At 33.5% G+C, this 124,431-nt stretch overlaps 2 protein-coding genes across 5 annotated transcripts; one reads left to right on the top strand and one right to left on the bottom strand.

Annotated features, from left to right (window-relative positions):
* Nucleotides 1-42,794: 42,794 nt before the first annotated feature.
* Nucleotides 42,795-105,077, top strand: LOC118204342 (nucleoporin p58/p45-like). 4 transcript variants are annotated; one of them, XM_085825953.1, is made up of 14 exons: nt 42,795-42,973; nt 62,069-62,112; nt 70,417-70,614; nt 74,919-75,059; nt 79,225-79,246; nt 79,352-79,417; nt 85,369-85,543; nt 87,825-87,904; nt 89,553-89,671; nt 92,025-92,107; nt 96,640-96,850; nt 99,993-100,040; nt 101,859-101,946; nt 104,778-105,009. In XM_085825953.1, the coding sequence occupies exons 1-13, from the start codon at nt 42,891-42,893 to the stop codon at nt 101,942-101,944; spliced, it is 1,356 nt and encodes a 451-aa protein (XP_085682079.1). In that variant the 5' UTR covers nt 42,795-42,890; the 3' UTR covers nt 101,945-101,946; nt 104,778-105,009. The 4 variants fall into 4 exon arrangements, with proteins under 4 accessions (XP_085682079.1, XP_085682080.1, XP_085682077.1 ...); XM_085825951.1 differs by having other exon boundaries at nt 42,796-42,973; nt 101,859-101,936; nt 104,778-105,077; XM_085825954.1 differs by lacking the exon at nt 99,993-100,040.
* A 2,317-nt stretch (nt 105,078-107,394) lies between these two features.
* Nucleotides 107,395-119,620, bottom strand: LOC146995228 (protein NOXP20-like). The gene is made up of 7 exons (XM_085825171.1): nt 119,614-119,620; nt 119,340-119,437; nt 119,038-119,109; nt 112,786-112,925; nt 112,601-112,673; nt 112,443-112,514; nt 107,395-107,551 (listed from the first exon to the last, which is right to left on the bottom strand). Exons 1-7 carry the CDS (start codon nt 119,618-119,620, stop codon nt 107,465-107,467), a joined length of 549 nt encoding a protein of 182 aa, XP_085681297.1. The 3' UTR covers nt 107,395-107,464.
* Between the last annotated feature and the right edge of the window lie 4,811 nt (nt 119,621-124,431).

Genomic DNA, 124,431 nt, shown 5'->3' with positions numbered 1-124,431 from the left:
CTTCACCGCCAATTCGAAGAGCTCCTGCAATGTGCTTGGGTTTCTAATTTCGAAGTAGTCTTGAACAGCAGGTAACAATCTTGGTAAGATTATTTCAATAATCTCCGTGTCGGGTTTCTTCCCATACAGCATATCCGTCAGCTTGATTTTTCGCAGAATAAAGTCCGTCAACTCTTCTATATCCCGTTGATAGAAACTATATAGTTCGGCTTCCAGCCTTGCTCGATCTATCACTATGGGGAAGGCCTTTAATAACGATTTTTTGAAATTTTCAAATGTATATGTCTGGCTTCCAAATTCCCCTAATAAAAATTTGCCTATATTCTTCCACCATAGCGCGGCCTTAGTGCAGATGTGGCGATGGCAAATTTTTGTCTTTCAGTCACAGGGTAGAGCTGAAAGTGATTTTCTAGGCCTTCTAGAAATATCGCCACCGAATTTTTTCCGTCGAAATTGACGTTTGGCTTGATTGACGCTCTCAAAGTCTGGACCAGGTATCCAAATCCTTCCAATTGGCTTGATATTTCTTGGTGTTGTCCCGCGGCTTCCATCCGATTTTCGGCCATTTCAGTTCGACAAGTGTTCGGGCGCCAATGTAGAGTTGCGCGCCTCCAACCTGCACGCAACCAAGAGGTGACTGTTGAAACTGGAATTTAGACAGAGTCTTGCTAAGGGTTTAAGTCTCTTTTTATTCAACTTAAGAAATTACAATTGCGTGCTCTTGACGCTCACAAACTACGCCGACCCGGCGGTAAAATAAAAATAAGAACCTGAAAAGAAATAATAACAAGACTCTAACTACGAGGCTCTCTAAACGTAACTAACCTCACCGCGTTTTACAATACCGCTGCTAATTCAGCAAACTTTGAATATCACGTTGAACGATTAACAATTCTCCGAGGCAAGCACACAGGCCGAAACGCGGGGTTCTTCAATTTCTGGCTAACTACCTCCGCGCTCGTGAAGTAAGAACAGCACATCTCGAACTCGTTTTCATTCTATTTAACTCAGTATACTTCCGCTGATAATTTGAATCCTTGCGCGTTCTACTAAAATTTACATACTCTGGCATTGGCAGTTCCAGGGGAAAGTAAGGCTTGACAGGAAAGATAGTTTAAACTTAAAATAAATGTTAGTTAAAATAAATATAAACCCTACATCTTTACTCGTGAGTTTGTGACTTATCGTCTGCAGTTTAAAATACATAAATATAGCACGTTTATCTTGAAAGAATATGAAACTAATATGTGATTTGCTTAACAACTAACAATGATTATATAAGTTTTAGCAATAATTACAAGTGTTCTATGCTAGCGAAGACGGGCTAAATATGAACACAACGGGACAAAATCGTCGAAAATATCTGATGCGGACACCACATGACTTTCTTTAACTAAGGCAAAAACACATAAAAACTCATAACACCTTCATTCGTAAAATACAGAAAAACTTAAAACACCAAACGCAATTAAAAACAGTTTTAAAAACAATTTTTACCATTAAAATTAGAGTTTCCACGATAAAACAACCAATTCGACCAACAGGCAGAAAGACCAAATTTCCGGCCCACAAAATTGAAAGTTTACTTTTGGTCCTACTGGACAGAAATACACTGAATTGATGCATCAACTGAATTCACTATTCTACAAAAAGTTCCAAATGTAAATAAATAGCAGCCTCGTTAGGCTTAGCGGCACTTAAACTTTTAAATTGTTGATAAATCTACAACTACTGCACACACTAGGCATAAACGTTTAACCGGAACATAAGAACAACATAATTCAATAACTTTTAAAGCAAAAAAATGCACGATTTACTAACATGCAAGAATAAAAAACTGAACTTACCGAACCGGGTAACAGAGTGGCAATATATATAGATATATATTTATATACGTTTCAAACAGACAGACGTTATAAAAACTATCTCTTCTAAATTCACTTTAAATCCCTTTTGAAATCCGTTTTGGATAAAAGAGTCTTTTTTTTTTCCTACCTGTACGTACAGATATCACACAAAAACATCACTGAATGGATTCGAGAATGATCAAAATTGCTATTTTCGTTGAAATATGATAACCGAAATTTTTTGCGATTACTATACTTCCTTTATTTCGTATAAGAAAGTAAAAATTCATCAAAAATTGCATTTCGAATTTTCAGATTAACCTTACATGAAATATATATATAAACACAACCTTTCCCGTTGCAAAACGAAAGTGAGAAAATATGTAATGAAAATATTTTTCCAGATTCTCCAGACCTATTGAAATGCTTCAAATTATTTAATTTAAAAAGAGCATAAAAAAAGGATGAAAACTGCATCTTTAAATTGCCCTTTAAACTTTGACTTCCGGTGTGGAAGACAGTAACTTTCAGTTTGTCGTCTCTCAGAAAAACTGGTGGTGTATCTCCACTTATAATCAACATATCAAGAAAAGAAAAGTTGTCTTTGATAGCTAAGAATATGGCATTAAAAAATGTTAAATAAAAAAAATTGAGATTTGCAGCCAAAATTGGCCTTTTCAATGGAGAAATTACCTTGAGATAGATAGCAATTTTACAAAGATTGACATTGTCAGGAAAATTAACGATTAATTTATCTTTAAATTTCTTCTTTCTTTTTTCTTTTAATTTCTTCTTTTCTTTTAATTTCTTCTTTATTTTTTCTTTTGATTTCTTCTTTTCTTTTAATTTCTTCTTTCTGGTCTTTATATGATATACATATTATATCCTTCCAATTATTATTTTATTTCAGTAGTTTAAATTCAGTCTTAAAATGTTAAATTTTGGCATCCGTCACATCTTTTATATCTTTCAACATAACACTTATTTCGAATAAAAATATGTTCAATTTTTCCTCTGCGTAGTGTTCTTTCTTTCCTCGCAACACCATTTATTCTCGATATATCACATCACATAATTACATTATCATTTTATACCCTCAAGAATATCCTTTAACGAAAATGTTACATTTATTCGCAACGTCTGCTGCAAATTTTCCTGTCTTTTTTAGAACCTTTGGTTTAGATCATCAGCCGTGTTTCATCAGTCATCAGGGCCGGATATATACCCATCAGCCATCAGGGCCGAATTTAGACTTGCTAAGGCCCTAATCTGTCTGCGATATGGTCCCTTAAGTCCAGATATTATATGGCAGTGCCAAATATTATTTTCGGATACCTAGAGGGTTAAACTGAAATACAATTAAGAAGTATATAGATAGCGAAATAATAAATCTATAACTTAAAATGAGTTTTATTCATAAAAAACTTTAAAATGCAAACTCTGGTAAGAAGAAACAAAAATTCTTTTAAAAGGCACAATTTACAAAGGCATGTTACAATTTGCATTGTTAATTTGCATGTTTATTTCTTGCCTTTGCTAGAACAAAGTCACTGATGATATCATCAAATGATAAACTGCGTAGTTTGTCACTTTCTATGCACATGTGACCGAGGAAATATAATTTATCTTGAGTCATTTTTGTTCAAAATTAATTTTTTTATCCTCTTCAGCTGAGAAAAAGTTCCTTCTCCAAAGCAATTTGCAACTAGCGGAGCCAGTGTAGCGAAACAACGCACGCAGGGGAATCTTCATGATTATGGTAAAAGTGTAAGGATCTTAAGTTTTACTAACGTTTATTTTATTTTAAATCTTTACTATCACTTCTTATTTTCTACTTCCGGCCAGAATTATAAGCGTTAAAGTATTTATGCAAAGTTTGTCTGGCGAACGCCAAGTATTTAAGTTGTGGCTTTTTGCCAAGCGAGAGAGAGGAAGCAGTTAGTCGAAGCAGGCCGCTTACCTTAGAAGTTTTACTCAGTTGCTGGTTGCCTTCCAGGCCAGAGGTTTTAATCCTCTTGATAATTTTTAAACGTATTGTAGTGTTCACAGTTCTTTGTACTACATACGGCTTCCTGTCCAATCTTCCACGTTTATCATTTTAAAGTTAAATTAGAGTTTAGTTTTATCTTTTATATTTTTACGTTTAGACCCTAAGTAGTGGGTCTGTGTATTACGAAGTATGGAAGTTATTGTAAATAGAGAAAAATAAAGGGTTTTGTATACCCTTCTTGTGTATCCTGTCTACTTCCCACAGTTTTGAACATAGCTTTAGTAAGCTCTCTGTTCCGAGTCAGGTCCTTGCATGTTCCCGAAGAAGGTAAGACGGAACATTGAACCTGATAGTGGCGCCCAACGAAGAAGAATAACCATGGCCGAGTTTCAAGAAGAACCTGTGCTGCCTGCAGAAGCGGCTCAGAATCCAGAAATGCCAGCTGCCGCCCTGGAAGGATTTGGTTACATCGTCCAGACCATGCGCGCTTCGATGAAACCAGAAGCAACATTTAATGGAAACTCACCGGTAACCCGTTTTTTGGAAAAATTGGATGACCACTTCATGCTCTACCCCGTGCACGAATTTCAAAAAGTTACCATAGCTACCAACGCTTTGAGGGGCCAAGCGCTTAATTGGTTCAAATGTATAGGCAGAAGTCTCTTGGGTCAAGCAGGAAGTCCCACCTATACGTACGAGAATTTCAAGACTGCCCTACTAAAAACCTTCCCTGTTGTAAGGGATCGTGCGAAATTAGAAACGGAACTTTTTAGTATATATCAACAAAGAATCGAAAACCTCAAAAGCTTTATTTTAAGAAAAATTCACGTCTTCAAGCTCTTGTATGGAAACCGTCCGGATCCTGAGATAATTCAAGTGATTTTGCCGAGGTTACTGACCCAAGTGCAAGACTTTATTGAATTAAGAAATCCGACTACACTGGAAAAGTTATTTGAGCTAGCAATCCAGTTTGAAAGTAGAAGAACGGCGGACGTTGAAAGAAGACGCCAATATCAACAGCGGAACCAATTTGGTGCGCCAAGACTACAGCAAACTCAAGCACACGGCTACGGAAGCGAAGCGAATCAGTGGGCAAGGAAACCCGAGCATTCAAAAACAGCCGGCGAACGTCGACAGTTCAATAGCAATCCAGAAAAAAAGTCTCAAGGCCAGGGGAAAAAGAAGGAAAGCACGGAAATGAAAAATAAGTTAAACTAAAACGAATTTCTGCTGACGAGAGGGTGCGGAAATCCGAAGGCCACGAAAACCCCTCTTCCTTCAAGTTAAATACAGTAATGGTGAAAAATTTGACTCTTCCGAAGATTGAAGTGTTGGTGAATAATATCCCAGCCACCGCACTCCTGGATACAGGCGCGCAGTGTTCCTGTGTGGCAGAAGATTTTTTTAGGAAGTATTTTCGGAAATACCGCATATATAATTCGGATAATACGACAGTGTTAGCGGCGCAAGGAGAACTATGTAAGTGTATAGGTAAAGTACCGCTGTATGTCCGTATCAAGGACGAACAAGTAAAGGTGATGTTTTTTATGGTAAAGAATCTGCAAGCACATATAATTTTAGGAATAGATTTTCTTTCAGAGGCACAAGCAACGCTGGATTTTAATGAAGCGTCCCTTAAGCTGACAATGAAACCAGTTCGTGCAGAAAAGGCTGAACCGCCGATGTTAAATCTTGACCACCTGCCTAATGACGAGCAAGGAAGAATCCGACAAGTGGTAAGTGAATTTGCTTCGTTATTTAGTGATATTCCAGGATTTACTCAGGTTACTAACCATAGTATTGACACCAGAGATTCAATGCCAGTTCGCCACAAAGCATACCGGTATGATAAGAATAAGGAAAAAATTATAGAATGGCATATCACCGATATGCTACGTTAAAAGATCATAACGCCCATCTCAAGTAGTTATGCTAGCCCGGTGGTTTTATGTAAGAAAAATAATGACTATCCTTTGACACATCCAAAAAGGTGGAGATTCGCAATTGATTACCGTAAATTAAACTCCATAACTAAATATCCGGTATATCCGTTACCTATTATTGAGGAGATTCTAAGGAACATAACATCCACCAAATATATGACGACTTTAAACTTGACGACTGGTTATTTTCAAATAGGGGTTAGGCCTGAGGACGTGCCTAAGACTGCTTTTATAACCAAGTCTGGCACTTATGCATTTTTGCGTATGCCGTTTGGCCTTTCAGGGGCGCCAGCAACATTTCAGCGATGTATGGACATTGTGTTAAGACCTGTTCTTGGAAAGTCCACATTTATCTATTTAGACGATATCATTATTACTAGTGATAATCTCGACCAACATGTACAGGATTTAAGACAGGTGTTTTCTTTATTAAATGAAGCCGGTCTAAAAGTTAATGTCGAAAAGTGCAAATTTGCAGCCCCTGAATTAAAATATTTAGGTTACAAAATATCTCAGAAAGGAATAGAGACAGACGAATCAAAAATAATTGCTCTACAAAAGTATCCGACTCCAAACACGGCGAAGAAGCTCTCTTCTTTTCTAGGACTTTGTTCATATTATAGGTCCTTTATAAAAGATTTTGCAGCTATCGCTGAGCCATTGTTAAAATTAAAAAGGAAAAAGGCAAGATTCTCGTGGACGGCCGAAGCCAATAGTGCTTTCGAAAAATTAAAACAAGCATTAACGCAAGCCCCTGTGTTGAAATTTCCTGAAAAGGATGAGAATTTAGAAATTTCAGCGGATGCTTCGGATTATGCGGTAGGAGCGGTACTTTTGCAAAATCAGCAGCCCGTGGCATTTTTTAGCCGAACATTAAATCAAACACAAAGAAACTATTCCGCGACCGAGAGAGAGGCACTTGCAGTTCTGTTAGCAGTGCAAAAGTTCCGAGTCTATTTTGGAAAGGCGCCAATAACAGTGTACTCTGATCATGCGGCGGTAACTAGATTGTACTCAGGGAAAAACTTATCCCCAAGGTTAATAAGATGGGCACTCAAGCTACAAGAATATACTCTGGTAATCAAGCATACCCCCGGAAAGGAAAATATCGTAGCAGATGCCCTATCAAGAATTAAAATAAATGAACAAGGTAATACTGTAAAGGTGGCAATGCTCACAGCATGTACAACAAATTCCCGAGAAACTGTAATAACCGAACTGGGTAAAGATCCTGAGTTTGGAAGCATTTATGAGTATTTAAAGGATCCTGAAAATTTTAGCCACCAAGATATTGTGGCGATAAGAAATAGGGCGGCCCATTACGAACTAATAGATGGTCTATTATTTTATACAAAAACTACGAATTCCAACAACGAATTTCGACCTGTTATCCCAGCTAGTCTTAGATTAAATATCCTGCAGGAGCTCCATGACAGCCCTTTAGCTTCTCATGCTGGTATTCGAAAAACTATCCAACGCGTACGCGAGGCAGTCTATTTTCCTGAACTGCAAAAGTTAACAAGGGCGTATGTCCAGTCCTGCCCAACATGTCAAGCAGTTAATTATATTAATTTCCGCCCGGCCGGGTTTCTAGATAGTATTAAATCCGAATTTCCAAATGAAATAATTGGCATCGATTTATTGGGCCCTTTCCCCAAAAGTCAGTTAAATAAAAGTCGCTATCTCCTTGTTATGGTTGATCATTTTAGTAAATGGACGGAAATTGTTCCCTTAAAACGAGCCTCCGCGAAATTAGTTACTGATTCTATTTTAAATAAATATATTTTAAAATACGGGGCGCCCCTAAAAGTTATATCGGATAATGGTCCTCAATTTGTAAGTAATATATTTGAAGACATGTGCCAAAAACTGGGCATACGTCATTTAAAAATGGTCCCGTATCGGCCGCAATCAAATATAGCGGAACGGGTCAATAGAAATATAGTGAAAATTATCCGTAGTTATGTTAAAAAATTTTCATAAAAGCTGGGATAACTATGTCAATGAATTTGCTTTCGCCCTTAGGACCGCAAAACATGATACAACGGGCAAAACTCCTGCTGAGTTATTTTTAGGCAGAAAGATTATAACGCCGTTAGATATATTATTATATGTGCAACAAAGAGCCCCAGAATTTAAAATGGGTGATATAGAAAAACTAATTAAGGAAGCAAAGAAGAATACTGAAGTAGCACAGAGAAAACAGAAACTCTATTATGACTTGAAACGACGGGGAGTAACTTATAAAGTAGGGGATGAAGTTTTAAAAATTAAGCATTCACTTTCTTCAGCACCAGAAGATAAAACTGCCAAATTTTTTCCACGATTTGAAGGACCATATGTCATAGAAAAAATAACTCACGCTGTAGTAGTGTTAAAAGCTAGAAATGGTGAAACCTGCTCCGCAAACATTGATCAAATCAAACCCTACTATGATCGTAATAAAATGCAAATCTTTTCAGATCTTTTGCAGGATCCGGCACGGCAGACACAGCAGGCACGAGCTCCAGAGGTGGAACAACGACAAGTGCAAGGGCAAGCCATTAAGAGGCAGGAGCAAGTGAAAAGAAAATTTCCCCGCGGAAAAATTGAAGGTGGCAAGAAAAAGAAGCCGTTCCACCGTCCAGAAAAGAGAGCTAACGAACACCCCGAGAATGAAGAAGGGAGAAGGACGACGTATGCAAAGAGAGCCAGGAGAAATGACGGCAACTATAACCCGGCTCTAAAACGGAAGATCTACTCATCCGACAAGACTCTCCGCAGCAAATGTCGCCGAACTGCGGAAGGGCCATCAGCGGCGGAGGAAAAGTTACAAGGAAAATTTGAACGGCCAGCAACGAGGTCCAAGCAGGAACACGAAAGAAGTTTCCCGGTTCCGCCAAGACCAGCTGCCATCAAACGACCAAGACCACAGGCAGAAGCGAAAAAGAAGGTATTCAAGGGTGACCGAACTGGAGAAAAAAGAAAGCATCTAGAGGAAGGCACTGAAGGGCGAGCCCGTACAAGAAGGAGGATAAATCAAACAGCAATCTGCACTACCTTTCAAGACTGGGCCCAGAAAAGAATGTTCGAATATCACAAAGATAAGTAAAATTTTATGTTACTTTGCAAACTTAAGTTAATCTTTCATTCTTACTGCAAGTGGCAGATTTCAAGAAGTTTTACCTCATGCGAGGTCTACCTTTATCGCCAAAAGGGCGAGAAATGAGTAGTTACCGATTTTGGTATTATGTTTTTCAATTACTCGCGCGTAAAACTAAAGTTGATGTGTAATAGCGTTGTGTAAAGACTTAAATATTGTAAAAAGTTATTGTATAAATATTATTTAAAACATTCTGGCAAGAAAGAAGTTTTAGTCTGAAAGACTTTTTGAAATGTATTATTTCAATGTAGAAAGAATTGGCACTTGCTTTGAAAAGAATAGAAGTTAACAATGTACTACTAATGTATGTTGTCAAATGTGTAAAATTAACGGCATGTTAATATGTTCTTATATACAATGTGAACTGTTATTTTAAATGTTAAGAAATACCGTGATATGGTAAAAGTGAAAGTAATGTTAAAATTTTTTTTTATTCGTGTGACTGTAAAAAGACTAAATCATGGTGAATATGTGTTAAAGGTTGAATGATGTAGTTAGGCTCTCTGACGCTACACTTCAGAGTTAGCCACTTTCAGAATAGTACCTCAGGGTTTAGAGTTGAAATTAGGGTGTGTTACGAGGTCTTGGTATGTTGAATTTTAACACGTTAGTGTTTTGATTGTAGGAGGAAGTGTTGAACACATAGACATAAACACATTCGTGTTTGGTGTTCTTTTACAACACATGTCAGAGAGCACGGGGAGAGATAATTAAAATAGTCATGAATGAAATAAGAATGTTAAGAGAAATATAATTATACATGTTACTTGCCATTTCATTGTCTAACATTTCATTAAACTAGTTTTCCTTCCAGATCTCTGGAAGGAACCAGATTTGAATAAAAGCTCCTGTTTAGATGCAGTACAGATGAAAAAATTGTGTCCTGGGAGCTGCTATTGTGGAAACAAATTTCTTTCTTTTAAATTTCTAGTTTCTAGCGAAAAATGTTTGTAAAAGATTGGCCTCGCGTTAGATTCTAGAGCTAAAAGTTTTCAACAAGGTCGTTTTAGACCTCAGTTTCAAACTAATTAACTCTGGCGGGAAGTATGTAAGGATCTTAAGATTTACTAACGTTTATTTTATTTTAAATCTTTACTATCACTTCTTATTTTCTACTTCCGGCCAGAATTATAAGCGTTAAAGTATTTATGCAAAGTTTGTCTGGCGAACGCCAAGTATTTAAGTTTTGGCTTTTTGCCAAGCGAGAGAGAGGAAGCAGTTAGTCGAAGCAGGCCGCTTACCTTAGAAGTTTTACTCAGTTGCTGGTTGCCTTCCAGGCCAGAGGTTTTAATCCTCTTGATAATTTTTAAACGTATTGTAGTGTTCACAGTTCTCTGTACTACATACGGCTTCCTGTTAATATAAGGCCCATCTTCCACGTTTATCATTTTAAAGTTAAATTAGAGTTTAGTTTTATCTTTTATATTTTTACGTTTAGACCCCAAGTAGTGGGTCTGTGTATTCCGAAGTACGGAAGTTATTGTAAATAGAGAAAAATAAAGGGTTTTGTATACCCTTCTTGTGTATCTGTCTACTTCCCACAGTTTTGAACATAGCTTTAGTAAGCTCTCTGTTCCGTGTCAGGTCCTTGCATGTTCCCGAAGAAGGTAAGACGAAACATTGAACCTGATAAAAGGAATTACATATTTTACACGTTCCAGTTCTATTATAAAATAATGTTACGAATTTGGTATTTAAAAAGCTAATGTTAGTTTAATTATAAATTAAATGGTTTTATTTCTCGCGCAGTGCAGCGCGTGACGAATATTAAAAGAAAGCTAAGCCGGAAAATTGAAAATACAAGAGCGCGTGCATTAAATAAATAAATATCTCTTTTTGATTTCGAGAAAGTACTGGAAAATTCTAGCGCGTGATTTTAAAATCTTATAAAAGGAGGAAAACATCTCAGTTTGTAGTAGTTGCTTAGTTTGTTGTTGTTTAGAAAACTGCTGTTGTTGATTATGGCGAATTCGCGGATTAGCGTTCTTTAGCTGTTTTGAATTACGTTCTATTGTACATTTGAGTAGTTAAAAGATAACTACTGTGAGATATTGTAATACTGCATGATAATTTGAGAAAATTTAAGCATTTTTGTTGTGATAATAAAAAGTTTTGTTCATTTTTCATCGGACTTGTGCATTCACTTCATAACGAACCCGTACGCACGCAACAATTTATGGTGTCAGGAGTGGGATTTGAATGCCAATAACAAGAGCGATGGAAGAGCAATTAAGGCATTTAATATCAGCCTTTGCCTCATTTAAAGAAGAAATGAAATTGGGCCAGGAATCCGTTAAGGACGAAATGAAAGCCGTTCAAGCTGGTCAAGAAGAAATGAAAAGAGAAATTACCTGCATAATAGAAAATAAATTTGAAGCTATGGAAGGCAGAATTGACACAGTTGAAAATAATGTTGGACAAATTGAAGAAAAAGTTTCTTCTGTAAAAGATCAAATTGAAGAAAGAGTTTCTTCGGTGAAAGAAGAAATAGAAGAAAGAGTTTCTTCTGTAAAAGAACATATAGAAGGAAGAGTTTGTGCCGTCCAACACCAAATCGAACAACAAATTGATGATAGGGTTTCTGCAGTAGCCAAAGAAGTGGATATTTTAAAGAAATTCGTAGCGACGGCAGGGAACAATAGTGATGGTTTTAAATTTTTACCCATGCCTGCTCTTCCCTCTCTGAAGTTATCCACTTATGATGGGAAGACCTCCTGGCAAGTGTATAAAACACAATTTTCTATAGTGGCGGATGCGAATGGATGGGATTCCCAAACTAAGGCCTGTCATCTCGCCGCTTCGCTGAGAGCAGACGCAGCGGATATCCTGCAGACGCTTCCTGAAAACCAAAGACTTGACTTCGAAGCTCTATCCGGCGCATTGGAGCTGCGCTTTGGCGAGAAATGTTTAAAAGACTACAGCAGGCTTCAATTAAAATCCCGTCAACAGAAGCCCACCGAATCACTCCAGGAACTCGCCACGGATGTTGAAAGGCTGTCCCGCCTCGCCTTTACGGAGTGCCCGAGAGAAACGAGGGAAATCCTGTCCCTGCAGTACTTTATCGATGGCATCCGGGATCCCGAAATACAGAAGGCTCTACGAATGGCGGATGTTAAAGATTTGAAAAGTGCTTTAGTGTACGCCATGAAATTCGAGGCAGCCCAGCAAGCCACTCGTCGAGACCGCCACCCCGTGAGAGCTGCTCAAGTCCAGCAGCCAGAGAATCAAGTCACTGCTCGTCTAGACGATTTAACTAGACAACTGAACGCCTTGAGACGGAATATTGGTGAGAAGAAACCGACCGTTAAGTGCTGGAACTGCGGTGCTGAAGGACACATACGACGAAACTGCAGAATACCCCAGGGTACGGATGTTAAGACCGCTCCTAACAAACAGCAGGGAAACTAATTAGTGGCCATCTCGTGGGGCGGAGGTTGCCAGATAATGAAAAGCCCCAGTTTAAAGCGTTTCAGATTTCTGCAGTGAAGGGCGGCAGTAATGGGCTTTTATAATAGGACATATTAATGGAGTTCCTTGCAATATGACGATAGATACAGGAGCTAACGTTACCATCATCCGAAAAGATTTGGCTCAACAACTGGGAAACAAACTTATCTGGACGCCGCCCTGCGTTACCCTCCAGACTGTGTCCGGTGAGAAGATCGACATCGATGGAAAAATAAACGTTAACATCACGTTTGGAAGTGCCGCTTACCATCACACGGCATATGTAGCAGAGATCACTGATTCTTGCATACTCGGATTGGACTTTCTAAGGAAATACAATTTTTCCTTGGACTTTAAAAATAACGAATTGCGTTCTACATCTGAGGACATCATAGAATATCCCGATAACTGTAATAGCCCAAAAGGAGTACTAATAGCCTCAACACTCGTCGACCTATCCAGAACGGTTAACATGGTGAGAGTCGCCAATGTAACTGAGAAGGCGAGAGTTATTAAGAAAGGTGAAGTGGTTGCAACATGTACTCCAGTAACCACCGTTGATAGAAAGAGTAACATCCAAGAATCCGTGTCTTCAGAAAGCATTACATCAGAGTTACTTCAGAATGCGCAATTAAACGATGAAGAGAAGAATGCTGCCGATCGCGTTATTAAAGATCTTCAAGTTGTTTTTTTCCCGCTCGTCTTCTGACGTGGGTCGAACTAGTTTGACACAACATAGAATAGATACCCGCGATCATCCCCCGATCAAGCAACATCCAAGGCGTCTGCCGTTTGCTAAACAGGAAGAGGTGCGAACACTGTTAAAAGATATGGAAGAAGGCGATGTCATCGAGCCTTCAACAAGTCCATGGGCATCTCCCATCGTTCTCGTCAGAAAGAAAGACGGCTCAACAAGATTTTGCATTGACTATCGCCGGTTGAATGAGGTTACGAAGAAAGACAGTTACCCTCTTCCTAGAATTGACGACATTCTAGACACTCTTTCTGGAAGCAAGTGGTTCTCAACGCTTGATTTAAAGAGTGGGTATTGGCAGGTAGAAATACACCCTCATGACCGAGAAAAGACGGCATTTACTACGGGACAAGGGCTTTGGCAATTCAAGGTAATGCCGTTTGGACTGTGTAATGCGCCGGCAACATTCGAACGCCTCATGGAGACTGTTTTGAAAGGACTTTCCTATGAAGCCTGTCTGATATATCTGGACGATATCATCATCGTCGGAAAGAGTTTTGAAGAGAATCTAGAAAATCTTAGAAAGGTGCTCCAGAAACTGAAAGAAGCCAATCTAAAGCTGAGTCCCGCTAAATGCAAATTGTTCCGAAAGAAAGTGACTTACCTGGGACATGTCATCTCTGCAGAAGGTGTACGCACGGATCCTGAAAAAGTATCAGCGGTTAAATCCTGGAAACGTCCCGAAAATGTCCATCAGCTGAGAAGCTTCCTAGGGCTTTGCACCTACTATAGGAGATTCGTGAAGGACTTTTCTTCCATCGCAAGACCCCTTCACAAGTTGACAGAGAGCAACCAAAAGTTCTTGTGGACAAAAGAATGCGACGATGCATTTAACAACTTAAAGGAGGCTTTAACATCTGCTCCAATCCTGACGTATCCTCAGCACGACCGACCATTTATTCTCGACACCGACGGGAGCAATGAAAGTGTCGGTGCTGTTTTGTCCCAAGAAATAGACGGCCAAGAACGTGTAGTGGCGTACTGGAGCAAGTGCCTGTCTAAACCAGAGAGGAATTATTGTGTCACCAGGAAAGAGTTGCTCGCCATAGTCAAAGCTGTAGAACAGTTCCATCACTATCTATACGGCAGAAAATTCCTGCTCCGCACCGATCATGCATCATTGACCTGGCTTTTAAATTTCAAGAATCCTGAGGGTCAAATAGCCAGGTGGATACAGAGACTCCAAGAATATGACATCACTATCCGTCATCGTAAGGGATCATCACACGGAAACGCCGACGCCCTGTCTAGAAGACCTTGCCAAGAAAACTGTCGATATTGTTCCAGGGTGGAAGCGAAATACGAGCTGCTGACTCCGGTCGCAAGACAAATTACAACATCAACATCGGCTGATCGAGAACCGTGGAGTGATGATGAAGTCAGGAAAGACCAGCTGGGAGACCGCGACATTAAACTCATAATTGATCTAATGGAGTCGTCAAACAGAAAACCTACCTGGCAGGACATTTCTATCTGTAGTCCTACAACCAAACAATATTGGGCACTATGGGATTCACTTTACATTCGAAACGGCGTCTTATACCGGAAATTCGAATCGGATGATGGGAAGACGTTCCGATGGCAGCTGATACTTCCAAGATCCCGCATTCCTGATGTCCTTAGAGAACTACATAACAGCCCTACGAAAGGTCACTTTGGAATAATGAAGACCTTACAGAGAGTTCGTGAGCGCTTTTACTGGAATAATGCAAAGCATGACGTGCAAAAGTGGTGCCGATCTTGCGATGCCTGTGCAGGTCGGAAAGGACCTAAGAGACGCAGCCGAGGCAAGCTGCAACGTTACAACGTAGGGGCGCCTTTTGAACGTATCGCCTTTGACATCCTGGGACCTCTGCCACGAACTGCTGATGGCAACAAATACATACTCGTTGTCGTTGATTACTTCACCAAGTGGCCTGAAGCTTATCCTATTCCTGATCAAGAGACTGTCACAGTAGCTGAGTTAATGATACAGCACTGGATTTCCAGGTTCGGAGTGCCTCTTCAGTTACATTCCGATCAGGGAAGGAATTTTACCTCGGTAGTAATCAAAGAACTATGCAAACTACTCGGCATTGACAAGACCCAAACGACGCCATTACATCCCCAGTCGGACGGCATGGTAGAGAGGTTCAATCGAACCATCCTTAATAACCTCTCATTAGTGGTTTCCAGAAACCAGCAGGACTGGGACAAGAAATTATCGCTGTTTTTACTGGCTTACCGCAGTGCTGTCCACGAGACTACCGGCTATTCTCCATCACAGATGCTATTCGGTCGTGACCTTCGTCTGCCTTGTGATCTATTGTTTGGCCGCCCTCCAGATGCTCCTTCATCGTCTGAGGAATATATTCAAGATCTCCAGGCCCGGTTTGAAGTGATGCACAACTTTGCACGAGAGCGAGTCAACTTAGCGACGGAGAAGATGAAGACCCGATACGACACAAGAGCTACTGAACATCAATTCCACGAAGGAGACAAGGTGAGGTTGTGGAATCCGACTCGACGGAAAGGACTTTGTCTGAAATTACAGTCACCTTGGGATGGCCCGTACACAGTTCTAAACAGGCTGAATACGTCGTGGTTCGGATTCGTAAGTCTTCGAACTCTAAACCTAAAGTCTTTCATTACGACAGGTTAGCTCATTACTATGGCCATAGTACGTAATGTAAATAATTGTAAATAGTATCAGACCATGGTCCTTTTTGTTTTTAAATGTGTATTTGATTTGATTTGTATTTAGTATTTGATTTGCATTTAGTATTTGATTTGTATTTAGTATTTGTTTTGAATTTAGTATTTGATAGCATTTGATTTGTTTAAGTTAGTTATTGCATTTATTGTTCATGTTGTTTGATATTGTAATGTAATGTTTATGCCACAGTTGTAAGTTTAGCTTCCTGTCCAGGCATTGTACTGCCCGGGACGTGCAGTCCTTGGGAAGGGGGCAGTGTTACGAATTTGGTATTTAAAAAGCTAATGTTAGTTCAATTATAAATTAAATGGTTTTATTTCTCGCGCAGTGCAGCGCGTGACGAATATTAAAAGAAAGCTAAGCCGGAAAATTGAAAATACAAGAGCGCGTGCATTAAATAAATAAATATCTCTTTTTGATTTCGAGAAAGTACTGGAAAATTCTAGCGCGTGATTTTAAAATCTTATAAAAGGAGGAAAACATCTCAGTTTGTAGTAGTTGCTTAGTTTGTTGTTGTTTAGAAAACTGCTGTTGTTGTGAATTCGCGGATTAGCGTTCTTTAGCTGTTTTGAATTACGTTCTATTGTACATTTGAGTAGTTAAAAGATAACTACTGTGAGATATTGTAATACTGCATGATAATTTGAGAAAATTTAAGCATTTTTGTTGTGATAATAAAAAGTTTTGTTCATTTTTCATCGGACTTGTGCATTCACTTCATAACGAACCCGTACGCACGCAACAATAATAATGAAATAATTTTAAAAATTACCGGCATTTTCTATCGAAATTTATCAGTAATATCGGTAGTCATAATTAACAACACCGACTCTACTTGGAGTAGAGTCGTCTTAGAGAGAGTCTACTTAGAGTAGAGTCTAGTAGAGTCGGTGTTGTAATTAACCGGTAATACCGGTTAACCTGTTTTCGGTAATGCAAGCCCTAGACGCAATAGTGCTTCGTTCTTCGAAAAGACGCGATAAAATAAATAATTGTGTGAAGAGTATAGGACGTTCCGGACGTGCGGCATTGGGACAAATAACGCTGCAGTATATATATTTAAGTATATATGATAATTGCTTACTCTGAAAATTTTGGGGGGAGGCTTCCAAGAAAGTGGGGAGGGGGCTATGCTATAGCTTGCGTAACTTATATATAAATCCTGCATTGGTTGTTCATTAAAACCAGGTGGACTGATGAGGATAAATTTTTTTCGTGGTTGGTCAGTATTGGAGCGAGGCTGAGATTTTCCACTCCTACCTGTGTTGCTTGAGAATTCTGTCTCCGCTAGATAGACATTAGCAAATCTAGATTACTACTTTATCCTAATTACACTTTCTAAAAAAATTGTCTTCTGGCACTGTGCTGTGTTAACAGCATTATGGCACCTCCCTTGGCCAAACTAGAGTGTACTGGGGCGCCTAATTTGCCAACAAATCACGGAAAGGAAATGTGAAATGATGGCCTATATCGTCCTCACCGCTACGTCAATAAGCCCATTATGCCAATTATACGTTATTTTCTTGTAGTGGGCTCCAAGAGTTTTATTAAAAGATATACACTAAAATTAATACGTAGGAAAGTAAATAACGTAAAATAGGAAAGTAAACTACTTTTGATATTATGTGTTTTTGTTGAAACTATTTTTTTATTTTAAAGACATCTCCTAGAGTCTGGTGGAAATGCCTATAAATACAAATCTTTATTCAGTTAACTTGCTTAATATATTTACTAGACTTTAAGAATACTTCAGTATTTTATTCATCACTTAACTACGTTTCAATAGTATTTCAGATTTTACACTTTCAGTAGCGTATCCAATTACGTTCCTCCTGACAAATAATTGCCTCTCAAAAAGTCAATGACGATTTATTAAAACTCCAAGTCGTTTGATAAAACACATTTATTACACGTAAACACATCGAAACTCAATATGTGCATCTTTAAATATCACAAAAAAAAAAAAAAAAAAAAAAAAAAAAAAAAATGCTTTTTTTTCTTATATCTCAGAAATACAGCATAAATTACTCTTAAAATAAAACAGAATAGAACAGACTTAGCAATATTTTTCTGTTGCCAGCACCTAATTACTAAAAATCGCGCAGTTACAAATACGTCAAAATAAAATTCAGCACGCAATATTCAAAGGTAAAAATAAAATGTAAAAATAAAATATAAACAAAATAATAATTTATGTTTGCAACTACACTCATGTCTATAAATTAAGGATAATGTAAAATCAGGCAAAGGAAGAGTTAGAAGCGAAACAAATTTGACTTATTTGTAAAGCTTATTTATTAAACAAAAGGTAAAGAGCTAAACAAGATGCTATATGTTTAATATTATTAAAACAATTCGCGATTTTTTCTCCCTGGAGCAAATTACAAAAAAAAAAAAAAAAAAAAAAGAAAAAAAAACCTATTTACAAAAAACCAATATTACATAGATGGTATGATTGTTAATACATTGTATGTCTCCCAGACGATGCAATACACTCCGTACAACACCTAGGCATGCTGAGTATCAAATTATCGATCTGATCTTGGGGGATATTACACAACTCAAAAAACAATGCTCTCCGAAGTTCCGGTAGGCATGTAGGAGGAGGTTGACGGGCTGCAACTCGTCGGCCAAGCATGTCCCACACTTGCTGTACTGGATTCAAGACCGGTGAGAATGCTGGCCAGCCCATACGGGTGATATCCTTCGATTGAAGGCATTCGCTTACGATGTTTGCACGGTGAGGACGGGCATTGTCATCCATAAACACAAATTTTGCGCCCATGGCGCCCCGAAACAAACGTACATGTTGTTCCAGAATGAAATCCCAATAGATTTGGCTTGTCATGGTTCCAATTTGAACATGCAGGTAAGTTCTGGAACCCAGAATAATTCCACCCCAAACGAGCACTCCTGCACCACCATAACGTTGTCGTTCAATGATGTTTTCTTGGTGGTAACTGGAGCTCTCCATATGAAAGTCCGGCGAGAATCAGACTGCAAGCTAAACCTGGACTCTTCGGAAAACATCACACAAGCCCACTGTTGCGGTGTCCACAATGCATGCTCTCTACTCCAGGCTAACCGCAGGCGACAGTGAGTTGCAGTAAGTGGATCGCATCTGACAGGTCTACGAGCATATAGACCAATCTGTCCTAAGCGTCTGTACACGGTCTGCCTTGAAATTGTCGTACCAGTGGCTGAAGAGAGCTGATGAGATAGGTCTGAGGCTGTGCTCCGCCTGTTTCTTTTGGCAGTAACTGCCAAATACCGGTCCTCATTCGGTGTTGTAACTCTGGGGCGACCTGTGCTGTAACGTCTACTTACATTACCATCATCTTGGAATCGTTGCCAAAGCCTGGAGATGACACTCTGGGCAATTCCAAGTTCTTCTGATATTTCCAGTTGGGTACGTCCACATTCCAGACGGCCGATAATTCTACCACGTAAAAAATCATCCAAGTGCGTCCTTTGTGTCATAACTATTCGGTTATTGCACTGAAATGCTTATAAAGCGCCTGCAAACAATTTTACTTCTTTGCCTGTATTCCTTATATGTCACTCTCTTAGACTCTCGTCATTGTGACGTACCATCGGTGTCATCTGGTTACTTCCTGAAATTTGCATATGATTCTTGAAGATGTGTGTAGGTGATATATTTATTTTAGAGTTCGATTTCGGCATGACTCCGAATTATCCTTAATTTATGGACATGAGTGCATTTGAAAGATAGGTGCGGTGCTTAACCACCAGGGTGCTTGGACGCCATAGCCCTACCCCTCATCGAATAACATGATAAAAGTTTCGAATAATGAGAAATATAACTGAATGTACTAAATAATTAAATGAGTAAGAGTTTAAATTCATAATTGCTAATAGTTAAATACATATTTTTTACCTTAAGTACCTAATTACTAATTCATACATAATTAACTATTTTTAAGCAACTATTTCACAGAAGAATACATGCACACACAAGAGAAACAAAATACGAAGACTCAGGTGTTAGAAACACTTGTGTGCAGGCACCCGGGTATGAAAACTCATCCTGTGTTGAATTCGTGCGAAAATGGCATATCTTTTTCTAACCTAACGTTAAACAGTTCGTAGTTGAGATGATAAATCTCGTGTAGCTGCAAGTTATGAGTCTTCAGACACGTCCGTAGAGCTAGTTCGAATGTTCGGTAGTGTAAATGCAAAATGCTGCGTGCTAGCGTCTTAAAGGAGACAGCTAATCTGAGTAGAAGGTGTTTTCGCTGGAGGTCACCCTCCCAAGTACTGAACGCTCCTGATGCTGCTTGACTTCGTCGGAAGTACTTTGGTGCGATGGGTGGAGCTACTGGCCGTCTTGACCAATGGTGGATCTGAAAAAGAAGTGCATCTACTTGCAAGACAGGCATTGGCCGGGGGGAGGAGTTTAAAGTAAAACCAAAATATACATTATTTTTAGGTGATGTGAATTATTTTTAAGTAAAGCAAAAGGATCATGGAATGTAATAATAGTAATTTCTTATGGGATTAGGATGATATAGATATTATGTTGGCTATGTTACAGCCTAAAATAGTTAAAAACCTTATGTGGCTGAGTATCCAAACAGATGGCAATTTGTATTTTCCTGAGTTTGGTCGTAGTTCTAAGATTTCTTCCTAGATGGCGACACTTATGTCGTGTAATAAAACATAGTATAATTAATTAAAGATAAGTCATATTTCAGTGCTTAAATTAGATTTGAAGATACATTATCAAGGGGAAAAAGAAATATAATCACAGTTTAAGTGTTAAGGTGTATTAGGACCGCTTTCGGTCTTTTTCTCTTGCCTCTATCCTGATAGTTGTAGTCGAGCTGCGGGATGGAGCTGTTATTTACTTTATGGATGTTTCTGAAGAATTTTCTTGCGATTTTAGCAAAGCAGACGTTGATTTGGCAATATTTAGTTCCCGATGAATTGCATCGTTCCTGATGTACCAGTGACAATTTGCCATCTGCCTCAAAGTTATATTTTGTACTTGTTGGATTCTTTTCATTGTTGTGTCACATAAGAAACCCCAGACAGGACAGGCATAGGGGATGATGGGACGCAAAATGGATTGAAATACAAGAACTTTATTTTCTATAGACAAACCCGAGTTTCGGGCAATTAGGGGGTTGAGTAATGCTTTTACACCCCGAAACTTGTTTAAAGTATATGTAACGTGTGGGGCCCATGTAAGTCTTTGGTCTAAAATGACACCATGGTATTTAACTTGCTTGGCCCAGGGAATGCTGATACCATACATTCGGAGGGTGATATCCAAATCCAGGTTGGTTTTGTAGGTGAAGTAGACTGCTTCTGATTTCTGCACATTGAATCTTGATTTTCGATTTTGTCATCCAGGACTCTAGTGCGTGGATGTGTTCCTGTAATGTTTGTACAACTGCGCCCATAGACGCGTTTTGATGGAGGATCGCTGTATCGTCTGCGTGAAGTGCAAGTGTCGTGAGGGGGTTGTGTAAGATGTCGTTCATATAAATTGAAAATAATGCGGGGGAGAGCAAGCTTCCCTGTGGCAAACCCGCCAGGGTTGCTTTACGTGTAGAGTGGGTATTGTTATAACGAACGACAAAGTATCTATCGTAACGATAGGAATTAATGATGTTAATGATGTAATCTGGGAAACCCAGGGTGATTAGTTTATAAGTGAGGCCCTGTAACCATACACAATCAAAAGCTTTCGATATATCGAGAAAGAGAGCGCCAGTGGTTAATTTTTTCTTGAATCCATCCGCAATCAGCTCCGTCACTCTGTAAAGTTGATGCGTGGTAGAATGTTTTTGTCTGAATCCATACTGCTCTTGAATGAAGATGTTATTTTCCTGCAGAAAATCGTGGATTCTTGCCAGGATAACAGCTTCCGTGATCTTGCTTAGGGTTGATAAGAGACTTATAGGTCTATAGGAGGCTGCGTAGGTTGGATCTTTACCCGGCTTCAAAATCGGTGCTATAATTGCTGTCTTCCAATTGGTCGGGAAGTGCTGAATTTTAAACATGATGTTAATGATTTTCGTAAATTTACAGAGCATCTTGGGTCCCATTTCTTTTATCATTTTGTTGCTAATTTTATCCAGTCCTGGGCTTTTATGATTTTTCCTCTTCTCGATATAACTACTAACTTCGGAAGGCATGATTAAGGGGTTTAATTCTTAGCCTGTCGAGTGATTTTCTACGAATCCCTTTAAAACTGTCGCTAGTTTTGGACCGAACTTCCCGTAAAATGTCGCGAAAATAACCCTAAACCTCTGAAAATTGTCAAGCAGTTCTTTTGTTATTTCCCATCCCTCCCAGAATTTTACTTCAATGATTCCACTAAGTGAGATTGATTGCTATATATTGTTCGGTAGCTGTGAGCTCTCAAGAGAATTGCAAAAGGCTAGACTCTCCGTGATGATCGTCTTAATGCCGCAGGCTACAGCTGCAAAAATTGAAAGTTTCCTTCCCTTAAACAATCTTATCTCTACGTATCTTCTCTACATCTAATAAAAGAAAGAGTCTGTCTGTGTGTGTGCATTTCGTTCGCGCTGCGCGTAAGCTAATAGACCCACGGCTCGAAATTTGGTACATAGGTACATCTACACGAAAGCCAGTGCACTTCGAAGCGATTTTTTCGAATTCGAATTTTTTTTATTTCATGTTTTGTGACGAAATCGTGTCATTTTGAAACATAATGGGCTATAGGAAAGCAAGATTTTACTCTACACACTCCATTTTCACATCGTCATGAAACGTAGGCACTTAGCTATTTTACGAACTTAAAATAAATTTCGTGTTTCTATAAATCGATTAAATACGAATTTATTTAACAAAGGGAGCTTAACACTTTTTCAATGGGATTTTTTCTAAAAAAGTTTATTTTTAAAAATGTACAGTTTATTTTTCTTTGATTTTTAGACACGTTAAACTTTCATCCTTGCGAATGCTTTTACAAAAAGAATTTTGGAAAAATGATAATATTTTGTATTTTTAAAAGATTTTTTAAATGAAGCTTCCGAGTACATTTCTCACATCTCACATCTTTAAAATTGTGATTTTGGCAACAATTTTTCTGTCTTATTGTTGTTGATAGATTTTTGATGAAATCGCATCATTTTGAATAGTTTCATTCTTTTAGAAATATGGGTTTGGCAACAATTTTTCATCGTATTTCTCATGTCACTGTTTTTAAGAGATTGGCATATTTCATTGTCATTTTTATTGATTTTTTTTTTTTTTTTTTTTTTTTTTTGATAAAGTTGTTCTGTGGAGCAAAATTCTGAGCGGAATTTTATGTTTTTTGAGTTGCTTTCATGTTATTTTTTTGCTTATTTCACTGTTTATAAGATATTGAAAAGTTTTGCATGATTTTTGTTCTTCTACGGAAAGTTGGTTAATTTTTTAATTAGGATAATTAATATTTGTATTAAGAGATATAGCTTATTTCATTGTAATTTTTTCCCATGAAAAAATAAGATAAAATATCATTAATTATACTTTGCTTTTCAGAATTCTTTGTTTTTTGCATTCCTTTATTTTATTTATTGCTCATTTCACTGTTTTTAAGATATTGAAAAGTTTTGACTGATTTTAGGAAACAAAGTTCTTAACCTCCTTTTATACCATTTGAGTTCTTAAGATTTTGCAAAGGGAATTTGGTTAATTTATTTATTAGGATAATTAATATTTGTATTAAGGGACATTGCTTATTTCATTGTAATTTTGTTATACGTAATAATTTTTTTATGAAGTTGATCTGCAGAGTAAAATCCTACGCAGTTTTTAAATTTAACGTTTGAAGTTCCCTTCAGCCATTTTTCCGGTACATTTAAAAGCCAGATAAAGGCTCGCAGCGAAGCTGCTAGTTTTCAAATAAATTGGTTTTAAAATTTACCCGGTTAAATTTTAAATTATTACGCATTTTTAACCTAAGTAACCTAAATCTGTATGTCACTGATTATCACCGGAATTTCAATGCAGACTGATTAAACTGCTATCACTAAAATTATATTCTGACAAATATCTGGTGCAATTTTCATTCCTTCTGAGATATTGCTAAAACATTTCGTATTATTTCCGATTTTCTGCATTTTTGTCATTAATTAAAAATCTTTAAAACCTTCAGCATTTTCCTATATTCTTCAACTGCAGGCAACTAATAATTATTTTAAATAATTTCTTTTTTCCTTAATTATTACGTAGTTTTAAGAGAGTAATAAACGAAATATTTGGGTGTTTTTAAGGGTGATAATATTAATATTAAATTTGCATTTTACTTTTTCATACACATTCAAGATATTCAGAAAGGGAATTATAACATGAAACCGTTTTCAGTGTTTCATAAATTTATTGATTCAAATTAAAAATTCTTGCTTTCCTATCCAAGAAACACTAGTAAATTTTATCCGAAATAGGAAAGATGAGACATATTAATAACAAACAAAGCAATTAATTTGGAAGTCGAAGAACAAAAATCAGCGTTATATTTTCAAATTTTCACAGGACTAGTTTCGATGGTTTTACCGAACCATCATCTTCAGCTGCAAAAGCGCAAATGAACGAGATAAGATATAATGAAAATTAGATTGTGAAAATTTGAAAATATAACGCTGATTTTTGTTGTTTGACCTCCAATTTAATGTTTGTTCGGCTTGTTATTGTATCTTAATTAAACAAAGCAATGTTGTTACTTATTAGCTTACAATATAATTTATTCAATATGGTATTTTTGTAAAGAAAGAGTGTTGCTGTACATTTGGTAAAGTATAAATAAGCATTTCATTTAATAATTATAAAAGTTATTAATTATTTAATAATTAATCATAAGAATATGAATAATTAAATATTTTTTCGGAGATATATTTTCCGGCGATATTTTTTTCTAGGGATCCCAGCATACAATTTTGAAGCATTATGCTCTAAATAAATGTCTTGTTTAAACATAGCATTTATTGTTGACAAATTTCCAACCAAAAGCAATACCTTACTAGGGAGGATATTCAAACAAAAAATTTTATTAGAATAAATATTTTCGTTATTTTAATACTACTAATAATATACAAACATTAGTTTAAGTTCACTATAGTTGAGTGAATAAGATTGCTAGATGTTGGAATTTTGCTGTAGGCAACCAAACAGTTTAGCTGCTTGTGGTTTTTATGATTTTCCCGATGCGTAACGCGAATTCAAGCCAATTTTATTTAGAAAATTGCCCACGAAGGTGTTCTCTTAAAGCAGATAACCCATGACTTCTTAAAAACTGTAAAATATAATCTGTGGATATTTTCCGTTATATGATAACACGAAGAAAATGATTTCCTATACGAAACATATGAACAGCGCTGTTATTGCCCGCCGTTTAATTAAATGCATCCATCTTATTCCTTACAATTAATTTTCCTTTTTCAAAGAAAGTTTGATTTCAGTAAAATGTACTATTTACAATGTGTCATTTTATTTTGCTCGTTTTTTATGCAAATATTCAAATTCAGATAGGTATTGCGTAAGTTCAGAAAGCCAACTAGTCTCCAAGCGGTAAGATAGCTGAGCACCGGTAAATTCTAGCGGCTGCATGGGGGGTTTAGTGGTTTTTCATAAGTACAATTGATTGTGAATTAACAGTTTGTTTTCCACAAAAAAAATCTACCCCGAAGACTTCCTTTCCCTTAGACAAATAGGTCCTGTGTGTTTTATCATAATCCAAAATCTTAAGCTTAAAAATCTTTTATCATAGCCGATGATGACGATAAAATAGTTTCTATCTGATGTGTCAAGTTAGCATAATTGTGTATTTCTAACGAAAATTGTTTGGCTCACGTTACCCTATAATGAAAAAAAGATTCAAATCGGTTTTTAGCTTAAACAGTATTTTCATCATTAATTATATCACGAATTTTATCAATAGTATTCTTAGTATTAATTGCAGGCATGTATTCAAGAATATAATATACACAAAGCTGTGTCTAATGATTACGGCTAATTTTTATATAAGATTTTATAGTATAAAAATTTAGGTTCATAGGTCAGCCATATTTGAAAGAGTACTTGCGTATTATAAGAAAAGAGAGAGAGAAATTTAAGAATAAAAAAATTTACCACGAAGTAATATAAAAATGCAATAGAATACAAAAGAGTACAATACTATTTCATGTTTTGTGGATATACTTGCAGACAGAAACATGTTTCAGCTGTATTCGTTCATCGGAGAAAAACTTTTCATATGAAGCTATTTTTTTCAAATCTTTCACTATACAAGTAATACAAAAGCAGTATAGGAATTTCTTTTCTTAATACCCAACCGAAGAGCTGAGGGGACGTACAATGATTAACACACAATATGTGCCTTGAATTATTTTGCTTTACATGCAGTTTCCTTATATATGTAAAACAAAATAAACTTTCACCCATTCCAAGATTTCAAGAACTCACAGAGAGAGAGAAATATCTATAACAAATTTTATTGCTGTCTGACTGATTGCTTCGGAAACAATAAGTCTTCCAACTCAAGCTTTCAAGCGTCAAGCTATTCAAATACGAATGCTTCTCAGCAAAGCCATTTGGACCGCATCTGCTTTGTTAAGGAAAATCTTTTGGGGGTAAAATCCTCTACTTCATCGGGTTTTTCAAACAAAGCAGTCAGTGGTCCTGTTATTACCTGCTGACCTAGAGAAATTTCTCAGAAACTTTTGTTCGAAGAAAACGAGTTTTATATTTTTAAGAATTTCCATTCTGACATCAAGATTTTGTTATTTTTCGTATATAGATGAAAAGAAACCAATTTGTTTTTAAATAAAGAAGAAAAAAATTAATAAGCTTATTTAAATTTTTTACACAGCACCGAGTAACGAGACGAAATTTAATTTTCTTTATAAATATTTTTCTCAGACAATACTTTAGTGTTTTTCAAATTACGAGAATAGCGCGTTAGTGCATGCATTTTCAAATCAGATTTATTTAATTAATATATATGGATATGCCGAACAAGCCCACTTTCGCACACATATACTGTATAGTAGTACATACATAAAAATGAAATAAAATTTGAGAACAAGCAATTTATAAACTACTGTATTGAAAAATTATTGAAAATTTGTTTTTACCTCTTTTTTTTTTTTTTTCGTTATATACATTTACTTCAGTTTTCTTATATGCATTTACTTAATTTTATTTTGTTATATGCATCTGTTAGTGTTTTTGAATAATTTTTAGATTTTTTGAGTATGGCAAAGGAAACGAGATCTATCAGCCGAAGGCAATGAATGTCTCCATGGACGACTTTCTAAGTAAAACGTACTCATGTTCATGTTACACATAGGGTAAATCACAAAATTCAACCAGTTCGTTTGTTTGGGTTCGAATACGAGTCGAAATAGCGATAATCAGATATCTTAGCCAGGAGACCATTGATTGGGTTTGACAGATTTGGAAACCTAATAAATAGTATTTAATAAATATAATATTATTAAACGAATCGGGTTTATATAAACCAAATAAAATTCTTATATCGAACACAACTAAAACTCGATATAACTTACACTGATAAACTGATGTGTAATAACACTGATAAATTAAAATACTAAACGGAATATGCATTAATTCTACATAGATAATTTTTTGTAATGTATTTCGCTGGGAATGTCTGGCAGGAAAATCCTGATTATATATACCCTTATTTTAAGGTTATCACATATCTGATGGTTTGACTTTTACCTCAAAACACAAAGAATCCACAAAATTCAGTAAAATTAATAACTTTATTTCCCTGTTGAAAATTCTCTGAATCTTTTCAAATATAAAAGCACACGCGCCAAGCAGTTTGCTTTAAATAAATATATGCAGCAACGAGAAGATGCGCTTTTGACAGCAACTCGTTTCGAAAATCGAAAATTTTTCTAAATGTAAGAGATTTGTCGCTTAAATTAATTTTTCATTAAACAAAAAAAAAAAAAAAAAAAAAAAAAATAGAATCGCATATTATTAAAAGAATCTTATTGATAATTCAGATTCTGAAAACAAGAACATTGTTGTTATAAAAAACAAAGAAAAAATAAACAACATATTTCATTCAGCGGGGGCCAACTTTGGCGCATGAACTTTTCAACATAAAAATATTTGAAGCATGAAATGGATAAAGGTTTATTTGATTATGGCAAAGTACTCGATGGTTATTTGCCTAAGGTGAAGGATGCCTTCGTTCGAGGACTGCCTAACGGAAATTGGCTTGCATACATGTTACACATATGGAAAACTAAGAATATCATCCTAGCAACCAGCTCGTTTGCCGGGATTCCAACTCCGGACAGAACCACCAGTTGTTCCGTTAGACTCCGCTCAGTCGCTGGTGGGCTGTCCGATAACGGAAAAGTTCAAAATTTCATATTAGAGGAAAAGTGGTAGCATAGTATAATTCAAAGTTATTGCCATTTCAGTAATGTGAAGAGATTTCAAGAATGTTTAATTATTTTATTTAGCTTATGACAAACTAAATAAAATAATTAAACATTCTTGAAATCGTTTCTCTTAATATACTGGTAGTTTGACCTGCATTCAAACCCCCATGAACAAGCTGATTGCATGGGCGTTTTTATGGTTTTAACTTTTTGCAGTGCGAGATTGTTTCCCTTAGAAAACCTGTCACGAAAGCATACCTCCCCTTAGACAGATCGCCTTCACGTGCTTAATAATCTAACAAGCCAAACCAAACACAACCCGAGCGAGGACTCGTAGTCAAGGCACGTCATCATGAAAAGCTAAATAAATTGTCTCATATTCACATTAAACATGCGCAACAAACATTCGCTAAAACTGGTATGCAGGCAATCCATTCATCAGGATTTGAACCCGCTTCAAACTATTAGTATTCAACGATTTTACCGCTACTTCGTTGGCGGCCTTTTGTAGTATCTATAAGAAAAGTAATCGCAAAGACAAAATCATTGCGTACCGACGGATGAACTAAGTTCGGAATTTAAAGAATAACTTTCATTCGTGCTATTGCTGTTAGCATTGACATTTGGACAGATGTTAATTTATTTTAAATTCTTTTAATGTAATTAATTATATCTTTAAATAATTGATCTTCTGACTGTAATTTTTTGTGCGCAGCATATCTAACCCTTCCATACACTAACTGTTTTAATTAATTTACACTCCATTAATTTTAAGAGATTTTATATCGATAGATTTCTTTCCAAAAATGTTTCAAGGATTACATATTTTTTTCTTTAGATTTCAAAACATTTTGTATTTAAAATCTTAATAATAAAATTTTTAAAACAAATATTTCTAGAAATTCCTTCGGCGTATTCATTTATTCCATTTAGTTGAAGTTTCGAGTAGAATATCTTCCTTTCAACATTCATATAATTTTTATATGTCAGTTCGCCATTTCTACGGAGCATAGAGCCACACATACGAGTACAAAACTCAGGCATGCTGAAAGCACAGTTTTAACATTTAAGAATGTAAAAAGAAGAATATATCATTATAATAACGCACATTTGAAATACGAAGGCAAACAAGAAAGCTGGTTGCAACATTTTATATTTTTTCCTGACGAATCAGAAATTGTAATCATTTTTCAATACAAAAATAAAATATTTGATTCTATAACATATAGGCATAAAGGCGTACTCCGTTACAATTCTTATTTTTTCTTGTTTCTACTAAAATTCGGCAATGTACTATAACAACGTCGGATTCTGTTTGACTTTCATTTGTATAAAGTACCACAAGGCAAACAGCTGTAAAACGATTTATCTTCTTTCGCAAACTTTTAGTCGGCACACAGATAATACATACCTGCTGTCTGACAAAGATACTTCACTCTAAGGACTTTTTCCTAAAGTGCTCTTTTCAAAGAGACTTCACACCCTATTAAGACCTTTGTGTCAACTGACAGCCGCCTACAGAAAGGTAGGGGAAGGAAGACTAGATCGCGTCGTCTAAACACGTCTTAAGCAATCTTCGCGAAATTCGAGCTTCGTGTATACACGTCTTAAGCACTTTTCGTGCGATTTGAAATTCGTGTAAAGACGTCTTAAGCATTTTTAAAGAAATTCCAAAAACGTTTAAACACGTCTTAAGCAGTTAAAGGGCTAGTCTGGACACCGGTCGAGATCCATATCGGAAAACCAGTCGGGATTCTCTTTCCATTCGACAGCAGAAGGGAGAGCGAGTCTGGCCCCTTCAAATTCCGTAGGCGGAAAGTGAATTATTACTCAAGATGCCGGTAGAAAAAAAATTGAGTTCGAGTAAATGGTGAAATTTTTTGAAAAAATACGCTGCTGGATTTAGTAAAGAGTATGGGAAAAAGAAATGGGGAACGTTAATAGATATTTTAAACACAGAAAGAAATGGCCTTTTCAAAACTTCAGGTATGTGAAGAAACGTAAACATAATCTTACGTATGATCTTTTGCAAAATGGAAATTTTCTAAAAGGTTACATTTTTTTAAACTATTTGTTAACAGGAATTTTATGATTAAAATACATTATTTTGTCTGAAAAGGTTATGCTACAACGTCATAAGTCAAATCATTGAAATATAGCACCGCTTACGCGTGTTTAATATTCCTAATGAATTTGAATTAAAAAAATTAATTTTTAGCAACCCATAAATAATTTTATCAATAATTTTATTTATTCAGGAATTATACCTATCACATAGCTACAAATATACTATGTATCCTAGATACCAATAAACAGTGAGTAAAAATATAACAAACTTTTAACAAAAGTAATAGGAAGAAAAATAAAAAAAAAAATTAAATAACTATAGGTTAAATCATAAAACATATTATCTTGCACACACATATTATATCTATCTATCTATCTATATATTTTAACATATGCAGTGAAAGGAAATTGCAATACATATTCCTATTTATACCCTTTTTAAATCGATTCCACCAGTGACCGTGTGGTAAAATCGCTGAACACTGGTAGCTCGGTCCGAGGTCCAAATACTGCGAACGGGTTTGTTGCATTACCAACATATCTCTGATAACCAATATATCTGTCATTACCAACATATTTCTCGTAATTTCCAAAAGCATAAAAAATTAAGGTATACAAAACCTGTGTTAAATAAATAACTATATGTATATATAAATGTATTATAAATATATTAATATATGCAGTAAAAGGAAACTGCAGTACATATTCCTATTTGTGCCCTTTTTAAGTCGATCCCACCAGTGGCCGAGCGGTAAAATCTCCGAACACTGGTAGTGCGGTCCGAGGTTTGAATCCTGCGAAAGGGCTGGACGCATGGGCGTCATTACCAATGTATCTGTCATTACCAATGGTCTGTTGGTGTATTTAATTATGGCAAAGCACACTAGGGCTATCTGCCTGAGGGGAGGGATGCCTTCGTGGAGGACTTTCTAAGGGAAATTGGCTCGTATACACGTTACACATTTTGAAAACCACGAAAACGCCCATGCAGCCAGCCCGTTCGCGATATTCGAACTTCGAACCGAACTACCAGTGTTCAGCGACTTTACCGCTCGGCCGCTGGTGGGCCCCTGTCATTACCAATATATCATTGGTAACTTCCAAAAGCATAGAAGTTTAAGGCACAGAAAATCTGTTTTAAATATATATATATATATATATTTATATATGTAGAATCGGTACTTACTGTCTAGGAATATGATGTTTGTAAACTTACTTCTTAGGTGGCTGTCTAGGGCTAATAAACTAGTCCGATTTATGTAAATCTTGAATATTTAATGAAACATGAATAGTTGCTACAAACTACAAAGTAATTACATACGTAGAAGGAAATAGGTGAGATTATTTACAGATGAAGAGAAGGAATCATCTTTACATTCAAACCTCTTTTAATCGCGTCATCGTCTTAATGGCGGAATCGTCTGACTTCCATCATCGGAAAAGTAAAAGATTTATTTTCACAGCTTGTCGCGTCATCTGATTATAATGAACGATGCCATCCCACAAATGCTTGTCCATCCTGATGGAATGCGGCCTCGCATTCTCGTAGCACCACCATCTACATCTAGGGATCTGAAAAATAAAATTAAAAAAAAACAAAAATAAAGTTTTTAGTTACTATTGAAAGAAAAGTCGTCTTAAAAGGTTTATTTCAGCCATCTTTTCTCATTATTTACAGAAATAACGGCTTTATCTCTTCTTCAATGCTCTTTCAGTGTTCGTTCATCTTTAACAGTCTATCTGAATACATACATTTCACAAACACGTCTTCCTTTGATGTTGTCTGGAACAATTCGTCTTCGTATTTGCGTCTTCTTAAATTCGTCTTCTTCAAGCCGTCTTCCTTCATACATTTCATCCTTAGACATCGTCTTCAGTCTTCTTAAATTAGTTGACGTCTTTAAAATAATAGTCCAAGTCCATTAGTCAAATCGGGAGAAATTTGTCAACTTGGGAAAAAGTTTATAATGAGGAATCATCAAAATTGGTATTTCATTATCAAAGATCGTCTGTCCATGGTTTCAGGTATTCAGCACAGGTACTAGTCTTGAAAGGTCCTTCGGTAAAACCAACCTTCTCCACGTCGTATGTGTCATTAGGTTTCACCTTGGTAATTTTGTATGGACTAAAAACTTGGATTTTAGCTTTATACCTGGCCCTAGTTGAGTGCGTTTAATAGCTACCATATCATTGATCTTGTATTTACGAGGGAGTTTTCGACTTCGATTGTAAGTCTTTCGATTCTCTTCCTGGATCTTCCGAATCTGCTCTTTCGCCTCTTTACGTAGATTTTCTCTAGACTCGATAAAGTCCTTCTGGATTTCAGCTTCTATTAGTTCTTTAATCTTACTGTCTTTATTCGTCTTTATCTTAGTACCAAACAAAAGCTCGAAAGGTGTCGAATTGATACTCCTCTGAAAAGTCGAATTAATTATTTGCTGGACATCATTTACGTGTTTGTACCATTTCGTAGGGTCATCTATAGCCAACTTAGAAATGACTGATATGATAGTGGAATTCAACCGCTCTACTTGTCCATTGGCTCTTGGTAATCCTGTTGTGATTAAGGATAGATGAATATTTTCCTTAGTACAATAATCAGCGAATTCTTGAGAAGTAAATGCAGTACCTCTGCCAGCTACTATATTGCAGGGATTTCCAAATAATGATTTTGAATTTCAAGTTTAGCTATTACTTCTTTACTAGAGGTGGTTTTAGTTGGATGTAACCAAACAAATTTTGTAAACGAATCAATAACCGCGAAAATGTATTTATAATTTTTGTTAGAACTTTCTAAATGTCCTAAATGGTCTATGTGGTAAGTGTTTAGAGGAATATCTTCTTTAGGTAAAGGATGTAATAATCCTTCTTTCTTTCCAGATTTCCGGTTGGCCAGTATACAGGTAATACAATTTGCGATACATTTTTCAATTTTCTCTTTCAATTTAGGGATATAAAAATGTTGTCTCACATGTTCTTCAGTACGTTTGGCAGCAAAATGACCTCGTTCATGTGCGTCTTTAATTACTTCAATTTGCATAATCTCAGGTACTACTAGTGCTTCAATTCCATTCACCATTTTGTAAAGCACGTCATTCCGCAAACAATAATCTTCATATTGCTTAGACTTCACAACTTCTTTTATAACTTTTATATTTTAATCAGTTTCTTGAGCTTGAATTATTTTAAATGTTATACCATCCTGAATTACCATACATACAGGATTTCGACTAAGAGCATCCACATGTCCCATACGGGTGCCAGATCTGTGTTCGATTGTGTAATCATAATCTTGTAACATTAATGCCCATCTAGATATTTTAGTACAAATGTCTTTCTTGCTCATAGTTTGTTTGAATGCATTACAATCTGTCACGATTTTAAATGGTATGCCTAATACGTACACCCTGAATTTTTTAAGAGCTTCTACTACTGCTTTAACCTCTAATTCGTAGCTCGAATATTTACGTTCAATGTCTGTCGTTTTCCTACTCATATAATAAACCGGATGCATCTGATTATCAATTAAGGATTTCTGTAACAGAACCGCACCATAACCGTCAGCACTAGCATCAGTGTGTATTTCGGTTTCTGCTTTCGGATTATAAATACACAAAACAGGTTCTGATGTCAATATGCGTTTCAATTCGTTAAAAGCATAAAGTTCTTTAGTTTCGAATTTAAATTTAGAATCTTTCTTCAGTAAATCACTAAGCGGTTTTGCAATTAATAAATAATTAGGTATAAATTTTCTTAAGTAACCAGTTAAACCTAAATAACTTTGAACATCTTTTACACATTTATGTTCTGGAAAGTTAATTACTGCTTTCGTTTTAGAAGAAGAAGGATATAATTTCCCATCTTTAAATTTGTGTCCTAAAAATTTGATTTCGCGCTTCAAAAATTGACATTTCTTAATGTTTAGTTCTAGTCCATATTCCGATGCAGTCTGTAATACGCGTTTCAAATTTTGAATTCCCTGAGCTTCATTTTCGGAAGGAATAATGATGTCGTCCATATAGATTACAACAATATTGTCCTTTAAAAGATCACGAAATATATTGTAGATGTATCTTTGGAAAACACTTGGGCTGTTGGCAAGACCGAACGGGACTTTCAGAAATTCATACTGTCCGTTTTGTGTCACGAAAGATGTGTATTTTCTACTTTCTTCGTCCACTTCAACATGAAAAAAACCGTTCTTTAAATCTAGTGTTGTAAATACCATTGCTGCTTGTAATTTATCAATAACATCATCAATTAATGGCAGAGGAAAGCGATCGCGAATTATTTTTTTATTCAGGCGCCGATAATCTACGCAAAGTCTCCATGAGCCACATTTTTTTCTACTTAGCACGATATTACTTGCGTAATCAGACCAGCTTTGTTTAATGATTTGTTTCTCTAACCACTCCGAAATCTGTTTATCAATTTCACGCTGCTCAGCGGGGGGAAAGCGTCGCGGCGAGCAATAAACTGGAAGTTGATCTGTCAGCACTATTCGCATCTTCAGGCCAGATGTTTTTATTTTATTCGGCTCATAATTCCTTACTAAGTGTAGTATTTCATTTCTATGTACTCCGTCTTTGATATGACTTAAATTAATTTCCTCGTCATTATAAATATCACGAATACACATCAAATAGTTTTCAGGTTTCAATTTTCTAATTTCGACTCCTTTTTTATTTACAGTTAATTCCCCTTGCCTTATAATATCAGTACCAATGATCGCTTGTAAAAACATTTCGTTTTCTGCGATAACACAAATATTTGATCGAAATGAAGAACCATCGATTTCGAATTCACCATCAAATTTTCCTATAGGCTTAATTTTCCCATTACCAAACCCCGTTAATTGTAGATCTGCCGACTTAAGTTCAGGAGAATCTATCTTCTTATATATATCTTCTCGGATTAACGTTACCTGACTACCAGTATCTATTAAAGCATCAATCTGCAAATTACCCAAATTAACAGTTTTATGCATTTCTTTCTGACAAGTCTGAGTTATTGGAGTAACAGCTTTGGCATCTTGGATATTTTTAGATGATGTTTTCGAACAATCTACGGCTTTGTGAAACAAATCGCATTTAAAACACTTAAATCCTTTACTCTTATTGTTACAGAAATTCGATTTATGGCCTATACTTCAACAATTATAACACCTTGGCTCTTTAATCTTACTAGGTACAGCGCGTGTTTTATTTTGTGTGTTAGTACTTGAATAACCCTTATTTTTCGTATCTGGAACGCGAATTTTCTCATAAATTTTTAATTTCTCTTTGAATTCAGAAATAGTTTTACACCCATACAAAACAATTTTGTTACTACTCTGATCTGGTATCCCATTGATTACATAATCAAGAATTGATGAATCATCAACAGAACCTCGACTGGCTATTTCACGCATGGTAATTAAATATTCGGAAAGTGATTCACCAGGTTTTAAGTGTCGTTTCTGTAACAAATTATGAAGTTGTGCACTGTTTATTTTAGAACCAAATTCAGATAAAAGATTTTCTTTTAATTTGTCCCATGATATTATACCCTTCAAAGACCTAATAAATACTTTAGCAGAACCAGTAAGCAATTTTTTAGCAAACACAATTTTCTGTAATTCCGATAACTTAAATAATTTAAAAGATTCTTCTAAATCACCAATGAAGGATTCAACTGGATATGTATCAGTGCCATTAAATTCAGAAACAGTTTCTAAGATATCACGAAAATGTAAGGAAATATTGCTAGGCATTATAATGTTTTCATCCACTGAGTTATTTATGGGAGGTGATTCTGACCGAACAGAATTAATATCATCATTTTTATCAGAATCATAAACACTTTCGTTTTCAGATAACTCATCATCGTCATCACTTTCGGATTTTAAAAGCTTAAAATCACAAAGACTATTCAATGTTAAATCACAGTTTTTATCAGGATTTGAATCATAATTAAGATGTAACAGATTACACACAGAAATAAAATCATTTGCAGTAAGAGTTTTAAGTAATTTTTGTTTTGTTTCTTTAATATTAAAATCAGATGGAAAACCACAAAAGTTACGCAATCTAGCTCTATTTTTTCGATCACCCAAAGTTCCAAACACAATTTGATGTAAAAGTTTAATTGACTTAGTAGGCCCAGTCTTTAAAGAATTTGAAATTCTAGGAATAGAATTTAAGGTAGTCATCTTAATTCACAGTATCATAGAACACTATTCTTAGAAGTAACAATGTGGAAATAATCGAAACAAAACTTACTTCTCTTATTTTGTAATATTCATAATGCTTCTTCCTAGGCTCATCGCGGCCTGAGTGCCCAAATCTGTAGAATCGGTACTTACTGTCTAGGAATATGATGTTGGTAAACTTACTTCTTAGGTGGCTGTCTAGGGGCTAATAAACTAGTCCGATTTATGTAAATCTTGAATATTTAATGAAACATGAATAGTTGCTATAAACTACAAAGTAATTACATACGTAGAAGGAAATAGATGAGATTATTTACAGATGAAGAGAAGGAATCATCTTTACATTCAAACATCTTTTAATCGCGTCAGGGGGGGCCCAAGAGCGATGCGCAGTGCAGGGAGAAAGTTATGCCACATACGCATGACGTCATGTGGGTGACAGTGTTAGTTCTTGGCGTTTGTTTACTTTCGTTGCATCAACAGTTTGATTTGATTTGTGTTTTTAATTTGCTATTATACCTAGGCGGAAGTGGCAAATTGTGTTATAGCGTTGTGTCAGAATTATACACGTTAATACGTTTTTTGGCGGAAAACACTCTTTACAACCAGATAAAATAACTATTTTTTAATGAATTTATGTAGTTTTCATACATAACTGTGATGTAATTTTACATTTATTTTTCATTTTACTGCTATTTTACATTTAAATTGAAAAATTTCTCATTTTATATCCTTTTTTATCATAATCTTCATTTTGTGTATGAGACTTACATCGTAGTGAGATATTTAAACTCAGTTTACCAATACCGAGTACCTGAATGATTAGTTAATAAATTCGCCTATCCAATTTCATTCACATGTTTTGGTTACTTTCTTTACATCCCAAACGTAATTCTATGTATTGAAGCAGCGTCAGGGTTACGCTTTGCGAACTAAGTAAACTGATACATGCCTCACCGTGAGGAAAGAACAATTTCTCGACCACACTATGATGCAAACATCGAATGAGTGAGTGACATATTTCCTTCAGTGTTATTTAACTGATGCATTACAGGTATGTGTGATGTAATTTAATTGGTATAACTTACACATGCTTGAACCTGAAGGAAAACAAATCTGTGTATAATGCTAGAATACAAATAGCGAAAGAGTAAGTAAGATATTCTGTTCAGTGTTATTTAACTGCTGCATATGTTTTAATTTTGATTCCATATAACTTGTTTTTAATTATAAGAGAAAGAAAAATAATTCAATATTGAACACATATTTCGAGTATAACAAAAATATTTTAAGAAACAACCTGATAAAAAATACAGTACATTAGTAATTAAAAATATTTAATTTATGTACAGGCTGAATTGAAATTAAGATGTGGTGGTGTGTTTAATTATGGCAAAGCACACTAGGGCTATCTGCGTAATAGGTGTGATGCCTTCGTGGAGGACTTTCTCAAGGAAACTGGCTCGTATACACGTTACACATGAGGAAAACCACGAAAACGCCCATGCAGCCAGAGCGTTCGCGGGATTCGTACCGAACTACCAGTGTTCAGCGACTTTACCGCTCGGCCGCTGGTGGGCCCATCGTGGAAGGAAAATCAAACCATTAGATAGCGAGATCTTAATTGCCTCACATAATTTCTACACCAAATGTGATAATCACGAAAATGAAGCTGTACGTAGCATAGGAGATTATGACTATACAGTACGTAGCATAGGAGATTATGACTATACAGTACGTAGCATAGGAGATTATGACTATACAGTATAAAGTATAATGACGGATATTAAGAAATTTGTAGAATTTTATGGTATTTAAATATGAATTTGTTAAGTCAAATCTTTTTATATACATTTTTGCTTGAGATATGTAATTTAAACTGAAAATCACGATCATATATTTCTCATGGAATGTCAAAGTTCATTTGTATGAAAAAAAGTGCATGAGCAATGAAAATAAATAGATAATACTTTTTGATTATGTTTTTACCATGGTCTTAGCAGTTATGCCATAATGTGTTCTGTTCAACAAGATTTATTTAGTGCAAACAATACTACGAAAAAATATTGAAAAATACCTTGTTTTACAATATTTATTTCCCTTAATTAACTTAAATATCGTTTTTCATTTTCTAATGCTTTCCTTTACGAAAAGAATTTAATGTTTACAATTATTTTCAGCATTCGTACGAATTCTGTGCATAAAATAAACATTTTCTTTAACAAAAAGAAATCGGAAAGTACCCGGTATTTCCCGTGTATCTACCACATATAAAATGATCATTTTGCTTTAGTTTACATTTTTTCCATTACCAAAATCATGTAGCAGACGCGTCGGCCGATGCGTCTTGTCTCCCAGGTGACGTCACTACCAGCAACCAATGGCACGCTTTTTCCGTTCCTGGCCTAACCTTAGTATATTAAAGAACCTTGTAATCGCGTCATCGTCTTAATGCAAGGAGGTTAGAATAGAAGGAGGGAAGGTTCAACTCAAACGGTGAAGCTTGGTGGCCATGTTCCTGTTATCGCTGTGACTTGTGCAAGGAAGTCTGTAATTGCAATAATTTTTTCTTTTCTTTTTGAAGCATGTCAGCTTGTGTTGTATACGGATGCACAAACAGATTTTTGAAAAAGATTCCCGGGATTACTTTCCACGCGTAAGTATTGATTTTTTTTATGTAATTTGATAACTATGGTAAAAAATATCACAATGCCATGTTGTTTTCTTTCCAGATGTAAAAAAAGGGACTTAAAATATGTTAAATACATTTTAATGTTTCTGTTTATAGCTGGTATCTTTGTTCCTTAACATACAATGATGTATGCTAGGATTTAAACTTTATAATTTGAACGTTTTAGGTAATTCGTTTGATAATTTTCATGAAAAGTAAGACACCAATTGTTGCTATTTTTATGAATTTTAAAGGTGTTAAATAAAGTAATGCTTTTCTTTATGTATTAATTATTATTCAATTTAAAGTTTTTGAACTGTTAAGAATATAATTTGTGCATTTGATCAAGATAAACTTACTTTTCTGTTGTTAAAATGTTTTTGCATAAATTTACAAATTTGTGTGCAGTATAGCGATAAAAGTAAGTAAAATATTTACACAACTGAACATGTGGAAAGATGTATCCAAAAATATAGGTATATTTCTCTAATTTAACTTAATTCAAGGCAATTTCTTTGAGATTCATAAATATGAAACGCACATAAACTGAAATCACTGAATTCACATAAATCTGTTTTATTTTATTAATATTTGTTTTCTTGTTGTTATAAGGTTGTTAGTTGTGAAAAGAATCTCAAACTTTCATTTTAAAAAAATGCAACCTGTGACTATTTTTTTAGATAATTATCTGATTTTAATTTCAGGTTAAATATATTTTAAATTATTCTTTTATAAATTACAATATTGTGAATAAATCAGAAATATCACTTCTTAAAGGAAAAACTGGAAAGTACACCCAACAGGTTGCTAATAAAACCTAAATAAATTCTATTTTTAAAGGTTTTAATGTTATGCGCATGCATTTAGATTTCGAACTATTTCTTAATGATTTTCTGTACGTAGTAAATTACGGATATCATCTTTATAACTTTGAAACAAAAAACTAACAATAGCGAAGTATTTCATTATAAATTTTACATATTTTTAGTGGAAAATATATGCACGGAACAGCTTAAAAACACGTATCTTTCACTGCCGTAATGCAATGTTTTGAAGTTACAAACATGGACGCCGCTTGTTCGGTGGAGTTTCATTCCCCGATAGTGGAGGAAACTGCGAACCCTCCCTCCTTATATTCTAACCTCCTTGTCTTAATGGCGGAATCGTCTGACTTCCATCATCGGAAAAGTAAAAGATTTATTTTCACAGCTTGTCGCGTCATCTGATTATAATGAACGATGCCATCCCACATATATATATATATGTTTTATATATATATATATTAACAGATGCAGTGAAATAAATTGCAGTACATATATATTTATACCCTTTTTAAATCGATCCCACCAGCGGCCGGTAAAATCGCTGAACACTAGAAGTTCGGTCCAAGGTTGGAATCTCGCGAACGGGCTGGTTGCATGGACGTTTTCGTGGTTTTTCCCATGTGCTACGTGTATACGAGCTAGTTTTCCTTAGAATGTCCTCCACGAAGGCAACCCTCACTTTAAGCAGTTAGCCCTCGAAGCTTTGCCGTAATTACATAAAACCAAAACTAAGCACTTATTTGATCTGAATAAATATACACAAAACTGATGTAATATCTAAAAGTAGACCACATTAAAAAATCTGATAACTAATTATAAATCTTGCGTTATAATATTGACAAGAATTTAACCGAAAATTATACAGGAATTTAACTTGTTTTATACAGGAGATTCTAGAAACTATTGGAAATTGACATTGATATCGGTACAGTTAAAACTACTTAAATAAATTTTTTAACTCAAAGCAATTTAATGTAAATGTTGAATTTAGGATGTGCATAGTTTGAATTATATACTGCATATTCTTTAATGCATGTCTAATGTATTACATTTTTATACATTACAAATTCAAATAAAAGTAGAGGGAAATACATTATAATTTAAAACATAAAATTTATAAATATATAAATTACTCATCAAAAGAGGAAATTAAGTACATTGATATATACATTAGTTTAAAAATTACAATTTTAAATTAAAAGTATGCACCCCTTCTTTATATGTGAAATAGAAAAACACCAAATATATTATTTTCACTAAAATTTAATTAAGGCATTGGTAATGTAGAATAAATAAATAATGTAGAATCGTCAGCATCAAATGCGTTATTTCTATAGCGAAATACTCGAGTTTTTCACAAATCTTAAGAAATTAAAATATCCATTACGTACACTTTCAAAAACCATCCGTGACCTCCGCCGTCCTCAGTTTAGCTCTAAAACGACAACCAGAAACTTAAATGGCAGCTGTCCAGCTGACGGAAAAATTTCCGACGCGTCGATTTCTGTAATGATCGAGACGATGACACCAGACTCGCTCTCTGTCGAGTAGATCGGAAAAAGCGACCCGTTCTTCTATCTCGACGGTGTCCAGACAAGGGCCCTAAGGGTGTGTTGTTTGTGTGTGTTCTTGATTGGAATTGTGTATTGAGGGGGGAGACTAAGTGTTCTGTTTGTGGGTGAGACATGTTGTGTGTACGAAATTGAGAAGCTTCTGCAATAGACTCAGCTTTCTCAAAATCAGTGTAAGCGATCCCGTTGGGGCCGTTAATGGCCGGAATATTGGTGTTGCGTCTCTTATATTTAGAAAGCGCATTCCAGATCGAATTATCATCCGCTGAAAGCGATTCTAAATGTCTGGCCCAGTCATGTTGTGCATGTTTTTTTATTAGAGTCCTGACTTGCTGATTTAGCTGGTTTAATAAAACTTTATCAGAGGGACATCTGAATTTTTGCCATTGTTTACGTGTGTAGTTCCGTCTTCTGATCAGTTTTCTGATGTTACTGTTTTTATATCTCTTGTCTGCTCTTGCAGTTTTGCTGTTTTTGAGGAGTGCGTCATGCAGCTCTTCTGTGATTTCTTCAGTAAGGGCGTCTAACTCATCTCTCGTTTGTATTGAATGTGTTGGGTACTGGGTGTTGTTTAGAGCTTTGGCATATCCTGCCCAGTTTGTAATAAGGGCTCTTTTGTGTGGTGTACTGTAGGTATTGGTATTGACATTATCACTGGATTGTGATCAGATGACATTTCAATGAAAACTTTCAATATAACTCGGCGAGTTAATATTTTTTAGGATGAAAAAGTCAATGACCGATGGTCTACCAATCCCACAGTGTGTTGGTTTATCAGGAAAAGCTAGGTTAATATTGGCCTGCTGGCCAAATTGACTAATAATGCGTCCATGTTGATTAATATCTCAGCAATTCCACTCGCGGTGGTGTGCGTTGAAATCTCCACCTATAATGACTCGATTGTTGATATTAAGTAGTGTTTGCAAATCTGTTTTCGCAGTATTTGTAGGTGTGTGTTAGGAAAATAGGTGGACATAATAGTGATTGGTCGTGATATGTTTGGGGCGAGTGTAACAAAATACGAAATGAAGTATTTGAAAGATACAATTTTTTACACTTCCCGTTCTCAAATAGCAAAATTATAGAATATAACGGATTATCATTAACAACTCTTTTACCAGCACTCTGTTGTAATATTTATTGCTTACAATATTTGCTTCTAAAATAATCAATTTTATTAAATAAGATAGAAATCATAATAATAAAAAAATAAGGAAACCGCATTTTGGCGCCACGCTGGGCGTTTTAAATTTTGCATTGCAAGCATGGCAACAAGATTACAGTTGTGTTAGATGGTTTAGTAATTTTTAAAGTATTTATTTTGAATGTTTTCTAACTAATTTAATTTATCATGAATACTTTCTCGTTTGGAGATCAGCAGCAAAATACACAGCAGGCTCCATTTGGTGGATTTTCATTTGGTTCCACGACAAGGTTTGTGTAATTTTGACCATTTTCGTTTTCAATTTCATTCGTCAAGTAGAAATATTTCCACTTAAATTTGTTAGTCCTGCATTATAACACGGACAAATTTAGCCGGGTGATATACCAGTGATATTATACGATCTTACATTAGTTTTTGCGAAATTTGTTGTGCTAATTGTAGTACTTTAATACATTTTTTCCCTTTTTTAGGAAGCGGTGACATCTTGGGTAACGTAATAATACTTGTAAAAAAAAATTTTATAATATGTACTTCAGGTATATAAAAAAATAAAGGCACAGCTACTTTCGTCGGTTTTTCATAAATTTGTTTCCGGCTTTCAAATGCTGTTGATATTGAAAATATATTCTCATTTCAACTGTATATACAGTGAACCCAACACAGATATAGGAGTGCCCTTTTCTTTCTTTATTTGAGTCAATCTTTAATGCAAACTCAGGTAGTTCCTCTGCCTTTTTTTAAAAATTCGTGGGTTTTCATCCGCAGAGAACCCGTTGGCGCTTCGGGAAAGAACTCGTTGGCGCCGTTCCATTTTTACTCGCCAAACTCGCGGCTCATCGGCAGTAAGCGTGATATTTTGTAAACGTGGTTTTTAGTGTATGTAATTTCAAGTTAGCAGACAATGGTAGTAAAAATTCACAGATAATAAGTATATAGATATAAAACTAACAGGTTAAACGTGATATACGAAAATAAATTTGCATTAATTTCAAGTTAGCACAGAAAACAATGTATTAAACATAACGGGAAGTAAAAATTCATTTAAAAAATAACAATTAGTATTCTTATACTTACGTTTACATTATACTTATATGTATTTTCTCTAATTCATATAGAATACTAATATTTCTATTACAAGTGTCTTTTTTCATTATTAATAATAATCGAATATATTTCATTATTAATAATAATCAATGCTTTCCGATCATTTACTGCTTATTAAAATTCCTTAAATTTCGTAATAAAACGCTTTACTCTTTTGCTGTGGATTTTTGTCAATTTTTTTTTAACTTTTTAAGTGAAAATAGGTCGATGTATACATGGATACCGAGTATGTGCAATTCTTAAAAACGTGCCAAGCAGTGGGTGGTTTTTCTTGAAGTCCTGTTTTAGATATTTTTGCATGTTTACAGGTTGTTTAGATATTTTTGCATGTTTACATGATCTATTTTTTGCATATTTACAGAAATCGTTCAAATTTGCAACCATCTAATATGGTGATATGATGAGTTAGCGATTTTCTAAAACGCGCGAAAATAACCGACTTGGCAATTTTTTCAAAACTCGCCAAACTGGACTGTAATATCCAGTTTTACCTAAAACATAATTATAAAAACTATAGAAAAAAAATTTTTTGCCACTGACTTTTTGTATCTTCCCATTTTGGAACATTGGCATATAATCATATTGTTACGAAATGTACAGGTACGGTAAGATGGCTTGCCATAAAGTAGCAAGGAAGGCAGGGTTGCCACATTTGGCAAGAAATCACTCATTTGGCAACAAAATTCGCAATATGCCATGGACGGATGGAGAACCTACTGGAACAAATTCTTACCGGTTTAGCCCAAAATGTTCTCGAACACAAGCCGAAAGCTATATAAACCGTGCTGGTCCGCAGTCAGTTAGTGTGTGCCTTGTCTAGCGAGCTGATAGTCAGTCATTGAGCAAGTGTCTCGAATCCTAGCGCCGAGTGCATCGTAGAGTCTCTTAGTGTATCGCTCTTAGTGCATCGTCGAGAGAGTGCGTTAAGCTCTGAGAACAACTGAATCGAAGAGTCAGGAGCTGTGCTTTGTGTGTCGTCGAGTGCATCATAAGTTGTAGCGTGGAGAGTCTTGAGAGTACGTGGAGTTCCGAGAACGACCGAGCAGAGTCTGGAGCTGTACCCTGGTGCTTTGTAGTGAAGCTGTCTCCACCTTTATTGCCTGACAGTGTGAAGGCTGTGTCACTGATTGTTCCAGTGTGTTTATAGTAGATCTTCGACGACTGTAAAAGTGACTTTGGAGCAGTCTTGATTAATGTTGATAAATAAAGTGTGTTTCGATACTTCATCATGTGTTGTCAAAATGCACTCCAAATGCACATGAACCCCGTACGAATGTGAAGGAAGAAAATAACGTAACAGTTGGTGTCAGAAGAAAATGTAACAATATATTTCTGAACATGTTTTTCAATTGCGTAAATCATGTTTAGAACTTGCTTTATACAGTCAAATTTTAAATAGCTCTGACTATACTTCACGACAAGCTAACCTGAGAACACGTACAAGGCTAGAACGACCTTTTCACCCTGTTCTTCAAGTTATCCATACGCAGCAAACTGCCCGCAGAGATTCAATTCCTCCAATTTGCTACACATTTGCCGACTTCTTGCCAAATCCAGTATTTAAATAACAATCTTTTTATGCAGTGAAGCTGCAGTTGAAATTGATAGTTCATCATGGTGTAAAATGTAGGGCATGTTATTAATTGTCTTAATTTATGTGAAATATTTCACTATTATCTGAATGTGATGAATACTAATTTGATGATCTTTAAAACTTGAAACCAGAAGAGCAAACAATGTATTCCTTGCAGTTTGGGTCAAATTTTTTCCCCAATAGCGTTCACTTTGTTAAAAGTAAAATATATAAATTTGGAAAATCTTGTAGTATGTTATTTTCTCTTAATTTTTAAGAGTTTATGCGGCTTGTTGCTACCAAAACAGTGAACGAGAAGAAATTTATTATTTTTATTTTTTAAAGACGTTAATTTGATTTTAATTTGCGATTGTTTAAAAAAACCCTGACAATATTTTATAGCAGACATTATGAAAATTATATCCTTTATTAATTGTCTCCTAAGAAGCAAGCATTTCCAGTCTGTCTCAGAAAATCACCTTCCTACAGTACGTTTTATCCTATCTTTCTGATTACTATTTAAAATCAAAAATAAAATGAATAAAAAGACTGGAAATTGAGATCTTCAGATTGCGGTCAACTAAAGAGCTTACCATTAAAAATTTCAAGATATTAGAAAAATATTAAAGCTTTAAAATTGTGAAACAAACTTAAACATTAAGAATCAAATGATTTTATACCAATTAATTAATCATATACCAATTAATTCCACTAATCAATTAAAATTATAACATTAGAGATGTCTTATATTAGTTACAACAAAGTGCAAATATTCATAAGAACTAAAAAAGTATAAAAAAATTAAATTCTTAAGAAGTACATTTATTGCTTTTAAAACATTTACCGTGTTAAACGACATTTTGCTTGTATTTTAAAATTAAAGTTTTTATCCTTTGACGAATGAAACGTCTATGCGTGATGGAGCGTGAAATGTGGGTCTTTTGTTTCGCACAAAGGAATATATTGCTTTTACATCTCTCAATTTATAAAAAGCAGACTGATTCAGCTCACTGAGAATCTGCGAATTATATGTGAATGACTGTATAAGTTATCATGTATGACTGTATAAGGCAAAAACCATACTTTTCCTTTGAGGTATAAAAACAACAAGCATATCATATGAAAAAAATCTAGTTATTCCTTTCCTTAGATGGAATCATCTGTAAGTCAAGCGCATTAATGATAGAGTTGCTTAAGCCGTGAAACACTGGTAGTATGCAGCGAGTTCGTTTGTAATGACTGTTGTAAGCTCTGAACTGCATAGGAGTCCCTCAGTGTGTTGTATAAAAAAAGTCCTTTGCCCTTATAAATTCCCCACGAAGCCATCTCTTCCTTTAGACAGAAACCCTTGTTTCTTCTACCATAGTTAATTTAATTGATCAGTACATCCATATGGGTTAGGTTAGGTGATTTGAATATAGCAAAGCACACAAGAGATATCCAACTAAGGGGTGAGATGCATTTCGTGGAGGACTTTCTAAAGGAAACAAGCTCGTATTCACGTTACACATAGGAAAACCAGCAAAACCGATCATGAATACAGCCCGTTCGCTTGCGCTCAAACGATTTAGCGATTTAACCACTCGGCTACTGGTGCGACACTTCCATATTATATTTTCTAAGGGATTTGTTAGCTTGTATTTATAATGTTATTTATAACTATTTATAGGTCTGCCTTATTTTATTTATTTATTTATTTTTTTTCCCCTTGTAAACGGCTGTTGTATTTTTATTTTGTGGCTTTGTAAACTCAGATATTCAGTAATGCAAAGATTATAACAAGTAACAATATCGTTATCGTATTTCTTAGAAAAGTACATTCCATAATTAACAAAAACATTCATTACGATAATCTTAGTGGTACTGTTTATTCAGGTTTATGAGGTTTTCTAGCTTTATGATGTTGAAAATTATACACATATGTCGAAGATGAAGCAGAATACCATAACAATTGCTTTTTTCTCCTCCCGGTCAGTGAATGAATGCCATAATTGCTTTTCTCGTCAAGAGTGGGGTAAGGTCGGGGTTGCTGGAATTTGCAGTTTTGCAATGTCTTTCTGCTGGTCATTGAATGATTGACACGATTTAGCAAATTTTAAAACAAAAAGCTGGACGCAACATAATCTATCGTTTCACACGTTTTTTTCCTTTCGTTCTCTTTGTTCAACAGTATTCATATATCACAGTGTAAATTTTACATTACTTCTCGAAATGGTAGAACTATATTCTACGGCAGACACATACATTTTCTACTATATCCAGTGTTCTCAACTTAGGTTGACCTGAAGTATAAAAATGTAAATTTATTATAGAATTACAGCTTTAAAATATAAAGTTATTTTTATATATACACTTTAAATGTACTTATAAAAGAAAATAGGAAGAGAAGAAAATTAAAATGGTTTTTATATACGAATTTGAAATACAGTCAAAAGTCTTTAATCCGGACTTGTCGTTACTTCGATAATTCCGGATTCTCGGTTTTTCCGGATCATCAGTTTAAATCTGGTAAGATGGCATGCAGAAATTATAAAATTAAAAATATGAAACTGTACTTTAGGAAATAAAGAGCAATTATGATCTAAAGTGTATCAAAATTTACAAAAAAAAGCTTAATATTTATTTCTTTACTTTATTAAACATATCTTTCAAGGTGCGCATGCATAAAGCGTGCATTACGCATAGTCGAAATTAGAAAATTGCAGCCAGAAAACTATTTGTCTATTCGTGATATTTATAATAATGAGGAATGTGACTTAAATGATATCAAAGACGTAGTACATCGAGATGAAATACTACATTTAGTAGGGAATTATAAGCCGAATAAAAAAAAAATCTGCCCTGGAGATAAGAATAGTGCTGACATATCAACTTCCAGTTCATTGCACGACGTCTGCCCCCTGCATAACAGCGTGAAATTGATAAACAGATTTCGGAATGGTTAGAGAAACAAAGGATATGCCTTTATCCTTTTTTTGCAGCAATTCCACTTTTTGTTTGATGGACATCGAAACATGCTTTCGCTTTGTAGATCCTTTGGCAGCTCCAAAATCGGAAATTCTTTTTGACATAATCGAAAGTTCAAGCTTACTTTTATAAAATTGCTCTAACAGTCTGCAAAAAATAATAAGGCGGATCCAATTAGAAGATTAAGGAACAATGCAAACTGCAACATTAACTGAAATAGACAATTAGATAATTTTAGCTTAGCTTATACCGTTCATTATACATTAAACCTGCATGCGTAAAGGTATTAATGCATTTACGCATGCACAAGAAGTTTGTAGCTTTGAGGTCTGGATTATATATCATTCCCGATTATAGACGTCTTTATTAAAGACTTTAGACTGTAGTTCTTGTTAGCTTTAGTTTTCCACATGCAAATTTTGATCGGAGGTCAATCGATGGTAAGCTAACATGGTTGCCGCTGATTGGCCGATGACGTCATAATTGGCGGGTTGGCCGAGTATTATATCTATGTGTGCCGGTATCGGCGAATGTCTTGTGCTCTTGTGTTATTTTGAGTTAGCATAATGCTAGTTTGCTTTCAGTCAAATGATTTTAAATGTAAAGGCTACAGTGTTAACTCTTTTATTTTAATTTACGGAATAAAGCATAAATTTTATTTAGATTAGTCTTAGCTTTATTCAAGGGAAGCAAAATATGCTTTGCCTTTATCACCACTGCCAGCAGGGTTATGGGCCCAGCGCCAACAGCCAATCGGTCATCCAGTTCAACTCAGCATTGAAGGAATGTAGGTGAAGAGGGCCGTTTTCCATGAAAAGAAGCTGACCTGTCTTAGAAGTTTGTTCAAGTCGTTGTGCTCACACTTAATTGAAGATGTCGTTACTACCTGATGGTTTTGAGCTGTTAAACCATGACAATTGGGATCGATGGAAAGTCGATATGAAAATGCTGTTACTGGATAGAAATTGCTGGAGCTTCATAGAGGACAAAGAAGGAGAATTAGATAAAAGTGCAACAAGATGTGAAAAGCAGGAGTTCACACTGAGAGAGAACAGAGCCTTCACTACCATTATATTATGGAATTAAAACTGAGTTCAGGCCGCTGATACAAGAATGTTCAAATGGTAAAGAAGCATGGGAAGTTCTACAGAAGCAATTCAAACTCAAAACAAGAGCAAGGATAATTCAGTTACTGGATGAATTTTTTAGTATTAGATATACACCAAATGAAGAAATAGGATTATTCATCTCGAGGATAAGAATGACTGCGAGGAAGTTGTCTGAAGCTGGTCACAACTTGACAGATCTTTTTAAAGGATTCCAGGCAATAAGGAGATTACCCTAGAAATACTCCGGCATTGTACAGTTGATCTATAGGTGGAAGGACGAAGATTTTACGCTGGAAAGAATTGCTGAAGAATTTGTAAGGAAAGAAAGCCGACTTCGCCAGGTAAATGCTGATTTAGAAGACAGCAAGGTAAGCGTGTTTAATACTATTAGTTCATATGCAGGGAAAGAGTTGAAAATAAAAATAAATCTAAGAAAAAAATGGGGAATATGAGAATAGGATCTTATTTCAGATGTCATAAATTTGGGCACTTAATTGCTCAATGTAAAGAAAATGTAAGTAAAAATCAGTTTAAAATAGACGATAAAAATGGACAGTTTAAAGATAAAGAATTAATGTTAGTAGAAAATTATGTAACAACTACAGATAAAGGAGGTAATGCAGATAAATTTAATTGGGTCGTAGATACTGCAGCTACAACTTATTTTTGTAATAGTAGAAATTTAATGACGAATTTTGAAGAAATAAACGATATACGTATGTCTTTAGCTGTAGGAAATTGTGAAAGTAAAGTACTAGGAAAGGGTACCGTCAAATTTGCAGTAAAAGTAGGCAATCGAATAAATTGGATTGAGTTAGATAATGTGTTATATAATCCAAATCTAAGAAGAAATTTATTATTGAGAGCAAGGTTAGAAAAGGCAGGTGCTCATTTTGTAATTTCAAAAGGGAAGATGTGGATATACTTTAATAATTGGGATAGATTATGCTACGCTAAATGATATGACGGACTTTATCACGTAAAACCATTTAGATATGCAACAGGTAAAAGGGAAGCTGGTTACGGTACAGAAATTGGAAAGTTAAATAAAGTAGATGATGCAATGCTATGGCATCGAAGATTTAGCCACGTAAATTTTGATTATGTTAAGAAAACTAGTAAGAATCAAAGCGTGAAAGGGTTACCAGAAATTGGAAAACCAATAGAGAGGTGTGAACCGTGTATTATTGCTAAATCTAGTAGAATAACTTTTAAAACTGTTCCGAAGAGATCGGATAAACCATTGCAGTTGGTTTATTTAGATGTTTGTGGCCCACTACCAGTTCCATCTAAGGGTGGGAGTAAATATTTTCTTGCTATTGTAGATGATTATAGTAGATTAGTAACAGTGTATTGTATGAAAAATAAAAATGAATCTTTTACAACTTTAAGAATTATCATAGGCAAATGGAAAGACTGACGAATCGAAAATTAATAAGTATACGCACCGATAACGGTGGGGAGTTCTGTAACAGGCAATTCGAATGGTACTTGGCCGAAAATGGAATTAGTGTTGAACGCACAAACGCCTACACCCCAGAAGAGAACTGTGTGTGTGAACATTTTAACCGAATGGCATTAGACGCAGTTAAAGCTATGCTTAATGATGGTAAAATGGGGAAAGAATGGTGGGCAGAAGCTCTTGGCTGTTTCGTACATACGTGGAACAGAGTATGTCATAAAAGCAATCGAACCCCTTATGAAATGTTCCTAAATAGAAAACCTAGTGTTATTTATTTTAAAATATTTGGTTGTAAAACCTATGTTGACGTGCCAAAACAGATTAGAAATAAATTACAAATGAGGTGCAAAGAAGGAATCATGGTAGGATATGAGAAGGAAACTAGGGGTTATAGGATATGGCTGCCAGAAGAACGCAGATTAATAGAAACCTGTAATGTGAAGTTCGATGAAAAACTGTATGCAGCAAATGGCATCCTGGAACAGAAATCAAAACCTAAGTTTGAAAGACTAGAAGAATCTGAGCTATTAGCAGAATCAGATGAAGAACAGGAAATTTCTAGAGAAGAAATAAAGTTGTCATATGACAAATCTACTCCGAAAGAAGTATCAGACTTAAACTGGCAAAGAAGAGCAGTTAAAAGGCCAGATGGAACATGTACAGACATGTATTATTATGTAGAGGGAACAGACACCCGTTTTAGATCTTATAATGATATTCAAAAGTATTGTGAGGCAAGAAATATTAAATTTGAAAAAGATAAGTTTGATTTTAGTGGAAAAAACGAATACTCGGAGAAAGTTAATTTTGTAGAACAGGAGACTAGCTCCGTGTCTGAAGAGGCAAATTCCGTAGAAATTGTTATCCCACAAAATTTTAAAGAAGCACGAAAATCAGTAAATGCTGAAGAATGGGATAAGGCAATGAAAGAAGAAATTGACACAATGAAGAAAAGAAAGGTTTGGGAATTAGTCGAAAATCCAGAAAATAAAACTATGATAAGAAACAAATGGGTCTATACACTAAAAAGAAATGAAAAGAATCAAGTGGTTAGATACAAAGCACGTTTAGTAGCACAGGGATTCAGGCAGAAATGAGGTGAAGATTTTGACGAAGTTTACAGTCCTGTAGTAAATTTTTCAATCATAAGAATATTTTTCACTATCCTAGTGTGTTTATATGGATGGACTAATTGTCAGTTAGATGTAAAGAACGCATATTTATATGCAAACCTAAATGAGAAAATATATATGACCCAACCAGAGGGATTTATCGAAGAGGAAAATAAAGTGTGTTTATTACACAAGGCCATTTACGGTCTACATCAAAGCGGCCGTGAATGGTTTTGTGAATTTGAAAGTACTTTAGAACATCTACATTTTAAGAAAATACAATGGTGTAATTGTGTTTATAAGGGTTCAAATGTAATTCTCTTGTTATATGTAGATGATATTGTGATTTTTAGTAAAGATCAATATAGTATAGATAAAGTAATTTCACAGCTGAGAAAGTTTCTTGATCTTAAAGTATTAGGCAAAACTAAAACGTTACTTGGAATTGAATTCTTAGATAATGAGAATGGGGTTTTTATACATCAGCAAAAATATATCGAAGAAATTTTTGAAAAATTGAAACATTTCCAGATACCAATAACTTCGCTTCTCATAGCTAAAGGCACTATTCTTACAAAATTAGATTGTCCATCTACAAGTGCAGAAATGCATACATTACCCTTTAGAAATCTGTTAGGATGTTTAGTTTTTGTAGCCAACAGGACAAGGCCTGATATTACATATGCAGTGAATATCTTATCACAATTTCAGGAGAATCCTGGAATTAGTCATTTTGAAGCATTGTTGAAATTGCTTGGTTATCTCAGTAGTACTAAATTATATAAGTTAAACTTATCGAAAATTAAACATATAAATTTATATTGTTATTCAGATGCTGATTATTCAAGTAATAGAGATGACCGCATGTCCATGGGAGGATTTATATTATATTTAGATGAAGTACCGGTAATCTGGAAAAATGTTAAACAAAAATGTGTAAGTTTATCAACCATGGAAGCGGAGTATATCGCCTTATCTGAAGCAGCGAAGGAATTAATGTGGGCGAAAAATGTCTTACAAGATGAAATTTTAAAGTTTAATTTAAGAGAGTATAAACTATTTTGTGATAACAAGTCTGCCATTGATTGCCAATAGAAAATCGCCAAATTAAGCACATAGACATAAAATATCACTTTGTTAGAAGACTAGTAAATGATGGAGTGTTTGACCTTGAATTTATCACCAGTAAATTAAATACTGCGGACTTATTTACAAAAGCGGCGACTACTGTTAATTTAAGGAAGTTTTGTTTAGATGTTTCCAGTGTTTAAAGACAATAAGTGTTTTCGTATAATAGAATTGAACTATGAACTTCCATGTAAGTTTTCTTTTTGTATTTGCATGGGGAAAAGAGGGCCGTTTGTTGGCTTTAGTTTTCCACATGCAAATTTTGATCGGAGGTCAATCGACGGTAAGCTAATGTGGTTGCCGCTGATTGGCCGATGACATCAAAATCGGCGGGTTGGCCGAGTATTATATATATGTACGCCGGTATCGGCGAATGTCTTGTTCTCTTGTGTTATTATGAATTAGCATAATGCTAGTTTGCTTTCAATCAAATAATTTTAAATGTAAAGGCTACAGTGTTAGCTCTTTTATTTTAATTTACGGAATAAAGCATGAATTTTATTTAGATTAGTCTTAGCTTTATTTAAGGAAAGCAAAATATGCTTTGCCTTTATCACAACTGCCAGCAGTTCTAACTAGAATTCTTGAAATTTATTATAAAATGACATAGATTAAACTTCACTCATTTGTAAAGCATATAATTTTCGATCAATATTCTTATAAAAGAAATTAGGACCATAAAAATATGAAAGTAGTTAGAAATATAGATTACAGAAAATAATAAACAGTTGTGTTAAAAGACTTAACATGTAAGAAAATGAAAAGTAACAATGGTACTTTTCCGTTTTGCCGGTGCAAATCTCGCCAAGCAGACTTTATTGGCGACAACACACGGTATACACATAAAAAATGTTAACAAATGTTAGTTCTAAGAAATTTTTATTTTGAAGGCATAAGCATTTTAATATTGTTTAAAATTTTGTAGAAAGACAATAAATTTGTAAAAACATTAAGAATTTGCTCTGCTTTCATGGTACAACATACTGATTCGCCATTTCATATCACGTGACCCCAAGTAATCTCCTTCCACGTAAACTACGTTACAAAAATCTAATTTTCTCATTAATTTCAAGTTAAATCTTAATTTGGAATACAAGCTTAACCCTTTGACGCGCACGATATTATTTTTATAATTTTTTTAACAAAAAACTCTAAAAATTGAATATTATGATCCTAGAGACAAATAATATATGAATTTTAAAAAAAATCTACTCTTGCCCATTGTTCTGTGGGTGGTGGTTGCACTGTGAAATCACCTCGCGTCTAGGACTTTGAAACTTACTGATGTAGTAGGGAAAAAAACTTAACATTTTCCGCACGCGTTTCCAATAAATGACGAAATTTATGGATTTAAAAAAAAATGTATGAAAGAATTGCATTATATATAATTTTTTTACATTATTTTACAAAGTAAATCGTCAGAAAAACTTAAAAAATAAACATTTATGTAATTTTTCTATAGCAGTGAAAATATAAGTACCTACATAATAAGGACATTTAGATAAATGGATTAAAAACCTCAATAAAATAAGGATAAAAAGAACTCAGTGGTTTTTTTTTTTTTTTTAATTTCAAAGAAAAAAAATTTTTGTGACACTGTTCAAAGCATGTTTTGTCTTTTTGGTACATGCATAGACCCACACTGCACGTTTCGCACATACATCTTGTTCTATGAGGTTTCTTCCTTGTGCTACAAAATGTACACTGCCTGGATTTAAATTTCACTGGTATATGTCCAGCGTTATTTAGTTTCTTTTCATCTGGCACATGAAATTTGTGGTTTTTTATGTTAATGGGGGGGGGGCTTGGTCTTTTTGGCTTTGTACGGATCGTTCGTTTCCCATTCATACTTATTTTATTCGTATTTCGTCCCAAAATATTCAGAAAATATTTTTAATTTAAATAAAACTTTTACGCAATTTCTATTTTTAATTATAGCAAAGTATATTTACATTAAACTACAGGAAATAATTTATAAAATCACAATACTAGCATGGGGAGCAAGTGTGTTGATGTCAGAGAAAGGTATTTGGAAAAGAAAGACCTTTTTACTGGGCAGGTGCATGTATTGTTTAGTAATAAAATAACTCTGTGGTTTCAAAGCCCTTTATCTATATCCGGGTTGAAATAAACATTCCTATTTGAAACGCAAGCGAACGCCATTGAGAAGCAAACGCCAGTGGTTTCGAGGCGCGACCACAGAGCCTGTAGAGGATTGTAAGCATTGTGACACACTGCTCTAGTGGCGCAGTGGTCGCGCCCTGAAACCACATAGCAAATGCCATACATATAGAGGGTTTTTTTTTATATATGCTGTTTAATTACTGCAATTTTTTATTGTTTATGATAGAAATCATGATGTGCGATGACTAACTTTTGAAATTTAAAGTTGTTTATATTAATAAAAGGAAGTTATTTTGTCTCATCGAAAACAAATTTTAAAAGGCATCCGATCTGAAGTATTAATACCTGAAACATATATGATTCTGCAGTCATTTTGTGTTATTTAGATGTAAAAGATCAGTAATCAATTCATTTTCACTCAAAAATTTCGGAAAAAAGAGGAAACAAAATAATTCGGAAAATGGTGGTTTCAGGGTGCGACCACCGCACGTCAAAGGGCTAAACACAAGAATTATTTCAATTTGTATGAATAGCTTACTCAAAAATTATGTAGAACTGCAGTGCTTTACTTCGCTAGTGCATCCTCATTAGAATTGGGGAATTTAACCCTTGGCTTTGCCTTTCCTATATTTTAGCCTTTGGTTGAGCAGTGTGATAGCATCCTAATTGATTTAATTACTGCCTTAGGGCAGGTCTGTCCAACTGGACGGCCCACGAGTACATTTTACTATAAATAAATGTATGTTACTAAATTATTATTATTAATATTTAAATTATTTTACTATGTGAAAATTTAAATCTAATTTGAATTTAAAATATGTACTATTTAGTTTGCGTAACTTCATTTAACCTGGCTCAATACAGCAGCAATCTGTTTAACGTCTGATGATGGTTGGTTCAACGTTGGCGCCACATATTATATTTGTTGTTGTTTATCTATGTTTGGTGCATGTGATGCGCAAACTACCCTGCACTATTTGGTTGATTCATGCAATCGTGCGAGTGCAGTCTTGTCTAGAATTTGTTGAAGAGTGCCTGTGTTATAATATTATTAACTTAATTTCATATTTATTTATTAATTAATACAATTATTCAATATGAGTGCTACTAATAAAAAGTAGACTTCAAAAATTGAGAATTTCAAGATCCCTGGGAGATAGATTATTTATTTATTCTGAATAAGAATGGTAAACCACAGTGTTTGGAATGTTTACAAATCATAGCTGTGCGTAAAGAATATAACTTGAAGCGCCATTATCTTTCCATGCATGAAAAAGTATCATTCGTACACGCGAGACATTAAAATACCACTAGTGAAAAAATGAAAAAGCAGCTGGATCATCAAATCATTTATTTTAATAAAAAAACCAAAATTTCAAAAAGCATCTGTAGCTGCATCCTTTGAAGTTTGTTTAGAAATAGTAAAGGCAAGGAAGCCATTTTTTGATGGAGAATTCATTAAAAAAATGTGCCATAAAAGTGGCTCAAGTATTTAAGGACAATGAAATGGTAAGACAATTTCAAACAGTATCACTTTCTCACCAGACTCTAAACCAGTGTTTCTCAAACTTATTTCTTCTACTGCCCCATTTGAAAATCAATTATTTTTCATCGCCTCCCATTTTTTATACACTTCTAAAACTTAAAAACCACAATTTTATTACTTTAATTAATTTAGTTATAGTGTGCTATATTAGTCGGTTCTGGTGTTTAAACTTACATTCTAAACTAGAAATTTTTACCAGTGAGAGCAATTAAAACACAACTTTATAATATTAATAATATATTTTAATCAAATTAAAAGAAACAATATAGATAGGTAATCAATTTTAGTTTTTAAACTAATCTAATGGAATGGATGAATTTAATGATTTTTAACAAGTTTGTTGATATCAGGTTCAATTTTACTCAAAAACAGTCATGAGTCACCGCGTTTGGTAACTTGCAAATGATTTCTCTTTTTAGTAAGCAACGTTGTCACAGTGCTAAATCCATGTTCACACAAATATGACGATGGGAATGATATCAAAAATTGTTGAACGATCGACCACAATCCAGGGTACAACTGCGGAATTGACTTTTGTAGCCAAACTTGTTGGTAGCCATTTTTAAATTTGCTTTTTATTTCCTCGTTCGTTGTCAGTTCTATAAGTTCTTCTTCCAGCTGGGTGATATTGCTATGTTGACTTTTGAAAAAGGATCTAACATCCAGTCTGGTATTTCCAATTTCAAAATGTCCTGGAATCTTTCAATGAAATCACTGTGAAGATTTTCCAAATGTTGGCAGTAGACGAGCAAGTTGTCGTTGTTGCAAGATACTGATAAATTGGGAAAATAATGGAACTCATGTCTGCCAATATTCTTCTTGTGTAAGAGCAGCTTGGCTATGAAAGCAGCGAAAATAGTTTTTGTTTTTATTAAGTTCAAGTCATCGCCTTGAATTTGGAGATTCATATCATTAAACAATGTATAAAGGTCTGTCAGGTATGCGATATCATTCTTTGATGTGATGAGGTTTTCGCACAATGCTGTGTCTTTGTTTTCCAAGAACTCTATGACGAGTCAGACTTTCCTTTTGATAGCCAATGCACTTCTGTCTGAAAGATCAATCTGTTGAAATCTTCATCATTAGCAACACAAAGCTGATTAAATAATCTGTCATTTAAAGAGTTGTTTCTGATTTTATTGACTGTTCTGATGACATGTTGCAATAATTGAAACAGTCGTTCACTTAAATTTCTAGCAACTAAATGCTGTCGATGTATAACGCAATGTACAGCAATCACATCAGGAATTTTGTTTTTTAAGTATGACATAAAGCCTTTTTGAGACCCTGTCATAGCTGGAGCACCATCTGTAGCAGCTGATATAATATTCTTCAAGGGAATTCCTTTTTCATCACAAAACTTTTCCAGTGTTTTAAATATGGTTTCTCCTTTTGTGTCTGTCTCTAAATTTCTAGCAAATAAAAGTTCTTGACATATTTTTTCATCTTTAATGAGCCTCACGTAAGACAACGACAATGCTTCATTAGTTGGTAAAGTGGACTCATCCAACTGAATTGAAAATTGACTAGTCTTCAGATGATTGCACAATGACTCTTCAATGTTTTCAGCCATTTCATCAATTTGTCTTTGCACAGAATTATTGCTCAAAGGAATTTTTTGAATTATTATCTGCCGCCGGTTTATGGAGCACAGTAGTTATAACTTGTTTTATCGCCAGCAAAAGTAACGTTTCTCCGATGGTGTGTGGTTTACCTGTTTGAGCAATTAACAGAGAGATACTGTATGAAGCTCGAAGTCCATCATCGTCCTGCTTAGCAGCCATCGAAAAAAAGTTTTGATACACTTGGCTGAACATTATGCTTCTTTTCCAGATCTTGAAAATAGGCTACATTTTTGTCCTTCTTATCTGGATGCATTTTATTTAAATGATCTTGAAGTCTTGAACACTTCATCGCTTCGTTTGAAAATGTTTTTGAACGAAGAAGGCACAAAGGCAAAGATGGGTTTGTCGAATTTTCTACGAATCCATATTTAATATATTCTGCACTGTATTGCCGTTTCTTCTTTTTTGCTTGCGACGTGGCTTTTTTTTTTTTTTTTTTTCAAAAATATGTAAATAAAGTGTTGCACTTAAATATTCGTTTAAAGATAGTGCGCGAAACCACTAATGAAAATATAAGAAAAATTACGAGCTTTTATATAGGATTTAAATACAGCCAGCACCGACAGGAATAAGACAAACACGCACAAACTCACTTATCTCTTTCGACGCCCAATCGTACTGAGCAAGTTAGGACAAGTATCAATGAACCAGCCGATTCCTACCACGTACAGTCCGTTTTCGTATTGCAAAACCGCCACCTGTCGACAATTCTATTCTGAAAAGGGGCAATACGCTGAGATGGACTTTTTCCTCAGACCGGTTTTTCAGAAGTACGGAAGCATGCATGTTAAGTAAACATTTCTCTTTTGTCTCAACCCTATTTTGATGAACTTGAAGCAGACATGATGCATGCGTAAAAGCGCTGAAGGTTTCTCCAAATGAAAACGGACAGTACGTCTACAGAGCAAAACATCATAAGTGCACCGGCTCCCACAGTTAGTCTTTTCCCCCGGAATGTTTGCCACATTTAGCGATTCATGCATTTACACAGCTGTATGCTTTTCGTCATTTTACAACGTACGCGCATATGGCGTGCGAGCTATCCTACGAAATCTATGTTAAGTATTTTAAGTTTCTATACAATCATACAGGGTAGAAATATAAACTAAGTATTCGTTATTGTGTAGTAGGTAGGTTTTAATTCTAGTGAAATTTAAAATATAAAGTAAATCAAATTACAAATCTACCATCGCCCCCCTAACCCACATCAACGCCCCCCATTTTTTTCTGGGCCCCTTAACGCCCGCAAGGGGGTGTTATCACCCACTTTGAGAAGGACTGCTCTAAACTGACATGTAAACGAGATTAGCATGCATGTCACTAGTAAATTAGAAAACCTAATCAATAGTTGCTGCTATTTTTCGGTAGCATTGGATGAAAGCACAGACATTTCCGATGCAAGTCAAAAGCTTATCTTTATAAAAACTGTAAATGAAAACTATAATTATTCGGAAGAACTTTTAAAATTACAATCATTATACGGAACAACAAAAGGTGAAGATATTTACAAGCAATTACATTAGAGCAGGATGGCGGATTTGAAAATTGCACTGCTATTGCAACCAACGGTGCTAGAGCTATGACGGGCAAAAATATTGGGCTCGCGGAACTTTTGCAAAAAGAAGAAATAACATGTCATATGTTACACTATTATCCATCAAGTGGCATTATGTGGTTTATTCCTACAGTTAAAAGACGTAATGGACAAGGTTTGCAAAATTACTAATTTAATTTGCGGCAGAAATCATTTTCTTACACACCGAAAATTTAAAACATTTTTGGATGAATTGGAAACTGAGATCTGCTTTTACATAGTAATGCTCGTTGGTTAAGTGCTGGAAAGTGCTTGAGGAGATTCTTTACACTTCGAAAAGAAGTTCATCTTTTTCTCACAGAAATTGCCATCGATGAAAATTTAACAGCAAATTTAGTTGATAAAAATTTTATTTAATCACTTGCTTTCCTAACCAACATTACAAATTATTTAAATAGTTTGAATAAATCCTTGCAAGGACAAGATCAAAAATGTGTGTTGCCTTTATAAATATGTTACTGGATTTAGAAACAAATTAAAGTTGTAATGTTTAATTTGGAGCAAAATAATTTAAAGAGATCTATGAAGGAATGTAATATAGAAGCAAATTTAAAAATATTTCTACCAAAATTGGATATGCTAATTACAGATTTCAATGAAAGGTTTTTCTCAATTTGATGATCTTAAACCATCTATTGATTTATTTTGTGATCCAATTAATATTAATATCAACTCTGTTGATCTTAAATATCAAATAGAATTATGCGACCTGCAGGCTGACCCATTTTTTACATCTCGTGGAGTAACTGGAATAGAAATATTCAAATTTTTAGATAAGTATCCAATGTTCGGAAGTACATATATCTGCAAGCGTTAAAGTTTTCATTTTAGTATAAATAAAATATTTTTTTAATTAACATAAACTGGCTTTTCATTTATCAACCTTCTTGGCCCCCGAAATGTTTGTTGAAGAAAATATGGCTTGCGGGCTGTGATAAGTTGGACAGCGCTGCCTTAGGTCATAACATTGAACTATCTGGTAAAATTCTATGTAATTGTATGCCAGTATTGGGAGAAACAATCAATCTTATAAGAAATGGCTGCAACTTGTTTTGAAAATGAGGCGTAAAAGGTTACCAGAAAGGATATTTCGTTTGGCATTGGTTGTACCATTTATGGCGACTTTATCGCTTCTGCCGGTAAAATGGAAAAGTACCATAATAATCTTAACAAATGTTTTTTAGATAATTTGGTACAAGATAATGTGCATTAGATTTTTGTAATCATTATGACTGATGTATCTAAGGTCCAGGAAGGCTATGATTTTTTGGTTTCATTCGAAGCAAATTTAAAGTTTCTTCTCTTCGAAAGTTGAAATGCTACTGTACTTGAGCTGTGTTTGTATATGTATGCAAAATCTATCCAGCAGCAACATCCATATTCAACACATTGTTGAATAAATTCCAGTATAATGTTTTACTTTGAAACTGATGCTGATAGGTCAATCTAGTAAACCTACACCTTTTATTCCTTCATTATATAGCTTTTATACAGCTATATTATACAGCTTTATGATATATAATGAAGAACACGATGTGGCTGAGGAATACCATTTTTATTGATGAAGGATTAATCTATTATAAGGTAAATGGCAAAAGGTCATATTAAATATTAGCAGTTATGTACAATATGTGTGTACATTTTCTTTTATTTGCTTTTCTTTTCAACATAACAAAATGGGATGAACTCTATGTTTTTCCCTTTTGGATGCTGAGGTTAATACCAAGCAGAGAAAGGGTATATAAAAGGACTTCACATTTTAATGTTTATCCCCATATTAATTCAATGAATAGAGTTCTAAATACCATAAATTATTAATAATTAATATATATAATCTTTCATTTTATTAAAAAATAAGTAACCTGTAATGTCCATTATCTGCAATAAAGTTTATGCTTTCAAAATCATGTAGTTAAAAAAAAAAAATTAAGAGTCTTTTTAAGCATTTTTTCATATTTTTGAATGAGTAGCAAAATTATGGTTCCGAATATGTATTAATATAAATTATTTTTTCTTTCAGTACTGCCACTGCTACCCAACCTACAATTGGCACAAATCCATTAGGTAATGTGTAATCATAAATTTTCATTATTACTCTACATTAAACAATAAAATCTTGCACTATCTAAATATTTGACCAATTTAAAATCACCATCGTTATTTAGGAACTACTCTTATGTACACCCTCGGTTGAAGACAAATTTATCGCCAAATGTTTTTGCCGTGAAACTCCACGGCGCCATACTACTATCTAAATTTTTTGTCTGCATTTCGAACTTTAAGCCTAAAATGACTGCAAAAACGCGGTTTTTGTGTATGCAAAAACCACATTTTTAATACACTATTTACACCAAAAATCCAAAACAAAAACTTTAGATAGCAGAAACGTAAAGTTGCTAACTAAAAATATTTGACAAAAATCCATGTTCACAGCAATCTGTTTTAACTTAAAAATACATCAGAGAATTGCACAATCTGTGCAATAAAGGAATCTAGGAATTACACACACTTCGCTATATAAGGTATTTCTCCCTCCTTCGTGGTGTGTTGCACACTGGGCCAGTATTCCAGAGGTCCGCGGTTCGATTCTTGGTGAAGGCATTGTTAATTTTTCATCTCTCTGGCTTTTCCAATTAACCTGTCTCTACAGTGGCGCCCGAACTGAAAAGGGTGTTGGGTGATGATTCTCCTCACCCAGGATTTGGCGATTGGATCCCCTAAAAACCCCAGTAACCCTTTAAAAAAAGGGGAGTATATAAGGTATTTCTCCCGCCTTCTTAGCATGTCTTTGTGATGTGGTTGTCTATATGCTAAGCTTCTGTTCCAGAGATCTGCGGCTCGATTCATGGTGAAGGCATTGTTAATTTTTCATCTTTTCACTTTTCCAATTAACCTAATGTCTCTACAGCTAAAATAAGCTAACACAACAGCAATAAATTTCAAACAGTACCATGTAAACAGCATTCTGTTTTAACATTAAAAAAAAAAAAAAAAAAAAAAAAAAAAACCAGCAAATTGCACGGTCTAGGCATCGCATACAGCCTCAGCGTTGTACACAAATCAACAAAATAAACTAAAATAAATTATAAACAATTCATAAAACAACAATAGCGACATAAAAAACAGTGAGCATAACATTCTACAAAATAAGAACAACACTAACATAAAATGCATTTACCTTTGTGCAAACTTCTTCAAACAGCAGAAATATCAGTTTCAAACATCAGCAAAAGAACAATTCAAAACAAAAAAACAAATGCTTTCATCAAATATTCTACAAATTTTCAATTTATTCCACTCAACAGTTCGTACAATTTCTACAGATTTGTTGAAAGGATCTTCTCCCGTTTCAGAACAGTAATAGAAAAACATATTATTATGAAATGTTGAGAAGCGGTACGATAGCTTCCCTGCAAAGCAGTTTCATGGTTACCATAAAATGGGAAGGGAAGGCAGGGTTGCCACATTTGGTGGGAAATCGCCCGTTTGGCGATATGCCATGGACAGATGGAGAACCTTCTGGAACAGAACCAGTTTAGCCCAGAATGTTCTCCAACACAAGCCAAAAGCTATATAAACCCTGCTGGTACATGGAGAGTCTGCGAGTTAGTCCATGCAAACGAGTTGATAGTCAGTCAGCGAATTGGTCGTCGAGTGCACCGAAAAAGTCTCTTAGTACATCATTGAGAGAGTGTGTTGAGCTCTGAGAACAACTGAATTGAGGAGTCTGAAGGTGTACTCTTGTGTATCGTTGAGTGCATTGCGAGTTGTAGCGTGGAGAGTCTCGAGAGTTCCGAGAACGACCAAGCAGAGTCAGGAGCTGTACTCTGGTGCTTTGCAGTGAAGCTGTCTTCACCGCTATAGCCTCTTAGTGTGAAGGCTATGTTGCTGATCATCTCAGCGTATTTATTATAGCTCTTCGACGACTGTGTAAACAAGTTATTGGAGCTGCTTTGAATAACATTGGCCAATAAAGTGTATTTCTATACTTCATCAAGTGCTGTTCTCGTTATTCTATCCAAATCTGCACAAACCCCTTACGAACGTAAAGAAGAAGAAAAACGTAACAATGTAAACCGCCAAATAAAACTCAAAATCGCATTTCCAATTATAAGTAGGCTACGAAGCTTTAACATGCCACCATGTACTCTGTGTCGTATTAATATATGACAGCCAGACTTGTTATCCACAAAATTGATACTATGATTCACAAATAAATGTTCAAAACCTTCTTTTCCTAAATCCTTGTAGGATTTCCAGCCATCCAAAAAATAGTTGCACCAGTCTCAATCCACTCTTTAATACACTGCATCCGAGTTTCCAGCCAACCAGTAAACCAACCAACCAAGCAGCAAATAAAACCACTACAGCCAATCAAGTTTCAACATCAAAAGGGTTGCCATACAAACAACATCGTGCCGAAAACCATGGCAGAACACACATTCGCACCAAAAACCAGTGCCGAACACATTTTGCATCTTGGGAGCATATATAAGAGTTGTACCATTATTTATTATGCAGGAGGCTCAAAAGGAGTTTTTATGTAAATATTGACCCTAGATGTGAGCAGCAAATATTTGTAAAGCAATATAAAGTGCCCACTGTTCAAATAATGAAATCTGAGATATTTGGACAGCACTTATAACTGTTTTGAATAATTTTCTTAAAATTTCTTATTTTAACTTCAATATTTTAGCTAGGTATGAGATGTACAATTCAAGTTTCGACAAAAACTGTGACTTCTAGACAACATTGCATCACTAGATGAATTGATTTTGATTGAACAGACGCTACAAACATCTGATTCTTCATATGCTGTGTCCAACCATGACTTGCTACATTTAACATCCATAATCTCTGTTCGTAGGTAAACTTCTCATTCATGAATTGGTATTACAAGTTGCAAACATAATATGCATTATTCGTGTTAAGTTAAAAGCTATAAACAAAGAAAATAATTTCATTTGAACCGTTGTGTGTCAAAACTTATTTCGATAAAAATATATTTCAGGCTACCCCTTGCTGATATTTTAGTGCCATTCCGGTTCATGTCCAACACCCTTTCCGGTAAAATGGCATCCAAAGCATAATGCAATAAAACTTAATTAAAATAAAAAATATATAATCTCAATAAACTGCATTTTAAATCAAACAAGGATTTAACATAAGAATAGAAATACATGTTATGTAATCTATGCAATACAAAAAGGAAGTATCAATTTACCTTATTTAAAAATTTCTGTTTCTTCAGTATGTGAGACACACAGAATTCCTTAACAGCATCCAAAAATAATTTAAAATTATCTAAACTAGAATCTGCATACTGCAGCCACCACATAAATTCACAGAAGTAAAAATGAAAAATATTCTTCGTACTGCCGACTGTCGATGGCATTTCTTTCGAAAATCCCTTTTTATTACAGTCCCTATACCTTTCATAGCGTTGATATAAGCCCCGCTTTCCAAATTCTGAAATCTCGCTGCGTAATTCATCGCAAGGTGAATGAAGCCATTTAAATTTTCATTTACACACCAGTCAATCAATGTTTTCTTTCCCAGTCATTCTGAAGTGTACAGAAACAACAGATTAATCTTATCACATAGAGCCATTTCATGGTGTAGAGCATAAAATAGGCAATGTACACTGCTCGACATTGAAAATGCAACACCAAGAAGGAGTGGTCAGAAATTAATGCAAATTTTAGAGTAGACGCATGTCACTGAGTTATGCGAATGATGTGAAATGTGCAGCTCTCCAATGCACGTGAAGTAAAATATAAGGGAAGAAACACGCAGAATGAGCAATATTCATGTTGTTATTTCTGCCAGACGAATTATGGAAGAAAGTTGGTTTTTTTGTCCCGGAGGATACGTGTAATAGGAGAGAATGCCAGGCCGCCATCAACGAAGGCACTTCCAGCAGATAGACGATTTTACGAGAGGTATGGCGATCGGACTGAGAAGGCCGGGTTGGTCCTTACGTCAAATTGCAGCTGATACCCACGTGGATGCGAGCATGGTGCATCGGCTATGGCGAACATGGTTGGAACAAGGAAATGTGGGAAGAAGGAGGGGTGCAGGTGCAGCCAGAGTGACGTCAGCACGCATGGATCGACGCATCCGCCGACAAGCTGTGGCGGTCCCGCAAGTCACTTGTATCGCGATTCTACAGCATGCAAGATACCCTGGATGTTCCTGTGTCGACCAGAACCATTTCCCGTCGATTGGTTGAATGTGGTTTGCACTCGCAGCATCCGTTAAGAAGATTGCCATTGACCCCACAGCATAAACATTGTGTTCTCAGATGAGTCACGCTTCTGTTTATCTAGTGACAGTCGACGTAGAGACAGATCTAATCTGGCAGTAACTGTGGAACACCCGACCACACGACAACGTGGCATAATGGTTTGGGGCACTATTGCCTACGATTCCAGGTCACTTCTAGTTCATATTCAGGGCACTATGATGGCCCAATGATACTTGGATAATGTATTGCGGCCAATTGCAATCCCCTACCTTCAGGGGCTGCCTAATGCAATTTTTCAGCAGGATAACGCCCGACCACACAGTGCTCACATCTGCCAACATGCTGTGCAAGGTATACAAATGCTTCTCTGGCCACCGTATTCTCCTTACCTGTCACCAATCGAACATATGTGGGATGTGATTGGACGCCATTTGCAGGCTCTGCCCCTGCCTCGTTCAGAAGACGAACTGTGGCAAATGGTTGAAAGGGAATGGAGAGCCATCCCTCAGGACATCATCAGCACTCTTATTGACTCTATGCCTAAACGTGTTTCTTCGTGCATCGCTGTCTGCGGTGGTCCTACATCCTACTGAGCCGACACCGTTCTTGCTCTGTATTCTGACTATCATTTTGAAATAAAGGTCACTTATTGCTGCTTGCTGTCTCTGTCTTTTTTTCAAATTTCATCACTTTCTGACTACTCCTTCTTGGTGTTGCATTTTCAATGTCGAGCAGTGTATTTCCTAACCAACATCCAACACATAAATAAGTCCTTACAAATATTTTCCCATCAGTCAAATTCACCACAATCACTTCATAATAGGGTTTCCATAACATTCAAGTACTCAGGTTACCATAAATGAGACAACTTGGTGATAATCCAAGGAAGTACCCTAAAATATAGACTAACCCTTATTTCAGTTGTGCAATAACAGCAACAGTTTGCAGTTTTGTTGCTTGGCTAGCAATATTTCTTCATAAATGATTTTGCAATAACAAAACAAATTGTACAATCCATATAAATTAACTCTATTTTGATATAATTATATATTTAAATTTATTATTATATATTAATTTTTATTATTATTTTAACCCCCTACATTGAACTCCCACATTTTTGAAATATGCCATCCTACTAAAACACATAGATGTTTTTAGGTTTTCTTATCAAAATTAACAAACACAGGGAAAAAAAAATAGACATGAAGCAAAATTAAAACTGTCTAATTTTGTATACTATGCAATTTAATTACATGAACAGCATCAGACGAGAATCAAATACTTAGCTGCACACCAAACAGTAAATTCTGTCTTCAGCAGTCTCCTTTCTGTACTGCTGAATATAATAGCAGTGTTCAACCTTCTTGAGTAACCGTGTTTATTTTTTATTTTACATGGATAAATTCAACTCCTAGAACCAGTTAATTGGTTGTGTTGTCACATAAATTAACTCGTGTTTTCTTAAGTTATTTTCTGAAGTTAATTTTCATGCAAACTATTAACAAATTGATCAATAATATATAGTCCTTCATTGCTAACAATTTTTTGTCAGTGTTCTACTAAATTGTCAGTACCTGAACAACAAAATTCACTGAATGTTGATTTAAAGGATGTATTAAACCGTGTTTTTAGATACGGTCTGTTACTGAATAAAATGCTTTGTTGACTGTCGGAGAACAATTGATTAAAATGAAACTATGTAGATACTAGAGCAGACAATAGGACTCAGTAGAACTTTCCAGTAAATTTCGAGTATCAGAGAATTTTTAACATGAGAGAATGTTGTATTGAAGAAGCATACTGTGTCATCAGTCGTATCGTTCATGTAGATTGCCATGTTGAATCAATGCACTTGCTGAAAGTAAAGCTGTGCAAGGAGTATATTATTATCATCCAAATATTTCTTAGAGGACTGCACCTTCGCAATCCCACAAAATACACATGATTTTCCTGCATGAATGTAACTCTGCTTTGGCTTGAAATGTCAACTTTTGAGTACTTGATCTTTTTTTCTCCACTTTGTACGACACAAAGATACCATGTAGAGATATTAGGTATTTTTTTGTAGCAGGAAAGATGAAAAATTAGCAATGCCTTCACCGGGAATCAAACCACGGACCTCTCAATCACGCTCTGAGCATGCAGACTACACCACGAAGGCTGGTTAAGAAGGCGGGAGAAATACCTTATAACCATTTTCATCATCCAGTGGTAATGCAATAAATAAATCTTTGTTTTTGTCCACAAGTATCATAGTATTGAGTGAGTAAACTGGTAAAGGTTTTGGAGCATTTGTGGTTCTCTTTTGTTTTCTTCTTTTGTATATGCAGTGAATTTTCTGAACCAGATTATTAGTTAAAAGATTAGTGATGGATTATCATGAGAATAACCATTCTAACAAGCCTTTTTTACAGTTAGCCCAGGATATTCGTGTTTAAATTTGTTAACACGATCCTCACTGAACTTAGTAAGTCTTCTAAAAATTGGAAAATGATCAAATTACTTTTCCTTAACCCTTTCAGACCCAGTTAATGAAGAATCACATTCAGCTAATTCATATGCAGGTGATTCTGCTTCATCCAAATTGACAACTAAAGATTCAAGTTCAGTGCGAGTCAATTTTCTCTTTCTTACGTTGAAAAATATCAGTGCATCAGATATATAACCCATTTAAAAATCCACTTTCACTACAAGTACACAATAGTTCAATATTAGTATTTTTACTTGTTGCAATATTTGTTTGCTTGCTTATTTCAGTCGAACAGTTAACACAATATTAAATTAACACATTGGTGTGCAAATTAAAAATTCATTTTCATTCCAAGAAAAGTGTTCTTGAAATGCCATTATATAAAATAAAAAGTTAAGGCCTATTTATCCAACTGAAATAAGAGGAGTAATGTGTAGGATATATATATCCCCTTGTACATGAAAGATCTAAACCTGAAAATCATTTCATTGAAGTCTTTTAATAACAGCACCATCTCCATACAGCTGTATGGGTAGAAGCTAACTCTGTAGTACTATAGGTAATTGAGGCTAGCTCACTGTTAAATTTCTACCCCAGTTTTGGAATTCCAAGAAAGAACACCCCAGGGAGTAGTCTGAGGGTCTTCCACTCCTCCTCCTCTAACACAACCTCTCGAGATGAGATATAGGCTGACTGTGTATTTAAGTGGCTCTTTGCCACACAGACACTATAAACTAACAAATCTTTTCCAGGATTCGAACTCCAGCCTTTTGGTAGTCATCATCATTAACCACTATCTCATATGGGCAGGATTCACTGTATGTTTTAACAAACATCTGGAGTAGCTTTGGCAGCTTTTAGCCATTATCTAAGCTTGCATTTTCATATTTCTAATGTCTAATTTATTTAGCCTTCACAAAGCAGTAGTTCTGAATGAAGTACAGGCTCCTAATTTATAATCAGGGCATAGGGTGGCTTATAAACTGTACTGTAATTAACTATACTGGTAAATTTTTTAGATCTTTATTCGCCTGAAGTCAGTTTCAGATTTCCAAACTTCTTGGAACTAGAAGTAAACATACACAATTTTGACCACAAAAACACAGCTCTTGTTCAACTGTAGAATAACTTTTCGCTGACAGTGCTACTGCTTCATATTTGTTTGGGCAAGGGTTGTTAGGAGAAAGAATACAGGATTAAGTTATCATCCAATCTTGGTAATCCTTTAGATTTCCTCATGGGATTTAAGATACTTTTTGCCTTGGTATTCGAAAACTGGCATCAAGTTGGATTAGTTCTTACAGTATAATGAAGGATGGTATTAAATTTAATAATGAAGGATGAATGCATATTTATAGTTGTTTTAATAAACATATTGAAATAATGGTGATGTGTTTGGATTGAGAGTAAAAATTCAAGCAAAGTAAAAACTGCAACTTGTGAATAAAAGATAATCATATTCCATGAGCTTCATTTTAATTATGTGTGTTTTTTTAATAGCTTAATAAAAAACTCATTTTATATGTTATCAGTTTTAAATGTGTAAAATCAGAATATAATTTCTGATCTTTATTGTTAGCTTTTTATATTATCTCTAGTTTATTACTTGTTGATATTTTGTTTATATCATTTATATTACTCTTTTTATTAGGGTCAACTGCTCCATTTGGTGGTGGTATTTTAGGAGGAACTGCTGCAACTACCACAACTACTAGTTTATTTGGAGCCACACAAACAGCTCCTTCTTTTTCATCTTCGTTGTTCCCCACTGCAACAACTACAAGTTCGGCTTTTCCAACTCTAGGTCAAACTTCTGTTAGTTCTGCAGCTCCTGGTGGATTTTCTTTTGGTAAGATATATTATTTCATATCTCCTGGTTTTTAATTTTTAGCCTTTACTAAAGAAAATATTTCACAACAGTATATCAGATGCATTGAATTAATGTAACTTAAATTGGAGAAATTCCAGTCCCCTCACCGCTATTGATTTTCAGCATAATTTTGTAATATAAATTTTAGGCAGTCATGTAGTATGCAATCTATGCATTTTAGTTATTTCTTAGATGGCACCACTAAAATGCCATTTTTAAATTTGAATGTTTGATAAAATGAAGGGGAAAAGGAATAATTAAGATAACAACCAATATTAGTGCCATCAACTAAAAAATAAATAATTAACTAAAAGATCATAGTACTAAATTATCACCAATTTCTAATTAATCTGAATTTTCCTAATCTACTATAAACGGGTGCAGATTTTTTTATTTAAGATTCAACCAGTGCTTAATACTTGTAATACTTGTTCTTAATTTTGTTTTACATCTTTAGTGTTTTATACTACATCCACATTAGAATGATTGATAAAACAAACAACATTCATCATAAAGTATGTCTTCATAAAGTAAGATGCAAATTTTTCATATCAGTGTTAGAATTTATTTACACAATTTGCTTATGAATGCAAGAAGATATTACAGAATTTTTTTAAATTTAAATAACGGGAACCTTGAACAGCTTACCTCCAAACGTGAAGTCGAGAATGTCAGTTGATGATGTGAAAGCGGTAATATATATATATCATCAGATACAATTCAAAGTGAAGTAATAGAATTCTTGAGGAGCAAGTAGGTGCGACATAATGCCCAAGCGTTAAATGCAGTTGAGGTTTAAATAAAAGGAAATACATTACATTTAATATTCATTTCATAAAATCTTAATTTAGAGTGTGAGACATAATCCGCAGGCAGTTTTAATTTTGTCTGCAAGAACAGCTTTCTAAAAACCAGTTTTCTAAACGTAAATACTGAAAAATTTAAATATCTGTAATTGGTACAAATCAATAAATGTTGCATTTCTTTGTTTATATGCAAAATAATATATGCAGTTATTTTTGATTTTATCTCCATTATATTTAAAAGTATTTTGATAAATAAACGTTTTTCTTCCTTATTCAAGATTTTCTGTATATAATAGAAGAGTGCAAATGTAATTAGTGAAAGAACAGAAAATTTCAAATACAGTGGCTGACATTAGTTTTCTGACACTTGTGTTTTTGAAATTTATTTGCTTGTTTGTTATTAGATCTCTTGTATTATTAGATCTTGTTACTCAAATGCTAAAATATAAACTTCAGATTTTTTCCTAAGCTATTATTTTTTCTCGATTTTGAGTCTTGCTTGTTGGGAAAAAAAATATTATCAAAATATTTCGTGTAATAAAATAGTTTGTTTAAAAAGTGTTAATCGGTATTTCACATAATAATTTGCACGCTCCAATTTTTATTGAAATATTTTGAGTGTTTCTTGTCATAATTATGCATTTTAAATGTAAATACATCCCAAGAATTATCATCTGCATATGGAAATTTTTACATGCAAAGCAAAATATAACAACAGTTCCATATCCGATTAAGGTCAGGTTCTGTTAGAAATTTAGTAATTCATATTTCTAGAGATGGTACAAGTATTTAAAATGTCCAAAAAATCATTGATATCGAGCATCAACTATCTTCAATGTAATAAAATGATGAGCATCTGTGGAATACTTGAAAATCGACTGAGGTCTGGACCCTTTTTAAGCTAACACCAAAGAATCACAAATTTATTCAATGAAAAATCAAACAAGACCACAAAAATAGTGTTGTAAAACATTTAGCAGATTTTCAGTAAAAGGTAAAAGTTTAAAATAAAGTTTCCTTCTTAATCAAGAATTTTCTTCTCGATGATCATCCACTGCATTCATATGCCCTAAATGACTCTTCTAAAATTTTCAAGGTTACCTTTTATTTTGCAGTAACATGTAACCTTGAAGCTTTCAGAAGAGTCATTTAGGGCACATGAATGCAGTGGATGATCACCGAGAAGGAAACAAGAAAAATATGGAGTTTGCAGAATCTAAATTAAGCAAAGTTTTATCACATTGGAACAAGGTTATACAGTCAAAAGTCGTTAATTCGGACACCCATAATCCGGAATGATCTATAATCCGGACCTCAAAGCTAAAATTTTAATAAAAGCTCCCAAAGGATCTAGAAAACGAAAGTATGTTTCGATGTCCATCAAACAAAAAGTGGAATTGCTACAAAAAATGGATAAAGGCATATCCTTTGTTTATCTAACCGTTCCGAAATCTGTTTATCAATTTCAAGCTGCTCTGCGTCGGGGGGGCGGGGACGTCGCGGCGCGCAATGAACTGGAAGTTCATCTGTCAGCACTATCGTTATCTTCAGGGCAGATGTTTTTATTTTATTCGGCTTATAATTCCTTACTAAATGTAGTATTTCATCACGATGTACTCCGTATTTGATATGATTTAAATCAAATTCCTCGTCATTATAAATATCACGAATACAAATCAAATAGTTTTCTGGTTGCAATTTTCTAATTTCGGCTATGCGTAATGTATAATAAAGTAATGTTAATAAAGTAAACAAATAAATATTAAGCTTCTTTTTTTTGTAAATTTTGATACCCTTTAGATCATAATTGCTCATTATTTTATAAATTACGGTTTCATATTTTTAATTTTATAATTTCTGTATGCCATCTTACCAGATTTAAACTGATGATCTATAATCCGGAAAAATCGATAATCCGGAATCGCCGAAGTCCCAACGAGTCTGGATTAAAGACTTTTGACTGTATCAGTCTAAACTTAATATATTTTGGTTCAATAGAGGAAATTCCAAATTAAGAACTGAATTTTTTTTTTTTTTAAAAAAACTGTTGGCTAAAGTTATGATGGTGGTAAAGACATAATGGTTTGAGGACCATTATGGTTGAGGATGTTTCACTGCCTTTGGAATACGGAATTAACTCTTTATCAAAAACAATATGGATTATTACAAATATGTTGTTACATATGGCTTTATTGGAAAGATCAATCCAAACATATAAAACAGCTCAAGTATCATACAAGAACGATGTAATAAAAAAAGAACAAATATTTAAAGTAAAAATCAGAATAAATGAACATAGGAATAAAAGTAAAAAGTTAAAAATTTAAACAAGGAACGTAAGAGATGTAGTCTTTACAAGAAGTTCATGAAAGTTCTGCCATTCCAATATAGTTTACTTATCTCACTATGTTTCTGGGATTCTTTATCTAGTTTTGGGCATATAAGAAGATGCTCTGCATTCATGATGCCCGAATTGCAAATTTGGCATATGCTAGATGGAAGGATGCAATTTTATTAAGATGTGCCATGCAGTCATGGCCTGTTTGCAGTCTGAAGTTTGCCACAGCCTCTTTACAGGGTTAACGAAAATACGAAATTAACTATTTATCAGAATTAATATGGATTATTACAAATATATAAATACTCATAATGAAAACCTGAAAGCATCTGCAAGAAAATTTGGAACAAAAGATACATTTAAGTTGTATTGTGATAATGATTCCAAAATACAATCCTAAATAATGGCTTGATTATTATACAGCTGTCCTGAAGTTATTATATCTTTGCCACATATGGAGATATATATACATACTTCTGACTCTATGGAATGAGTTAAAAGAATCAGGAAATAGGATACTTCTTTGAAAGCTGTACTAAAAGCAATTCTTATATAGGAATGGAACATTCTTACATGCAAAAATTAATTGAATCCATGCTTTGTCATTTTAGCTAAAAGATGTCAAATAAAATATTGAGTGTCCTGTTTTTTCCATGCTTTTATTAAATATAAACTGTTTATTCAAACCAAATACTTATGTGAACTGATTTTCGAAACTTTCATAAATCTTAAATTATTATTATTTACCAAAAACATTTTGATAAAATTTTTCAAAACAAGCAAGTTTTAAAATAGATGATGAATAGTATACACAATTTTTCTTTTCATTTCATATATGCAGAGAAAAATTAAAAATGCAAGTGTTCAAAAACAAATATGAGCCTCTGCATCTAATTAAACAGTAATATATTTTATGTCAGAATCATACTAGAAATAGTTTGGTAACTTGAGTTATGCATTATAAACTGAATTTAAGTCAGTTTAGAGTTCTTTTGAAATGACATCACTGCATGCTGTAATACCTTCAAGAAACTGCCGTTTTTTCATGTTATTCAGGATTATTAGCTAAGACAGTATGTAAAAGAAAGATTTACTTGCCTGATTCCAGTATTTGTAATAAATTATCTTCTGATTTTCAGGTGGTTTTGGAAATACAGCTACTAGCTCTTCATTGTCATTTGGACAATCGTTATCTTCTGTTTCAACAACACCTTCAACTCTTACTACTCCTTCAGTTGGCCTAGGAGGTGTTGATATTCAAACAGCTACAGGTTTAAATGGTAATGCAGTATTTGGTTAAATCTAAATTATAATGCAAATAATTTTCAAAAATTTGTACTTGTTGTTTTTGAGAGTGCAGTAGCTTACATAATCTGTTATTTAAAATCTTATATTACTAGATTTATTTTACAGATTCCTTGTACTACAAAGCAGGGCTGTGGAGTCGATAGGGAAAATGACAGACTCTGACTTCTGGAATTTTTAAGACTCCGACTCCAACTCCCTCATATGTATGTAAACATATACACGTGGGTTAAGGCTTTTTTTTTTTTTAATATAAAAGAAGTAATAGACGCTACAGGAAAAAAAAAAAAAGATGGCATAGGAAATTATTTACATTAATTAGCATTTATTATGAAATGGAAAAATGGGCATTAGTTATTTCTAAGAAACAGTATAGCTTCGGCAGGATCTTTGTTGGAGGGCCATAGATCCGATTTGATAAACTTCAGAGCTGAGAATCTTTCCACACTGACTTAAGTAGGAGGAAGAGTTATTACTCTTCAGGCTACTTCTTTTAACTTTTCATGATAGATTTTTGTAAGTTCTAAAAGATTTGTCGTGGAAGAGCATTTATTATGAAATGGAAAAATGGGCATTAGTTATTTCTAAGAAACAGTATAGCTTCGGCAAGATTTCCTTTGTTGGAGGGCCATAGATCCGATTGGATAAACTTCTGAGCTGAGAAGAGTCTTTCCACACTAACTTCAATAGAAGGAAGAGCTGTTATTGTTAGGGATACTTCTTTTAACTTTTCAGGATAGATATGTACAAGTTCTAAAAGAGGTGTCTTGCAAGCGCAATCATATTTCTCTATTTCTTCAAAGGCCGTGTAGAAATCTTGTTTGTATTTTTTCATTTGTATATCTAAAGGCTCTTGGTTCTTTATTTTCATTTTCTTTGCCTTAGCCTTTCCGATATTATCTAAAAATATGTCTCAAAATGTAATTCATCACTGGAAGAGGATGATAGAGACTCAGTAGTAATGTCTGCAGTTTGACTGTCCTGATTTAAATACTCCAATTGTTCTCAAAATAATTTCATTCTTATTGAAAGTTCATAGATTCCTTTTTTTTCGCCTTCTTAATTTTTTCCTCATCCAACAAAATTCGGTGTTTTGGATCTATGTATGTTGAACCCAGCATGATCTCATTGTCTAGCAAACTAGTTTCTCTTTTCTTCATTGAAGAACCTTCTGTGATAAACTTTCCATTTCAGAAAGAACAAACATCACATTCTTTTATTCTCCCCTCCTCTTTATTCTTCAGATTGTAGCTTTTCTCTGGCTATATATAGTGTAGAAAGAAGAGTTTCCAATTCTAAAAGATCATTCCACAGTCTTTCTGTTAGTGAATTATTAGGGTTATTTACATCTTCTAAAGCCTTCTTAATTCTAAAAACCTCTATATCATAAAATATGTACTTCCCCATCGTGTTGCTTGATTAATAATTGCTCATTCAGAAGACAAACAACAAAAATCAGCGTTATATTTACAAAATATTTTGTTGTTGTTTGTCTTACAAAACATTTTGTTGTTCTTGTTTTTATTGTTTGTCTTCTGAATTAGTATTTATTCGGCGTGTTATTGTGTCTTAATTAATAATTGCTCGTTTTGCTAAGAATGGCATCAATTTTGCTTTTTACCTAAATTTACCAGTGAGATTTGTGACTAAATGAAGTAACTAAATAAATCAGTTTAATCACTAATGTCAAATATCACATCCATCTTCCTCCCTTTATTTATTTATTAGTATGTTAATGAAATAGAAGATAACTATTTATTAATGCATGTAGACCATAAATAAAAAATAATAACTCAATTTGTCATTACTTTTTTTCAATTCACTTTAATTTCATTTTAAACTGTCCAACAAAAACTGGAGTCCGAGTTGACCTGTTTTTAGCGACTCCAGCTCTGACTCCTTTTACCCCAAAATCTGCCTAACTCCGATTCCGACTCCACAGCCCTGCTACAAAGTTGAAATTATAAAAATTTCATGTACATTAGACAAACAGAATGTGCCTTGATTATTAACAAATATGCTCATCATGCGGCATTAACTATTGCTATATAGCGAGGCACTGAGTCAAAGAGAATTTTGAGACACTGGCATGTTTGAGTCCAGATATCTGTAATTCATCGTAAAAGTTAAGCCACTGAAGACTTGTGCCATTATGCATGGCATTGAATTCAATTCAAATACCTTCCAAGTCAAATGCACGATCTGAAAGTAGCTGAGAGTCCAAAAATTTCTTTGAGCAGAAAAACAAAAAAACAAGCTAAATTTTGAATTTCACTTACTAAATATTTATCAAAACATATGTAAATAATAATAATAACACAAAGAAAAAAATTCAAATTTATTCTCTATCTGAAGTTTAAAGGTTGGTACCTCTAAGAAGTTTCTATCTGTTATTCACATGTATTGTCAAACTAAAATTTAGTTTGAATATTAAATTTTAGCCTGACATTTAATTCAGGTAATTCCAGTGTGTTAAATTAACCACTAAATTGTTTACATTTAATCCTAGCCCAGAAAACTGAAGCGCTACCAGCTATTAGCGAAAAAACTAAATATACTGACCGTGGAAAATTCTGCTACCTTACTCTAGTCACAAAGTTCTCCCACCTTACTCTAGTCATATGGCTTGTTATACAAGCATACAGGGGCAAAGACAAAAACCTCAACCTATTCATTCTGTTTTTTCCCCCCTCTTTCAATAGCAGTCACATACATGAGCCCAGTCTGTATCTTTATGTCTGTAAAACTATAAGCACCATATTTGCAAACAAGTATATTGAAATATTGAAATGTATTCATGGCATTATATTGAAATGTATTCATGGCATTATATTGAAATGTATTCATGGCATTATATCGAAATGTATTCATGGCAGTATAAAATTGCTTCCGAGACCATGAAGTTGTACATCATCCATAAGTTGTATTCAGTTGATAAAACATCTCATGAAAATGCCTGTGAAGGCTGAACGATAAGTTGTGTGGTGGATATTGTGATATGTGTTTTCCTATTCTCTTGTTGTAAGGGGCATCTAGGGTGCTTCTAAAGATACAGATCGAGCTCATGCCTTGACACTTCTATAATCTACTGCTGATTGGTCAAAGTGCTGGTGCATGTAATAGATATAAGTGAGATTTATATCTAATCTCGCCCAATACTTGATTCCGAGTATGATCAAGCAAAATTCCAATGGGTGCTCTGTACAAGTGCCATATGTGCATTCATCCATCATGGTGTTATTTGTACTAATTAGATTCGACTAAGAAAATGGTGGCATGCCATTCATATATCCACTTGCATTGTGTTCTCAGAACTGAGCAGCAAACAGCTGCTCTTAAAAATAGATAAAGCAGTGGCTGTCATGCAAGAAGTCCATAATTCTCAAGATGGTATTTCATCATTCATGCAGATATTTCTTGATACACCAACTCATGATATTTCCTTTGTTAGGATGCATGATGTGGTTGCAGACTGTTTGCACAAGATTTGCAAGATATCTTTCGGGGCATTAGGTGAGGCTGTTGGGAGCTTGCATGATGCTTTATCCGGTAGTTATTTCTTGGACCTATTGCTGGCAAAGTTACATGGCGGTAATTGGATTTTGAGCATTGTGTTTGGCAATTAATCTGCTGTCATGATGTACTGTTATTCTCTGACAATCAAATTTAGAGGCGTGCTGCTGTGCATTATTTCATCATATGCTTGACATTTCTAATCAAATCAAGCAAGAAGGAAACACAGTTCATTTAAGAAAAATGTAACATTTGTTCTTCCCGTTTACCTGCTTGTAGATGGTGTTACTGGCTTCCATTATTTGCATGTATGCTATTGTGCTAATGATTTTCATACGATTTCACCTTCTACATAATATGCGGATTTCGTATCAGTTAGCTCCTGTTTCATTACTTTATGGTTTTAATAGCAATTATTTCCTTTTAAATTTTTGTAAAATCTTTAAATCCTTAAACTATTTTTTTCATTTTTATTGTGTATTTTGGTTTTGTATACTTCACTGTGTGTTATAATTCAGTATATCCATCTGAATTCAGTCTATGGCAGATAAAGCTATTTATTGAATTTTTTAATGTTTTTTAAGCATTCCTTTTTGAGTGTTTTATCATCTTTTGTTTCTTTTCCAGGTGCATCGACATCGCAAAAGAAGTATGTATGCCACATTTATTTAATATGACGTCATAATGTATTTAGTGGTATGTCAATATATTATGAATACGTAAAATGTAATTCTATGTAAATTTTTTTAATTAGGGATGGCAAAGCTGTAAAAGAAACACAAATTCCAAATGAGATATCTGTTACTGTAGAATCTTTCAAGTAAGTAATTTTACCGTTATAAAATTTTCTTCTTATGTTATTATGCAATGTATTATCTACTTTTTTTTTTTTTATGTATACTGTTCATTTGTGTCGTTATTGCTTTATCTCATTCGAGTCCAATTTTTACTTTCTCTTTTATTTTTTATGAAAGTAATAGCTTACTTTTAGTGGGTTAGCTGTACAAATGACCTTAAAATTATGTTCTTCTGTGGAAACTGAAATAGTATTTCTGCTGCAATACCTTAGTACACATCAAAAAAATATATTTTAATAGCAAAATAACACATTATTAATATTTAAATAGACTTTTATCAGTGAATGGAACATTAATTCATAGATATGAATGGTAGACATCTTTCTTAAGTAGGCAAATAAAGTAAGTATCAGATTAAATCCATATTTAATGGTACTTTTCTGTTTTGCCAAGTTGCCAATAATGGTACAACTGATGTCAAGCGGAATATCTTTGCTGGTAACCTTTTACGCTTCATTTTCAAAACAAGTCGCAGCCATTTCTTACCAGATTGATTCTTTCAATACTGGCATACAATTACATATAATATTTGCAAAGATAATTAAATTTTATGCACTAAGACCATTCACGGTAATTAAGTCAATTAGGATGCAATCACACAGCTCACCTGAAGGCGAAAATATAAAAGGCAAAATCAAGGGTTAAATTTATCAATTCTAATGAGAATGCACTAGCGAAGTAAAGCACTGCAGTTTTACATAATTTCTGAATAAGCTATTCCTACGAATTGAAATAATTCTTGCATTTAAACTTGTATTCCAAATTAAAATTTAACTTGAAATTAATGTAGATAATTATTGAGAGAATTATATTTTTGTAGCATAGTTTACGTGAGATAAAATTACTTGGGGTCATCTGATATGCACTGGCGAATCAGGATGTTGAACCATGAAAGCATAGTAAATTCTTAATTAATGTCTTTTTACAAATTTATTGGCTTATTACAAAATTTTAAACCATATTAAAATGTTTATGCTTTCAAAATAAAAAATTCTTAGAACTAACATTTGTTAACATTTTTTATGTGTATACTGTATGTTGTCGCCAACAAAGTCTACCTGGCGAGATTTGCGCCGGCAAAACGGAAAAGTATCTTTATTTTATACAGCATAAATAATTATTAAATGAAACATAGCAATTTTTAACTAGAACAAAATTTTCCTTTTATGCCATGAAATGTTAAAAATGAAATAGTTAATTCATTTTCTAAAAAGGCTATGTTCCAAACTATTTTATTTAGAAAAAGTAAAGAAAAGAAAAAGATAATGCTTTGACATACCAAAGAGGTAATTGAGAAAAATAGATCTCATTTGCATGTCTACTGAGGGGGTAGAATGTTATGCGAACTTTTTTTATGAACTTAAACCTATTTGCACAATGTAAATATATTAAATATAATCACAGTATATAATAAAAACTACATGTGCAGTGCTATATCTGTATGAATGTTGAATAAGAAATCATATTAATAATGATTATCAATGACTATAGTAATGATTTTAAATAAATTTTGTTGTTGATTAAATTTTTTATCCAATAAAGTCAGAATTTTTCTTTCTTTTAAAGTATTAAGTTGTGATAGGTATGTATACCTAATATTTAATTGTATATTTTATTTTCCTAGACTAATTTTATGCTTAATTACCTAGTTGTTGTTTTAACCCAATTATTTTTAGCATTTTCTGTTCTATTAAGCATCCGTTACTTTTGTATAAAATCTTTTTCTGAATGAATAATATTCTTTCTGTATGAACTTCCTTTTCTTTTAGCTGTACAGTATTGTTTATTTTTGCATAATTTCATTAGATGGTTTTAAGAAGATTCTTTTTTCTGTAATTTCATTTCCAATTATTTCAATTTTATCTCTTTTTCAGAAGAGAGTGTTATGTTACGAGGCGTATTTGGAAACTAAGTACCGTTTTGAAAAAAAAAAAAAAAAGAGTAAAACAATTTTTTCGAATCCAATTTTATTTTTACATGAAAATACATGTCTTAAACTATTTTTCAACATAGTTTCCGCCAATGATCAAACACTTGTCATAGCGGATGACCAGTTTTTGTGTACCATCGTCAAAGAAACTTCCCGCCAGTTTCGATAACCACGACTCCGCAGCATTTTTTGTGTCATCGTCAGATCCAAAGAGCTTGCCACCAAGCTCGCGCTTCATGTGCAGGAACAAGTGATAGTCGGACGGCGCCAAGTCCGGGCTGTACGGCGGGTGATCGAACTGCTCCCAATGAAACTGTCGAATTAACGATTGAGTGACACCAGCAGTATGGGGCCGAGCATTGTCATGGAGCAACACAGTTCCTTTACTGAGCATTCCTCTTCGTTTGTTTTGAATGGCACGCCTTAGTTTTATTAAAGTCTCACAATATCGTGCCGCATTAATGGTTTCACCTCTGGGAAGAAATTCAGTAAGCAAAACGCCTTTCATATCCCAGAAGACAGTACACATGATTTTTTGTGATGACATTGTCACTTTGAACATTTGTTTTTTCGGAGAATGAGTGTGTCTCCACTCCATCGATTGTTGTTTCGATTCTGGTGTGAAATGACACACCCAAGTTTCATCACCTGTCACAATTTGGCTTAAAAAGTTTTCTCCCTCATCACTGTACCGCGTGAGAAATGTCAGGGCACTACCAAATCGCTTTGTTTTGTCAACATCAGTGAGCATTTTTGGAACCCACCAGGAACACAGTTTGTGATAATTCAAGCGATCAGACACAATTTCAAACAAAACAGTACGTGAAATTTGTGGAAATGCCTCTGAAAGAGTTGTCATTGTGAAGCGTCTGTTCTCATGAATTGCTTCATCAACTTTCCTTACCAAATCCTCGGTTAACACAGAAGGCCGACCACTCCGAGCCTCGGCGTGGACATTTGTTCGACCTGCATTAAACATTCTTACCCACTTTCTCACCATTCCATCACATATCGTGTATTCACCGTAAACTTCTGTCACTTGACGATAAATTTCAGCCAGTTTAACATTCCTCGCGTTCAAAAATTTAATCACGGCACGAATCTCACAGTCAGCGGGAGAACTAATTGTCTTAAAACATTTTGAATGTGCACAGCAAACTGAAAACACAACATATAGCAACCAAAATGGCGACAAAATTGTGCGAGTGGGTCGAATTATTAAACTTATCAGTCCACGAGAACGTACCGAAATATTTTACCAGTCTTTGGAGTAAATCCAGTTGAGAAATACTGATCTAGAGGACAAACTTGCAGATCTTTTAAAATTCAAGATAAGCGAGTAAATATGATAGGTTAAATAAATGTTCAATAACTTTCCATCGTTCAATGCAATGTCCATGCAAAATGTTCAATAACATTCCAATAAATAAATCTTCAATAACTCTCCATCATTGGAATAAAAATAATGAATTTTACTTTTTGGAGGCTAAAGTTATTGCTTGCATTAATTCGCTTTTCAGTGTGAATTTCTTAAAAGCTTCCAAGATTTTTCTGTGGAGCAATCTTGTTAATGATGCAACATTACTTTATGAGTATTCAAAATGTGGGAAAAGTACTGTATTTTGGCATATTTTCAAGTATATGCATGATAATAGCGAATTTGTGTATATGCATACCACATATATGTTTTAAGTGCATGTATGCTATATATTTAACTGTCATTTTACTTAACGATAGTTACTGACTGTAAACGTTTGGCATCGGTCGCATAGATCCCTCCCCCCCAATAAAATTTTTTGTTTCTTAGAAAATGCTTCCTTTTTATTATTATTGAGCAGAACAGTACCTATAAAGATAGCCAATAAAAGCACTTTTCACCCATTTACAAAGTTGGCAACTTTTTGTTGGATGCAAATAATCAGAAAGTACCAACACAACTTCAATTCCAACTATTCCTGTCACAGACATAAAAAGACTTGTTCTGGACACAAAGTCTCTTGACCGACCATTACAGCTTTCACATGCTGAAAACATAGTCCATGATGCATTTCTACTTACTTGTGCTAATTATTATGGTGAACTTCTTCATTTATTTACTTTTAAATTTCGTTATGTTACTTTCACTAATGATACAACTCGTAATGTACACTGTGTGTGTGGGGGGGGAAATAAAAAAAAATCTGAAATGTTTCGGATTTTAAATTATATGTTTTTTTTTTTTTTTTTACATTTTTGTCTGTTACCTTTATTTATTAATTATCACGTTCTTCACACTTAAACCATAAAATTCAGTTCAAGAGCAATATCGCAAAATAGTTTTAAAATGAGCATATCTTCAGAATTTTCGATACAGAGACTCACGCTCTGAAGATAAAAAATTTTTTTCTGTGCAACATTGCCATTGCCCTCTTTGAAATCCTTAAGTTCGTTAATCAAACATTCATTAAAGTTTTACTATATAGGAAATCGATAATAAAGCAAATTTCAAATTTGGGCTTCCAGATGCCCATATTCGTAAGATACTGTTGTTTTATCACAATGCGAGAAACATACATACATTTATGCAGATTCTTCTTGATTTAATTTCTTCAAATATAATATAGGGCGATAATATTGGGTGGATACAGATTGAAAAGTGAAACGGACATTCAGAGTGATTCGACGCAAAATTGCAAAACGAAAACAATTGTCCTTCAGGGACAAAGCTGCTTTGGACTAAAAATTGGACAGTTCTATATCTCCTGTTCTACTGGGCCGATTGACGAAATTCAACTTGCGTTTTTCATGTCTCGAAAGTACCACTTAGGATACGTATTGGATTTATATATAGCATTGTTCTAATATAGATATTTTGACACAAAATCGGATGTTTTCTGAAATGACATTCCAGTTTTTTTTCCATACTTTGATTCTATGACTCAAATTATTCCAAACTGCCAAGTTTTGTAAAAATCGCACAAGTAGTTTTTTAAAAAATTATCTCTCAAAATTTTAGCTCCTCGATGTTAATTGAATTTGATATACATTTATTAGTATCTCTTTTTTTATTAAACTTACTCAATTCCTTCTTCCAGAATTCCAAATTTAGGCTTAATCCAAATATAATTTGCACATTTTTTTGTGATTTATTTGTAAAATGTTTATTTTAAAATATTTTTTATACATTTTTCGAAAAAGTTCCTGCATTATAACCTATAAAAAATTTTACCATCATCTTAAAATAATGTATTTCTAAGTTCACCTGCAAAAAATTAGAATTTTTTTATTCAGAATTTCCTAACATATACATGAACTTTCATATCGCCGCATTTTGAAATTTAGCATATTTGCCATGAGGAATAATTATGCCAAATGTGGTTCACGATCTTTGTTAAGATTACTTGAAAGAATGAATGATGTGTTCTCTCCCTCCCCCTCCCCGCTTGTGCACAGGGAAAGAGAAAAGAAAGCTACCATAAATTAAGAAGTTCGCCGAGTATATTATTCTTGGCGCAAACTGGAAAAAATGAGCCAAGATACATTTTTGAATTTCTTGGTAAATTTTGTGACAAATTTTACAAAATTTAGTATTTAGGCATAATTTGAGTCGTAGAATTGAAATATGGAAACAAATTGGCCTGTCATTTCAGGAAAAGTCCGATTTTGTTCAAAACACCTGTATTAGAACGATGCTATATAAAAATCTAATATATATCCTAAGTTGTGCTTTTGAGACATAAAAAACACAATTTGAATTTCATCAATCAGCCCAGTAGAATGGGAGATATACAACTCTCTCTCCCCTCCCCCACCGCAGTGTACCCAGAACTGCTTCTAGAGGGTTGCATTTCTCAGGGGAAAATAAAATCCTGGATTCTAGTATAGGTAATGTATCAGCTGGTGTTGCCTAATACCCAACTATTGTTTGCTTCTTTTAAAAGTATTCATGCATTTGGTATTGTATGTACATTGATTTAATAGCTTTTTTTTTTTTCTTTTTAACAGAAAGTATGTCAAAGAACAAAAAGCCATCCGTGAAGAGATGAGTCGAGTGTCAAGTAAAAATATTTTCCGTGTTCAGGAACAAGTAGTTGCCCTTAGACAGCAGTTATCTGTTGTTTCAAATGGTCTTCAAAGGAATGCAATAGCTATTGCAAAGCTGAAGGAAGAATCAAATCAAGTAAATTTTTTTAAAAAAGATCTAATTATGTATATGTTGTAAAAATTTATCTTGTAAAATACACTGTTACATATTTATAAGATGTTTCCAGCATTTATGAATAGATTTTTATAAATTATAAGGTATTTAATATTTACATTTTGTATTTTTATAAATCTTGAATTCTGCAGATGAGGTTTCCACATTGGTTTATATTTATAAACAGAAATATGGTATGATAAATCTGGGAGCAAATATTCTGAATTTGCTTATAATTTTAAATTTTCTTATCATTTTTTGGTAAAATGCCTTCATTTCCAATATAACAATTAGTTTTGATATTTAATGGATTATTTTTAATATGTTTGTGGTATTATTCAATTTAATGCAAAAGAAAAATAATCCGGAATGTATTTTTTTAACATTCTTGTGAAGAATAATTATTAAAACTATAATTTCTTTTACATAATTCATATTAGTTTTATTGAAAAACTATACATTTTGAGAGGAGCCAACATGTGTTGCCTTAAAGCATAAAAATATTCTGTGCCATATTATTTGAAATATATCACTTAAATAGATGAATGAAATTAAAATAGCAGTAAAAGCAAAAATTTTTCATCTGTGCATTTTTTAAATTTTACCATTTTTGAAATGTTTTTAAGTTTTTAAACATTATAGAAAGAATGGTCTATTTTAAAATGATCATGTTCATAAAAAATCAAAATCATCTGAAACCAGACTGTCATCTTAAGAGAGGTTTCACTGTTTACTTTTGGACATTTGTTCATTTATCTCATATGATTTAGTGGCATTTGGGTCATTTCCTATGTACATAGGTTTTGAATTTCAAAATAAATACGAGGGCCATCCAGGAAGTAGATTACGTTTCCGTCTGTGTCCGCTAGGGGCGGGGCTAGCGCGGCCATCTTGGGGTCAGAGCGTTGCGCAGCTCAGTCTGCATCTAGCCGTGCTAGTGAGAGGTTCGTGCTGTGCTCCGTTCAGATACTGTGACGGTTTGAAATGTCTGCGTTAATTGAAAATCCCGCGAGCTGCGAGGTGCGCTCAGTAATAAGGTTTCTGACTGCAAAAAACTGTAAACCGATAGAAATCTATCGGCAGCTTCGTGAAGTGTATGGGGACAACATTATCACTGAAGGTGGAGTGCGTCAGTGGGTCATAAGATTTCAAAATGGCCGAACCAATGTTCACGACGAAGATCGAAGTGGGAGACCCAGCATAGTGACCGCCGAACTTCTCGAAAAAGTCGATGCTAAAGTCCGTGAAAATCGAAATTTCACAATAACGGAACTTTCTTTGAGTTTTCCACAAATTTCGCGAAGTTTGTTGCACGAAATCATCAGCGAAAAGCTTGGTTACCACAAGTTTTGTGCAAGATGGATTCCAAAAATCTTGACAGAGGACCACAAAAATCAGCGAATGGCTGCAGCGTTGAACTTTTTGGACGCTTACCATAAGGATGGTGACTCTTTACTCGATCGCATCGTTACTGGTGACGAAACATGGGCGAAACATGTGAACTGTGAAACGAAATTGCAATCAATGCAGTGGGGGCACACAAGTTCTCCCCAAAAACCCAAGAAATGCATGCAAACAATGTCGGCAAGGAAGATGATGGCGACTGTTTTTTGGGACAGAAAAGGTGTAATTTTGGTGGACTTCCTGGAAAGAGGCACTACAATAAACTCTCAAAGGTATTGCCAAACTCTCCAAAAACTCAGAAGAGCAATTCAAAACAAGCGCAGAGGAATGTTGAGCTCTAAGATCTTGTTGATTCACGACAACGCCCGGCCCCACACGGCAAATGTCACTCGTAAAGTTCTTGAATCTTTTAAGTGGGAGTTGTTTCCTCATCCGCCGTACAGTCCCGACCTGGCACCGAGCGACTTCCACCTATTCCCAGCAATGAAGAAGTGGCTGGCTATGCAGCGTTTTGATGACGACGCACAGCTGCAAGAAGAGGTAACGAAGTGGTTGAAGGCGCAGGCGGCCGAATTTTTCGACGAAGGAATTTCCAAGCTCGTACATCGCTACGATAAATGCCTTAATTTGTATGGTGACTATGTAGAAAAGTAGTATTTGAGTGTGGCTTTCATCTGTATATAATAAAATTTGTTTCCTATACTTTGTTTATTTTTTTATTCCAAAACGTAATCTACTTTCTGGATAGCCCTCGTAAGTAAGGGCAAAAAATCTACTGAATAATATGCTTTATTGTATTTATCATTCATACTGTTATCATTCATTCTGTTATAAAATTATTTTTATATCATTATTACAGGAATTAAAGAATGCAGAAATTGCACAGAGGACTAAAGATTCTCCTTCTTCACTACAATATGAAAATAATGCTCCAACTGAGTATGTTTTTATTACAGAAATGATATGTTTAAATACACTGCTCAAAACAATTAAAGGATATTGCGGTTTTAGGTGGATCTTGTGGCTGGGAAACTTTTTAGCTGATTGATACATGGTCGACAGACGTTGTAGGTTATATGAAAATAAATTACACATGTTTGGCAGAAAAAAATGCATTTTATTGCGCATTTATGTGCAAAAGGAAAAAAACACAATTAGTGCATATGAGAAAAAAAAGAATAAGAAAAGGTGTTTTCTTCAAAGGAAATCATTTTCAGTAGGGGGTATGGTTTCCACGGACGGCCAGCAACGTTGAACACCTTTGAGGCATGGAGTCAATGAGGCTATTAATCACGAGTTGGGGTATTCTGTCCCACTCTTCCAGGAGAGCTCTTTCCAGTTCTTGGAGAGTTTGTGGGGGTGGTTGGCGGCCAGCAACTCGTCTTCCTAGAGCGTCCCAAACGTGCTCTATTGGATTCATGTCTGGAGAACACGCTGGCCATTCCATTTGTACGATTCCTTCCTCGAAAGGGAAATCCTCCACCAGGTTAGCACGATGTCGCCTGCAGTTATCGTCCATTAAAATGAAGTCATCTCCGATTGCTGCAGCGTAAGGGACTACAATAGGTCTGAGGATCTAATCCCTATATCGGCGACCAGTCAGAGGTCCATCTCGACTGATGTAGAGGTCTGTACGCCCGTCAATGGAGATGACACTATACACCAACACTTCCCCACTGCCAAATCTGACACTTTCCTGCATGAACGCAGGATTATTCTTTCTGTCATGGCCCCTCCAGATGAAAATACACCTATTATCAGGATGAACAGAAAAACGGGATTCGTCAGAAAAGAACATTGCTCCATTCATTTCTCCTCCAGTTCACATGCTCTGTTGCCCACTCCCTGCGGTCGCGACTATGCCTTGATGTTAGTCTAACACATACCATCGGTCGGCGAGCATAGAGACTTACACCATGGAGCTGGTTTCGGACAGTCTGAGTTGAAACCGTGGTGCCAGTAGCCGAGCGGAAGGTGTTGTTGGAGAAGAGTAGCATTTATTTCAGTGTCTCCGAGCCATTAACACTAAATATCGATCTTCATTGGGCGTTGTTGCCCGTCTACGACCTTGCCTTGGTCTTCGGCCTGCACTTCCAGTTTCCAAAAAACGGTTCCAGATCCTGAAAATCACACTTTGTGACACTCCAATGGCTTGTGCTACTTCGGCTTCAGTTTGCCCCTCCCCTTCTAACCTACCAACAACTCTCCAAGCTTCTGAATCGGTTAAATGACTTCGCTGAAACATCGTACTCATCGAAACAAAGCAGTCACTGAATGCCGATCACCCTTGTCTTCATTGTCTTTTATTCAGTTAAAAGTCAAATTTCATTCGTTGCCACTGAAGCGACATTTTTGACGTCGAACTCAAAATTAGCATACTCCACAGTTTGAAAATCAGAAAAATTTGCATTTGTGATTCTCTTCTTCCATTTTCAGCAAAAAAAAAAATTTCTCTTATATCTTTATGTTATATAAAACTTACAATATCCTTTAATTGTTTTGAGCAGTTTATATGGATTGGTCTGAAAAGTGCATATACATTATTTATACATTATTTATTTATGTATTTTTTATTTCGACATTGTAGGTATTTTCATAATCTGGCTAATTCCTTTGAAAAGCAGATGCAGTCTTACAGGCAACAAATTGAACAGCTTGAAAGACATCTGTTATCATTGTCACAGCCATATACACTAACTCCAAATGGTTTGTTAAGCATTATTTTATTATTATTATTTATTTCAGTATGAGCTTTTGTGGCTGAGTTAATGCTAAACATTTTTGGTCCTATGTACTTAACCCTCTCGCTGCACATGTCGCGATTTCCGTCGGCATCGTAGAAGTAGCAAAATTTGCACAACCTGTGATTTCAACAGGGATGCATTTGTTCGTCCGTTTAATTGTGCAACCCACTCTTTTCTCGTACATGGTTTTATTTCGGCTTTTCTGGGATGTTTAATTGTTTATTCAGATCTGGGTTAACAGATGGCATTAGTTGTCCATATTTCTGCAAAATATACAAGCATCTTTTGCATCATTTTGCTCGCTGTTTTCAAAGCTCAAAGATGTCTGGCAGGAAACATTTTGCGAATGATATAACCTACATTTCTGACAATATTTCCGACAGTGATAGCAATTCTGACTTCAATTTTAAGTATACTGGAGATAATTAAGACACAATAACACGCCGAATAAATACTAATTCAGAAGTCAAACAACAAAAGTCAGCGTTATATTTACAAAATTTTCACAGGACTAGTTTCGATGGTTTTACCGAACCACCATCTTCAGCTGCAAAACCGCAAATGAACAAGATAGGAAATAATGATTAGATAAGATAAGAAAGCCTGGACAAGAATAAGCAAGTGGCGCCATCTGTTGGTGAAACCAGAACTAAAACATAATTTCTTTAAAGGCCGAAGGCAAATTTGGATTGGAATTAGGATCATTAACTAGAACAGAAAGATTTTTATGAATGTGAAATGCCTCTAGAAAATCCAGTTCTCCAATGGAAGATGTTTTTTGAATAATTTTGGCAGCACTTTCAGTTTTTCTGCTGCCAATTGTTGGTCCGAAAATCACACTTTCAATTTTTCTGCTGCCAAAATTATTCAAAAAACATCTTCCATTGGAGAACTGGATTTTCTAGAGGCATTTCACATTCATAAAAATCTTTCTGTTTTAGTTAACGATCCTAATTCCAATCCAAATTTGCCTTCGGCCTTTAAAGAAATTATGTTTTAGTTCTGGTTTCACCAACAGATGGCGCCACTTGCTTATTCTTGTCCAGGCTTTCTTATCTTATCTAATCATTATTTCCTATCTTGTTCATTTGCGGTTTTGCAGCTGAAGATGGTGGTTCGGTAAAACCATCGAAACTAGTCCTGTGAAAATTTTGTAAATATAACGCTGATTTTTGTTGTTTGACTTCTGAATTAGTATACTGGAGATAGTTGTAGTGAAACTGATGAGAATTTCTCTGATTCCTCTGCAGATAGTGATGAATATAAAGATTCACTTTCTATTCAAAGTGTTTGACGGTAGTGCAAAATTGATACGCAAAATATTCTACCAGTTCCTACTTCATTTCCTTTTCTTGACAATCGCTGTGAAATGCTTATATCCTTTATAAAAAGGATAACCCATTGTAAAATATAACATTTTAGAGTTCAGTTTGCAAATTATTGAGAAAAGCATTCAAAAATATTCAGATGGAAATTCCAGTGTTTACCCTGGCAGGTGTAGTTCAACTGTCACTTCCGTGAGACTAACTGTTTTGTTGCTCAAATAAAACTAAAACTGGCAAAAAATTCACAAAGAAACATGAATTTGGTGCAAATATTGCAACGTAGGACTTTGCCTCGAGCCTTGTTTTGAAGTTTGTCATACTAATGTTTTGTAAATATTTTGTATATTTTAATTAGCATATACATTTTACTTTGAATTTCATAAAATAAATCATAATTTAACCAAGGTTAATTTTCCAAATTTTGCTTTTATACGATTATTCTTCAATTTCAATTTTCCGACGCCCCTTTTTTTAATCTAATTCTATATTGAAAAAAAAAACTCTTTTTTAAAAAAATTTGTATAGTTTAACTCCAAAATGTATGTAAATTTCATATAAGTAATAAAAAAAAGTTAGCAATTTTTGAACCTATTTTGATAAAAAAAAAAAATATGCAGCGAGACAGTTAATTAAAGACTTTGTATGTTTAATTTTATTTATCCAATAAGTGTATGCACTTAACAGATGTGCTTATATTTAGCTTGTGTGAAATTAATAAGCTTTGATTCCCCTCTTCTGTAAAATATTGTGTATAAACTATTATTTATTATAAATAGAATTTTTTATGTTAACTTGCATTGTAGATAATTCATATTGTGTAATTTCTGTGTAAGGAAGGTTATTAAATGCAGCTAAAAGTTTTATTTAGGTAACTATAATATTACTGCAGATTTATTTAAAATGTGGTATTTGCTTTTTTCATTGGATATAAATTTTATTAACTTATTTTGTGTAGGATTATTGTAGATGCTTGGTTTTATTTCTATTTAGAATGGACTGCGATTAGACGGCGGTTGCATGATGTATTTGTGACGTTAGCTGCACAGTTACAAACAATTCATCAAGAAGTCCAGGTAATTTATATATCACAAATACAATATTTTTCATATATATAGCTTTTTTATTCCAGATCTTGAGTAAGATTTCCTTTAGTGAAAATTTTACACATATTTTATTAGTATTCATAAATAGGATTTAACTTCTTAGAAGTTACTAAAATCAACAGTCATTTTTTTTCCTAGTGCTAGTTAAAAATCTATTTGTTTTAACCTCAGCTGCTTTCTTAGATGACACTCATTTTCAATATCACGTTTATAGGATTAGTATAATATAGAACTGATATCAGTACAAGATTAAAGTGGTATACAGTCAATGCAATTGAAAAAGAAATTTTTATAATGAAGCAATAAATGTGAAAGAAAATTAATGAATGGCCAATTTTCAAATTTTGCTTACATATGCTGCCCAAAAGAAAATTCGAGATAAATTATATATAAAGTTTAATTTGAGCAATGCATTGCATAAAGATGACTATAAATATATTTCTACAATTTAAAATATTTAAAAAATGAAATTTGTTACATATAAATCTTAAAAAATGTGATCGTAGGCAAAAATGCATGTCTCTTTCAAGTTTTTATGTTATTCAATCTCTCTGTTTTGTAACCTAATTTATTTTTTAAATAAAGAAGTTTAATTATTTTAAATATGAACTACTAGTGTGTTATAGTCATGATAAAAATTAATAAAAAAAGTTTTTTTCTTTAGCAAATCAATAGAAAAATAATTTGTCTTCCACTTCATGTCAGGTCCGTTACCTCGAGATTATTTTACCCAAAATTAGTTTGTAAATCTGTCTAAAAGGGCCATTACATATTCAGTGACATAGATAAACCAATCAAGCTAAGTTCGACTACTTTGAATATGTACTGCCCTTTTTAGGCAGATTTGCAAACTAATTGGGGGTAAAATAATCTCAAGGCAATGGACTTGACATGACGTGGAAAACAAATTATTTTTATTGATTTGCTAAATTTTTATCTAAAAAATTTCATTTGATTTTCTTATATTTTAAATTGTAGAAATATATGTATATATATTTTATGCAATGCATTGCTCAAATTAAAGTTCAAATATTAATTTATCTTGAATTTTCTTTCTTTTCTTCTGGGACAGCATATGTAAACAAAATTTGAAAATGGACCGAATATTTATCATCTTCAAATTGATCATAGACATACCATTGACAAACTGTAGGGTTGACAATGGTATGTCTATGATCAGTTTGAAGATGATAAATATTCGGTCCATTTTCAAAATTTGTTTACATATGCTGTCCCAGAAGAAAAAAAAGAAAATTGACAAACTGTAGAGTTGACAATGGGGTGCAATAAGCAAAGTTTATAATTAGCAGCAGCACAAGTTCAAGAGGTAGATAATTTGATTAAGTTTTTATTGTATAGGGTATTTAAATGTAATTGATTCCAACATAGGTTCAAAACTAGTTATTATGAGGGCTTATCTGTCATGTGTTAGTAGAGAGATTGTTGATCATATTCTGCTTCCCTATTTTGGTGACACTGTGGAATATTAAGGGTAACTCACTTGAAAGGTGTAATTTTTTTTTTTTTTTTTTACATTGCACATGCTGTGAAGTAACTGAAGAATGAATGTAAGAAAATTAATTGGTATTACATTCAGTATTAAGTTTATTATTTCGACTATTTTTCGTACAAAATGCTTCTTATTAAATTTTGAACAAATATCGCACAGAATAATGTTGATATAAAACCTGTAATGTTAATTCTGAAGAAACTCATTTGGGGTGATATCAGATTTATGATGAATGTCATTTTTGTCCATAAATTAGTGTTTCTTCTCAGTTGTAGAGTGATTCATTTCAGTAGATGTATGATTTGCTAGTCCATTATAGAATAATGGTGAAATATTCTTTCGAATACTTAAACATGTTTGTGACCTGTACTTGCATAACTATTAGTACTTGTAAAACTTAGTGACTCTAAGTAGGTAAACTTTCATGAATTCTGTACAACTGCTTTGTGCTTTTGAAATCTGTATAATTTTCTATCCAGATTTTTAACAAACTGAAATGTAAGTCACAGTTACTTTTAAAATTCCTGTTTTTGAATCGATTTCATTACGTAATAGAGGTTTATTAAACTTTCTGTCTCTTTGACTCAATTTCAGCTAGCATTTATTGCCAAAATATAGAATTAATAATACTAGTATGCATAATTTTTTCCCTCATTATGCAGAAAATTTTACATTACCAGTACCACCATTAGTATTCAGTGAAATTAATTTTTTTGATGTATTTATTCTCATTGTAATGCCAAAAACTCTGAAGTCTTTTGAGGATGAGGTCAGCATGGTTGTGCTCATGGAGAAAGGGGGTTCAACTTCACAAGTAGTATTAAATTTGCATTCATTTTTGCAGAAACCAGTAAGACAACTTGAACTCGTTAGTATCCATTTTAGCGAGGAATTTAATTTTTCAAGCTAAGTTCATTCATGACCCTAAAAAGTTAGACATGATTCTGATATTTATTTGAGGATTGAGTTACTTTTTTTTTAAGAAGTTCTTTCTGATTTTTATTTGCATTTTTGTTGTGTCTGCTCCTAATGAATCTCATCGTAAAGTGCTTTAGAAATATGAAGCCAAATGCTGTGATTTGTTTGTTAAATTAAACTTTTTTGACCATTTTAATCACTCAATTTAAATGCACTGTATCTGACCGTTTAACAATTTTCATGTAAAATTACTGATCTTTTTTTTTTTTTTTTTTAAATATTTGTCATGTATGGAAATAGTATGCTTCAAACATTATTGTAATTTTTACGTAGGCTTGGTCTGTATGACATTATGTGAAAATCTGAAATTTTTTTTTGATCCTGCATAGAGACTATACACAGTTGCCTATAAGCACAGAAGGAGATGTGTGATTATTACAGGAATCATTGCACTTAGTATGATAATTTGCTTGAATGCACTGTAATATTGTAAAACAAACAAAAACAAGTAATAAAATAGTCACCCTTAAGTGTTAAACCCATAAAAAATTACTATAATTTCTTTGTGTAATAAAATTCATATATAATTAATTAGCAAGGTAGTATAGTATTAATTTAAGCTGCTGCCACCAGGGATGATGTTTTTGCATTCAGTAGATGAATTTGGGCAATTTTACTTTTCCTTCTAGTGCAATATGCTTCCTAATTTCAAAAAAATTAATTCCGAGTTATGAAATGGGATATTATAAATTAAGTATAACTAGTATGAATGCATACTAATCAGTTTTAGTTGTAATATTTTATATATATGCATTTTTTGTGTATACTATGTTCTGATGTAGCCTTTGTTTCACAATGGATCATTACAAATACAGAAATCTTTTAAGTAATGTAAATATTCATGTTTTGGCATTTTTATATTAAAGAGGAAAACTCAGTATTCTAAAAATTACAAAATTTATTTTTTCATATTGCCTTTTGGTCTCTATAATTATATTTAGAAAAAATTTATTCACAAATTACAAAATTAATTTTTTCATATTGTCTTTTGGTCTGTATAGTTTTATTTAGAAAAAAATTATATTCACTATAAAAAGTTTGTTACAAAAAGTACCATAAAAATTAAAAATTGGTCAAAATATTCATATTCAGGGCACATATGCAAATTATAGGGTAAATTGTTTGCATTTGTATGTAACTAAAAAATATATCAATTTAGGAAAAAAAAAAGCTTGTATTGTTAATAGACTAACTGGAAAGCATTTTATTCTTAGATTGTCATAAAAAGTATTGATCAGTATGGAATTTTGAAAAAAAAAAAAAAAATGTACAAAACCTTATAGAGTTCATACTCTAAAAAACACAGGTAGGCTTAAGTATTGACACATAGCCAACTGATAAATTTAAAATGGAAAATATTTTTAGTTTAATGAATGTTCTGTGTGATTATTAAAGTATGATTCTAAATAAATAAATGAATTTTTAGTGTTTGTAAACTTATAAATTACTTAAATGAACAATTCTTTTAGTATTATAAAAGGTTATAAATTAAAAAATGTTACACATTAATAAATCTTGGAAGGCATCATTGAATGACATGCAAGGGGGAAAAATTGGCTTTGAATTATTCTGATATATATGTATATTACCCCCAAGGCAAATAGAAAAAGACATCACAAATTCAAAATTTTAAAATTAAATATCTCAATCAATTTTCGTCATCAGGGCATAAAACTTTCTGTGTTTTATTTTTCATAACGAGTATAAAATTTTTCTAAACATAACTATTGGGATCAGGGGCATAAAAATTTTAATTTCATAATCCTCCCCAAAATTACTTTTATTGTATTCATTTATTTTGTAATTTGAAGTGTACATCTATGACCATTGTTATCAAAAATAAAAGTCACATAAGGACTTCTGTGGATACAGTGTGTATATATTCAGTGTTTTACATAAATCAGAATGTCAAGTTTTTTTTTGGAGGTGGGGTATTTAATTTGATGATTAACAATTTTGTATTTAAAAATTTTTAAATAAATATGTATTTCATGTTATGCTTAATGTTTTTTAGGTATATAAAGAACATTTTATCAACAATCAAAGACTGAATCATGGTGATATCAGAAATTTGTTGCAAAATCGCAAGGACAGCTTGCGAGATAATGCAGTAAATACGCAGCTTCTTTCTTCTGTTACATATGGCCCTTCTCCATTTGCTGCTGTGCAGAGTGCTGTAGGCAAAGCAATTACTAATGTATTTGGTCGTTCACAGCAATTACCAGGTAATATATAAGAAAAGAAGGTATATATCCTTTCTAGAACCTACTTACAAGATAATTTTGTATCTTTTTTTTTAATGTTATTAGAGTGTTGATATTGAAAAGAATGATTTTTGAAATTTTTAAGGGACAGAGATGTAAAACTAGTTTTTAATTATGTTTCATTATTTAATCAGTTTTTATATATTTTTCTCAGAAGAAAAGTTTTTATTTGCACTTTTTTTGATATTCCACCATGGCCTGGCTTTTTTTTTTTTTTTTTTTTTTTTCTTTCCAACTTTTACCTGTTTATACAAATTCAGTTCAAAAAGCAATGTTTTGGTCCCCCCCTCCAAGTATAGAAACAAAAAGTATGTTATGAGTATTACTTTTTATAAGAATACTCTCAAACTTCATCTTAAGTATTATCATTTACAGTACTTAAATTTGTGTTTTTTAATTTCATTAATTAGTGAAAGGAGTAAATTTTTTCATACTAGTATTCTGAATTTTCATTCACATAATATCAAGAAGCAAAAATCAAGGAAATTGTATATAAGTCAGCCTGTCAAACCTTTCCATACATATGGGGGCTTTTTTTTTCTCTGTGAGTGATTTTTGAAATAATAGAAACTAATTAATTGTAAGTAGTTTAATATTTATGATGGTCATTTTATGTTGTGATAGCCACCATGAAAACGTTTGCCACTTTCACAAATCAAAGTTGATTGTTGACTGAAATCCAATGACTTCATCCTTACACAGGCAACATAAATATTCCAGTCATCACTTGTTTCATGCTTTTTTAACTGCTTCTAATACCATTTAATGGATGCGAGTTCTTCTGTCCAAAAGTAAATAAACTGAAGTGCTGTTAAAAATGGTAGCCAAAAATCAGTTTCAGTATATATGGCTCTTCTTCCAGCAACATTTGATCTTGCTTCTCCAAACAGTTTTACTTATTGATATATAGGTGCATTTAATGATAATTTTTAATAGTTTGTCAAAGTAAAATGTCTTTTTCTTGAAAAAAGGTAGTTACATATGGGTAGTCATAACCTAGTATAATTTATATAGTGCCAGTGTCTAGGAAATGAAAATGCTTTTGAAGTCATATCAATAGCAGTTGGTGATTAACAATGTATAGCTTCCAAAAACTACATGCAAGAAATAGTGAAGAATCACATGTAAGATATAAAATGCAAAGTAAATTTTATTACATTTTACTTTTTTCCTGTAATGTGTTTGTTACTGTCATGCATTTTCTGTCCCCCCTCTTTTTTTAGTCCAAAAGGTCCCTGAAGGACTATTATTTTTGTTTTGCGATTTTGTGTTGAATCACTTTTCAGACTGTTGCCACCAAATGTTAGAGTCCTGCATTATATTTGAAGAAATCAAATAATGAAAAATCTGTATGTATATTTCTCGCATTGTGATAAAACCAACGGTACATAGAGCCATCGAATTTTGAATGATGTAATCCTCCTACGAATATGGGCATGTAAAAAACCAAATTTGAAATTTGGAATTTTTATTATCGATTTCCTATTTTGTAAAACTTTAACGAATTTTTGAGTAACAACTCAATGATTTAAAAGCAAGCAATGGCAACACTCTATGGGTGGGAGGAATCTTTTTATCTCCAGCGCACGGAACTGCATATTGGAAATTCTAAAGATATGCTTATTTTAAAATTATTTTGAGACATTGCTGTTAAACTGAATTTTATGGTTTAAGTTCAAAGAATATAATATTTACTCAATAAAGGTAACACACAAAACGTTAAAAAAACACCCCTTTGGATGTAATTTAAAATCTGAAACCTTTCAATTCCCCCCTTCTCTTTTTTAATGTTATGTAGTTTGTGTTTGGTAATTTCCATTTAGCATGGCCGCTATAACATAAAACTACCTTTATTATAACAAAGTACAACATTAATATTGCTAATTATATCGCCAAAAAATAATTCATTTTGTATGATAGCCTTAATCACCGATTGGGGTGTTCATCAATTAAAGAATTTCTTTTTTTTATTTTAAGATATTTAAATTGAAAAATATAGATTTCTCCAAATATATAGAATTAAAATACTGCCTCTTTTTTTATGTGGTGTATTTAAGTTGGTTACTTTTGTTTTGTATTTACAGTATGTAAAATTAAAAATTTAATTATTTCAGTTTTACTCCCATATGTTTTTAAGACTTAAAATGAAATCTTTTTGATATTATATTTGTTTCATAATGATGATATATGAAATATATATATATTATGTATATGAAATAGTATATGAAAAAAAATTATATTTTCAGTTAAGTTCTTTATGTACTTGAAATCTTTTCTGAAAATCCTGGAACTTCAGTTACAAGTATCAATATATGTGTATTGAATCAAATCAAGATATGTTTTAAACTATTTACAGCTCATAGAAATTGTATTTCTCACTTTCTAAATTTGTTTTCAGCAGTACTCTATGTATTAGCAAAATGTTTTTATTTAGTCATTGTTCCATCATTGGTATTTAATGGATTTTCAGTTACTCTTGTTACTGAATTTTTTCGTAAATATTTGTGAATTATTAATTTAATTGGTGATGCCATTTTAGTTATTAATCATTAGGAATTAAAACAAATGAGATACAAAAACTCAATCCTTTCCAAAATAAAGAAAATCCCTTTAAAAATGTGACTAAGTAGTGTATGTAGTATAAGTAGTGTAAATAAAAGTGGTTCATTTCAAAAGCATGGGAAAATCCAAACATTGTTTTACTTTTCAATAGAATTGAAATGATCTATAATTTCTATAAAAAGTTGGATCTATTTACAAATAGCAGGGGGGAAAATGCAATCATAAGAAGCTATTGATTATAAAATTCACCTTCACAGCACCAAATTTTATAACATGGGCATCAAAAAGCTAGTTCAGCATTTAGATAAATACTTTATTCTTACAGTGGACTTTTCTCCCCCCCCCCCTCCCAACAACAGCTTTGGAAACTATGGAAAAGATGGTATCCATCATGAAACATGAATAATTTTTCTTTTGAAGGAGTAATCTATGCAAACATGGGTGTTTTACATATAGTGTGCACCAATATTAACAAGTTTCAGTGAAGAGCAATTTCTTCGATGGATTAATTTTAAATTTCTTTTCTCCTCTTTCTTCTCAGGTGGTAGTACAACACTAGGAAACCTGGGCTCCTCTGGATTTGATAGTGGTCAGTATTTAAAGCCTTTCTAAGCAACCCATTCTCATCACTTGTAAAAATACAATTAAATTAGAGAGACATCATTTGTTAAATCTATAATTTTGGTATTTTTGTTGCAGTAGTAGTTGATGACGTTGATCATTAAATTTGTGATAGTTATTTTTTTTAGTGCATATGAAGTGGCTTTAAATCAGACAGAACTTTGAAACTTTTGCCAAGATGTCTTAATAATTGACATTTTGTACTCTCATATCACCAGGATCATGATGAATGTCTTTGAACAAACTTGTAAAATTGGAAGTAATATGCATCTAGTTTAAAGCTGAAGAGTTACTTATTGGTAGTTATTTTTTAGAATCAAACTTGCCATTATTAATTAATTGCAATTAATAATATCAAGTTTGTTTCTAAAAAATATTAATTGTTTAAATTATTAATCTTATTAGAATATCAGATGTTAGTTTCAAATATATACTCCTTGATTAATTTATATATTTTAGCATTCATAGCTTTTTAAGCTTTCATTTGTCTGTTACTGGTTGACCATGAAATTTCCAGCAGTGGTTTATGTCTCAGTGAACACTTCCAGTTCAGAGTACTGTAGATTTTGAATACCTGAAGCCCAGGAAAGTAATAGCAAAGGATTGTAATACCTGAAGCATTGTAATACCTGAGCTCAGGAAAGTAATACCTGAAGCCCAGTAATAGCAGAGGATCTTAAAAGTGTTAAGAAGAATTACAAATTTTCTCAAAATGTTGTGATAAACTCAATAGCTTCAAACTATAAACTTTTAAGAATGCTGGCTTTTGATATCAAGACCAATGTTATACATGATTTTCGTAGTGTGGAAACATACGTTTCGTAGGTTTAATAAGTAATTTCCAAAATAGTTGTTGTGTGATTCTGTTATAAGAATATTCTTTCATTAAGTATATTACAGTAACGAAATGTCCTGCAGAAGTTTAAAAAAATAATGAAAATTTACTGATATCTTGCTTTGCCTAGAAGGACGGTTAATTTTGTTTTGGCATTTTGCGTTGAAATGTTAGTTCACTTTTCAAATTGTTGCTACCAAGTATTAGAGTCTTGTATTATATTTAAAGAAATTAAATAATGAAGAACTGCATAAATGTATGTATGTTTCTCACACTGTGATGAAACAACGGTACCTAGAGCCATCAAATTTTGAATAACGTATGTTTCCACACAAATATGGGCAGCTTGAAGACCAAATTTGGAATTTGTTTTATTAGCTATTTCATATTTTGTAAAACGTTAACAAATTTTTTATTAACAAAGTCAATGATTTCAAAGTGAGCTATGGCAGCACTGTATGGGGGGGATTTACTTTTATCTTCAGCATGGGAGACTGTGTATCAGAAATTTTAAAGCTATGCTAATTTTAAAATTATTTTGCGATATTGCTGTTGAACTGAATTTTTATAAGTTTGAAGAACATGATATTTAATAAATAAAGGTAACACACAAAACAGTTTAAAAAAAAAAAAAATATTTGGGCATAATGTAAAATCTGTAAGCTTTCAGACTTTTTTTAAAATTCTTATTTTTTTATTTAAAGATTGTACTGTTGGATTAAAGTTTTTTATCTGTATTTTACATTATGGCAGCAATTTTCAAGAAAACGGATTGTAGATGAAACATGTTTTAATTAAACTTCTTTCTGTCTGAATAGTTTAGTTTGCCAGATGCATTTTACATACATGTATGTTTATATAGGAATATACTTAAGAATAATAAAAACAAGTTTGATGTATTGGTGTGTGTACTTAAGAAATAACTTACCAATTTAGGATTTTCATTTCCAGGTCTATCAGGCGGATCGCTGACATCTCTAAATGTGAATCGTGGATCTTTCTTTTCGAATACGACTTTTAAACCACTAGGTAAATAGTGGTAAGAGTTGACTTTTATAATGTTTTATCTCCCATGTACGATTCTTTTCTTAGTTACAGAAAGCAAGTTATACATCTGTGGTTTTGGCTTAATTTTATTTAAAGAGCAGAAAATACATTTAGGATACTGAATTAAACTTAAAATTTAAAATGCAAAAAATAATAATTATTTTTCCTTTTTAATATAAATCCAATAACAAATCAACCTTTTCAAATATTTCTGTATTGAACTCTTGACTCTGAACAAATGTATACATTTTTTGCCATTTAAAAAAAAAAAACTACTAATTTTAAAATGCATAAATAAGAATCCAGAGTAATACAAAATAAGTAAATTATTGCTGAAATTGTGTAAGGAACTGTTATTCTTCCATGGTTTAAGTAGTAGTAAACACATCTAGTAATTTGAAGATCCATGATTCGATTCCTGGCAAGGCCAACATTGATTTTCCATATTTGGAGAACTGCTAGAAGTAAAAATGTTGCTAAAACTAAAAATATAATGGAACATTACTTATCACTACTTGGGTTTGGTCAATTCAATATACATGTCCTTTAAGTGTGTCCATGGTTGTAAAGAATTATCGCATTCTCCCATGCATGCTATCATGGTCTAAGTAACCATCATGGGTCTAGGACTTTTTGCCATCAAAACATACTTATCTTTACATGACTATATTTTATCTTGCCATATTATACTCATATTAAATTTATTTAGTTTAATAATTCTGTTTACCTTTTGTATACTTAATAAAGATTGCTTTTAATATATATAGTTATCTACAAATATGAGATATAAAGAAATTACACATGGTTGGAAAATTATGTCAGTATCAAAGAGAACTGGGGCTAAACTTCTGATATAATATAAGTTATATTATCGATTTTAAAATTTTGCAGGTACAATATTTACATGATTTGTCAAAATTTCTTGAAATTTTAATTGGCTGATTCAGAGAAATCACTCATACAAGCAGAAATTCACATTTTTATGAAATCTGAATGGAAAATGGAATTACGTTGGAATCTTGTCAGCACCTTACTCTCTTAAAACTAATATGTCATGTGTAACGGTGTATTTGTATAAAACTGTACGCAAAAACATTTTTATATTATTTTATATAAAATGTTTTATTAATTAAATTATTAAACTAAACAGAGTTATTAATTTAAATAAATATAATACAGTCATGTAAAGAAAAATACGTCTTGATGGCGAAACGGCCATGGCAAATAGTCGCATTCCCACCATCACATCCAGCTAGCAATAAAAAGATCTGTGGTTGAAACTGCTTTGAAAATACAGTTGATTTTTAGCACCAAAGGTGCTATTAATCGCAAACTTCACTTTTCCTATGTTGCCACCAAACATAAATGTGATATATTATTTTAAAGAATGTTGCCACCAAAAGTTATCACCATGTAGTATTTCTACTTCCTGATTATATTGATATTAAACAGAAAAATGTTATAATAATGCATATATACATGGTTATTCATAATTCCTCCAAATATTTTTTAAATTCTTAACAAAAAAGGGGGGAACTGATACCAAATTTTATCACTGTAATGAAGAATTTGGATGTATGTGTATATGTTTTTCTTTATCTTGTGGAAAAATGGCAGCTTCCAGAGCCACTTAATTTTAAACACTCATAGACCTTTACCTGAATATCTCTATCTCAAAGTCTAACTTTTTTATTTATTTCATATTTTGTGTGGATTTAATAAATTTTTGATTAATACATTCAGTGATTAAACAGCAGTGTTTTGCTACTGCTTAAAATAAAACATTTTTATCTTCCACATGCCAATGTATTGCCATTTGGCAAAGTGCAAGATTACCCAGCTTATAAATTTAATCAAGAAACTCGGCTATTTAAAAGCAATGTACTGCCACTGCTAGAAGTATATCTTTTTGTCCTGCCCACCTTAGTGGAAATTTTGATTGAGGTATTGCTGCGATTTATCTGTGTTCTTTGCGGCTGATTTTGATTGAAATACTCTGGAAAGTGGTGTCTATGGTAGGAGCCAAACAACTTTCTTTTATTCAGTTGTGGAATGGTCAGGTATACTGAAAAAGGCAGACAAATGTAGCTTTTGTGAAATGCATAGAAAAAGACTTAGCTTATTTCAGTGTAATAAAATTTCTGTATTGTTTGTGTAATTTATTATAATTTTTGAAAAGTCCCACAGAATTATGAATAGTCTTGTACAAGCAAAGGGCATACTATAAGACATACTGCTTGGTAGTCAGAACTGGGTTCTTTGGCATTATGGACTGGCAACTGACTACTGGCACTAGCAATATATTTATACTGATTTTGATGTATGCTATTCAAACCTCTGAGAGCAATTAGAGCAACCTGATATATGACATTATCTGTGCCCAACAGAATAAGTTACACAAAATGTTATTCAAAATATACAAACAGTTATTAAACTTTTAGTCTGATTAGTGATGAGTTCTTTTAGCAAATATCTCATTAATTTTACGCTATGACAGGTTTTTATTCTTTAGAAAAACTTCATTTCAGTGTTAAAAAAACTTTTAATATATATTAAATTTGTTTCTTATTACATAAGAATCTTGTCTCTTAAATATAATTTTATAAAAACAACTTTAACTGAATAGTTATATCACAGCTGAATATTTAATCATCATCTTATTAAAATGTAGTCTTTATCTCTTTTTATTTATTTATTTAACCTCTAACTGTGCTTAAAACAATGGATCACAGTTTCAAAGGAATTTTGAATAGTAAAAGTTTATGGCAATCAATATGTTTGTTTGAAAGCAGGAACAATTAATTATAAATTATAAAATTTCAGGTCAAACCGGAGTGCCTTCATTTGGAAGTTCTAGTCTCGGCGATGCAACTGGTTTTGCAAGTGATAGTGTTGCTCAATCTCAATTTGCCTTGAATAATCAAAAGCCTTTTCAGCTGCAGAAGCCTCCAGCTGGGAATAAAAGAGGCAAACGATGGACAAGCACATAAACCTTTCAGTGTCTTCTTTTCCCCCCTCTCCAATTTTTATGTAATAAATACAATTTTAAACTTTAGTCTTTTTTATTTATATGATAGCTCATTTTATGAAATTGTGAATTTGAATAAATTTTACTTTTCCTGAGCCCTTTTTCTAATTAAATCACAAGTTTTAAATTCCAGTAGTATAAAAGGAAAACATAAATTGAAGTAAATATTAAAAAGATCATCTTTTTAGTCCTGATATATCATACACTGGCTAAAAGAATATTAAAAAATGTCATGAAAAATAATTGAAATCTTTAAGTGGTCAGTCACTTTTAACTTTGATAGGGAACTGCTCTTGGCAAAAAATGTTTCCTGTATCCTTTAAAATGACACAAAAATTCTTGGAGCTCATTAAGAAGGCAGAATGAATTCATACTCACGTGTATGAAAGAATATTTTAAATTGTGCATTATTTTAACACATTTTGGTGTTTGTTTATTTATATAATTTGTGCCTTCATCCTAAGAATACAGAATTTTTAAAATGTTTAATTTAAAATTAGGTAAAGTTCATAGTGTTGATTTTATAGAAAAATATATATCTCATTTTAAGGGAGAGATCATTCTGCTTTTTGAACAATTGGCGTACGATAGTCTTGTATATAAAATAAATGGTTTTTCCATAAAACCAACATCAGTCAAAACTAAATTTAACCTAATATTCAATTTCAAATTAGCACGTGCTCCTATGTTATAAAATCAGATTTTAAGAAGACAGGAATACAAAACCAAACCATTTTTACATAAGAATATATAGTTGCAAATGCCATACAAGTTAGAGATGCAAAAAGGTCGTACAGTATATTTAGGAAGCATTCAAATTCCATGCCAACTTTAGCCGTACATACCTTTGTAATTTCATCAGTATTATGAGGCATGTTAAAACTGCTAAGTGTCTTATGGACTCAAGTTACTGTTTCAACAACTCTTGATGTCATCACAGTAATAGGCCATACTTTCTTTCAAATTCATGAGGTTTCAATAAAATCTCTTAATTTCTGACAAGCTGTTAGAAAACGCACAAACTGCAGCTGATATTAAAATTTAACTTTTCATAAGCTGACCAATGAAATGCAAGTTAATCATTATTAAAACTGGATTTAATACTTCATAAGGAATTATCTAATGAGTTTGATACAAAATTTTGTTTACCTCTTTCATTGTTGGCACCAATCAATGTAATCGCAGATTAAATAGGTTTACAACCTTCTAATTACGTTAGTATTTTGATAATGAAGGCCTTACTTAGCTTTTTAGAATAGTAAACTTATTCGCGACTCATTTAAAAGATTTCATTTTGTGTTATGCTGAATACAGTGGTAGGAAACATGAAGTGGCGGAGCTATGAACATGGAACATGAACAATATCTTTAACGCCTGACATGTCTTCAAAATGAAGAAATAAATGTGATATAAAGTGGGATAAAGAAAAGTTGGTGTTATATACTTTTTAGAGATATATAAAAACAAGTTGTATGGAATGCTCCAATCCATAGTACTGCAATCTTGATGATCTGTAACACTCCAAATGACCCCTTGCTTTCATGCAATCTGCTACCCATGGTATATTCAAGTAGTCAGGGTTTTGTAGCCACAGGTAACTCCTATTCAAACTGAGCTGATGTTAGTTGTCTATTTCTTTTAATAGTTGTTGCCAAATAACTTCTGAGTCTGTTGTGGTACATTTTCAACCTTGACATAATTGTCTATACATTACCAGTATTTTTCAACCATTTCAGATTTTTGACATGGTGCTTTTGGCTACTTTAGATCTTTACAGGATCTATGTTAGTGTTTGTCTACTTTCAAACTCCCAGTCTTCTCAACAACATGTTTAATCTTCTACTGGCAAATATTTTATTCAACTACTCACACAATTAATTTAGAAGTCTAACAACAAAAATCAGTATTATATTTGCAAATTTTCCTGGACTTTGTAATAACCATTGAAACTAGTCCTGAATAATTTGCAAATATAATGCTGATTTTTGTTGTTTGACTTCAAAATTAATCTTTGTTCGGTGTGTTATTTTAACCTAAATTATTCACACAATTTTGGAAATTAGAATCAGAAGCATCTCCTTGCACTCCTTTCCACACATGCAAAAAATTCCATTGGACTATGCAATAACACTGACCTTGAGCTACCAGATAACTACCTTATATGGGATTTCACTTGATAGAATTAACACAGTACCTTTTCATAGTTGTTCCTTTAATTTTCCCTACCAGTGCATTTAGCATGCACTGATTTGGACATAAGTAATAAATTTTGTTAATAGACATAAATGTGGAAAATTTTTACTCTGTTCCATTGGACAAAAAATAGGATACTCAGTACATAGATATTTTAATTAAATCATATGTTGTATGATAAAGAAACAAATTTTGTGTGATTGTAATTATACAATTAAGCAAGCATTATATTCAAATTTATTGGATCAAACATAATTTCAATGGCACCATATAAATTCATAAATTTAATTTATTGTAAGTTTTCTAAAAGAGAGAACTGTAGCACTGGTACCAACAGCATGTATGCATCTTGAATGTACTTGTTGCTGTTGCCAGCCTAAAAATATTGAAAATCAATCTTTAGTATTATACACTGTCATAAGAATACATGGCTACTGTTCATACACATGAATATATAATTCATAACTAATGATTATATAATGCTGTCACTAGTTTTTAAAATTAAAATTATCAAACAATCAATGCACTTGCTTACTGAAATAACTTTGATTACTTTTGTTTATGCAGTAATTCTGATCATATTATACATTCTTAGACAAAAAAAAAGATGACACACCAAGGAGGAGTTATTCGAATGGGACGAAAATCGGTAGAATTTATGTACATGTACAGAAAAACAAATAATTACAGTTTGAGAAAAATTGGATGATTTATTAAAGTGATAGAGCTTCACAAAGTCAGTAATGCGTTTGTCCACGTCTGGCTTTTATGCAAGCAGTTATTCGACTCGACAGAGGTTGCAGATGTCCTTCTGAGGGATATTGTGCCAAATTTTGTCTAACTGGCACATTAGATTGTCAACATCCCGAGCTGGTTGGAGAGCCCTCCCCATAATGCTCCAAATATGCTCAACAGGAGAGGGATACGGCGACCTTGTTGGCCAAGGTAATGTCCAGCAAGCAATAGAAACGTGCAGTGTGGGGGCGGGCATTATCTTGCTGAAATGTAAGCCCAGGGTGGCATGACATGAAGGGCAACACAACGGGCCTTAGAACTTCGTCGATGTACCGCTGTGCTGTAAGGTTGCGACGGATGACAACCAAAGGGGTCCTACTATGAAATGAAATGACACCCCAGACCATCACTCCTGGTTGTCGGCCTGTCTGCCCGAAGACAGCCAAGTTGGTATCGCAAAGCTGTCCGGGGCGTCTCCAGACTTGCCTTCGCTGGTCATCAGGGCTCAGTTCAAAGTGGGACTCATCACTGAAGACTATTCTACTCCAGTCAGTGACATTCCAGTGCAAATGAGCCCGACACCACTGCAAACGGGCTTGACGTTGTACAGAGGTCAATGGTAGTCAGCGCAAGGGCCGTTGTGACCTCAGCCCCTTTTCTGTAAGCTGTCTTTGAATGTCCTTGTGGTCACTGAAGCACTAGTTGCACGTACAATTAATGATAATGATGCATCTGATGCTGCGAGTGCCGCTCTGACGATTGCTCGGACTTCACATTCTGTCGTTTCTCTAGGCCTACCGCTTCCTTCTTGACACTGTATGTGGCCATGGTTCACCCATTCTTGCCAACATCGTATAATAGTGGCATCTCTCCTGCTCAAATGTCGAGCTATTTGGCGATAAGACCAACTACACGACCTCTCTCAAATTCTGACATTTGCGCATATTGTTCGTGCACCTGTATGCGAGGCATAGTTACTGTCTACCAGAGTACACGGAATGAAATTCCTTAAGAATTTATGACATGGAATCGTAATTTCTCCTCTTAAATATCCTACCAATTACGCAGATCAGATGCGCTGTAGCGACTATTGTTCATTCATTGGCAGCCAAAATGTAAAATTTTGCTTGTTCCGGCAAAGCCTGTATGCATACCAATTTGTGTCCAATCTGCTTTATATCTTCTCAGTGCGTCTTTTTTTTTTTTTTTTTCTAAGAGTGTATATTTAAACTACCTGCTTCAAATACAAACTGATATTTTAAATATTTTTCTCCATTTACATGCTTTAAATCAGGTACAAGTCATATTAATGCTGTCTTACCTCTCTGCGTTACATGAAGTAAAAATAAGAATAAAATATCATGCTTATAACCATTAATAACTAATTAGTAAAATATATTGAATGAATTTATTGAAACACTATATATGATTTGAAATGGTTCAAAGCACAATAACAGAATTTGTATAATGGTTCAAACATAATTAAAAATTTTTGTCTTTAAGCTTGCAAAGCCCAGGAAGATTTAAGATAATTTTCCTCTCAGTATTGCAGTCTGCTTTACTAAGAAGAAAGGTCTTTCAGTATATATCAGGCATGGCCAAATTGAAGCTTTCTGCCCTTGAATACTGTTTTCATCAAAACAAAAATGTTTTATTTTAGAAATAGCATTCTTATAGGAAAACAGAAATCACATTTCTGCATACATTTTTAATAATAAGTTATTTCATTGATTTAAATTGCATGTGGAGTAATTTTAAGCAGCTTTTAACTTTTAGCCATTTTTATGACTTATTACTAGTGATACAGCTTTTTGAACAATTATCAGGGCAGCAGAAAAGACTAATACGTTGGCAGCATTCTCATACCTGTACAACCTGAAATTCTGGCAATCCACTTGTACTTAACTGTACCTATACTGCTGATGTACCTCAAATTTTACAGTATGGCACTATGAGTACTTAGTTGTAGCGTGCATCAGAAAAAAACAAAAATTTTATCTGATGACCCTGTTTGTATTTAATTAAATAACTTATGGTCATCTTTCATCTCTGTATGATTTTGTCCTTGCATCAGTTACGTAGGAAAAACTAAACTAATTATTTACGCAAAAAGTTGCTAAGTTGACATCATATTTTTAATAATTTTCATTTACCAAATTTCATTTTCTCTGCAGACTCTCTCTCTCTCTCTTCGCCCCTTTTTTATCTGAGAAAAATTATATTTAGAATACAGTTTATGGACTTTATACAGTTTATGTTTTTGCACTTTTTGAAGAGAAACATTGCTTTTCCGTAATTCAAAAACATTGTAAAATACATGGTATTAAAATTTATACGTGCAAAATTTGCAACATTATTAATCAGAAAGAGGGAAACTCAATCATTACTCTCACGTGGAAAGAAGACTGAAAAGATGCCTGAAAAAGGTATGTACTCTTCCTAATGTTTCTAGAGTTGGTTATCATTGATTAGCAACAGAAAATCCATCAATGCAAAAATCATTGCAAAGTCTTTAAACACATCTGTAGCAACAATAAGTAAAATAATAAACCAAGATTTGCAACTTGAAAAAGGTAAAAAAACAATGTTAACCAGTCGAGGCATGTGTCTCAATGCAGAACAATTTGTAGAATCTTATATGAAAACTATTTACCAGGGTAAAACATGGTAACCTTGATGAAGCATAGATTTATCTAAACGACTGCAATGAGAAAAGGTTCATTTATTATTGAAAACAGAGGGGAAAATGTATAAATCTGGTTCTGTCAATGCAAAGAAAGTAAGCATTGTAAAAGGTTTATGATTGCCACAGAATTCTTCTACACAGAAATTAAAATTATGAAAACTGGAAGAAAATGTTAAAATCAACTCAATGTACTAAAAGTTTTACATCCGATATTTACAGAAGAAATTCCAATGACTTTTAAAGAGTGAATGTTCAGCAACAAGTCATACTGCAAAATGTACCACTGCATTCCTTGAAGAAATGAAGAGTGATACAGGTATTGCATATATACCTTTTCAACATACTCCTGCCAAGTTCACTGACATTTCACCTATGGACCTTTGGTGTTTTGAGCTCTTTCCAAGTGCAAACCAACCATGATTGATAAACTCTGGAAAGTAGTGGAAGAGAATGGAAATTTTATAAAAAGACCTATCATGGAAATCATGATGCAGACTTAAATAGACCAGAAAAAAGGCTATCAGACTTAACATTAAAAAAAAATACTCTTTATATTCAAAGCATTAATTAAGTAACCCTAAAATTGTTCCAAAAATGTGTAAATACCCTCTGCATTTCTCACTGCACCTATGTCTGCTATAAACTCAATCTATAAGTCATATGAAGTACATTGTTTCATTTCATGAACACGACTGCAGTACAATGCTATGTAATATTTTGATGTTTCCCAAATTATATTATTTTTTTAAAAAATGCCTATTATTTTTTTTTTATTTTTATTTTATCAGTTAAAATTATTTCTTTTTAATTTAATAGTACTATCCTCCCTGAGATGTAAGATTTTAACATAAGTTTTCAGAATGCAAATGCAAATATGTTTTTCTCTCCTCCTTCCAGCATTTATCTAATACAATGGAACCTTGAGATATGAGGAAAGTATAAGCGAAAAATTCATTCCAAATAGAACACTGACTCGAGCAACGAGCCAAGCTGTTGCCATGTGTGCATTGTTTCCCCATCCGGCTTGACTCGGTGAATCCTCTCGTTAGATCACTCAGTGTTCTTTGATCTATGTGTTTGTGCGTGTGCGAGTTGTTTTTTACATTTAACGTAAAAATGATTATTTCATGATGCCTCCCAAGGAGATGGCTGCCTCAGATAGTGCTGCAAAATAAAGGAAGCAGTGGCCATTGAAATTAGTAAGAAATCATAGATAAACATAAGCGTGGTCTAAGAGTGACGGAATTGGTGAAGACTTATGGCTGCGAGACATCGACGATCTGTACTATTCTGAAGAAGATGGAATAAATAAAGAAACTTGGTGTGGCCAAAGGCCTTACTGTTACTTCCAGGTACCATCCAAAACACCTAGAAGATGATGAGAAACTGTTGTTGGTATGGATTAACGAGAAGCAGTTAAAAGGCGATTTGGTGTCGGAAGCACTAAGGCTGAGAATCTGTACTGGACCTTCTCTGCAAAATACCAGGTGCATCGACTGAAGATGAGATGGCATGTATCCCTATCAGCAGTCAGGACTCTTCATAAAGGTAAACTATAGTTATATTATTTACCAGTGTTATTTATTAGAAAAACTTATTTTTTATGTTGATATTTTTGGGGGTGTGGAACAGAATAACTGGATTTCCATTATTTTCAATTGGGAAGTTTGTTTCTAGATACGAAAACTCGCTATACGAGCTCAATGCTGAACGAATTAAACTCATATCTCAAGGTTCCACTGTATTCACCCTTTTTTTTCCTGCAATTTTCTTAATAGTATATTAGTTTGTATGTGTATTACAAATTATCAATAATGTACATTATTATTGTAATTAAAATTCATACCTCTAAATAAAGATTTGTAACTTTAAAAGTAATATCTTCTGCTTTGAACTGGACAGGATTCTCAGAATTACCCTATAAAGTGAAATAATAATACTTAAGTATAAAAAAGTATTACTCAAAATAAAACATTAAGTGAAAATATTCATACAATTTCTAACCTGTAAAGAATCCAAACACCTGTGGTACCTAGAAGATAGATTATCAACTTCCAAGCACATCACGGTTGTCATCCTAAATAAATAAATTTTAGAAATGTATGGTAATTAAACATCATGTGAGTAAAATAAAAGAGATATGAAACTAGAATTGAAAAATAGGTATAACTGTATATATATATATTTACCCAGTGAGATTAGTGGCACATTGTTCTAAATTTTGTTCTATAGTTGATTGTACAAGAATAAGCTCTGCAACTTTTTGGAATGCTTCAATACATTTTGATGTAAATTCAGCTAAACTGTGAATGGCAGATCTATAAATTTCCTGTAATATAAAGTAACATTTAATTATTTTTAAAGATATACGTGCAAGATTAAAATATGTAAATCAAAATTCTAAGTAGCAATAGCCCTTTAATTCCTTATTTTAATTTGGGCATTTCCTCTTTCTGTTCTAAAAACAGCAAGAATGTTAGACTGCATATTTCCTATCATATGACTTTTACATAACAATGATGACATAGCTAATTCAGAACTTAACTCAAATTTCGAGAACCGAAGCTTTTCTCTTAATGAGCAGGCATATTGAATAACTGTGCACATTGCTTCTTCTCTTCTTGCTAAGACAATGACTTGCTGCTTTCTTCCTATCATAACAATATCAAAAATGTAAATGTTCTTGAAAAAGCATGAATAGTGTGTCAATCTGTGGATAAAAAAATTTGTATTGAATTAAAAATTAATATTTAATCTGCCTTGAATGCCAGTTTTGCTCTTCATTCACACCTCGACATTTATGCAATCAACTTTTCTTTATATTTCTACGACATAACTGCACATACCGGTTTCCAAAAATTAAGGAAAAGTCACAAAAATAGCAATAACTCATTAAAACATAAGTCAAGACTAGAGGCAGGATAAAGTCAGACAGAAGTAGCCAGGTGGCTAAATGGAAGTCCTTGTGTGGTTCAAAGACTTTGGTAACAATTTCTAACCACAGATCCAAGAGGTTCAGCTAAGGATGGCCAACCACTGTGATGAGTGCTGATGACCGATATTTGTTGTTATGCACACAAAGAAACAGAAATTCAACTCCAACGGAAATCAGATCCTCCTTTACTGCAGACACTGGGAGGTTGGTGTTAACGTCAATCGTGCACAGAAGGCTTCATGAAGGGGGTCTTTAAGCAGGGCAACCAGTCATTTGCATGCTACTCACATCATGTCACAGAAGGGGATGTTTGAGTTGGGTACATCTACAAGCCCACTGGACAAATGATTATTGGAGGGCTGTTTTCTCTATGGATGAGTCCAGGTTTAGTCCCCAAAGTGATAATATGCATTATATGATTTGGAGAGAACCTGGAACCTGCTATCATCCATCAAACATCCATGAAAGAAATGCATACACAGGAGGCAGTGTCTGTATTTGGGGTAGTAACTTTTTGGGTGGACGCACAAACCTCCATTGTCTTTCCATGTGGAACTATGAATGCTCAGGCCTATAGGGATGACATCCTTTATGCTTATGTGCGCCCTATGGTGCGGCAACAGGTGATAATTTCCTGCTACAGAACAACAATATTAGACTGCACGGGACATGCATCATGAATAATTATCTTCAGCAGCAACCAATTCAACGCATGGAGTGGCCAGCTCAATCCCCCGACCTGAATCCTATCGAGCATGCTTGGGATGCTTTAGGAAGACATATAGCTACTCTCAATCCTCCTCCTCAGAACCCTGCCACGCTTACAACTGCTTTGCAAAAACAATGCTTGTCACTTCCTATGGAACTCATAGACTGCAAAACTGACAACATCACACATTGCTATATGTGTTGTATTGCACTTATGGGAGATCATACTGATATTGAAGGTAATTTTCTTGTACCGAACTGACACATCCAATTTGTTCATTTTATATGTATGCAAATTTCTGTAACATCATAATTGTCTGGTAATTTCTTTTCATGTTATTTTATTCCTTACTATGTGTTGTATATTGTGGGTCAGTTTCATTAAATTCTACATTAATATTTTGAGTAATAGTCATGTTTGTAATTTTGCCTTCTTTGATAATCTGGGAGTGTGTGTATGCATGTATATATATATGTGTATATGTATATATATATACTCCAAGTCCCACCCACTACCATAAATTACTTCACCCAAGTCTTACCGACTGATATTATTCAAAGCCCCTACTGCCGCTAAGAATTTTCGGACACCCTACACTTCTGAGTCAGACACGAAGAGAACACTTTGCCAACTCCCCCACTAGAAAGAATGTAAGTTACTTAATACCTTTTCTGGCCTTTATATCTTCATGTACATTCACTGATCTTATTTATATTATTTTCTATATTATTTTTTATATTATTTTTATATTGTCTTTGATTTGTTTTTACAAAGTTTGCATTATTATCTTTTTTTATAATCTTCTATGTTTATTTCAACTTTACTTTGAATTCGATTTCATAATGACAATTTCCAATGTTTAATTTCTACAAATAATATAGTACTCAAATGCATAAACATGAAAGTGTCGGGGACGGTTACTCGAGTTAAATAGGATTTCTCTACAGTAATTGACTTTTACTCCAAATTGAATTGACTAAAATGCTTAATAAGAATAAGTACTTTGAGTATCAGCATTGGTTCATAATTCCTTCTATACGCGGAAATATTTGGCCTGACTAGAATTGCCAGTTTGGCTTTAACTTATAACTCGAGTAAAGACGAAACACTTTCGTATTTACGTATTTTTATCAATTATTGTTCATTGAACGGGAGTTGGTTTGTTCCCCTTGAAAAGTCAACTAATTTCCGATCAATGACAATGATTACATGTTTTAATTTTTCCTTTTACAATTGAAATTTTATTCTTTGTGATGATTTAACTCCAGTCCCCGTTAAAACATTATTAACATTTTGCTTTCAAATTACTTCAAAACATCTTTCAAAATATAACTTACCAGTATGGATTCACACTTTTAAAATAATTCTAATTAAACTTAGGAGATAATATAATCAATTAATCAATACTGTTTAGGAAATACATTATTATTAACTAACTTTGCAGCATTTGCACAAGTAATAATAACTTGTATTCGCACTAAATGGATTTAAGATCATACAACATTATATATATATGTATATATATATGCATGTATATATATATATATAAAGGTAAAATTTTTAAAGCAGCTTTATACGTTAAAGGTCCTGTATTCTTTATAGCATTTTTTAAATATCTTATTTACTTGCATATTTTTGTAGTATATACCACTTCTTAAGAGACAAAATACTTTACTATTTGTGCACACATTTTACACTGTTGCTATAAATCAAAAGTTGTTAAATCATATGGTTACAAAAATATGCAGCTAAAACATTTGAAAGTTATGAAAGTACTCTTTCTTTTGAGAGAGAAATTATTTTATGAATAGAAGTTCATCAAATGAGATAAAATTTGAATATTTTTGGTAGTATAATTTTTTAGTATTTGTATATAAGTTCGCTCTGAAAGTCTACCTTAATGAATCTGTTTCTTAAATTAAAACTGTGGCTCTGTGACAAACCATTACATGAATACTTTGTTATGAAACCTTTCTGAATACCCTGGATAATCGATATGATAGTTGAGGGAAAAAAATTATCATTTCAGATTAAAAAAATTAAGCACTTATATATAACTGCTAGAATTTAATTCGCATTATCCAATCAAAACAAATCAAACAGTTTCTGATATGCAAATCAAGGCATTATGTTATTTGATGTTAATCAAGCACTTTGCAGAAAATGAATATCTGAGAGAATTTCTTCAATACAACATTTGATTTCAGTGTGTAAAATCTCAAAACAATTTATTATGACTCTGAAGTATCATTTGGAAGAATGTGAAAAATAGCAAATCATCAGCCATTTAGAAGCAGGGCAGACAGTTATGGAGAAGCAGTGAGATGTGTGAATATTTCAAGACAAAAGTCTCTATGGTATCGAAATAACTCAAACTCTTATAAAAAGGTTTACACAATGTCATAAATAAATAATAACTATTTCTCAAGATCAACATCTGGCAATAACTTCCATTATAACAGGAAAGTGACTGGTTGGCAGCTCAGTTCAGAGCTTTCAGCTGCCATTGGAACTGTTGTATCATGACAAACCATACATAGGAGGTTTATGAAAAAGGTCTTTATGCCAGAAAGCCAAGGATGTGTGCTTCACTGTGTTCACAATAAAAGAGGGATTGCTTTAATTAGTGCAAATATAGAACTGGAGTGAACTCCAACAGTCCCATGTTCTTATTACTGATGAGTTGAGGTTCAACTCATCAGTAATAACTTAACATCCAGTTCTATAGGTTCAACTTAACATCCAATTCTATACCTCTTTACATCTAGAGGAAGTCTGGAATGGAAAATATCCTTTTCAACATTATGCAACGTAACTGTTCTGATAATGCAGGTATGACTGATCAGGGAAAAATAATGAACAAAAGACATATGCCCCTATACATTTTCAAGAATGGATCTGAGACAAGCCACAGATCTTAGAATAAAGTCTTTAGAATCTTATGCGAGACTTTACAAAGGTACATTGCGCAAAAAAAAGGGGGGGGACAGTCCTATATTTCGTGTTCTACTGGGTCGATTGACGAAATTCAAATTGCATTTTCCATGTCTCGAAAGCATGGCTTAGGATATATATCAGATTTATATATATAGCATTGTTCTAGCATAGGTATTTTGACACAAAATCGAACTCTTTCTGAAATGGCATGCCAAATGTTTTCCATATTTCAATTCTATGACTCAAATTATGCCTAGATATTAAATTCTGTAATTTTTGGCGAGAAATTTATGGAGAAATTTCTTGGAATATGTTTCTCAGTTTGCACCAAGAATAATTCACTTGGCGAACTTTTTAATTTATAGCAAACTATTCTCCTTTCCTTTATATCATTACCCAGAAGCGGAAAAAAAGTCATTGTTAATACTTTCAAATAATTTCAACAAAGTGCATAAACCACATTTTCTTATTATCGCTTATAATAAATACGCCTAAATTCAAAGCTCACCAAAATGTAAATTCACATATATCTCAGGAAATTTTGAATAAAAAAACTCTAATTTTTTGCAAGGATGCTTAGAAATCCATATACTTTAAGAAGATGGCAAAAATTTTATAGGTTATAATTAAAATATTTTTTCAAAAAATTCATAAAAATTATTTAAAAATAAATCATAAGAACTGGGCAAATTTTATTTGGAATGAACCTAAATTTTGAAATATGAAAGGAAGAATCAAACACATTTAATAAAAAGAGAGATATTCATAAATATATATCAAATTCAATTACAATTAAGGAGCTAAAATTTTGAAAGCTAATTTTTTAAAAACTACTCAAACTTGGCATAATTGAGTTGTAGAATCGAAATATGGAAATAATTGGCATGTCATTTCAGAAAAAGTCTGATTTTGTGTCAAAATACCTATATTAAAGCAATGCTTTATATAAATCTAATACATATCCTAAGTCGTGCTTTCGAGACACGAAAAATGCAAGTTGAATTTCATCAATCAGCCCAGTAAAACGGGAAATATAGAACTGTCTCTCTTTTTTTTTTTTTTTTTTTTTTGCAGTGCACATATGGATCTGACTTTTTATTTATGGTTGATAATGCTCATGCATATCAGGCAACCTTTGTCGACGAATTCCTTGAAAGTGAAGACACTGAGCAACTACAGTAGCCTCCAAAATCTCCTGATCTTAAAACCCGACAGATAATTTATGGGACTACCTTGGAAAAGCAGTTGTATGAAGATATCCTCTTTCTAGAGATGTTAATGTCCTGAAAACAGCATTGCTGGAGGTGTGGTTTATTCCTCAAACAATGGTTAAAAATGTCATTGCCATCGTGATATGCTTGTTCAAGTCAGGGGTAATCACACTCCTTCTGACTTCTTTTTTCCCTCTCCCCTTGAGTTCTTCTGGTAACATACTATTACTATTTTTATTGTTTCATGCTATTTTTTTTTATCATAAGCAGCACTGTTAATTTTTTCCTTTTTTGTTTCTACGTTACGACGTTATGTGTCATTCACACAAATTCACAAAATTACTGTTCACGTTTTCGGAGACATCCATGATTTCATGCATGTAAAAATAATTTTGCACATGAGCGTATATAGCATCAGTAAATTTTTACATTCAATTACAATTTTGATAACACTCTCAGGAATCTTACTATTTTACAACAATAAAAATTAATAAAAAAAGGATAATTATGACATTAAAACAAATTACTATTTTTTATGCCATAAGCTTATTAATTCTTAATTTTATTGTTGAGCAATGCTTCAGATTGATGGGAAGAAAATTATATATTAAAACAAACAACAACAAAAAATGTTATTTTTTCCACTTACTTCAGGAGTGGCTTCACTAATTTCAGTTAAATTTGAATGTTTCTTGATGTCTGCATCAATTTTTCTTTGAACCTGCAATTCACAAAGAATTTTTTTCATTTTTTAAATACTGTTAAATTTTAAAAAGATTATTAATGCATGTATGACAACATAATAGAATATTAATTACATTATGGTTGAAAATAAAATATGTACAATTTATTTACTTTAAAAAATAAATACACTTTTTTTATTTGGGGGGGGGAACATAAAAAGCTTTTCCATTAGAAGTTAATGATTTTTATACTTATAGAGAGAAATACCTTCACAATGTTATCCACATTCAAAGGCAAATTCAACTGCACAGCATATTTTTTATATTTTTTAAGCTCCAGTTCAAAGTTTTCCAATTTTTCACATTCTGGGGAATAAATTTACATTAAATTAAATGACAAATTTTAAATAGTTATTTACAACAAATATCTTACTTTTTATTATTTTATATATAAGTTGGATACAATTAAAATCTTCAATGAAATGCTTGGTGTAATTGTTAAAGAATATGCATAATATAATTGTATAAAAGCCAAGCTATACTGGCCATGCTAAGGATTTTAACAATCAGTAAATTCAATTTTTATGTGATTAATATATGCTTACAAACACAATGCAATCATGATTTCTTTAACAAAAATATAAAGCATTATATAGAATTTTTTTGGCAATAACAGAAAAGAGAGGGATTCACATGCTGATGGAGAATATTTTTCATACATACTAATTTTTTACTTATACCTATATAAGTAAACAACTTAATTAATCATAATAAATTGCCTAATACTAAAAGCTGCAAAGTAATAAAATAATAACTTATTTACTAATGGATTATTTAGTATATTATCTCCTCCAATAAAGGTAGGTAGAATTCTATTGAAATGAAGTAACTTATAAGCATATTTAAAAAAATTTTAAAAATATGCTTACAAATTACTTCATTTCAACAGAATTCTAACTACCTTTATCAAAGGAGATAATATACTAAATAATGCATTTTTGTTGTTAATTGATAGCAGATTTGTTCGTTCCCCTTGATAAGTCAATTAATCTGCAGTCAATGACAGCAACTACTTTTTCAATACTTAAAATGTTTACTTCTGATTTTGGTATTTTTTTTTTTTTTTTTTTTTTTTTTTTTTATAAACAGTGAAAGATTCCTTGGGAGATGTGTTGCAAACGGCCTACTTCCGTTTACTAGCGTATTTTTGACATTTTCGCTGACATTGAATTTACAGATGAAACTCCTACTAAATTTCTTTAAGAATGCTTTACTATTCCCAAATTCAGGATCCCGGTGCAGTTATTTATTGCATAATTCAGCAAACCTGAATTTTTTATGCAAAATTCTAAGTGGCAGAGCGAGCAATAATTGTGTAGAAAATTGATGTAGTTTTATTCCGGGATAAAATTTTCTTACAAAGTGAAATAGCTAGTACTATTACACTTTCCAGTTTCCTCCTCTCGTATTGCAGTTTTAAAGCATTATTTTTATTCCTTCCCATTTCAACTAAAACTGTCAGTGAAATTCAGTCACTAAACATTGTGGTCGAGCGGAAACAAATAAGAAAAGCTACCTTCAATATCGATGCAGTGGTGAATAGGAAAAATTTGACAGAAGCAAAGATTTAGAAATAAAATATTTAGGAATGAGATTACTATGAACGAGTGCTACTTCAACGAGTGTTTCGTAAAGTTAATTTAAAATAAAAACTCGGATGCAAATTTAAAGGTTCAAATCCCGCGAACGGGCTGGCTGCATGGGCGTTTTCGTGGTTTTCCCCATGTGTAACGTGCATACGAGCCAGTTCCCCTTAGAAAGTCCTCCACGAAGGCATCCTTCCCTTTAGGCAGATAGCTCTCGTGTGCTTTGCCATAATTACGGATGATCTGCTCGGAGGATTCGACAGAAGGAGAGAGGCTTGTGACTCGATTAGTTTTCATTATTATCATTTTTTTCTTTTCTGCGAACAAAACGGGGAAATCCCTTTTTATGTCTATGTATAAATTAGAGTAATGTAACATTTCCACTTGTGTGAAATATCGAAAAAGATCTCGACATTGAATGATCCGTGCTCCGATTATTTCAACTGTAACGTGCACTTTGTAACCTAGTGGGTTGCAATATATTGAATCTCGAGAACATAGAGTCCGCGATTTTATTTTTCGTTAAGTACGGATACCAAAATTTTGAAAGCAAAACGAAAGTCGCGTTTAGGGTACAGAAATAGCTCAGTCGTATTTAGGGTGCAGATTTAGAATAAAATCGCATTTAGGTTACAGATATTAGTCGCCCAGATATAGCTCAGAAGATTGAAAACGAAAGTTTTAAAGATGGTTTGATTTAATGATGGTTTGGTTCAGATTTATGTACGGGATCCATTTTCCATAGTAACGAAAAATGCTGCTGGTCGGATTAAATGAGATTTAGCTGAACTTTATGATTTACTTGAGAGCAAGCTCATGGCCCTCGAAAGCTCAAAGGTAGAACTAAGGAAGAGTTTGCTGAATTTTTGGAGCCACTTGTTGAGTCCTGCTTACCAGAAACTGTTCAATGGATGATGCTTCGTCCCAGCAAGATAGTGCGCGCTCTTTGGATAAACGTTTGTGCTTTCTTTGAAACCAAGTGCAAAGGGAGGAAAGGATTAAGCTCGCACGTAGCCGGGTCGGGAGCTTCCCTTTCTGCTCATTCACGTCCACATTCTGATGTTCCCTATTGCTCTACAGCTGCTGCCTTCGTAAATTTCCAAGGCAATACAGGTAGGCGGAATTTAGGTTGTATTTTTTGTTAGAAATCCCACAATTCTGCCGAATGTTTTTCTGATCGCAAAATGTGTTTAGAAGATAAACTAAAGGCTTTGGTGCAAACGCCTGTCTATTTTCGCCGCCTACGAGTTGGACATAGCTCACAGGCCTTCAGAAAAAAAGTAAAATGTTTAACATGTGTATAAATTTTACTATACCAATATGTGCTCTAATAGCGAAACTGTAAAGCGAAATGAAACTGAAAGTACTGTTTTTTCAAGTAATGCATTGTCTAATCAGCCAACTGTTAATAAAAATGTGTATTTGCAAACATTTGATTTAAAAATAGTTTTCGAAGGTACACAACTTACAGTTCGTACGATTTTCGACAGTAGTTCACATAATCTTATCTTTCAGAAAGGGTCATCACGTTTTTGCAACTGCGTCCCAAATAGAAACAAACCATTCTTGGGGAGAGAGAGACAAGTCCTAATTGCCATTTAGTGTTTGATGTTAATTTAAGAAATTTTGAGGGAACGTATGAACATAACTTTGAAGTACTTACTCATAACAAAATATGCGAATCTGTTCCAAAAATAGTTGATCACAATACCCTAAATTAAAAGGTAGAAATATCACCTTGTCTGATTTGCAAGCTAAGGAATATAACATTGAATTACTTTTAGGAGCAGATGCCATCGGGGACATTATTGCTGGCAGCTCTCTGAAACTGCACTCGGGTGTGTCTGTAGTGGCGACTGAATTCGGATACACTGTGATTGGTAAAGTAAACAGCTTATCTGAAAAATCTACTTCAGCTACTATTCTAGCATTACTGGAAAATAATTTGTTCAACAATATAGTGTCGTTGCATTCCTCTAATCTTGTGTAACCGAACTCTGGAATTTAGATGCCATTGACATAACAGACCCAACCGAAGATGTTAAACTAGAACTTGCTCACACCAACACAGTTAAGCAATTCAAAGAGATATTAAATTTTCTTTCCGATGGCCGATATGAATTGCCACCATCCTTTAAATTTGAAATTCTGTTACCTAACAATAAATCTATGACCTTTAAAAGTCACAAAAGAATGTGTCGACGAATTGATGAGAAAATCAGTTAGGTGAATATAAGGTAGTTTTTGAAGCAACGGGAAGATCTAAAAGTAATAGAAAAGAATTTAGTATGCTTGATTTTTTTCGCCATTTATTTTAACAGAAAGTTGCTTAGTAAGATTTTGTCCAGGTTTATTATTTGTCATGATTCTAGATTTGGAGGATGAAATTTCAAGTTTAATTTTCTTGCTGGAATATGGCTATTATTTCTTGACAATTTCTTCGAAGGATTAAATGGGACCTTCCACTCATAACAAATGCGACATCATCGGCGAAAGCAGTAATTTTAGCAAAAGGAAGCCAAGCACTTTTTATAATTTTATTAAATGTAATATTCCATAATTCTGCGCTTATACATGCGCCTTGTGAACATCCACGAACTTGTTTTCTTCTGATTAAAGAATTATTATATAAAATGAGACTATGCCGATTATCAAGGAAATTATTGATAATTTAATAGATATTATAAGTACATTCAATATTTCTAAGTGCTTCTTTAATTGAGGGCCGCCATAATGAATCAAAGGCTGATTTGAGACCTAAGCTGATTATTGCGGAGTGTAGGTTATTGATTTTATTAACATGGATTTGGTTTAGGACTGCACTGGTTGCATGAATGGTAGATTTTTGCTGCCTAAATCCACACTGATTTTCATTAATGAATTTATGATGGTGAAAATGGTATTCAAGTCTTCCTATAATACAACTTTCAGATTTTCTCCAAGGGATGGTAGAAGGTTAATTGGCCGATAGGAATTAGGATTTTCATGAGCTTTGTTCTTTTTGAGGAAGAGTATGTTTTGTCTTGTTTTATAGCAGTCTTGAAAAATACCAAGTTGGAGACATTTATTGCAGATTAGAATTAGCTTAGGATTACTTTTATGTATAATTTGATAGCAGATTCTATCTGGTCCAGGAGCATTTTCGTTATTGAGTTTTTTAATAAATAGATTGAGTTCCATGGCTGTAAATGTGTTATCATTTTCTTGGAAGTAGATTACAACGAATTAATCTTTGTTCAGTTAAATCATCATATATGTTTTCTTTTGGTAGAATAACATCTAGAATGTTTTCTAAAGTGATCTTCGTAACATTTTTATCATTATTTCCCCTATTAGTGACTGTAAGTTGCGTTGGGTGGAAGATTTTGTTGGTTTCAATTTTGTACAATGAGCCATACGTATACTGGTTGTTTGAACAATAGTTGCACCATGCTTAAAGCTTTGCAGACATTATTTGCTTTTTATATGGGGCTTTTCGTTTTTTGTATTTTTGAAGTAGGTTGAGTCGTTCTTCATTAGTTTGCGATGATTTCAGTTTTCTTCGTAATGCTCGTGTTTTGTGTTTGACTTAGCGGAGTTCTTTCGTCACCAGTTGATTTTTATAATGGGTATTGATGATCTTTTGAAGAAGGTACGTTCGTAGGTATCTTGAAACTTTCTGATAAGTTCCTTGGTAATATTATTAAGTTCTGTTTTGGTTGTACACAGAATAAT

Source organism: Stegodyphus dumicola, chromosome 10 (genome assembly GCF_044657685.1).
Source record: "Stegodyphus dumicola isolate Sdum_Otavi_A_Nest chromosome 10, ASM4465768v1".
Lineage (NCBI taxonomy): Eukaryota > Metazoa > Arthropoda > Arachnida > Araneae > Eresidae > Stegodyphus > Stegodyphus dumicola.
Note: the sequence above shows the minus strand (reverse complement) of the source record. Positions and strands in the feature narration are given on the sequence as shown.

Bases quoted from the DNA above. Each gene is read 5' to 3' on its own strand.
- LOC118204342 (XM_085825951.1), top strand. From the start codon at position 42,891: ATGAATACTTTCTCGTTTGGAGATCAGCAGCAAAATACACAGCAGGCT. The intron at 75,060-79,224 runs GTAATGCAGTAT...TTTCTTTTCCAG, and splicing joins AACAGCTACAGGTTTAAATG to GTGCATCGACATCGCAAAAG. The intron at 79,247-79,351 runs GTATGTATGCCA...TTTTTTAATTAG, and splicing joins GCATCGACATCGCAAAAGAA to GGATGGCAAAGCTGTAAAAG.
- LOC146995228 (XM_085825171.1), bottom strand. The intron at 119,110-119,339 runs GTATTTCTCTCT...TGTGAATTGCAG, and splicing joins ATGTGGATAACATTGTGAAG to GTTCAAAGAAAAATTGATGC. The intron at 112,674-112,785 runs GTAAATATATAT...TTATTTATTTAG, and splicing joins TGTGCCACTAATCTCACTGG to GATGACAACCGTGATGTGCT.